The sequence below is a fragment of the Camelus bactrianus genome, chromosome 9 (assembly GCF_048773025.1).
Source record: "Camelus bactrianus isolate YW-2024 breed Bactrian camel chromosome 9, ASM4877302v1, whole genome shotgun sequence".
NCBI classification, from domain to species: Eukaryota; Metazoa; Chordata; class Mammalia; order Artiodactyla; family Camelidae; genus Camelus; species Camelus bactrianus.
The window spans coordinates 422732-540495 of NC_133547.1; the positions used below are offsets into that span (position 1 = coordinate 422732).

The 117764-nt window shown below is 44.6% G+C and overlaps 3 protein-coding genes, 2 long non-coding RNA genes and 1 other non-coding gene across 22 annotated transcripts in view; 3 read left to right on the plus strand and 3 right to left on the minus strand.

Moving 5' to 3' along the window:
• The window catches only part of LOC105074442 (uncharacterized), a 19306-nt gene extending 11553 nt beyond the window's left edge, over positions 1–7753 (plus strand). For 3 of the 5 annotated variants that reach the window (XM_074370866.1, XM_074370865.1, XM_010962010.3), the window contains one exon: positions 4534–7753. In XM_074370866.1, the coding sequence (XP_074226967.1) occupies positions 4534–6521 (1988 nt within the window). In that variant the 3' untranslated portion in view covers positions 6522–7753. The other 2 variants (XM_074370867.1, XM_045521893.2) reach the window with 2 other exon arrangements.
• Positions 7754–20878: 13125 nt separating this feature from the next.
• Positions 20879–26799, plus strand: C9H19orf18 (chromosome 9 C19orf18 homolog). The gene is made up of 5 exons (XM_045521808.2): positions 20879–21044; positions 21268–21552; positions 21966–22068; positions 25254–25417; positions 26523–26799. Exons 1-5 carry the CDS (start codon positions 20879–20881, stop codon positions 26636–26638), a joined length of 834 nt encoding a protein of 277 aa, XP_045377764.2. The 3' UTR covers positions 26639–26799.
• On the minus strand, positions 23282–23354 carry TRNAV-CAC (transfer RNA valine (anticodon CAC)). The gene has a single exon. It is a non-coding gene; the product is annotated as a tRNA-Val (tRNA).
• A 4871-nt stretch (positions 26800–31670) lies between the features above and the next one.
• LOC123618816 (uncharacterized) lies at positions 31671–44481 on the plus strand. The gene is made up of 3 exons (XR_012509324.1): positions 31671–31940; positions 40281–40493; positions 44195–44481. It is a non-coding gene; the product is annotated as an uncharacterized LOC123618816 (long non-coding RNA).
• LOC105074441 (zinc finger protein 211) lies at positions 40400–99475 on the minus strand. Of its 13 annotated transcripts, XR_012509314.1 has the most exons (10): positions 78117–78753; positions 76666–76792; positions 54569–54678; positions 51713–51835; positions 48561–48710; positions 45363–45475; positions 45067–45249; positions 44125–44283; positions 43624–43794; positions 40400–42543 (listed from the first exon to the last, which is right to left on the minus strand). It is a non-coding gene; the product is annotated as a zinc finger protein 211 (long non-coding RNA). The 13 variants fall into 13 exon arrangements; XR_012509313.1 differs by lacking the exon at positions 45067–45249; XR_012509320.1 differs by lacking the exon at positions 45067–45249 and having other exon boundaries at positions 51713–51796; positions 54601–54678; positions 78117–78489.
• On the minus strand, positions 87590–101445 carry LOC141578700 (uncharacterized). Its single transcript, XM_074370869.1, has 3 exons — positions 101221–101445; positions 99354–99480; positions 87590–91406 (listed from the first exon to the last, which is right to left on the minus strand). Exons 1-3 carry the CDS (start codon positions 101443–101445, stop codon positions 89587–89589), a joined length of 2172 nt encoding a protein of 723 aa, XP_074226970.1. The 3' UTR covers positions 87590–89586.
• Positions 101446–117764: the final 16319 nt, after the last annotated feature.

Below are 117764 nucleotides of genomic sequence, written 5' to 3' on the forward strand. Positions count from 1 at the left end.
TAAACTGATAAAAACCCATACTCCCTCCTCTTGCCCACATTATCTTTATCCCCCAGACACACACACACACACACACACACACACACACACACACACGTACACACAGGTGGCCACTTTCTTTTTACAAAAATCTTGGGTTGTTTTATTAGTGATTGTCCTGGGAATTGTAATTAACATCCTAATTTATAACAATCTAGCTTGGATTACTATTAGTTTAATTTTGATAGTGTATAAAAACTTTGCTTCTGTGTAGCTCAGTCCTCCCCCTTTTGTGCTATTATTGTCACAGATTACATTGTACATTTGTGTCCCTTAACACAGGTTTATAATGATTGTTTTCTGTAGTTGTATATTAAATCAGATAGGAAACAAACAAAAAATGCCTTTGCGCAGTCTTGCTGTGTTACCTGTGTAGTTACCTGTATTGGTGGTCTGTATTTCAAGTTACGTCTAGTGCCCTTTTATCTCAGCTAAAGAATTTGCAGCATTTCTTGTAGGGCAGGTTTACTAGCAGCAAACCAGAGTTTTCTTTATCTGGGAATGTCTTGATCACTCCATTTTTGAGGGATAGCTTTGCCAGATATGTATTTGATGATTGACACTTTTTTCTCTCCGGCCACTGTGGTCTCTGATGAGGAGGAGGCTGGTGGTCTGGGTGAGGGTCTCTGGTGTGCGATGACTTGCTTCTCCTGCTGCTTTCAGGATTCTCTCTTTGGCTCTGGGAGTTTGAGAGCGGTGTACGCAGGTGGCCGTCTAGATTGCTGGGAGCAGGGCAGAACTTCTCACAGCTCCTCTGGGCATCCCACTCCTCCACTTCTCTTTTCACTGTTTTGGTTTGTGCATTTGGTTTGCTCCAACTGTCTTCCATCATCTCAGACAGTAGCGCCTGTAAGTGTTTGACAAATACCTACTTCCTAGAGGTTTTTAGGACTGTGCAAGTTCCCAGCAAGCCTTTCGAGTGGGGTCTCCCGGGGACCCACCAAGCAGGTCAGATGGTGACTGCCCTTTGGGGCGAGGCTTTGGGGAAGCTCTAACTCGGTCTGCTCCTGCAGCACCAGAGACGCGGGCTGCTGTTTTCTAGTTGCTGCTGCTGAGCTCAGGAGTCAGAGATGGGTTTAGGGTGAGTTAGAATACCACAGAACTCAGCTGTTTTCCTTGAATAAATTCCCCTTGGGTTGCTGCAAGGCTTTGTTAATTTATAGAATTCTGAAGAAATTTATTCTGTCAGTTTTTGCCAGCTTTATGGTTGCTTTTCCAGAAGGGTGAGATTTCAGAGGTCCTTACTTTGCCATTTTCGCTGAGGTTTTGCCCAGGTTAGTTACTTTCAGTGATTTCTATTGTTTGTTTCCAGAGTCTCTTTATTCAGCTGCAGGCACATAGGTGTGCGTGGTTACTGTTCACCTTGCCAAAAGTGGGACAGAGCACATCGTTCTGCGTCATGCTGCTTTTAACTTGACGGTGTGCCATGGCCTCCTTGAGTCCTGAAGGTGGACGTCTTCCCGTCCAGTCTACCAAAGTGGGCTTTTGTGGAGTCTTCCCCATTGCCCCCATTTAGATCTGAAACCTCCCACCAAGGACTCGTGAATTCCAGTAGCTTTAACTGTCCCACCATCTTGCTGGCCAGTCTCTGTAACCATCCTGGGCCCTGCAGCTCCACCGCTGCCATCGTTACACTTGTACTGCCCTGCACATCATTCGGCTGCCTCCTTGATCTCAACAGAACCAGGAACCCCAGCTCCTCCTGAGATGTGCGTCCATTGTGCTGGCCGTCTGTGAGTCCTGCGTGCTGGACATTTGGAAGCTGCCCTGACTTCCTGCCCTTTCTTCTCTGAGGAGTAGTCTCCCTTCTGCCTTCCGAGGCTTTCTTCCTCTGAAGTGCCCACTGTGTCATTCTTCCTCCACCGACATCCCCGCCACGTGCTTCCCCATAAAATCCTAGCTCAGGTTGATGAGTGCATTGTTATTTGTTACTAGCTTCCTCAGATGTTAACTCTGGATTTATGCCCCTGGAGTCGTCCATTACGAGGGCTCTGCCAGTAAACCTACAGTGACTTGAGTTGCCTTTTAAATAACTCAGCTGAGATTTGAAGACCTTCCAGTTTTTTGTTATTTTTCTCTTTTCCTGACTAGCTCCTACAGTTCACTCAGCTGGCTTCCTGAAGGCCCCCCTCACATTTCAGTCGCATCGCCCAGGCCTTTGCTCATGCCCCGCTAGCAGGCTGCCTGTGCCGGAGCCACGCTCAGAGACTGAGCTCATGCCATTTCTCTCATGTGAAACCTGCCTTGATTGTTTCTGTCGGTGCTGGTCTCCTCCGACCTCCCACGTACTTAGCGTCTGCAACCCCACAGTCTGTTCATAGCTGTTCAGATTGTTCTTTCATCACATAGATTATAAGTTACAGGTGGAGGAGACACTCTAGCTGTGAGTACTGAGTATAAAGCTGGACAGGAATTGCTTATTTGGTCACTGACTTGGTCAAGTACCATTTTTGAAAGTTTCTACTGGAAGAATTCAAAAGCTGTGTGAAAATCATTCCCTGACATCTAGGGGCTAAGCTTGGGATTGGTAATAAATGCCAGTTCTTCAGCAGAGAAGGATCCCTGTTGTAATGGATTTGGGTAGTAAAAAGGGGGCGGTGGTGTATAGAGAAGAAAGAAGACAAGGGTCTAGGTCCTGCTGGGTACTGCAGCTTTAGCCCCTGTGGTGTGCTGAACAACGACCCCCCACCAAAAATGTCCGCTTCCTGTACTTGTGCATAGGGTGCCTTATGTGGCAAAGGGGGTTTTCAGATGTGAATGAAACCCTGGGTCCTGAGATGGAGAGATTGTCTTGGATTATATGGGTGGGCTCATTGTAATCGTGAGGCCCTCACGAGAGTGAGTCAGGAGTATCAGACGCAGGTATAACTGACAGGAGCAGAGGTTGGAATGATATTCTTTGAAGATGGGAGAGGAGCGACAAGCCAAAGAATGCAGGCAGCTTCTAATGCTGGAAAAGGCATCAATGAGGATTCTCCCCTGGAGCCTGCAGAAGAAAGCTAGCTTGATTTTAACCCAGTAAAAAGCCATCGAGGACTTCTGACCTCCAGCCTGTAAGACAGTGAATTTGTGTGCTCATCAGGCGCTGCATGTGTGGTATGTGTCACAGCAGCGAGAGGGCACTGATTCAGACCCCTCCCACTGTTGAGGGGCCGACACTCAGCAGTGATGAGAGGTGGCTCCCACGTAATGGATTTGCCAGACCTTTCGCTGGATTCTCAGTCCCATGTAATCCTGGGAAGGGTCCTCTAAGGATAGTGGCAGAGCGGGGGCTTCCGCGAGCTGCAGCCTGACAGCCCGTGTGTGTCTGTCTCACTGCGTCCTCCCAGCCTGCAGGTGGCGCTGGTGTGGGAAGCACTGTAGCGGTGCCCTTAAAGCCTGTGGTGGCTGCCCTGGGGCAGATGAGTTCTGTGTTACTGACGGCACCGTCTGTGGCGTGGGAAATGCTGTGACAGCTCGAAGCTTCTGTTGGTGATGCTTTCTCTTATCCCAACCCCTCCTTTTTCTGGCAGGTGTCACAGTAGTGGAGCAGTAAGGACCTTATAGCACAGAAATGAATTAGCACACTTGAGTAACTTAAACGTTAGTTGCTGAGGGGCTGGTTGTACATCTTTCTTTTTTTCAAGCCAGTTAATTTCTTAGTTTTCACCTGAATTGTGTTGGGACCCTCCAGACCACCCCCAGGTTCAGCGATTCACTAGAGGGACTCCCTGGACTCAAACATTATACTCAAGATGATGGTTTATGACCTTTGTGAAAGGACACAAGGCAGCATCAGCCAGGGGAAGGTGCAGGGAGCAGGTCCAAAGGGGACCGGGTGCAGGCTTTCTGCAGTCCTTTCCCAGTCCCTTTGCACAGGACACGCTTAGTTCCTTCAGCAAGGAGCTGTGACAGTGTGTGTGGCGTGTCATCGACTAGGGCAGCGTGCCTGAGCCTTGGAGCCAGGTGTTTCCCGGGGGGTTGGCCATTTAGGCACACATGGCTGACTGTAATCACGGAGGCTGCAGAACCCTGGAAGGAAAGCAAGTGTTCATAAATGACGTTGTTTGTACAGACCGTCTAGAGAAATTGGCTCAGTGTGCTTCAAGGCCTTACGCAGGCAAAACTCTCACATGAGTTAGAACATTCCAAGGTCTCAGTTCCTAGGAGTTGGCCCAGGGAGTCATGAAACAGGCCTTTTTAGCAATGTGCAAAGTTTGAGCAACTCAGGTGTGCAGAGTTAACTCCTTCCTGCACACCCTTATTCTGGTCCTCTTTTCCTGGGAAAATACTCCTATATGGGTTTTATTCGTATTCAGCGCACACTGTAGTCTGGTAACCACTTTGATTCACTTTTTACTCACTATTACAATCTTTCTCTGGGTTGCAAGTCTATTTGGAAACAAGTTCCCACTTGCCTTCTCAGTAAATTGGACAATAAATCTTACCTTTTCCATTTTGCTCTTAGAGGTTCTTTCTCTGTGCTCTCATGAGGTTTTTTTCTGTTTATTTCAGAGTGGATGAGAAATCTTGAAAGCAAAGCATTGATCCCAACACAGAGCATTTTTGAGGAGGAACGGTCCCATAGCCTGAAGCTGGAGAGACACATATGGGATGACCCCTGGCTCTCCAGGTTAGAAGTTCTGGGATGTAAGGACCAGTTAGGAATGTGTCACATGAACCGGAGTACAGCTGTGAGGCAGACGGTCTTCATGCAGAAGCAAGTGCTGTCTCAGAGAAGCTCTGAGTTCTGTGAACTTGGGGCTGGGTGTAGCCAGAGCTTAAACATTGTTCCATCTCAGAAAGTTTCTCAAGTAGAACATTTCTATAAGCCTGATACAAATGCTGGAAGTTGGAGATGTAACTCAGCCATAATGTTCACAGATAAGATTACCTGTGAAAACAGTGAGTGTGACGGAGCCTTCTGCCAGTCCGTGCAGCCTGCTCAGCCTGCAGGGCTGCACGCTGGAGACAGCCATCTCACGTGTACGGATGCCGTTAAATCTTTGAATCATATACTGCATTTTGGTGACCATGTGGGAATGCATACAGGAGAAAAGCTCTATGAATATAAGGAATGCCATCAAATCTTCAACCAGGGCCCATCATTCAGTGAACATCCAAGACTTCATATTGGAGGAAACCAGTATGATTACAAAGAATATGAGAATATCTTTTACTTCTCATCCTTTATGGAACACCAGAAAATCGGTACTGTTGAGAGAGCATGTAAGTACAACGAATGGGAGAAAGTCTTTGGGTACGATGCGTTCCTTACACAGCACACGAGCACTTACACTGCAGAGCAACCCTACGAATATAATGAGTGTGGGACGTCTTTCATCTGGAGCTCCTACCTTATCCAACATAAGAAAACTCATACTGGAGAGAAACCCTACGAATGTGATAAATGTGGAAAAGTTTTTCGGAATCGTTCGGCCCTTACTAAACATGAACGGACTCACGCTGGAATAAAACCCTACGAATGTAATAAATGTGGAAAAGCCTTCAGCTGGAATTCTCATCTTATTGTACACAAGAGAATTCATACGGGGGAGAAACCTTACGTGTGTAACGAGTGCGGAAAGTCTTTTAACTGGAACTCCCATCTCCTCGGGCACCAGAGAACTCACACTGGAGAGAAGCCGTTCGAGTGTACCGAGTGTGGGAAGTCTTTCAGCTGGAGCTCGCATCTCATTGCCCATATGCGAATGCATACCGGAGAGAAGCCCTTTAAATGTGACGAGTGTGAAAAAGCTTTTAGGGATTACTCAGCCCTCAGTAAACACGAGAGAACTCACTCTGGAGCAAAACCATACAAGTGTACCGAGTGTGGGAAATCCTTCAGCTGGAGCTCCCACCTTATTGCCCACCAGAGAACTCACACGGGAGAGAAGCCCTATAACTGTCAGGAATGTGGCAAAGCCTTTAGAGAGCGTTCAGCCCTCACTAAACATGAAATAATTCATTCTGGAATTAAGCCCTATGAATGTAATAAATGCGGCAAATCCTGCAGCCAGATGGCTCACCTCGTTAGACATCAGAGGACTCACACTGGAGAAAAGCCCTATGAGTGCAACAAATGTGGAAAGTCCTTCAGCCAGAGCTGTCACCTTGTCGCGCATCGGAGAATCCACACTGGCGAGAAGCCCTACAAATGCACCCAGTGTGAACGGTCCTTTAACTGTAGTTCTCATCTCATTGCGCACCGGAGAACTCATACTGGAGAGAAGCCATACAGGTGCAACGAGTGTGGGAAAGCATTTAACGAGAGCTCTTCCCTTATCGTGCACCTGAGGAACCACACTGGAGAAAAGCCCTACAAGTGCAACCACTGCGAGAAAGCCTTCTGTAAGAACTCCTCGCTCATCATTCACCAGAGAATGCACAGCGGAGAGAAGCGCTTCATCTGCAGCGACTGCGGGAAGGCCTTCAGCGGCCACTCAGCCCTGCTGCAGCACCAGAGGAACCACAGTGAAGAGAAGCTCTGTGCGTTGAATTGATGCGAGATGCTCCTTTTACTGTACATGTGATAACACATTCGGAAGCCCTCTAAGCCTAATCAAGAGGGGTGTTTTCAGTAAGACTTGACCCCTCACTTATCAGTAGAAGTTTCCTTTGTAGAAGAAACCTGTGAATGAAAAGAACAGGCAGTGGCCTTCCACCAGGCCTTATTCTTACTTAAAAGCAAACAGTTGCAGAGAACAAGTCCCCAGACTCCCCTCATGACCTGCGGAGGTCCTGCCTGAGGAGCACGGACGTAGGGAGTGAGACGCCGGCTAGTGAGAGATCTCTGCCCCTTGTGGGTCAGAGTGTGCTGTTAAGGGAGGAACTTTCTCCTAGGGAGCGTTTCAACTAGAAATGCACTGTTTTGTGTCAGGCTGCGGTATTGGATGGAAGCATCACAATAACGTTTTGTCATTATGGAAACAGATTTTCCTCTGAAAAGGGGTAGGTTCTGGGTGCCCTTTAGCGAATAGAATATGGAAAACTAAATCTGAATTTAAGAAAAAATAATATTGAATGGGATGTTTACTGATGATCAAGATTAACCTTAGAAAAGCTTAGTGGATGAGATTACTAATGATGGAAATGTCATTGCCCAGAAGGATGAAACTGATGCTGTTGAAACAGGAGGTGGTGCTTCGTAGCTCACTGTGTCAGTGTCCTCGGTTTGTGACTCACTCCTGCGTTGCTGGACAGGTAGTTTGTCATTTGTTCCAGGCAATCACTGTGAGTTATGATTATGGACGCTGCATCAGTATCCGTGACACGAAGGAATAAAAAGGACACAAAATTGTTTATAAATATCTACTATAACATCCAAAAAGTGTATATGGAAAAGGGCTGGAAAGACCCATGGATAAATTAACCCAGTTAATTTAAGATTTTTTTTAAAGTTTTACAAACACAGCACTTACCACGTGCTAGGCTTTGTTTTAAATGCTCTTCAAATATTAACTTGTTTGGTCCCCTTAGTTCTCTGAGACAGGTACTGTCACTATCCCAGCTTTGCAAATGGAGCAACCGAGGCAGAGATGATGAGAAACCTAGCGAGGGACACCCAGGAAGGAGTGGAGCCGAGATCGTTTGGCTCCAGAGCTCATGTTTTAACCACTATGTTATGCTGCCTCTGCAGTGATTGTTTTTTCCCCTAATGTTTTTAAAAAAAAAAAAAATTTGTTCAGTGTTTCTATAGTAGATATTTGATAATAAAAATCAAATTCCTAAACAATGTGAAATAAAGGTACCTGGCTCTCTGTCCTGCTGGATTTCTGCTAAAGACGAGAGCTGAGCTCCTTTTGGAAAATGAAGTCTGGATTGGACGTTCGGAATCACTGCATTTCTGAGACCTGGGTCTCACCACCTACACCCTGAGGATTACAGCAGAGCCAGGGCTGGAGGACTCACCAAAGGTTTGGGCAAGTCAGAGGAGTGCCCCTCGTGAGGCAGAGGGCAGGAGACACCTCTGCCGGGGCGGGGGGGTGGGGGGGTGGGGGTGGGGTACCGTTTCTCAAGGTCTCCCTTGAATTCAGTGTTTATGTTTTCTTTAACTTCTCCAGTTGAAAAGATCGCTTGATAGTAAGGAGGATTCAGAAAGGGAGGGAGCTGATGGGTCCATAACAAAGTGAGGAAGTTTCTCTGAGTGCTCAGAGGGGAGCGGGGATAGGAGAGGATGGACAGCGAACCCAGGTTGTCTGATTTGGGGGCCCCGGAGGACCTTGTAAGCCGTGCAGTGCCCACAGGCATCCCGGCAAGTTCCTGTGTGACTGTATTACCAGGCCTACTGTCTTTTAAGAAGCATTTCTGAAGGGGCCTCCTGGATTTCTACAGGGCCTTTCTAAAAGGGTCCGGGACCCTGCTGCTTCCAGGGGTGTTCCCTGCCTCCTGCCTCCTGGCTCACAGCCTTGTATGTGTCCAGGACTCCCGGGTCCCCTCTGACTCCCTGACTTGAACCCACATGTGCTCAGTTCATTGCCTTCTGACCCCCGTTCCACCCTCCCTGACTCTGAACCTGCCGGGCGGGGTGGGCCCTCTCCGTTCAGCCGTCAGGACTCTGCCTTGACCTTCCTGCTGTGGCTGGAAGCTGGGTCTCCCCTCTGCAAGGCACCGCTTAACGATCCTTCCAGGGAGGGGCTGCCTTCTACCTGTCTTCTTCACTTGCTGCTTCTGGACTGTTCTTCCTCCCTCCCCTGGAGCTCAGTCCTGACCCAGGGGACACCGGGCCCTCTCGTCACTCCTGCTCCCCCTGTCGCAGTCACCCTGTGAGTGGGTCACTCGCCCACGAAGGGTTCAGCTCCTGCTCTGCGGGACCTGCAGCGACCCCCATCATAATGCTTCCTGATCCCTGTGTCCATGTGGACACTTTCCCCGTGTTCTGCCCTCACAGCTCTTTGACCTCCCTGCGTGTGGTTTTGTGACCCGCCCCGCAGCGGCCCGTCACTCCCAGGGCCATCCCTAGGGCCATTCCATTACCCGTGACGACACCCGCGCCCCCGTCTGTTTCCAGCACCTCTTCCTGAGCTAGTCGGCTGCTTAATACCAACGTTCCAGCAGTCCCTTGGCTGAACCTCTCACACTCAACCCCAGTGGATGGCTTTGCTTCCTGTTTCCCCGGGACAGCGGACGCTGTCAGCGGAGGCCTTCCGTAGCATCCTTCCTCCGCCTCCCCTGGCCTCCCGTGATGCCCATGCCCTCCCGCCAATGCCTGTGTGTGGAGCGGCTGGGTCGGCACCAGAGCCCTGACCGCTGCCCCCGGACGCCCTCCCGCAGGCGTCCCTTATCTCTCATATCATCGGGCTTTCCCTGTACTGCATTCTTCCCATCGACAAGCGCACATACTTAAAAAGAAAAACAACCTCTTGTTCCTATGTCATTCTCTGCTTGGTTTCAGAAAGCAGGACGTCTCAAGGGCTGTGTGTCCTTGCTGTCCCCACTCCCTTTCCATTCTTTCCTGAATCCCGTGGTTGATTCTGTCTTCTTCCCAGACGCCGTCATCAGCATCTCAGACTCTCAGACAGTGGATCATGTCCTCCTTGAAATACGTTCACCTGGCCTTGGGGACTTGCCTCCTGCCCCTCTGGCCTTCATTTCAAGTCCCCTTTGCTGTTTCCTCCCACCGCCCTTAGCTCTTAACTGTCAGGCTGCCCGTTTCCCATCTGCTCACACTGCCTTTACCTCATCCCGTCTTGAGGCTCTGCACGCACCACTGGTAGCTGACGACTCTCCCTGTCAGGCTGCAGTTCCAGGAGTTTTGAAAAAGTGCCTACATCCTTGTAACCACCACTACAATAAAAATAGAGACTATTTGCACTTCTCCAAAGAGCTCCCTCGTGTCTCTTCACAGGTAATCCCCAGCCCTACCCGGCAACCACGCGGCTGCCTTGTCAGTGCATCTCAGAGCTTTATGAAAACAACCGTACAACATTCTGTGCACATGCGACCTTTCGTGTCCAGTTCTTTTGCAGAACTTGGGGGCTCATCCTCGCTGTCGGGTGTGGTTTACCTTTTCTTTGCTGAGCAGCAGTCCGCCAGGTGGGCGGGCCACCGCAGGCCGTCCTCCCGCGCGCCTGGGGGTGGGCAGCCCTGGGCTGCTGTAAACACAGCTGCTGTGGGCATCCTTCAGGCCTTCACTTACCTTGGGTAAAAACCTAGGTGTGGACTAGCTGGGTTGTGTGGTAAGTATGTGTTTAACTTTGTAGACGTTTCTATGGGCCTTTTAATCTTGCGTCTTTATTCTGTTTTACATTCCAGGAAATTCATCTTTTTAATATTTCATCCTTTCCATTTAAAACCTGTCTCTTTTTAGGACTCCTATCATTTAGGTGTTAGTGTGTTTATGTCGGTTGTTCATGTCTCTCACCTTTGCTTGTCTGCTCTCTCATTCCTTGTCCTTTCTTCCTTTTGTCTGGACTTTCCCTCAGTTTGCTCCTTGTTTCCTCTGTTGTGTCTGCAGCGACTGTCTTATGTACATAGTATTTCTGCTTGGTCCTTTTATGTGTAGTTCTCATTTCCTGTTGCTAATACCATGCCTTCTCTTTAAATGTACTTGATTGACTGACTTAAAATTTTGGTCTGTCTGTTCTAATATACGTGCTTCTGATGGAATCTGTAATCCAGTGTGTTGTTTTTCTTTTGAAATAGTTATGCTCAGAAAATTGCTTATTTCTTGGCCCGTGAGCACATTTGTTTCTCTCGGGGTCATTGCTGCTCCATCAGTGTGTGTGCATACACAGGACAGGATCAGATCCTGGCCCCTATAAACCCCACTGAACTGAGGGCTGGAGGGACGGAAGCTGGGTTGGGGAGGTGAAGGCTCCACCTCACAAGATAACGAGGTTCCTCTGAAATGGGTTCACCAGCCCAGGGCTGAGGAGGCAGGGTGGAGAAACGTGTGGAGAAACGTGTGGAGAAACATGTCCTGCTGTGAGGTAGTCTCTGCGTGTTTCTCAGCTGCTCCTAAGCGCAGGCCGCCGCCCTGCCTTGACTCCACGCCTCAGGGAGCCTGGGCTGCAGCTGGGGACAGACACTGTCTGTGTCAAGGCAAAGGCCATGGAGAAGCAGGGCAAACTCCAGAGGCTTCTTTCCTGTTCTTAGAGCCAAGCCGTGTGCTGCCTCCTGCCTCAGCCACCCAGCCCCGCACTCCAGTTCAAATCAGAGGTCAACCCGGGTCTTTCTAACAGTTTCTGATATTCCCTCCTCTTTTGCCTCTTAAGTTACGCATGGCTTTATCTCAGCTGCCTGTGATTGAGCTGGCTTGTGGCACCCAGAACTGGAAACCCGGTTGTGAATCCTTTTTAAGTGAAGGTCTGTAGGAAGGTACTGGAGTCCCCGTCCCAGCGACCTCTCCTTGTGCTCAGCTTCTCCACAGAAGCAGCAAGCGCCACAGGCAGGCCCAAGGCCAAGGGGCTCCGGTCCAAACGGCCGCTCCCTGCTATTCTTGACCGCCTCCCCTGCGCTGCTCATCTGCTGTAAGTGCTCATGGCACGTAGCAACTGCAGGCGTGCTGTTTAATCTGACTTACTTAGCATGTTTCTCTTTATTGCTTGTTGCTCTTACTAGACGCGACCTCCAGGAGGGCAGCGATTCTCACTCGTCTGGGACCTGGAACTGCTGGCCCACAGCGGGTTCAGTTCTCAATGAGCATGGGGTGGACAAATGGCCAGACCAGCATTACAGTTATTCCCAAGGCACCAAACTCAGTCTCTAAAGACCCTCCCGTGTTATTAGGACAACAGAGGGGGCCTGATAGAGTCCAGGGAGGGCAACCCAGGCGAAGGGAAGAAGGTGGGGCTTGGATTTGTGTAGCGCACACAAGGGAATCGTGGGTGAGGTTGATCTGGACTTTGAATAACTGGAAAAACAAGCCTCCGTGTTAATGAACTTCGTGGGTGCTGTGCTTCCTCCAGTTTATTTACTGGATATTATTCTCGTCCAGTGAATAAAGCAGCTGGACTAGGAGGCCTTGACTCATGCTTTTGAAACTTGGTGTAAATTGGATGGGGACTGCCGTGTGGCCACTCATAGCCTCAGTGGGTCTTCTGGTGTCTCAGCGCGGCCAGGGGTGCAAACATCCTGATAGAGGGCAGCGGGGGAGAACTTCCACAGTTAACATTCTAGGTAAATGCTTGTAAGCAAGTCTTTCACAGTCCTGATGTGAACAGCCCAGTTGTAATCATCCTAACATGGGACATTGTCATTTCTAGTTCTTTCGCAGGGTCGGGTTCACTACTCAGCACAGAAGTTGAGTGTGTACCATCACAGTGCATAGCTCACTGATATAAGAAATAGTGATGGGGGTTTGTGGGGGTCGGGGAGGGTCATGGACTCCAGGCCCTTTCAGAAACCAGCTATGAGGACAGCAAAGACTTGGAGCTGATGCCACCAGACAGTGATTTCATCTCACGGCTGCAACTTGGGGATAAGTCCAGAAGCAGGTAAGTTCTGCAGTGTGAACGGCTACACCTGGTTCACCAGCGGGAGGAAAGAGCATCGGGAAACTGCGCTCCAGCACGTGTTCGCTGGTCCGTCTGTGCCTTCAGAAAACCCTCCTGGAGGGTCTGGGGTAAGGAGTCCTGGGCCAGGCCCTGCGGATGCCCTCAAGGAGCCACAGTCCCATAGGTGAGACATTGGGTACACTGGTGGGGACAGGTCGCGGTGTCTGGACCACGGCAGGGGCTTCAGCAGGGGTGATGGCAGCACCCGTGCAGGCACTGCAGTCAGACCAGGGGGTCAAGGAGGGCCTTCCGGGGAGGTGAAGCCACTCCTTACTCCTGTCCATGGCCATAGACTAGCAATGAAACCACCAGCCATTTCCACTGTTCTGGGATTTTCCAGAGAGAAAAAAACACATTTGCATGAACATGAGACATTGCAGAACATCAGACTCAAGGCTTTGTTCAGCAGAAAGAGGCGAGTACAGTTGTCCACTCTGGACCCTGCTATGGAGACGGCAAAGGGTGGGGTGATGCTAATCAGGAGAACAGGGAGAAAGCTGGGGAGACGCTTGGGTCAGGGAGCAGGAGAGCAGCGAGCTAGCTCTGTCCCTGGCTTGGGGACTCGCCCCGCCAGCTTCAGTTCCAGCCCGCAATGGAAACGCCGCCTTCTGCAGCCGCAGGGGCCACCCACGTGCTGGAGTCTTGCTTCCTCCCTGCCCTCCCCCTCCTCCAGCCTACTGTCTCGGCCCCTGCTTTCCCTCCACAGCCACTCTGCCCAACTGGGACTTCCAGCAGGAAGGATGGCCGCTGCTCCCTGCTGTGGGACAGACGGGGTTCATCACTTGTTTGCTCAACACATGTTTACAAAATGCCCGGATTGCGCCAGGTGTTGTGGGGAGACTAGGACACAGCAGCAACAAAGCAGCACCCTGCCTTCGTGCAGCTGGGACTCTGGTGAGGGCAGTCAGACAGTGGCACGTACGTACACGCGATGCTGTGAGTGAAGAGAAAACAGGGAGAGCACGTCGGGGTGGGGGTGTAGCTCGGTGGTGGAGTGCATGCTTGGTGTGCACGAGGTCCTGAGCTCAATTCCTAGTGCCTCCGCTAAGGGGAGAAATAAATAATAAATAAAAGATTAAAATATGTAAAAAAGAAAAAATATATAAAGATGTACGGGGGTGGGAGGCGGCGGTCAGTGGTAGAGCATGTGCTCAGCATGCACAAGGTCCTGGGTTCAATCCCCAGTGCCTCCATTTAAAAAAAATTAAAAATGAAAATATATATTTAAAAAAATAGGGAAATACATTAAGAAAGAGATGGAGCAATGCCAGTGGGAAGAAGAGTAAAACAGAGAAAGATGAGATTCCACAGAAAGACTGTCCCCTAGAGGCATTAGCAGAGTTGCAAAGTGGGGGCTGGTACTTGGAATGCAAGACAAGAGTGGTATCCTCAACAGGGAATGGGATACTGATTTAAAGAGGAGCCTGGCATCTCTGAGACTAAGGGCAGTGAAAGAGAAGATGGTGGGGAAATCGAAAGCCTTGAAAACCCTGAGGTGGGCCCCACAAAAGGGGTTGGCCTTGTCCTCAGAAGAAGGGGCTCTGAAGAGAACATTGGACCTCAGTGTCTAAAGACCCAGCCCTCATAAGCAACATATGAGGAAAGAATGGCTGGAAATTGCTCTGAAGTGATGACAGACACCAACTACAGCAACACATCTGATCAGCCCCACCTGGTCAGGTCACAGACAAGCTGCTGCAGCCAGTGAGATGGCCCTGAAAACACTCACAGGAAAAGACACCTTAACCTTAAAGAAGTGACATGGCAGCTGACTTCCCATAGGAAAGGATGGAAGCCAGCTGGCGATGGGGTGACACTGAAGGAAAACAAATGCCGTCTTCACCAAATATGATGATGAAGAAGAGATTCAGATGGACCAAAGTGGTGGGGTTTTTGCCAGCGGATCAACACTAATAAATACTGAAGGTGGTTCTCTGGGCAAAGGAAGGTCATTGAGACAGAAACAGGAAAATGCAAGAAGCATGAAGAGGAAAAGCACATACCTTCATTACCAACAATCTCACAGTGCCTGGCAGGGCTGGCCCTTCCTCCTCTTCTCAACATTTGGGTCTCTGCTCCTAGATAATATCCTGAGACCCACCCTCCCCGCCCCACACTCCAGACCTACAGTCAGTGCATCCTTCCCTTCGCGGTCCGTCTCATTGCACACGCCACTGACGTCGCCTGTCTACTTGTCTCCTTCCTCATTGTCCACACCTCCTTCCAATACCGCACTCGGCTGTGAGCCCCATGGGGGTGGGGATGACGCTGGCCCTGGTCATGCTGAGTCCCTGTGCCCACACGGCACCTATGGCACGGAGAGTACTTGAGACACACCAGCATGTTGTTGACTGAGCTTCCCAACAGCCCAGCCTCATCAGGTGGGGCGGCTGTGAGTTCTCCTCATCCAGGGTCTCCCGACCATGGGGAGGAGACAGGCTGACTGTGAGGTGGGGCCCACGGGGAGAAGGGCTCTGCACGTGGAGGCAGGTGGTCCACAAACCCTGTGTGTGGGAGAAGGATGAGTCAGAATGCTCAACTGTAGAGTGGGGCGTGGGGGGTGGAAGTCAAGGAGTCGGTTAATCAGAGAGGCAACAAGTCAGCCTCACCTGTGGACAGCGGAGAGCGGAGGAAGGGGTGTGGGCAGTGCAGAGGGGCCCCAGCAACACAGAGACTGAGTCATGAAGGTCAGGGCTCAGCCTGGGTTTCTCTGCAGGTGCTGATCTGTTTCCCCTGGCAACGCCTCCCTTGTGACATCACAGAGACAAAATCCCTCTCAGGCGGAGCCAGTAGTGCTCAGTGAGCAGCGCCCTTGCTCAAGGTGGGTCCTCGTGGTGGGAGTATTTACGCTCCAAAGAGGGAGGGTCTCAAAGGTGGAGAACTGGGGGCAGGGAACATGATCAGATTTGCCAACCAGAAATCTCTACGTTTGGCCTTGCTTCCCAAACTCCAGAGCCTAAAAGTTACTTGGGGTGTTCTTAAAAATACAGACAACCCCCTCACCGTGGCCCCAACCCCGATCCACTAGACCCAGAAATCTGTATTGTCGGCTGAGCTCTGGGGATTCTTGTCATCCTGGGAGCAGACATCCAGTGGGACCCGGCATGGTTTCCACCACAGGGAAGGAAGCCAGCATGACTTGGGGTCATTTTAAGGCCACCTTGGGCAGGGCCAAGCAAGGTGCTGGGGACTCTAACCTGGCCCCGTGTGACAGTGACACTGTTGGAGGAAAAGGTGATGGTCTAGGCTTCATGTGGCCGTGGGAGGCCATCCTAAGGTCCTCTCCAGAGGACTCGGGGATAAAGGAGACCTGAAACCTGGAGGTGAGAGGTGACGACGTTGAGCTTCAGGCTCCTGGAACACAGAGGCAGTTAAATCCCTCTGACCTTTTGTGTTCCAGGAAATGGCTCGCTGCCAAGGACCATCCTTCCCCACAGGACTGATAAGGCTCTCAGGGACCCCTCTTCTGCACAGGGCAAGGCCAGATCCAGACTCCAGATTTCTGTTGTCTTTCTTGGAAGTGATTAGCAAGACTGTCCACTCTGATCAATCAGAACAAAAGTCTGTAATCTCGACTTCACCAAACTTTAGTTCAGCTTCTTTCCTCCCCAAAGACCCTTGAACTTTGACTCACTCCTGAGGTTAAACAAGTATTAGGGTGCAGAACAGCGGCCGCCTCTAGAACTGGCCAACAGCAGGCGTCTCCTCTGATCTCCCACTCCCCACACCCGGTTCTTTGTAGCCTTGTTCATGCCTCCCCGTGAAGGCATGTTCCTCTCTGCCCAGCCTTGGAGGTGCTGGCAGACAGCCCCCTTTCCTTACAGGACTCATATTTCTGAATAAAGTCTTTCCTGACCGAAGACTGGTTTTGTTTTCCATTTGGCAGAAGTTGGCTCCAAGCCCTGGTGCTGAGTCTGCTCAGAATCCAAAGCTGGAGGAATGAGTTCTCAGAGCCCTGCTGAGCAGCCCAAAGACTTGCCCGAAGGCTGGGTTTCTGCACCGGCACCACTGAGCATCTACCCAGGAAGGACAGAAGATGCTTTTGTGTTTGAAGAGGCCTGGTGGCTGCTGGGCGGGCAGTGAGCGGGCGGAAGCAGCTGCTACCACGGGAAGACAGGTGTGGAGACCTCTGGTCACTCAGCGAGAGATGGCCGCTTGGACCAGTGTGGTGCAGGGGCTGTGCAGAGAGGTGATGAAAAGGTGCTCGGTGAACCTCGGAGCAGAGAAACACGAAGAAACCGCAGTGTTACAGAGAAAGTACTGAAGCCCAAGAGAAAAGGTCGCAGTCATGGTGGAGAAGCTTGGATCTGATTTGTGTTCCTTCTGGTAATAATTTAAAATTCCTAACCTTGAGCAAAAAAATTAAGGCACCTGGAGAACAGCCAGAGCAGGGAGAGACTGGTGGACCCCATCCTTGAAGAAGGAAACTGTCCCAGGTGAGATCCACGCAGGAGGTCGGCTGCCCCGGAGGTGTGCCTTCTGGGCTTGTAGTCCATGGGCGACACTTAAGAGCATCCAAATTCAGTGGCTTTTTCCATTTAAAAAAAAATAATACCTTTGATAGGGAGGGGAAAGTTAGGGGTACTGGATTAAGAGGGACAAACTACTATGTGTAGAATAAATGAGCTGCAAGGATACATTGCACATTGCAAGGGATGCAGCCAATATTTTATAATTGGTGTCTTTGTTTTCTATTTTAAAAATAACTTTAAATGGAGGTATAATCTATAAAAAATGTGAATCACTGTGGTCTACACCTGAAACTACTGTAATATTGTAAACCAACTATTCCTTAATTTTTTTGGGGGGGAGGGAGGATAAATTAGGTTTTTATTTATTTATCTTAATGGAGGTACCGAGGATTGAACCCAGGACCTCGTGCATGCTAAGAACACACTGCACCACTGAGCTATATATACCCTTCCCCCCAAACCTTTATTTAAAAAAAGCTTGAGTTGCCAAGCCATGAAAAGACACGGAGGAACATATTACTATGGGTCATGTTAAATATGTATTAATTAGTGAAAGAAGCCAGTCTGAAAAGGCTACGTGCTGTATGAGCCCAACTCTCTGATGTTCTGGAAGAGGGAAAACCCATGAGGGCAGTAAAAATACCAGTGGCTGCCAGAGGGTGGGGGGAGGAGGGCGGAAGGAAGAGGTGGCACAGAGGATGCTTCCAGCAGAGGAGCTGTGCTATGTGACGTTTTATAAGATTGGGATTCATGTCATGGCGCCTTTATCAAACCCCACAGAATGTCTAATGCCGAGAGTCAGCCCAGCAGAGGCTAGGGACTTTGACCATGATGTGTCGGTGTGGGCGCAGCAGCCGTGACAATCTCCCTGTCTGGTGCGGGGTGTTGATAATGGGGGTGGCTGCGTGTGCGTGCGTGTGTGTGTGATTGTGCGTGAGGGGCAGGGCATGTGGGATCTCTGCTGTGAACAAAAGCTACTCTTAAAAATAGTCTGTTCTGAAAAATCAGTAGCTTTCTTGAGACAGTCGCAGACCATGACGTTAACCGTTTTGCAGTGGTTTTCGGTGCGTTCACATGTGCCGGATCATGACTGTCTAAGTGCAGAACATCCACCACCACGGAAGGAGCCCGTTAGCAGTTACTCCACCCCCTGCCCCTCCTCCCCCGGCCCTCGGCAGCCTGGCGGTCCACATTCTGTCGCTGTGGATTTGCCTGTTTCGGGCCTTTCACAGAAATGGGAGGACGTGCCGTGTGGCCTTAGCACAGTGTTTGCACGCAGTTCATCAGCACTGCAGCACGTACGGTGGGTGAGCAATCTTCCATCACACGGTCATACCACACTGTGCTTGTCCATTCATTGGTTGCGGGAACTTCGGGTTTATAATAACTTCTTGTGTACTATAAATAACGCCATGAACACCACTCTGTGTTCTCTCAGGTGATGGTCCATCAGGTGCCCTGAGAAGAGGAGCCACAGGGGAGGAGCACCCAGGGAGGGGCTCAGCCCAGCAGGTGGGGAGCAGAGAGTGAGGGCAAGCCCACAGGTGAGTGCTTCTATTAGGGGACCGGGGAGTCCCCAGGAGTGGCCCGTGGCGTGGCCACTGCTGCATCCGAATGTCGCTAGGTCACATTTACAGGAGAGCAAAAGGGGGACCCTTGTGACAGCCGGTCAGCCTCATCACTTGGGCCTAGGTTTCTGAGTGTAGGTACCCCAGAGGTTGGAGGTGCACTGAATTGCGAATTTTTTGCAAATATTGTAGTCTCGCATATTACAGCGAGAACTCATATTCAGTGCCCACACTGGTTTTGAGCTTTGTGTGGGTTCCGTTACTCAGCCATCGCTGTGACCCCGTGAAGCAGATATTACTTCTTCCTCCTGTTTCACCAAGGAGGATACTGGTGCTTGGAGAGGTTAAGTAACTGGATTGGCTCCAGCACCTGGGAAGCCAGAGATGAGGATCTTTTCAGGTGTTTGACCACAGAGCCCGACTGCGTTCTGTTTGTGTCACAAGGACTGATAATTGACTTCCTCTGCCTCCTCACTGATCCGTGCACTTTCTGAGGGCAGGGACCCGGTCATATTCATAGCTGTACCCAAAACCTTAGCCTGACTCCCAGCACCGGCCCCCACATTCTGTGTCTCCCCATTGGCCGACTCGGTTCCATGAGAGAATTCCCCATGGCAGCGTGTGCTGACCTCACACTGGTGGCTCCAAGTCAGGACCCAGACATTCTGTAGGTAGAAGACCTTCGTTCCTCAGAGAAACACAGGACTGATGCTGGAAAATGTCTAAATACTTCCTCTCCCCCATATGGTAAAATAATGAACAATTTGGGGATGATGGACAAGGTTCAAAATTCTTTCATCTTTTTATTTTTATTTTTAATGGAATGCCCCCTTCATTTGTGCTTGCCTTATGCAGGTGAGTTCAAACCAGCCGACTAAGCAGTGGGTTTAAGGGGTGGCTCCCACCGTGGTTTTCATTTCCATCAGGGGGAGTAGAGTGGGGTCATTGCATTTCACTGCTACAGGTTCTCTCTTCAAGGCTATCGACAGGCACAGGCACCCACAAAAGTCACCCAGCGGCCCACGCTGCCCTTTACGGAGATTCTCCTATCTCAGGTTCAAGGGCCTTTGGTCCAGTTCCGAGGTGAGTCCTTGTGGTTCCTCATCCAGTTCAGTGAGAACGCTAGTCTGGGGCCCTCTCTCCTGCTAGACCACTGTCTCCTAAGCCTGGCAGTAGCCCGGCCACAACATAATATGGTGAGGGAAGCACTGCTTCGAAGTGAGTTGCTCTGTTCTTCACTCTGTCAGCTGGCAGATCGCAGAGCTGTCTGCCTCTCTGCCCTGATGGGAGCCCAGCCCCGCCACTCTGTGCTGACTTCCTCCAGGCCCTCAGCTTGGGAGGGATAGGGGTGCTTCCCAGCGACTGCAAAACCAGGCCAGGAACCAAGTGCATTATGTTCTTAAGGGTGCATATTCCTGAAAGGAGACACTGGGTGCCGGCAGAGCTCCGTGCTCCTGCAAATTAAGCCCCATGTTTCTACCAGGCATTGGAATAAGTTTATTAACAACATTTACCATCTTAGCTGTTTGGGTTTTTTTACTTTGACAATTACTTTCTATTTTTATTTTTAGTTATTTTTGGGGGGGTGAGGTAATTAGGTTTATTTATCTACTTATTTATTTAATGGAGGTACTGGGGGTTGAACCCAGGACGAGCTATATACCCTCCCCCAAATATATTTTTCTTAATTATTAAATTTTTAAAAAGTTATTATTTTTTTATTTGGGGGTAATTAGGCTTATTTATTTATTTTAGTGGAGGTACAGGGGACTGAACCAGGACCTCCTTGTGCTAAGCATGTGCTCTACCACTGAGCTTTATCCCCCTTAACATTTACCATCTTAACTACTTGTTTTTTTTATGTTGACAATTACTTTTTTTTATTTTTAAAATTATTAATTTATTTATTTTGGTGGGGGAGGTAATTAGGTTTATTTATCTGTTTATTTAATGGAGGTACTGGGGATCGAACCCAGGACCTAGCACATGCTAAGCACGCGCTCTGCCACTGAGCTGCACCTCGCAGCCTCATCTTGCCCATCTGGAACGGCCCCTCTCGTCTGACACCAGGGCAGATCCTTATTTCCCTACATCTGTCTTAGACCCCTCTCTTCTTCCTGGTCCCCTTCTACTTACAGCACGAACCGCGACTGCGCCCACGCGTTCCCCGCAGCCTGAGGGTGAGTCAGGGGATCGGGCGGGGCGGGGCGGTCGCCGACGCTCCCAGCGCTGTCGTGGGTGTAGCTCCCGGCACCTGCACAGCCCCTCCCCGTGGTCGGATCAGTAACGCTGCTGCTTCGGGCAGATCAGACAATAGCGCGAGATGTCAAAGCGCCGGGAATACAGAGAGAAACAGAGGCAGACGGTTAATACACCCATCCACCCCAAAGATACTACGACTCTTCCTAAAGCTCAGCGATGGGGTTTCGCCCCCCGCCCCAGCCCCACAACCACGAAGCCCAGCGGGGTCCAGGCCATGGTGTCCGAAGGTCCACATTCTTTGGCCCTTTTAGAAAATTTATCATTGAAGTGTAGTTGACTTACAGTGTTAATTTCAGGTGTACGGCAAAGCGACTCAGTGATACATAAGTATTTTTTCAGATTCTTTTCCATTATACGTCATTACAAGAAATTGAATGTAGTTCCCTGTGCTGTACAGCAGGTCCTTGTTGTTTACTTTGCATACAGTAATGTGTGTCTGTTAATCCCCAGCGCCCAAATTATCGTTATCAAAGTATTTTTCAGCTCAGCCGCTGAACTCCTCATCCTGTACCAGTGAAGAGACAAAGTGCAGGAAGGTCGAGTGTGGGTCAGGGTTCACACGTGGCTGGGTAACCTCGTTGCTTTGCCCTTTGCTCCCTCGTTCGGTTTGCACGGTCACTCTGGTTGTTTATTTTTTTGATTCAGGTAATGGGAAGACGGACACCCCTGAGGCTACAAAGCTCCGTGGTTTTGTGGGGCATTCAGTGGTCCCGAACACCAACACCTGGAACACAGGTCTGTGAAACTGCATCCTGAAGTGCCCTGTGATGTCCGTTCATAACAGCAGTTCACAGCCTGAGGCTATCCGGGCAGCACCTGATTGGAAAACAAAGGATCCTCCCCTTTCAGCCCCCTCGATGGCGGGCGCTGCCTGCCGTGCTGAGTCGGGGACCAGTCTCTGCGGGGCATCAGAGGGGCTTGGACCAAAGACAGGAGGCAGATGGAAAAGGAGTCAGGGCTTAGGTGGGAATTCAAAGTATATTTGTTCACTCAGGCTGTGCAGTCTAGTCTCCATATGTTTTAGAATTAAGAATGTTATTTTTAAGGGTATTCCTGGTTTTCTCTGGAAAACAATATGAGTAACATACTCACTGATAGTCACAGCTAAAACAGGATTTAGTGAGAACGTCTGTTCTTTCCATTTTTAGCACTGATTCCTCATAGACCTGCTCTTGTTCAAGTAGTTACAGTCGCGGGGGTAGCCTTCAGCATCGCCCTGGTGTGTGGCATCGCTATTTCCTATATGATCTAGTAAGTATGTTCTGGGTAACCTTCACCACCCTTACGTAAGACGTAACTAGTTAAGTAGGTTATTATTTTGTGATGGTAATGATAATAATAATGACAGTTCTTATAATCACGAACTCATTATAGTCATTATATATGATAGACAGTGTCTTTTAGAATACGGACTGTGTTCATGTTGGGTCATGATATAAAAGAAAAATATAAAAAGAAACAGGATAGAGTACAATTTAGTAGAATAGAAAATATTACAAAGCATTACATGTATTAAAGTAAATACTGATTCTCAATCTTTTCAGACACACGATTGTGAGGTAAAGCTTATTTCTTACTTGAGACCATGATCAGAAATGTTTGAGGGGTCGGGTAGAGCTCAGTGGTAGCATGCCTGCTTAGCATGCCTGAGGTCCTGGGTTCAACCCCCAGTCCCTCCATTAAAAAAAATATTTGAATGCCACTATCTGAGATGCTGGCATCCCCCCAAAATGTGAACTTGATACTTTGGGAGGAATCTTAACATTGCAAAGCAGAGAAGAGTGACCACTCCCTCTTTCACTAGAAACTTATCATCAAGGCTCTCTGGGGTAATACTAGCGTTTGGGGAAGACATTTCATCTTGTTCGCACCGATAAAACTTACAGTCAAGTTCTGTGATCATTGTTTTTGTTTTGTTTTTTGTTTTTGTTGGTGGAGGAAAGGTAATTAGGTTTATCTATTTATTTTTAAGTTTTTAAAAAACAACTTTATTGTGGTACAATTTCTATATTGTAAACTACACATATTTCAGATGTACAATTTGATGAATTTTGATAGGTGTGCACACCCATGAAACCACCACCACCACAATCAAGATAACTAACATTTCCATCACTCCCCAAGAGATGCAGATTTTGAATTCCCAACTTATCCCTTGCCACCCCATTTACCCCCTGGTAACCATAAATTTGTTCTGTATGTCTGTGAGTCTGTTTCTCTTTTGTAAATAAGTTCATTTGTGTCTTTTTTTTTAGGTTCCACATATAAGCAATATCATATGGTATTTTTCTTTCTCTTTCTGGCTTACTTCACTTAGAATTACAATCTCCAGGTCCATCCATGTTGCTGCAAATGGCCTTATTTTATTCTTTTTTATGGTTGAGTAGTATTCCGTTGTATAATTATACCACAACTTCTTTATTCAGTCATCTGTTGATGAACACTTAGGTTAATTTTATTTAAATGGAGGTACTGGGGATTGAACCCAGGACCTCATGCATGTGGAGCACACACCCTACCACTGAGCTACACCCTCCCTACTCTGCGATCACTTTGAAGTTAGTATTAGACAAAAGTGAGCCGCACTGTGACATTGTGCTGCTCTGATCAGTGCCAACATGTTGATTCCTAGTCTAGGATTTAGTTCTGGGATTCCACTGTATCCCATCAAACTGAGGAAGTACTAAATTATTTACTCTATTAGAATTAAGTATGTCCATGGGGAATATACTGCCATGTGTGGGATGTTTTTTAAGGTAGCCATTTTAGGATCACCTTGGTGTACATCAAATGAAGGCAAAATTAAAAGTAAAATTGAAGAAATTTTGCTAATGAGAGTGTGTCACCAGCATGTCTGGCTCCAGAATACCTAATGTGGTGATCTCCTTTGACTCAGTTTATGTAATTGCAATTTCAGTTTATTTCTTTAGTATTGACAAAGATGTTAACAGATAGAAAAATTTCTAAAATAACTCGCTGAATTGTGTCTTCCTGGACTTTCAGTGCCCAATTAAGTTACTGAACTAATGTCAACATTTACAGCTTTTGCATTTGTGTTACCCTTGGTGCCATGGGAGAGCTTAGGGCAAAAGGAAAAATGTGTGCCCAAAGTACATGTCTTCATGTAATTTTTAGCGGTTCATTTTTCCCAGAAGCAGATTTTGAAAATATATTGGTGAGTGTGATTTCATTTAAACCAGGAAAGTAAAATTATAATAAATTTTGTTTCTGATATAAAGTATGTCAACTTAAAGTAATGGTGTGAGTTTTGATTATGCATTTTTAAATTTTTTCATATATTCTCAACTATATTCATAAAGTTTCAGAAAAGAATAACCATAAAATAATACATAAAAACATGTATATAGAGACTCATATTTTCCCCTTTGCCTCAGGCTTTTGTGTGGTTAATCACAGCACTGTTGGATCCTGTCTTTAAAATTTTGATATTTGGTTTATCATGGATTTTTCCCATTCCTTTCAATTTTAAAAAATATTAAGTCAAAATATTTATCATCATTACTGAGGTTTTGGCACCCCCTTAAATACTGCACCTAAAGGGAGCACCTCACTCTCCTCACCCAAATCCTGCTCCTGCACCAACCTCCTGATTACAGTCAGGCCAGTTCCCCCCGCTGCACAGTATGATTCTGGACTATTCCTCCTGTCCCTTCCCTCCATCCCAGCCCCTGAGAGCACAGATACACTAGCCCTAAAATTACTAGTTACTACACGAGTCAAGCACAGTCAGGAATGTAAGCGTGTTAGGAAAAGGTAAAACACTATTGCCCATTTCCACTTCAAACAGAGATCCATGTCCAAGGTTGGACCCAGGGTGAGGTGGGTGAGGCGCTCACCTCAGGTGCAAAATGTAAGGGGGTGGGTGTGTGCCAAAAATTTGATAATCAAGATAAATAATAATTTAATACAGTATTTTTAAAAAAATCTAAATTCATGCCTTCAAAAATCCATAATAAACAAAATATCAATATTTTAAATACAGGCTCAGGAATGCTGCTGAGGCAAATCATATTGGAAACTGAACCAAAGGAAAAGCCAGTAACACCTATACTGTCTTTCCTGAAAATGTTGACCTTCTGTTCATTGTGGATTTCTTGGCATTAATTATTCTTTTGTAAAATACTGCACTAAGATCTTCAACTTGATTGTGGCGTTTTGTACCCAACATGAGTGCCTCATTCATCCCACCCTGGTCTTGGCTCCGATCCAACTTGGCATCATCAGTTACTCCTTTTCTGCTCGTCAGCACAAATCTGAGATCTGTGAAAACTTTGGTTTCACAGTCTATTTCTGCCTCCCTCCCCCAACTACCACCGTGTACTAGTGACCCTTTTCCATCAAAAAGTCACAGAATTTAAGATGTGAGGATTTATCGTGAAAATTGGGCTTTTAAATTCATCTGCATTGTTCTCCAGTCGACTGGCACAGGCTGAGGAGAGACAACAGCTGGCATTGCTTTATAAAAATATCAGGGTACCATCAGCAGACGAGGAGGAGAGCCCCGAGGATGACAGCCTGGACGAGTCCACGTATCTGCTTCCCGAGAATGAGAAGGAACTGGAAAAGTTCATTCATTCAGGTAGAGGGGCAGCCAGTTTTTTTGTCAGGTCCAGAGTTGCATGAAAGCTGAGCTGGCCATGATGGTCTGGTTTTCAAAGGCAGAGCTAAGTGGGAGTTGATGGAGTCTGAGGTAAGCAAGATAGATGTTTACGGCCACACCTACAGAAATGACCTGTCCCATCAGATTACACAGAAGGACAAACAGCTGTGGTTGCTTGGTTCCTTCTGCAGGGCAATTCGAGGACTGAAAATAGTTTGGGAAACAAAACCTTTCCCATACTAAACATTTCCCTTAAATGTACCATTTGTGCAGCGTTATTGCTGAGTTTTGAACACAGTCAGGTCGATGTCCCTCCTGCACCATCTGCCTCGATCTGACGTGGAAATGGGATCCAGGCCCGCAAAGTGGAGGTTACTGCCCCCGGGTCAAAAGCCCCCGGGAGCCCACCACACCTGCAAGTCCCTGTGAGGAGAGAACAGTGTATATGCGCACATAAACCTGCTTTTTGTAGAAGTTCTGAGATTCTTGGATACTTGCTTAAAAAAATTCTAGAGCAAAAATACATACAATGTCTGATTCAATCACACTGACGTCCCCTGCGTGGACCTCCCCTCTAAGAAGCCCAGAGTTGGACCGTCAGAGCTGAGAGGTCAAGGAATAGAAGTCACTGGTGCTCCCCGAGGCAGACGGCCCTTGTACCCTTAGAGGATAGTTTTTCAGTGTCTTTTCATTACATTGAATTATAACTTCTCTAATTTTTTAAAACTTTATGTATGTATTTGTTTTACAATATCATTTTAAAAATTGAAGTATAGTTGATGTACAGTGTTATATGTTACAGGTATACAGTATGGTGAGTCATACTTTTTAAAGGTTATACTCCATTGATAGTTATTATAAATTATATATTTTTTAACTGGGTATTTATAAAGCTTGACCACAGAAAGTGGGGAACTGATTTAAAAATGCAATATTCACCATCCTTACCAGACAAATAACATTGCTTATAGCCTGAAAATGCCATTGTTGTTACCTTTATTTTTCCATATTTTTCTCACTTTTGTCCCCATTTCTAGTCCTCATTTATTAGTTGTTATCTCAATAACATTATGTCTATATTTAGTTATTAGATCGAAAAGAAGAAAACACATTGAAAAGAAATTGAATCAAGAGCAAAAGTTAGTAAAGGAAGTGAAGATAAAGGATGCTCTGCACACTTCAGAGATGGAGAATATGTGAAAGCAGACGAAGCAGGTGCAGGAGGTGCTGGCTAGTGTGGAGGAGCCCCCGCAGGGGTTTCAGGTGACTGAGGGTGTGCCATGACGTTCCCCGGAGAAGCTTGTGCAAGAGCACTCGAAAGAAAGCAAGCTAGATGTATATAAGAGAAAATAAATTCATATGATACAGAAATTCTTGCTGCTTAGCTGTCACGGTTTATGAATACATAGAACTTAATTGGAAAAGAAAAGAAAAAAGTCCAGCTTCCTAAGTGTGAAAGAGAAATTGTCGGGACGTTCTTTTCTCACTCCTAACCAGGAATTTCTCCAGGCAGTCTCCCAAACCGGGCCAGGGAACCACCTGCATTAAACAAAGCTTCCCCGGGGACACTAATATCAATTTCAGTAGCTTGCTTCCATTTTACATGCAAGGAGACTGAGTGTCAAAATAAATATGACACCAGATTAAGATATAGTAATCCTTGTTTTTAAGGTGCTGGGACCTGGTGAGGGAAATGGGTCTGCAAGCCAAGAGCTATAAAAGATTGCCAGGTGTTCCGAGAGCTGTAAGCCGGGAGCCACCAAGGCTGTGGGAACACAAAAGAGACAAGATTTAATCTAGACGGTGCTTTTGATTTGGGCAAACAGTCTGATGGTTCATCAGAAAGTTAAATATAGAGACGCTACATGTCCCAGCAATTCCACTCCTAGGTATATATCCAAAAGAATTGAAAATATGAGAAACCTGCACACAAATGTTCAAAGCAGCATTTTTTATAGGAGCAAAAAGGTGGAAACATCATATATGCCCATCAACTGATAAACAACCAAACATAATGCATTCTGTCCATACAACAGGATATTATTAAGCAAGGAAAAAGACAGAAGTGCTGCCACGTGCTACAAAATAGATGATCCTTCAAAATACACAAAGAGGTTAGACACAAAAGGTTACACGTTGTATGATTCCATTTATATGCAATACCCAGAACAGGCAATTCCATAGAGGCTGAAAGTAGGTAAGTGGTTCTAGGTGCTGGGGGAGGGGAGAAAAGGGAAGGATGGTTCGTGGGTGTAGGGCTTTCTTTGGGGGGCAATGAAAATGTTAAAAAAAAGAAAAAAGGACTGTAACCAGACAAAGCTGGTACCAACCCCAAGTTCAGCTGCTAACCACTAGAAAGGCCAATACTCGGGAGACAAGTGTTGGTGATAAAGTTACTTTGGTCAAGAAGCCATCCACCTGGGAAGATGGTGGACTAATGTCCTGGGACCATCTCCAAGTGCTGGTTAGAGGACAGAGTTTTAAAGAGGAGTTTCGGGGGTTCACAGGTGGGTGGCAACGTGCAGAACAGCACAGGCAGCTCCGATGATCATCCTGAGACTGGCCGCGGGGCAGTCTGAGTAGCATCCTCTTTGATGGTCTCATGTGCAATCAGTCTTCTACTCCAAGGTCCGTCTGCTACCCCCTCCTTAAAGCCATCCCTGGAATTCTCAAGCAAGATTAATTCTCCCTTCGCTAGCCAGCCATTATTTGTAACTCTAAGCAGGAAAGAGGAATGTATGTAGGTTTCAGAGTCTCTGCTGCTCAAGGTGGAGCAGCTTATGCTGTGGCTACCATAGCGGTGATGGCTGTACAAACCTGTGAGTGGTCCAGAAACCACGGAGTTGTACTCTTTAAAAGAGTTATTGTTGTGGTATGTGAATTCGATCTCAATCGAGCTGTTTAAAAAATTAGTCTAATTTGGGGATGAACTGAAGCCAGGTCCAAGTCTCCTGACTCAGTTTCCACCTTTCTTAAATTAAAAACTGTATAACAGACAATGTGACAAAGGAGTAATGGGACTATAGATTAGAAATGGGACATCCCAGAGGCTGCCTCAGCCAATAATTTGCACCTGCCTGCACATTGCAGCCAGGAAGGGTTACAGGTGGGATGAGTGGCCCAGCTCACAGGGAAAGTAGCTGTCAGTGTGCTGCCCTGGCTCATGAGTCTCAGAGCCTGGGTGGGCCTTCAGTGTCCCTTTGTGTGGCTTCTTACCCTTAGACAAGGCCATGCCCAGACCCTCTGAGACAAGACCTAACTCGGGAGACACTAACATGCCACACTGCTGTCTTAGTCGGCCGTAAAAAGTACCATTGACTGGACAGCTTAAATAACAGTTCTGGACTTGAAGTCCAAGATCAGGACGCTAGCGTGGTCGGGTCCTGGTGTAGGTCCTGTTGTAAGGTCAATAATCCCATTCATGAGGGTGCTACCCTCATGATCTGATTTTTCCCAAAGGCCCTGCCTCTAAATACCATCCTACTGGGGTGTGATGACTGAATTTGGGGAAGGAGTGAGCACAAACATTCAGCCCATGGCAACTGATTTTAAAAACATTTTCCTAATCAGCAAATAATTGTTGGGCCAGCAGCTGGTTCATCTGCCAGCCAACAAGGCAAAGCAAGTTTGAATATTTCCCAACAAATATTATGACCTCTGGATTACCTATAGTGGATATAACATGTCTGAAGGGGCAGGTACTAACTCTTAAAAAAAACTCGGCCAGTGCCAGTTGGTTATGCCCCACAATTCAAAACTTTCCTGGGAGCTAGGTGGTACCAGAAGAAGCCAGGCAGAAATCCATTCGATCGTCGATAATTCTCAGAGTGATTATATTCCAGGATTCCAAACCAGGTGGGGGCCCAGAAAGATGGGAGGCCAGGCTGCAGCACACCTTCGTGCCTCTGGAGTCCACTGAGGTCTGCGGTGAGGCCCTCTGGTCATTGGTAGCCAGTGTGGTCCCTCCTCCAGGGTTAGTTCTGCTGGCAAAGTGCTACATACCATATAGGGATGCTGGCATGGAGAGGCTGGACTGTTTTTTATCAAGAATATAGCAAGCATAAGTCTTCTTGGGCAGGTGTCTCTTAGCAAAATCCACTGCAGCAGGTGGAATTATAAGATGGCCCCCAAGACTCCTGCCTCCTGATGCACAAGGCTCTATAACTCCCTTCCCTTGAGCATGCGTCTTAAGAGGGATGTCATACTTGTGATTAGGCAAAGGTGATGTGACCATTATTCCCTTAGTTGTCACATTAAGCCACCTCTCCAAGCCTCTAGGGACTGGCTCCACGCAGAGAAAAATCTTTACTAACCAACCCATTGTGGAGGCTAAAGGCTTTGTCAGAACTTCTCTGGACCTGCCTCTTCCCTCCAGTGTGTGCCAGTGTGGGTTCCCCAAGTTCTGCCTACACAGTATGCAGCATTTAGTGTCTTAATTTCCCTAATAGTCCCACCCTCCCCTCATTTTACTCAGCATTAAACATTCTACTGCATTCCTCTGCCATAACCTTTTTGTCCCCAGGCACCTGCAGGCAGGACTGCAGTTCCTGGCAGCTGTCCCAAGGCTTGGAATCTGCTAGTCCCTGACTGGTCTCCATCCTGACTTTCAAACTGTTGCCGCCCTTACCATCAGCGCTGAGACAGGCAATGCAGAAACCAGAACGTTGGTCAGGCTTCAGACACACCAGAAGATTGCAATCAAGTCCTTCACTTTTCCTTTCTTTCCCAGAGCAGAACTGAGAATTGGGCCACTTCCACCTGCCTGTTTGGTGTCAGGGAGGAGGGCATGGGGCTAGGGCCAGCGAAAATACCCTCAGATTCCTTATCATTTTAATTGTGGATTTTTTTTTTTTGGTTGGGGTGTTTGCTTGGTTTCTGCAGACCCTCAACTGGTTTCTGTAGTACTCACAAAGCTATTTTGATTAGCATGTTGTTGTTTACTCAGTGTTTTTAGAAGGAGCAAGGGCTGTTAGTTTCCCAGTCTGCCATTCACTGAGGTCATTCTGATTTAAGGTTCGACTTTCAAAGTCTTTCTTCTTATTGATATGGTTGGCTTTTTGGAATTCTTGTCATCTATAAAAAACGGTTTTAATTCTTTTGAGATGACTTCTATCTAATTAATTTGTAGGACTTATTTATTACATAAATTTACTATTTATAGACCAGCTCTTAAACAATTATAAATAATTCAAATGTCTTCTCAACTCTGTGGCCGGTTATTTCAATTTTCTTGGTATTTTATTATAATCGACCCTCTCTTTCAATGTAGTTGGCTCTATTTGGATACATACTCCCTGTCATGTTTTTGAGTCTGTTTTGAGAAATCCTTCTTTGTGTACATCTGATCTGCATTCTCTTCAATCAGCTTATAAAAACAATCATTTCTGTCATTCCAAGTAAGCCTTATCTACCTGCAGCTAATATTTGTGTCCAGTTTGAAGAAGTCTAAAGTCGCATTTTAACCATTTGCATACTTCAGTACTCCAGAACATCCTTAAAAGCTTGTATTTCCCACTGCTATCTGGTGCCACTATACCCATAAATCAAGGATAAAATCATACACATATATCTTTGTGTGTGCCCGATATTCTGTTCTGTTACATTTATGACCTAAATTATATGCCCCTATACCAATACCACAGTGTGTTGGGGGTTTTTTTTGCAATTTTTTTCCCTTAGAATTGTCTCAGTTTCTTTCAGAGCCATTATTATTATTTTTGCATATGACTGTGAAAGATAGTTTCTTGAATTCCTAAACATGGTTGAATTTTAATCATTCTGACATTTGAATTGCAGGACGATCATTTTTGAGTGTCCTCTACCAGTCACACCTTTTGTGACTGGATAACTCTGTGGAGCAACAGAGACTTTGGAAGCATCTGAAAGGATACGTTTAGCCTGTGAGAGCATGTTAAACCTCAGAGCGTCTCAACTAAGGTCTCCAAACACCTGCGTGATCCATCAACTGCTGACGGGCTCCCGAGAAATTTGAGCGCGGCCTCTTTAAGAAGGAGCTAAGTCCCTCCTCCGCCCGGGAAACCAGCGGCGCCCTTTCCTGGCGCCCCTGGCGGCGGAGCCACGCCTTCTTTACTGGAGGTCGGCTGGGCGCCTGTGGCTCTAATGGAAATACATTACCCAGAATGCGCCTCGACAGGCCGCTGCGTCACTCAGCCAACCAAAAACCTCATGAAGAGAGCGTTTCCGTCTGAGGCACGAGTGGTAGAGGAGGGACTTCCTGTCGCCGCCTCTTGGCGGCCATTTTAACTGCTGTGGGGCTGTGGCTCCGGAGCGTTGGGCAGGGACTGAGGAGACGGGATTGAGAAGGTCCGAGAAGAGTCGTGGTCCACGCGGCACAGAAGCGGGTCCGAGGCTCGGCGACGCCGCCCGGGGAGCCCCGCGCCGGGTCCGGGATACGGACCCCCGCGCCCGCGTTCCCCTCCTCCCCCGCCGCTCCTGCCCTCAGACCCCGATGGCGGCGGCCGCGCTGAGGGACCCGCCTCAGGTAAACGCGCGTCCTCCGTGCCCGCACCGCCCTCTCCCGCCGGACACTAGAGCCCGAGTGCGGGGCGCCTGCTCGCGTGCCTGCGGCCCGGGCCCCGGGGTCCAGGCCGGGGAGGCGGCCGCGGGTGGGGCCGTGTTTCTGACAGACGGCGTGACGGCGCGGGGACGGGCCCCCAGGCGGGGGGAAGCCTGGTAAAGGGCGAACTGAGCGCTGAGCAGAGTCGTTAAACAGCTACCCCAGGCTTGAGGGCCAGGCGAGGGTACAGGGAGGCCTGAGCCCATCGAACCCCCCCCCCCCAAACGCATCACTTTCCCCACATTCCCACGGCTGCAGAAGCGCGTGTGAACCGACACAGCCAAGTAGAGGGTGTCCATTCGGTCACCGGCCCTGACTCCGAACCACATGTTCTCTGGATTATTGTGTCTTTAGTCTGTTAAGTGTACCCCCCCCCCCCCAGTCCTTGGGTCCCACCTTGAGGGGTGGGAAAGGAGTTGGGGAGGCTCTCAGACATGATGCTGGAGAACCCGGTACTTGTAACTTCGTTAAGACCCTCAGAGACAGTATTGTCTGGCAGGTGGCCAAGGCTCCCAAGAGATGAGTGGACATGAGATGGATGCAGGGTCATAGTAATTGAGGTGCGAACGACGCTCAGGCCGCAGCTGGTGCTCATTTACCACTCCGTACACACCAGGGTTGTGTGAGGACTTTGGTGGGGCTTGTTTTCCATTCAGCGTGGAGGATGAGGTCAGGAGCAGATGTGGTCTTCTGTGAGAGTCACTAGGCCCAGGGAGGCCAACAGGGGCTGGACCTGGAATGAGGGATAGGTGGACAGAGGAAGACTGCGCGTGGCAAGGGGACAGCAAGTGAAGCACAGAAGTGGAAGAGGGCCGCTGCTGTCTCAGCCACACATGATTCTGTGTGACAAAGTCTGAGGCAAGGAGCAGAGCCAGGCAGGGAAACCTGGATAGAAAGTTGTGAGGCTGTGCTGCTAGTGAAAGCCATGGGATGTCTGGGGTAACACTGGGTCGAGTTTGAATGTGTCCAGCATAATCTGGATGTCATCTGCCTTGTTACAGCATAGGCCCATTATGGGCAGCCTTAAGATGGGTGATGAAAATGGGATGGTTTAAGTGGCCGGAGTGCAAGTTACTGAGTGTGAGTTTTTCAAGATCAGAGCAGTTCCTGTTTATCCCTTTGTAGTGGGATTCAGTTCCTACCAATCCTCCCTTGGGAGCCAAGGAACACCTCTCTCTCGATACTACAAAGCTTATGTCCTACAGCCTCTGGTGGTTTACTCTCTTCTGGAGTAAAACCTCCATGTGGCCCTGTGTGGTGTGGTGTGTCCTTGTCTCCCAGGCTGTGAGTATATGTGATTTAATAAATGTGTGTCATCTGTTCAGTGTCAGGTGTCAGGTATTTGGCTGTCTCCATAACCATAGGGCAGGAATTCTACCCTCAACAGTGGGGTGAAGAGATACTAATTAAGTCACGTATGGGGAGACCAGGGACAAGGGGGTGGCAGCCAAGAGCATGTGGCTGTGGAATCCAGAGGTGTGAGCGACGTGCATTGTAAAGACTGATGTGTACTTGGAGAGGGAGTTTACCTGATGGTTCCAGGGTCTAGTTTTGAGACCTTGGCCATACCAGTGTAATAGGAGCAGCTGGATCCACTATGCCAGGCCCATGGCTTGGATTTACAGTTGAGCCTTGAACAACAAGGGTTAGGGTAAAAAACAAAACAAAAACAAAAACAAGGGTTAGGGCACCAACCTTGCACACACTTAAAAAATTCACATAAAAATTTACAGTGAGGCCCTCTGTGTCTGTGGTTCCACATCTGCTGATTCAACCAACCTATACACAGATCATCTAGTACTGTAATATGTATGTATTGAAAAAAATCCAAGTATACGTGGACCCTTGCAGTTCAAATCTGTGTTGCTCAAAGGTCAACTGTCCATTTGTTCACCTGCCTCTTGTTGCTGATGTCTGGATCCAGCGATTAGTAGGCTCATGTAGACACAATGGCATCAGTAGTGCCAAGGCCTGGTTTCTTAAAACGCTGAGTTAGGAAGCTTGGGAGGAGGGTGGGTGTGGGATAGATGTGTAAGGGGAGGGATTGTGACTCAGAAGTGGACTGTTTGTGGTTCATCTGTCACCATCCTGGCAGGGCAGTGTGACCTTTGAGGATGTTGCTGTGTACTCTCTGAAGGAGTGGGGTCTCCTTGATGAGGCTCAGAAACGCCTGCACCATGGCGTGGTGCTGGAGAACCTGGCACTTGTAACCTTGCTGGGTGAGGCCCTCACACCCACCCCTGTGCCCAGAGATAGTCTCTGCCCCTCGCCTTTCCCCAGGGCCAGCTGTGTCCGTCTCACTTGGGCATTGCTTCCTTAGTTTGCTGGGTAGGTGCTGTGGCTGGTAGGACTGCCCTCCTGTCTTTGAGCAGGCCCAACACCTGCCTTCCTGCAGACTCCCGGGTGGGCGCAGGCGCAGGAGCCTTACACTCATCCTAACGAGTCCCACATTACTTGCCCTCTCCCTGGCCAGGTGACTTTCTCTGGATCCAAGGCACCTGTGTGACCCAGGTTTAACTTTCTTTCTCTACCAGACATTTCCTCATGCCTCTCTGCCAGGAATTACCCACACTGACATCATTATTACTTACGTGGGTCGTGGTCTGTTGTTGTAAGACCCTCCTCCGAAGTTCTCTCTGTAACAGTTTTCTTTCCTGTGAGCTCTCATTGTTCTGGGCTAAACCGAGATGCCGTCTGTCCTTTCTTTCCCTTAATACTTATATCACCTAAGTCCCATATAGTTGCTCATTGTGGGGACAGAGTCGAGAGCCCTTGGTGGGACACAGGAAATAAGCTGTCTTAGTTCATGCTGCTCTAACAAACTACCATGGCTGCATGGTTAAGTAAACATTTATTTCTCACTCTTCTGGAGGCTGGGAAGTTGAAGACCAAGGCACTGGACTCACCGAAAGAGCCTCCTCTTTGTTTAGGGAAGGAATAGGTATATGGTTTCTACTCCCCAGGGATGGTCTACGCCTTTGACAGCATTTCAGGACATGGACACCATTCCATGAGGACATACTACACAAAGTCCTCTCCTGGAGTCTCTGGTGAAGAGTTGGGTCTTGCTTCACAGAGTGATTCTATCCATAGCCTCCACCCAGTCCTAGTTCTGAACATGACCCCTCAGCAGAGAAGCCAAGCATAGATTTGAGGGTCCTTTATGGGAAAAATGGTTAATAATCAGGAAGCTGGCTCTCACACAGAAGCAGCTTGTCCAAAGACCTATGACCTCAACCCCCACAAAGCCCATTAGGGACTTCAGGGTTCCCCTTCCTGCCTTAGCACTTCCAGCCTGGAATGTTCTAATGAGTAACAAGCCTCTTTCTCCTTTAGATCTATGGAGCACAGTAATCTTCAGACTATAGGAACTACATCCTGAACACTGTAAATTTTTAAACTTTTGTAACAGCTTTATTGAAGAACGATCAGTTGTCATTCATTATAGTCATGTTCTAAGAGTCGCTGTGAACACTGAATTAGTGAATCTGGATCCCTGGTCACAACATATTTGTCAGCCAATCAATACATAACTTTGTTTTCCATGTTTGTTTAAAGACGTTCATTTACTATTTATTCATTGATTTGTTTAACATTGAAATCTTGGCCGACAGCACTATGAGTCATGCCTGAGCAGTGCTTATAACAAGAATTTTCTAGGCACACCCCTTGTGCTTAGGAACACTAGACAGCATGTAAACACCAGGTCTGGAGGCTGTCTTGGACCACAGAATCACCAAAAAATGCACAAATGGGGCACTCAATAGATCATGGCAAGAACACTTGTTTACGTTGTTGAGAGCCGAAATGAGAAGGCAGAGCGTCACCTTGTCTGTCTCACACACATTTTTGTGTCTCTGCATGTGTTTGTCAGTGAGTATAAAAGTGTAAGTATTGCTTGGAGGGGTTTCCAATTTTGGTAAGTAGGAAAATTTATAGTAGGCGTAAGTAGGCGGAACCCATGAAAAACAAGGTCTGACTAATTGTGTTGCCATAAATTGTGCATATTTAAACATACTCAGGCTGAAATAGGTGCGTTTTTACCACCCTATGGTATCAACCAAGATTTTGTGAGGACTCTGGGGGAGTCTGGGGTGTTCCTTTCACCTGGGTGGATATGGTCAGGGAAACTCAGTAACCTGTGAGTCACCAGACCTGGGTGGGTCGTCAGTGGGACTGGGCTCTGCTTGAGGGTTGGGTGGATGGAGGAAGGCTGTAAGTGCTGAGAGCTCAGTAAGTGTATGACCATGGCTGTGTGAGGTCCACATGTGGTTCTGTGTAGCTAAGTCTGAGGCGAGGAGTCCAATGAGACCTTCACACAGTGTTGGGGCTGCCATTGCTGTTGGGAACCATACCTGTACCACGTCTGTGGTCATACTGGATCTTGTTTGAATTTGTGAAGCATATTCTGGAAGCTGTCTGCCCAGCTGTGTTGTTAAGTTCTAAAATTCTGGCCAGTAGATGTGCTGCCTTGACATCTGGTGAAAAAAGGGTGCCCTCCAGTGCCGGAGTCCAGCTTTCCCTCCATCCTCTCCTTTCACAGGTGATGCCTCCTAGCCTCACAGCCCTTTGTCTCAACAGAGTAGGTGCAGTTCCTGTGTATCCCTTTGGGGTGGGTTTCAGTCCCTACCAACGTGCAGCCAATCACATTCTCCTGGAGGAAGTGGGGCGCCCTGCCCTCCTGATCCCACAGCCCTTGGTTGGTCACTTTCCTGGGGTCCACCCTGCACGTGGCCTTTGTTTGGTGTGTGTCCTCTCCCACTTACTAATACCTGATTAATAAATGGCTGTTGACTGCATCTGGCCAGTGTCAGGTGGTGTCTGGCCACAGACTTGGGGTGGGAATTAAACCCTCACCAGTGGTGGTATGAAGGGGAGACTGAAGTACAAGTAACATGAGAAGGGCAACGAGACACCTGTGTGGGCATGGCTTGTGGCTGTGGGATCTGGAGGCGAGGACCATGCATTCTGTAGTGATGTTTGGTCAGACAGAGAGCATGTCTGGTGGCCTAAGGCGCTGCACTGAGAATTACATGGTGACAGCCATTCCAGGGGAGTTGCCTGTGGATGTGTGGGTCCTACTGGGCTAGTCCCACCGCTCAAATCTCTGCCTGCCTGCCTGCCTCTCGCTGCTGATGGCTTTACCCAGTGATCAGTGGACCCAAGAGGAGAAAGTGGCACCAGTAGTACTGGGGCCTGATTTCTCCTCTGAGTTGAGGAGCTTTGGGGTGGGAAGGAATGGATTGTGGCTCCTTGGGAGTGGGCTGTTTGTGGCTTCATCTGTCACCATCATAGCAGGATGGCGTGACCTTTGAAGATGTAGCTGTGAACTTTTTCTGGAGGAACAGGTTCTCCTTGATGAGGCTCAGATGCCTGTACCGTGCTGTGATGCTGGCGAACTTGGCACTTGCCACCTCCCTGGGTAAGAGCCTCAAACCCGCCCCTGTTCCCTGAGCTGGTCTCTGCCCTTCCCCTTTCCCAGTGGCAGCGCTGTCCTCACATCAGGACCATGGACACCGCTTCCTTCAGTTCCCTGGGGGAGGTGCTGGGGTTGGTACTGTAAGGTCTGAGCACTGCCCTCTATTCTCCCTGAGCAGCCCCGACACCTGCTCCCTGCAGCATCACAGGAAGGTGTCAGACGCAGACCTTTTGCAGTTGTCTTAATGGATCGCACCTTATTTGCCCTCGCCGTGGCTAGGTAACCTTGTCCAGCTTGTGTACTGCAGGGTCTGTTTCCTCTAGCTGACGTTTCCTCATGCCTGCTTGTGTCAGGAGCTGTCATCACTGAAATGGTCACTGTTCACGTGGACCATGGTCTGTTCTTGAGGAACACCTCTGAAATTCTCTATTTTTATTTTATTTTTATTGGGGTATAGTTGATTTACAGTACCATGTTAGTTTCTGGTGTATAGCAAAGTGACTTAGTTATACATATATGAATTCTTTTTCATTATAGGTTATTACGAGATATTGAATATGGTTCCCTGGGCTGTACAGTAGGTCCTTGTTGTTTATGTATAGTAGTCTATCTGGTAATCTCAAACTTCTAATTTATCCCTCCCCACTCACTTTCCCCTTTGGTAACCAGAAGCTTGTTTTCTATGTTTGTGAGTCTGTGTTTTGTAAACAAGTTCATCTGTATTTTTTTTTTTTTTAGATTCCATGTGTGATATAGTATTTGTCTTTCTCTGACTGACTTTACTTGGTATGATAATCTCTAGGTCCATCCATGTTACTGCATGTCTTGGCTGTGGTAAATAGTGCTGCTGTGAACACTGGGGTGCGTGTATCTTTTTGGATTGCAGCTATTGCCTTTTCTGGATATATGCTCAGGAGTAGGATTGCTGCATTCTGTGCTTGCTCTAACTTCAGTTTTTTAAGGCACCTCCATACTGTTGTCCATAGTGGCTGCACCAGTTTTTATTCCCCTCAACAATGTAGGACAGTTCCCTTTACTCCACACCCTCTCCAGCATGTTTTATTTGTAGACTCTTTGATGATGGCCATGCTGACCAGCGTGAAATGATAATGTATTGTAGTTTTGATCTTCATTTCTCTAATAATTAACAATGTTGAGCATCTTTTCATATGCCTATTGGCCATGTATATGTCTTCTTTGGGGAAATGTCTATTCAGGATTTCTGCCCATTTTTTGATTGGGTGATTTGTATGTTTTTATTGAGCTGTATGAGCTGTTTGTATATTTAGGAAATAAACCCCTTGTTGGTCACATCATTTGCAAACATTTTTTTCCCATTCTGTAAGTTGTCTTCGTTTTCTTTATGGTTTCCTTAGCTGTGCAAAAGCTTGTGAGTTTAATTGGGTCCCATTTATTTATTTTTGCTTTTACTTCTTTTGCCTTGGGAGACTGATATAAGAAAATATTGGTATGATTTATCTCAGTGTTTTGCTTATGTTTTCTAGGAGTTTTGTGGTATCACGTCTTACATTTAGGTCTTTATAAATCGTTTTGAGTTCAATTTTGCTGCATCATGTATGCATGTGGAGGTGCTCTAACAACAAATTAGAGCTCCCACATGATGCAGTGTGGTGTGAGGAGGGAGTGTTCTGACCACATTGGTCTACATGAGACTGGCCAGCTGTGCCAGTACCACTTGCTGAAGAGACTAGACTGTCTCTTCTCCATTGTGTGTTCTTGCCTCCTGTGTTGAGGATGGACTGACTGTAGGTCTGTGGGCTCTCTGTTCTGATCCACTGACCCACATGTCTGTCTTTGTGCTGGCAGGTATCTGTCCCTGCAGTTCTAGAGTAAAAGCCTCTCCCCACCACTCACCCCGCAGTGTGCTGGGGAAACACATGGTGGTGTCCTCCACTTGCTGGAGGGAACAGTGAGCACCTGGGCACTCATTGCTTCCTCTTTGATGCATCAGGCCGAGGAGCTGGCCCACTTTTGGCTCAGGACTTTGCTGGTGACTTGAAAAGATGGCTTACTTTTTCAGTAATACTCTTGGTCTCACGTGAGTCCTGTGATGGAATGTTCCATCCTCCAATCGTGAACCTGAGAACAGCCTGCCCCCTATTGCTCTGGTTTGTGATTCTGAAGGAAGGCCTTGCTGCTTACTCATGGGAATTTTATTCCTTGTATGGGGGTGGTTTGAAAATAAGTGGCCTCTGCTAACATAAAGGGATGAACGGTTTTTGTTGGGATCCCAAACTTTATGTGCCTCAGAGGGGACAAAGTGATGGCCTAGTTTGCATTGCTACCCAGAGTCAGTTTGTAGTCTGAGTGCCATGATTTTGTGAAGGGCACACCTATGACAACTTCTTTTGCTTCTTGAGAAACATGAACTTGTACAGTTCACAGGAGAAGTTGCATTGCTCAGTATTAATGAGGTAAATCTGTTCTCCAGGTCCTGCAGAGGGGCCACAGGTCCTGCTGCCCATTAACTCCTTAGAGTAGTATCCCTGGTTGTAAGAGTACAGTAGGAATCATATTTGTGACAAAAACATTAGGTTTAAAGGAATCGGAGGAAGGAGACTCAGCAGACTGGTTGGAATGTCCCTCTATCAAAATGGCATCCACGTGTTTAGTCACTGGCCGTGAAGGATGAGCAGGCGCAGAAATCCTCTGGCCTCCTGGGCCGTGTACCTCGTGTGAGTAAGGGCCACGGCTGTGAAAAAAAGCCCTTGTGGAATACTGGAGCCCATCTGGGCTTTTCCTTTCACATCTTTGCTGTACACAAAGATGAGCAGGATGAGGAGGAGGGGGATGTGTTAACGCAGCCTGCATTTCTCTTAACTCAGGTGGAAACGGCCCCCCGCGGCTCACCAGCGTTGCTACCAGTGAGGCAAGGCACCTCCACCAGGGCATGAGGAGAGAGATGGGGGATCAGCATACTCAACCTGACTTCCAAAGACAGAAGGAATTGCAGATTTTTATTTCGAACCATATTTTAAAGCTTTAAGAAGATATAAATCATGTGAAATAAACTGCACATACTTGAATTTTACAATTTGGTAAGTTTTTTCCTTTAGTTTTTTATACAATTTTTAAGGTTACTTTCTTTACAGTTATGACAAAGGGCGGACTGTATTCCCTGTGTTGTACACTGCAGCTTTGAGCCTGTCTTACACCCAGTAGTTTGTACCCTCACACCCCCAACCCTACACTTCCCACCCCCTCCTCTCCCTAGAGGTAACCACGACTTTGTTCTCTGTATGTGTGAGTCTGCTGCTTTTTTGTTATCTTCAATATTTTGTTGTACTTTTTAGATTCCACATTACAAGTGATATCATACACTATTTGTCTTTCTCTGTCTCACTTGTTTCACTTAGCGTAATGCCCTCCAAGTCCATGCATGTAGCTGCAAATGCCATTACCTCATTCTGTTTTATGTCTGAGCAGTGTTCCATTGTATAAGTACACCAACACTTCTTTATCCAGTCATCTGTCGACGGACGTTTAGGTTGCTTCTACATCATGGGAATTGTAAATGATGCTGATGTGAACGCTGGGGTGCGTGTACCTTTTTGAACTAGTATCTTCATTTCCTTTGGATATATGCACAGGAATGAAATTGCTGGATCATATGGTAAGCCTGTTTTTAGTCTTTTTTCACAAACATCCATTCTGTTTTCCACAGTGGCTGGACCAATATACATTCCCACCAACAGCGTACAAGCGTCCCCTATTCTCCATAGTTTGCGAACATTTGTTATTTGTGCTATTTTGAAGATAGGCATTCTGACAGGTGTGAGGTGATACTGTGTTTTTCACTTTCATTTGCTTGATGACTGATGTTAAGCATCTTTTCATGTGCCTACTGAAAATCAGCATTTCCTCTTTGGAAAATTGTTCAGATCTTCTGCCCATTTTTAAATTGATTTGTTTCTTTGATGTTGAATTGTATGCATTGTTTATATATATTAGACATTAATCCATTATCGGTCATACCATGTCCAAATATTTCCTCTGTTTCGGGACACTGTCTTCTCATTTTGTCAATGGTTTCCTTTCTTCAGAAAAAGCTTTTAAGTTTAATTATGTCGCATTTGTTTATTTTTGCCTTTATTTCCTTCATTTTAGGAGACGGATCCAAAAAAATACTGCTGTGATTTATGTCAAAGTGTGTTTTGCCTGTGTTTTCCTCTAGTTTTATAGTATCTGGTCTTACATTTAGGTTGTACTCCATCTTGTTTACTTTTGTATATGGTGTCTGAGAATGTCCTGATTGCATTCTTTTACATGTAGCTGCCCGGTTTTCCCAGAACCACTTACTGAGAGAGACTGTCTTTTGTTCATCGTATGTTCTTGACCCTGTGTCGTAGAGTAAACTGACCCCAAGTGTGCGGGTTTATTTCTGGGCTCTCTGTTCGGTTCTGTTGATCTGTGTGTCTGTTTTCAGGCTGACATCATACTTTCTGATTACTCTAGCTCTGTAGTATAGTCTGATGTCAGGGAGTGATTCCTCCAGCTCCATTCTTTCTCTAGATTGTTGTGGCTGTTTGGGGTCATTTTTTGTTCCATTTATGTGAAAAATGCCATTGGTAATTTGATAGGGGTTGCACTGAAATCTGTAGATTGCCTTGGGTAGTGTGATCGTTTTAACAATACTGAATCTTGCAGTCCAAGGACACGGTATATCTTTCCACCTGTCTGTGTCATCTTCAGTTTCTGTCATCGGTGTCTTAATAGTTTTCCAAGGACAGGCCTTTTACCTCCTGAGATAGATTGATTGCTCGGTATTTTATTATTTTTGATGTGGTAATTGGGCTCGTCTCCTTAATTTTCCTTTCTGACAGTTCACTGTTACTATACAGAAATGAAACAAATTTCTACATGTTAATTTTGGATCCTGCAGCGGTACCTAATTCATTGATGAGCTCAATGGATTTTTCTGGGGGCGTCTTCAAGATTTTCTACGTATAGTGCCATGTCATCTGCAAACAGTGACAGTTTTACTTCTTCCTTTCCAATTTGGATTATTTTTCTTTCGCTTTTCTGATTGCTGTGGCTAGGACTTCCAAAATTATGTTGACTGCAAGTGGTGAGAAAGAAGTAAAGCATCTGAAAGACAAATATACGATATCACATGTGGAGTAAAAAAAAAATGATACAAATGAACTTACTTACAAAGCAGAAATAGACTCACAGACACAGAAAACAAATTATGGTTACCAAAGGGGAAGGGTCAGGGGCAGAGAAATTAAGAAGCTGGGGATTAACATATACACACTACGATGTGGAAAACAGAGAAACAACAAGGACCTGCTGTATAGCATGGGGAACTATACTCAGTATCTTGTCATAACCTATAATGGGAGAGAATCTGAAAAAGAATATATGTCTCTGAATCCCTTTGCTGTACACCTGAAACTGACACAACAATGGTGGGGACATTAAAACCCCACTCCCAGAGAAAGAAGTAAGGAGACAGACACTGGCCACACAGGACACATCCCACTAGATGGACTTTACTGACTGATGGAGACAGCATTCCATCTGACACCAGCAGAGGACACATGCCTTTCAAGTGCACGTGGAGCATTCTCCAGGACAGGTCACATGCTAAGCCACGAAACAGGCCTCAGTAATAAGAAAACTGAAATCATATTAAGCACCTTCTCTGATCACAATGCTATGTGATTTGAAATCAAATACATGAAAAAAACTACAAAAAATAGAAACACATGGAGGCTAAACAATATGCTATTAAACAACCAATGGGTCACTGAAGAAATCAAAGGAAACCTGAAACAAATACAGAGAGGTAATAGAAAGGAAAATCCGATGACCCCAAACCTAGGGGCCACACCAAAAGCACTTCTAAGAAGGAAGTTGATTTCGATACAAGCTTAGCTCAGGAAACAAGAACTCAAACCACCGAACCTAATGCCTAAGCGAACTACAAAAAGAAGAACCAACAAAACGAAAGTTAGTAGAAGGAAAGAAATCAAAGATTAGAGCAGAAACAAAACAGAGTCTTAAAAAAAAAAAATAGAAAAGATCAATGGAACCAAAGGCTGGGTCTTGGAAAAGACAGTTGATAAACCTTTTAGCCAGACTCTTGAAGAACATATATGAAAGAATCCAAAACAAAATCAGCAGCTGCATCTCTAGGTCTCTTAACATGTAGGGTCCACTTACCTTTTAAAATTCGTATTATCTGTTTTTTTTATAATTTTCTGTCATTTGTTCATCACAATTTGGCACACTCTAGATGTGGCTTTTTGAGTCTCTGATGCTGTTTCACTGTTCACCCTTCCCCCTGTTTCCTGTACATTAGGTGTTGATGTGATGAGTGGTGAGGTTTGATCCCTGCAGACAGATGAGTGATTGTGACTGGGAAGTAAAAACAAAAATTTCTCCCAACCTAGAAACCCTCTTCACAAAGGTAGAGACAAAACCAATCTTATTCTTAAATAAACATTAAACCAAAATAGATGTGCATCAAAGGCAGTCCACTAGGAAGTAGCAAGGAGAGAAAAAAATCTCTCAAATAGCTAAGCAGTACAACCCACTGGACACGCATATTCAAGATAAACAATAACAGGTCTTCAAGAAAGAGGAGCCGACAGCACCGTTTGTCTGAGGTGAGTATCTGTGTCAGCTTACTGGCTTTATCCATAGGAAAAACAAACTTCTCACCTCTCTATCGGAGACAGTTTTCATGTTGGAGCAAGGTGTCCACTACAGTGAGACTCCTGTCCTCCCACAGGAACTGACAAGCAAGCTGTCTCCCTTGATGTCTGCAGTTTGAAAGGATGGCTCCAAGGTTCTTGAGAAAGACATCTTCGAATCCTAAAACTGGAAGGAAAAAAAAAGCCAGCTGAAAAAAGGCTTGTGTAGTATCCAAAGACATGAATTTTAAAGAGATGTGACAGTTAGAAATGTCCTAAAGTAAATGCTCTGAAGGAGAAGGAAATCTCCCCATTTTCAAAAGGGAGAATTAAAATCTCTCAATTTTAAAATGTGTATCTGTCAAATAAAATAGTTTGTATGTGACACACCTAGAAACACAAGGAGTCTAACTGTCTTGCCACCACACCATGACAGCCTGGAAACAAACATTTCAGGCCTTGGATATGAGCTGCACACACACTGGGGACCCTGTGCGGCAGGTCTGTGACACTGACATTTATCAGCCCAGCCTGGGGCACCTCACATACCCCCGGGGATGCAGTGACAAATCTGGGAGGCCATTATCCTGTCACTGTGACAAGTGCAGGATTTATAAGGGGGCCAGACCTCATCTAGCCCATGTAGGGAAAGGCAGTCAAGGTCAGTTCCCTAGGAGAGCGCCAGAACTTTCTTAGGGATTAGCAGTTTCATTCATTGGTTTGCTTTGTACCTAGAGGGGTGGGAAGGAGCAGTCAGGGCTAGAGTCATCGGCTAGAGAGGGTGAGAGGAAGGGCCAGGGAGACAGGGACGGTTGAGGGTCACATCAGACATTCTTGGTCTTTAGCATGTCTTCCAATGTCCACAATAGTGACATAATTCCTAGGTGACAGCTGAGTGCTGGGGCACTGATTGGAGGAGACTCCCTGGGGCAGTATTAGGAGGAAGACCAACAACCCTGGGGTGACTCACGTGTGGCAGCAAGGGCCAGTCATGTGTCCAGGGTGACACCAGGGAAGACACTGCATGCCCGAGAGGGAGGGGAGCATGGAGGCCCTGGGCCAGGGGTGGGGTTCGTTATGTGATGGCTCAGTGTTCAGCAGATGGTCTCACTGGAGTGGAGTCCAGTGGAGTTCAGGGTCTGGATGGCTATTTCTGTCAGGAGAGGATGTGAGGGAAGTAGGTAAGCTGACCCAGAGTAGAGTGTAGGGATAATCTTCCCCAATTCAGATGTCTGGTGGCTGTGTGCCCTTGTGGAAGTCACTCACCCTCTCTGAGCTGCAGATCCCTCCATTGAGAAGTGGAAATAAATAGCTCCTCTGCTGGATACTTCTGGGGTTGTTAAATGATGTAATTCTCAGGAGAGCGCCTCGTTAACTGCCTGTGAAAAGATGGGTGGGGCTGTTATGGGCAGAATTGTGTCCCCCAAATTCATACACTGAAGTACTAAACCCCCAACACCTCAGAATGGGACTGAATATGGAGATAGGGTCTTTAAAGTGGTAAAATGGCATTATCAGGATGGTTGCTATTCCAGTGTGACCAGTGTCCTTATACACAGAGGAAAACAGGACACAGATGCACACACAGGGAAGACCACATGAAGACACAGGAAGGGGACAGCCACTTACAACTGTAGCCTCAAAAGAAGCCACTGTTAGGTTAACCCCTTGATCTCAGGCTTCCACCCCCCGGAATTGTGCAGAGATAACTTTCTGTTTAAAGCACCCGGACTGTGGTGCCCTGGTCTGGCAACCTTAGCAAACTAACTGAGGGACCACCAGCATCCGGGAGGAGGTCTGCAGGGCACCAGTGGGGAGGGTGAGAAGGACCCTAAGAGGAGCCTGAGGGAAGCAGAAGGGACTTTTTGTGGGGAACCAGGCTGGAGGGGAGGAGGACGCAGTGGGCGAGCCTGGTGTGGATTTCTGCATCCCTGCCTCTCCTGGGGTCACAGCAAGATACACACCCTCCAGCCCACACATCCTCAGTCCCCCAGTGCAAAACGGGGCTAAGATGGAGCCGGCTCAGGAGCTCCTGGGGGATGTGTAGGGCGAGGCCGAGAGGGAGGCCGCAGGGCAGCAGCTGTTAGGGTCCTGATACCTGCAGGGTGCTGCAGTGCCCCGGGGAGCCTGCGATGACCTCCGAGGGTTTCGTGGACTGCAGGGCTCCAGTGCCAACAGGGGGCTCTTCCCAGAACAGCTCTGACCCCTACTTGGGGTCCTACTCAGAGGCTGCAGCTAAGTCTTCATCCGGTGGGGAGCTGCCCAGGTCAGCTGTCTCCCCAGGAGGCACCCTGAGACACTTCTGCCGTGGGGTTCGGGTCTCTGCTCTGCCTTTTCCCAGCAGCAGGACTGTCTGCTCGTGCCGGAGCCTCTTGTGTCCCCATCTGTGGGATGGGGGTGCTCACAGAGCCCTTTCTTGGAGGCCCTGGGGAGAGGGTCAGCAGGCGGGCTGTGAGCAGCTCTGGGCACTGTGCCCAGTATAAGTGAGCTGTGCCTCGAGGACTATTTTCCAGGTCCAGGGAGAGGGAAATGGGGCTTCTAACCCTGACCCACAACTTCCACGTGGACAAAGCACTAAGGAGCAGCTGGGGTGGCAGAGCCCGCAGACTCTGGAATGGATGCATGCAGGTTTTCAGCCTGACCAGGGGTGCTGATGGCTGGGTCTGTGTTTGTAGGTGGTACACTGTCAGTCTGGGGCTTGAGGCCTGAAGTGTACACACATCTGCGTGTACCATCACCTAAATCTACCAGGAATAATCTTGTGCTTCTTATACAGACTCATTAGAATCTGAATTCTTGCATCTATCTTTATAAATGGCATAATTTCAGCAAAGATGATTTAGACCTTCAGTGGCCATGCTGGGGAACATTCTGTTTGAAAAAAAAAAAAAAAGTACTTTAAGAGGTACTTTAAGTTCTGATAAGCTCAATGGGCAGTTTTTTGTTTTTTGCTATGCAGAGGTCTCTGAAGAAAATTTGGAATTAAAAATTATTTCACTAAAAGATTCTTTGACCAAAAAACTATGAGAACTCATCAATGAATTCAGTAAAGTTGCAGGATACAAAATTAATATACCAAGACATGTTGCATTTCTGTACACTCACAACAAAATTATCACAAAGAGAAATTAAGACAGTAGTCCCATTTGCAGTTGCATCAGAAAGAATAAAATACGTAGGAATAAATCTAACCAAGGAGGTAAAAGACCTATATTTGGAAAACTACAGGACATTGGTGAAAGAAACTGAAGATGACACAGACAGATGGGAAGATACACTATGTTCATAGACTGAAAGAATTAATACTACTAAAGCGATCACACTCTCCAAGGCAGTCTACAGATTCAATGCAATCCCTATCAAGATACTAATGACATTTTTCACAGAACTAGAGCAAATAATTATAAAATTTGCACGGAAATACAAAAGACTCCAAATGGCCAAAACAATCCTGAGAAATAAGAACAAACCTGGAGTTATCACATGCCCTGATTTTAAACTATACTGCAAAGCTACAGGAATCAAAATAGCACAGTACTGGCACAAAAACAAACACCTAGGTCAATGGAACAAACAGAGATCCCAGAAATTACCTCACAAGTATGTGGTCAATTAATCTACAACAAAGGAGAAAAGAAGAAACAATGCACAAAAGACAATCTCAAAAATAAATGGTGTTGGGAAAAATGGACAGCTATATGCAAAAGAATCAAACTGTAAGTTTCTCATACCACTTACAAAAAATAAACTCAAAATAGTTTAAAGAATTAAATTTAAGACCTGAAACCGTAAGACTCCTAGAAGAAAACATAGGCGGTATGCTCTCTGACATCAGTCTTAACATTTTTTTGGATACGTCTTCAAGGGAAACAAAAACAAAAATGAAGCAATGGGACTGCATCAAACTAAAAAGCTTTTGCACAGTGGAGAACACTACCAACAAAATGAAAAGGCAGCCTACTGAATGAGAGAAGATATTGTAAATGATACATCTGATAAGGGGTTAACCTGATGAAAAAATGGGCAGAGGGCCTGTCAAAAACAACAAATAACAAGTGTTGGTGAGAATATGGAGAAAAGGGAACTCTTGTGCACTGTGGTGGGAATGTAAATTGGTGCAGCCATTATGGAAAATATTATGGAGATCCCTCAAAAAATTAAAAATAGAAATAACATAAGATCCAGTAATTCCACTTCTGGGTATTTTTTTGGGAAAAAAAAAAACTAATTTGGAAAGAGAGCGAACTTCCCATATTCCAAGGGTAATGGCTCATCAAAACAAAACAGCAAATGAAATGTTGAGAACAGAAGCCGCTAACCCAAACAAAATGAGAAACGAAATGCTAGAGGCCCCTCAAACAAAATGGGAAGCAAAATCCCAGAGGACAGAAGCCAGCAACAGAGGACACCCAAATAAACTAGAACTTCTACGAAGGTAGGTGGCTTAGGTACAGGAGGACTCACCAGCACGACCTGGGATCACCAAGGAGATGGTAAAGCACAGTGGTCTCTCGTAGGCACCTTACTCGAATCCATGGAGGTGTTAAAGTTTGCAGATCATGCTGTATCCCACTTCTGACAGATGTAACGCCAACCAAAAAATAAGGCAGGAGGCTGTAAGTAAAAAGAGAGTTTATCCAGGGTCTTAGGACTGCAATTCAGGAGGCATAAATTCAGGTAACCCCACGAGTGTTCCAGGGAAAGAGAGTCAGGGGTTTACAAAGACAAGAAGCCATGAAGTTGTTGAAGTTGCCTGGCAAGAATTGTGATCGACTGATGCAACAAATACTTAGGAAGTATTTGTCCTTAAGGAATCAGGAGTTATTTTAGGGTAGCGGTCCAATAAGTAGATAGTCTGTCACAAGTTATTTTAGGGTAAGGGTCTGATATGTATCTTGAGTTTCTTGCAGAAATTCTAGATGACTTCATTGGGACAATAGGTGTTCAAAAGATCAGATTCCATCCAGGCTGAGAGGTACATTAAGCCACACTTCCTTAGTAGCTTCCTGGCTCAAATTTAGAGTGTTCTTAGGAACATCGACTTCATTTTGATTTTCCTTTCACAAAAATCATGCCCATTGCCCGAAAAATTTAGGAAGAACTATGCGTCACAAATGGAGCAATCAAATTCTCCTGACTGTGTGTGTGTGTGTGTGTGTGCGTTTTCAGGGCTTATTTCTTACTTTTCGGCTAGACCTACTTTGATGGTTTTAAAATAAGAATGAGATGGAAGTTTCAGAAACTAAGAGACCTACCAAAGGATTATTCTGCTGCCTCTTTGCTCTGCCCAAACCATATTTAAAATTATTCATAGATTATCCCTGATTTCAGTTCTGGGCAGCCATGCAAGTATGCTACTCAGTTCTCCCTTCACGATGGATTTTGTTCTCAAAGTGCAGCTGGCCAACAGCCCCTCATTGTGCTGCCTTGGGAGCCACCACACATCCCAGAAGCCACACTCTCGGCAGGCGGCTCTCAGCCAGTGACTAAGCATGGAACAGGTAATAGCGCTAGGCAACTAGTTACTGTTTATCTTCAAAACATGTAATGGGTTGTATCTGCTTTGCAACATAGAGCGGAGTTTTTTTCAGGTTTTGTAATGTCTTAGCATGTGCCCTGTGATACATACCAAATTCTGGTTTAATGCTTACTCAGTTAAAATAAAAAGTGTTTTCTGTCACTACTACCTTTGAGGAGAGGATTTCTGAGTCCAGAGATTTTATTTTTATTTACCAGTCACCATCACACACTGGTCTGCTGGGACCAAACTTAAATCACCCATCTCATCAATATCTGGTGTACAGGGTTATGGGGGAAGGGTCATCAGTTAAACAGTATCAGAGATCCTCAATAAGCCACATCTAGAATCTGCCAAATTCTGATGAACAAATAAGAATACAAATGATGAGACTTGAATATTGAGAGACTTAATGAGGCACAGCTACTGAAAACCATAAGAATACATTTTGAATCTTGACTGCGATTAATCTGCCTTAAAGAAACATGCTTTTGAGACAATTACAATAACTGAGCATTCACAACACATTTCCATCTTTAAATGTTTTAAGTGATAGTCATTGGGGTTATGAAGGAACACTCAATTTCTAAAAATGCATTCTGAGGCAGTTATGCTTAAATGTTATGTCTGGGATTAAAAGCAAAGTAACCCACTAGTGTACATGAAGGTGGATGAAACAAGAATGGCCATGAAATGCCAGTAATGATGGTAGATTAGGAAAGGGTTCGTCCAGGTTCTTAACATAGTCTTTTCCATTTCTGTGGCTACTGGAAATAGCCATAAGAGATAAGTCACTGTATCAGTAATTCTATGTTGTGAAGGATGAGTCAAAATGAGTAGTAGTAAAGTTTTGGTTTCAGATGGAAGCATTTGTCAAACCATTAAAATGTACATTTGAAATATGTGCAGTTCACTTTATGCAATTTTACGACAACTGAACTGTTTAAAAATATGTAAAAACTTCTGACTTCCTAATCATTTCACTATTTTTTTCCTGTGTTCTCAGTGGCACATTTTCCCACCATCATTAAGGTGGAATATATATTAGCGTGCTACTAGCAACTTTCAAACTCTGTGTTCAGTGATGTCACATTGGAAGTTTTGAATTGACCACAGTGGGAATACTTACACTGGGAAAATTGCGAACAGTACAAATCTTGGCTTGATGATTTTATTGTTTAATAAAATCTACACTTATGAAAGTGATGGAGAATATGTCAGTAATACAGATTAAACTTAAAAGTATATTCTGTATGTAGCCACTGCGTGCAGCAGAATTTAGGAAACAGCATTTCAGTATTCAGTAATAATTATTTCTCACAGCAGGAGTCACATCTCTAAAGAATGGAATTTCAAATAAGTCTTCATTGTTTCATTATCTTATTTGTTAATAAAGAGAGAAACAGTCAATTCATTTTAAAAAATGGACAAAAAGCAGGGGAGGGTATCGCTCAGTGGTAGAGTGGACACCTAGCATGCATGAGGTCCTAGGTTCAATCCCCAGTACCTCCATTAACAAACAAGCAAATTACCCTGCCTCCTAAGTGGACAAGAATTATAAAAAGACATTTTACTAAAGAGAACATACAAGTGGGAAATGAAAAAATGCTCCACATCAAAAAACATCTAAGAAATACAACTAAAACCACAGTGAGATACTGCTACGTATTTATTTAAAAGGTCAAAAGTATAAGAAGACTGAACATATTGGCAAGGATAAGGAAGATCTGGAAGTCCCAAACTGTTCTGGTAGGAATACCAAAGAACACAAACATTTCAGATCATAGTATGGAGTTCTATAAAAAGTTACACATTCACTAACCCTGTGTCCCAAGCACTGAACCCCAAAGTATTAAAACAGAAAGAGTGAGACGTAACCACATGAAGAAGTGGATTCACATGCCCACAGCAGTTTTACTTAAAACTGTCAGAAACTGGAAACAACTCAAATATGCATAAACAGACAAAGGAATAAACCCACAGAACATCGTACTTCTCATCAATATAAAAAGAGTGAATTAATATAAGCATCACTGACAAATCTCAAAATAAATGTTACATGGGGCCATCTGGGGGGAAAAGAGTAAACACTTCCTACCTGATTCAACAGGAATACTGGCTGGGTCACAGAGTCCATTATTCGATGAAGCGATATCCCTCCTCCGTATCCTCGTTCTTCTGCCTGCACAGAAATGGCCTTGAGGACGATGGCCCAGAGAGGCTATGGAAATCCACAGAACCTTCAGATTATTTTCTCTCATAACACCCTCTGCTCTACAAGATTCCCAGCTCAGAAGTCTGAGAATTTCTGCACCTGCTCATCCTTCACAGCCACAGTGACTGAACATTGTGAATGCCTCTTTAAGAGACACATTCCAAACAGCTTTTAAGTGTCCTCCTCCCACTATTAATCCAGTGTTTCTGTAACAATTATTTCCCCTATAATCTTACAACCAGTGATGCTGCCCTACAGAATTCTGCACATCAGGGCAACTGGCTCCACTGCAGAACCTGGGAGAAGATTCTCATCAGTGCTGAGCACCAGGTAATGTCTCCTGTGAACAAGACAATTGGATGTTGCTCTCAGAAGCACCGAAGGTTGTTACAACAACTGCTCCTTCCTCCTGTTGACTCCTGAACCTAGAAAAAATCGTGGCATTCAGGCTACAAATGAAGGACCATAAAGTTCTGTAGTCTTTATTTGGAGGCCTTGGGCAACAACTCAAACAAGGCCAAAATGGAGAGAGATGTATTCTGCCATCACACTGTGCCCTTGAAGCACACAGTTTGGAACTCCCAACAGAAGTTGTTCACTCCTTTATGGTGGCAGAACCCAACCATTTTCAAATCGCCTCCCACAGTGAATGGAACCTCAAAATTAAAGGCGGCTTAAACAATAAGGCTTTTATTATTGCATAAACCAGAGCAATGGGAGGCAGGCTGTTCCTGGGCTTGAGCTGAGGGCTAGATAATTCCATCACAGGAGTCACGGTGACAGGAACAATATCCCTGAATAAAGGTAGTCCATTTTTGCAGGCCACAAGCAGAGTCCTCTGGGCCAAAAATGGGTCAGGTCAGTGACTTAACTCATCAAAGCAACAGGAAAGGAGTAAGCGCTCTGGCTTCTCGCGAACCCCTCCTGAGAATGGGAAAACACCAGTGTTTCCCTGAACACACTGGGGCGGGTGAATGCTCTACACTGTGAGCACCAGCTAGGCAGCAGAGGTGAAATGGCTTGAGCCACAGAAACTGTCAGTGACAGAAATCTGGCAAAGGGCCTGGGCAGATTTAAAAGTACAATGTAGCTCCCAGATACCTGGGATGTTTGCAGATACTTGGATTTAAGAGGTTCAATTCAGACAGCACCATCACGAGGGATCCCAAGTGTCGATACACTGAAAAAGGAAACTGTACATCCCTGCACACGTAAGGTGTTTTTTCCCTTGTGAAATGTGTGGTATCCAAAGAGTGAAGACCTTGGGCTAATACCCTTACGACATTCACTGCATTCATAAGGCCTTGATCCAGTGTAAACAGTGATTTAGGACACTGGAGCTGTAGGTAGAGAATTGAGCATATTCCCCAGATTTTAAGGCCTTTTTCCAGTGTGAATTCTTCGATGTGTGATGAGGTTAGAGCTTTGGCTAAAGGATCTCCCACATTCACTGCACTTATAAGGCCTCTCTCCAGTGTGAACCCTCCGATGAGCAGTGAGGTTGGAGATATATCTAAATGACTTCCCACATTCACTGCACTGGTAAGGCCTTTCTCCAGTGTGAACTCTCCGATGTTGAAGCAGCACAACATTTTGGCGAAATGATTTTCCACATTCGCTACATTCATAAGGCCTTTTCCCAGTGTGAACCCTCTGATGTTGAAGGAGTGAAGAGCTTTTCTTAAAGGACTTCCCACACTCACTGCACTCATAAGGCTTTTCTCCAGTGTGAACTCTCCGATGTGTAATGAAGTTAGAGATGTATCTAAAGGACTTCCCACACTCACTGCACTCATAAGGCTTTTCTCCAGTATGAACTCTCTGATGCTGAAGGAGTGCAGAGCTTTGACGGAAAGATTTCCTACATTCACTGCACTCATAGGGACTTTCTCCAGTGTGAACCCTCTGATGTTGAAGGAGCACAGAGTTTTGGGAAAATGATTTCCCACATTGGCTACATTCATAAGGCCTTTTCCCAGTATGAACACTCCGATGGTGACTGAGGCTGTGGCTTCTGCTAAAAGATTTCCCACATTCTTTACATTCACAAGACCTTCTTCCAGTGTGAACTCTCCCATGTTGAATGAGATGTGATCTTTGGATAAAGGCTTTTCCACATTCACTGCACTTGTAAGGTCTTTCTCCAGTGTGAACTCTCCGATGTTGAATGAGATTTGAGCTTTGGCTGAAAGATTTCCCACATTCACTGCACTCATAAGGCCTTTCTCCAGTGTGAATACTCCAATGTCGAATGAGGTGGGAGCTTTTGCTAAATGATTTCCCACATTCACTGCACATGTAACATCTTCCCCTCATGACGACTCTCTGGTGCTGAACAAGTGTGTGTTTGCAGCTCAAAGTCTTTGTGCAGTCTCCCTGGTTATGACAAATTTTTTTCCCTGAAAATGCAGCCTCACACTCAGCTCCACTATTTGACTTCTCCCAGGTGTTTGTGGCCTGTTGGTGAAGAAATTCTGAGTCGCCCAGGAAGTCCTTCTCAACTGCCCCAGAGGTAAAGGGCTTCCTTGATATGTAGAATTTGCAGTTGTTCACAAACAAGTATCTCCTCACATGATTTCTCAAAGGTTCCTCTCCAGTGTGGTGCTTGTGGTGCTGATGGAAGTTTGCTCTGAAACAGAATGGTTTCTCACATGGCCCCAATGTGTGTAGTTTCTGCCCACAATGTGTTCCCTGGTACTTAGCCAGGTGAAAAATGTCACTGAAGACTGGGCTGCACACCTCATAGGGGTTGGCCTTCTGGGGAAACAGACCTGCCTTGACAGTGCTGATCTGTGACCCTCCTTGAATTTTCTGCTCAGAAACTGCCTCATCTGCTCCATGCCAACAACCTGAAAGCAGAAAAATGCTGGTGAAGTGCATGTTGACTCGTGTGAGGAGAAAGCCCCATTACATATGTGTGTCTCACAAACCCAAGAATGAGTCCTCGGGACTGTCTACAAGACAAGTTGGTTAGGTTCAAGTTGAGGATGGGGATGCTTTGCAGTACTGGCCCTTTAAAGATCACAGAAAGGGGAGGCCTAACAAAGTGAAAGACACAACCACAGGAAGCAACAAAGAGAAGAGGCAGGGTCCACAGCTCATTCTGCTGCAAACAACATTCAGCAGGACCCTGTCTGATGGTGACACATGAGTGCTCTGCAGTAGGCTGAATCCAGGCCCAGGAAAATCCAACTGCAACAGAGCAGCTGGTATTCAAAAATTAAGAATGTGAAAAAAAACAAAAACAAAAACAAAAATTAAGAATGTGCACACCCCATGACACAAAAGGTACAAGCCAATGCTGGGCAACCCTCCAGACAGACCAGTGTTACAAAGCACTGAGACATGTATTCCAGGGAGGTAAGACTTATCTTTGAGCTGCTAGTAAGAAGTGACATGTAACAGAGCTGAGAAGGTGGCTAACTGAAGAATGCAGAAGGACAGGCAGAAATGAGGTGTGGATACCACTGTGACTGGCACCAAAAGGCTAGTCAAAAAGGAAAGATTTCTGCTATGATTTGTATACAGACCTGACATCATGCCCTCCCTCAGGAGCCACTTCTCAGGGCCAGGCCATGTTTGAATTCCTCCTGCTGTAGTTGGATTTCTTTCCTCTCCACCCGACCCCACTGATGAGCAACTAAAAAGAACCTGAATGATTTAAGTACTAAGGTAAAAAGAGGACAAGTGAACATTCAGGACTAGCCAAAAATAACTCAGCACGTGATAGATCACAAGAAAGAAAACTAAATATTACAAAACAAAACAAAACAAAAAAGAAAAGAAACAAACAAAAAAAAACCCAGAGGAGTGTCTTTCAAGAATACTTCACGGTCCACATAAGAGTGACCAGGTCATACTATAAAACCCCTAGAGGAACACACAGAACACTGTGGCATAAATTGCAGCACTACTTTTTTGGATCTGTCTCCTAAAGGAAATAAAAGCAAAAATAAACATATGGGACCTATTTAAACCTAAAAGCTTTTGCACAGCAAAGGAAACCATCGACAAAAAAGATAACCTACTGAATGGGAGAAAATATTTGCAAATGATATGACTGATGAGGCATTAATATCCAACATATATAAGCAGCTCAGACAACTTAACATCATATAACCAAACAACTCAATTTAAAAATGGGTAAAAGAACTGAACATACATTTTTCCAAAGAGGAAATGCAGACGGACAACAAGCACATGAAAAGATGCTCAGCATCGCTAATCATCAGGGAAACTCAAATCAAAACCAGAATTAGGTATCACCTCAAAGCTGTCAGAATTGCTGTCATCAAAAAGAACACAAATAGCAAATGATGGCAAGCATGTGGACAAAAGAACCTCATGCATTGTTGGTGGGAATGTAATTTGGTGCAGCCACTGTAGAAAACAGTATGGAGGTTTCTCACAAACCAAAAAACAGAGCTCCCACCCCTGGGTATATATCCGATAAAAGCAAAAACACTAATTTGAAAAAATACATGCATCCCAATGTTTATAGGTGCATTATTTACAACTGGCAAGATGTGGAACCAACCCAAGTGTCCATCAACAGATGAGTGGATAAAGAAGTGGGGGGTGTGTGTGTGTGTGTGTATACATTACTTATATTATATTATTATATAATACTACTCAGTCATGAAGAATGAAATTTTGCCATTTGCAGCAATGTGGATGGACTTGGAAGGCATTATGCTAAGTGAAGTAAGTCAGACAAAGACAGACAAATACTTTATGATACCATTTATACATGGAGTCTAAAAGATAAAACAAAATAGTGAACAAAAAAAAGGAGACTCACAGATATAGAGACCAAATTAGCGGTTACCAGTGGGAGAAGGAGAGGGGCAGTACAGAGGTGAGGAGTGGGAGGTACAAACTACTGGGTGTATGACCGGCTCGAGGATGTACTGTACAGCACAGGGAATATAGCCAATATTTTATAGTAAATGTGTACAGAAATAACTTTTAAAAATTGCATACAATTTTGAAAAATAAAATAAAAAAATATGGAATCACTATGCTGTACACCTAAAACCAATACAACAGTACAAATCAACTATACTTAAAAAAAAAAGTGATCAAGTTAGTGATGGCAATTTCTGGCACAAGTAAGAATGAGGAAATGTTAGCTCGAGGAATACTGTAGAACCTATGGTACACAAGTGCCTTGGATCTGGAAAATGCACCTGGCTAAGCTGAGAGGGTAAACAAGGTAGGATTCATGACTGCAAGACTCTTGACTCTGGACCCATCCCTGTGAGGTGACAGGTAGCCGGAGTAGGGGCTGCTCAAGAAGAGAAGTGCTCCCACCTCAGCCCCACCACAAAGCAGCACCCAAAGTCCTGATGTGAGAAGGGCAGATGTGCCAATGGATAGAGGGGCAGAGACTAGCTCAGGGCACAGGGGTGGGTGCGAGGGCCTTACCCAGGGAGGTTATAAGTGCCAGGTTCTCCAGCATCACGTTGTGGTACAGGCATCTCTGAGCCTCATCAAGGAGACCCCATTCCTCCCAGGAAAAGTTCACGGCCACATCTTCAAAAGTCACACTGCCCTGTCATGATTAGGACAGATGAGACCACAAACAAGCCCATCTCCTGAGGACCTATGATCCATTCCTCCAGGTATCTATTCTATGCCCATCCTCCTCCCAATCTCCCCAATTAGAGGAAGAACTAGGCCCTGGTGCTACTGGTGCTACTGTCTCCCTATGGACCCCCTGACTACTAGATTCAGCCATCAGCAACAAGAGTTAGGTGCACAGACATCCAAACTGTGGGCCTGACACAGAGGCATCAGCGCCTCTGCCAGGCAATACCCCTGGTATGATCAAGGTCATGTAAGTCCCAACAGCAGGGGCCTGGGGCCACCAGACATACTCCTCCTCCAAGTACACATCACTCTTTAAACTGCACATCCCTCACATCTCTAGATGCCACAGCCACATGCCCATGGCCACCACCACCTCACTGTCCCAATCCAGAAGCATCTCCCTAGCCTCCCCACTGCTGAAGTATTTTGATCACCTCTTTTGCACTTCACTGGTGAGGGTGAAATTGTGCCTAGAGGTATGGGGATGGCCAAACACAGGGCAGCTGACACTGGACAGATGCAATCAGTAGCATCTTACTAATCTATACCCACAGTCTGGAATAGGAGGACATTACACACCACATAAGGCTACATGGAGTTACTCTGGAAAAGATGAACAACTAAGGGCTGTGGGTAAGCTTTGTAGTATCAAGAGGGTAAGATGCCCTTGGTTCCCACGGGAGGATACAGTTTCCTTTCCTGAATAATTCCAAGGGCTGACAGGGAACTGAAACCCACTACAAAAGGATAAGCAGCAATTATACCTGGTCTCCTCATACAATCCCCTTTATAAAAACAGGTTGTTTGGTTAGGAGACCTTATCCATTGGAGTAGAGTGAGGTGAGAACTGGTGCTCAGACCACATGAGGTCCTCTCAGTTTCAGCACATGGCATGGCAGCATATAACACTGGGACTTAATTTTGGGCCTTACAACAAAATTCAGCAGAGAGTACCTAGAATATGCTTGGCAGATTCATACAGGATCCTTTATTTCCCTAGACTTCCCACAAATCCCACTAGCAGGGACAGCACCACAATCTTCTATGAAGGCCTCCCTGCCAGGCTCCATTCCTTACTTCAGACTGAGCCACACAGAATCTCCTGTAATTTCAGACCCCATGGCCTATTCCACTTCCATGCTGTACCTGCTGTTCCCTAACCAGTCACAACCTTCCTCTGTCCACTTAACCCTCATGCAAATCCCAGCCCATTGGTGGCCCACTCAGGCCTACTGTTGCTCATAAATGACCACATTTCACCCTGATCTTGTTCATTCAGGGTGAATGAAACATGCCAGAGCACACCAAAGTCATCAAAAAAACCCCTGCAGAGTCCATAGGGAGGTAAGCACCAGCTCCAGCCTGAGTGTCAACTTGCCTCAACTACTTCTAGACCTCATCATCTCAGGTCCATTTTCCCCTTAGAATGGTCACCAGCCACTCTATCTTGTCTCCAAAACATCCTCCTCTGTGGCCACTTACCTTCCTCATTTTGGCTTGTTAAGCCCAACACCATGGCCCAGGTACTCAAGCAAGAGATCCCGTCCACAGCCCCACTGACCCTTTCCCAGCTGCCTAACAGTTTTTCACCTGATCCTGAAGATTGTCCCTCCTAAATGTTACCACAGCTTATTAAACCTGGTCTACACAGTGCCATCCACATTTTAGATGTCTCCATCCTGTACCACCTCCCAACATTTCCAGACTTATGTGTTCAGCTGCCCCTTTCATGCCTCCACTCAGTAATCTCCGATACACCTCAGACTTCAAATATGGCTAAAACAAAGCTCTTGCTACCCCCATTGAATATCACTTACTTAAATCCTTCTCATCCCAGATGGAGTTTCCATCCCTACTGCTGCTAAGACTGAAAACCCTGGAGCCATCTCTGACTTCTTTTTTGTGTGTGAAGCTTTAGAATATTACAATGCCATCATAAAAGTAAAAATATATGTATCTCATTACTCTTTCAGTGGTTCAAGTAATAAGTACAAGTAACAAAATAGATTGTTTAGTGTACAAACTGGGAGTTCGTGGGTACAGAGCAACATCAGCCCCAGCTCCACCCCAAAGTGAGGTCCTGGCCAGGGTGCAGACCCTCAGCCAACCAAGGCCTGTTGGCAGATGTCAGCTCTGGTCTCAAGAATGCAGTCAGTCTCACCCTACCCCCGAATGCAGAGTCCAGGCCCTCTACTGTGGGGAGGCAGCAGCTCCCACACTCCAGCTTCTGTTCTGCCACCAGGCCTGAGCTCCAGGGTCCCCTCTCCGGCTGGCCTGGGGCCCCTCTTGTCACGGTGGCCGCCGCTGGTGCTTTGTTTTACTCCCTCCCTGTTCATATTAGAAAAAAAATCTCACTGTTTCTTTTAAAACATGATCAGAATCCAACCACTTTCCCTAAGCCACCAGTATGGTCCATTAACCCTCACTTAGATGAAGACAGTAGCCTCTACCCTGATTTCCACCCCCCTCCCCCATGCCCGTCTGTTCTCCACTCTACAGCCAGATGGAGCCTGTTAAGACCTTGGTAAGATCACCTGCCCACTTTGATTCAAACCTCCCGTCACCTCTTGAAGAGACACCCATCTTTTCAGGCAACCGTTTCTGTACTGACTCCTGACGCCGCTCTTTGTTTTCACCTAAAAAAAAGGAGATCTATGGTTTCCTAAACAATCCCTGCTCAGTTTTACCTCTAAGCGTTTAGAAATCTTGGAACTGGTGCCTGCAAGAACACTCCACACCTGTTTACACTGGTTGCCAGTAATGGAAACACCTCTGTATAAAGCACGACATGTACTTAGGACCCTGGGTTTGAGGTTTCTCCAGGGACCCCAGACTCAAAAATTGGAGGACTAGCATTAAGAATCTGAGGAAACCACAATTCAGAGAACACAGGAGTGGGGTGTGGAGCCGGGACACCCTCCACGTACCTGTGCAAATTCCGTAAACGCTCTGCAGCCATCGGAAACTATGCTAAGAGGCAGGCCTCAGAGGAACGAATCCATGGTGGAGTTCCTTGTGCTCACTGCCTCCCTGTACCCTTCCCTGACCCTGGAGACAGGTGACCCAGGCTGCCTGTCTGATCTCAATGATCAGTGTCTGCCCTTACTAGCTGTGTGACCCTGAACAAAGATTCAACCTCCCAGCGCCTCAATGTCCTCATCCCCCACTCCACTGTTCTTCCTTTAAAGAGCCCGTGGGAACGCTTTAACCTGTACGTAGATCGTGCCCCTCCTTTCTTAAAACTCCCCATGGCTTCTACAGTTCTCACAGTAATGAACAACCTGTTTCCCCGGTTTAACTCCGCCTCACGTTGTTTTTTCCCGGCCGAAAGAAGACCGACCCCAGGTTTCCCGAATCCTCCCGCCTCAGCCCGGCCTCCAGGCCTCCGCACCTGCGGGTCCCCCCGCCTGGGGGCCCCTCCCCGCGCCGTCACGCCGTCTGTCAGACACACGGCCCCACCCGCGGCCGCCTCCCCGGCCTGGACCCCGGGGCCCGGGCCGCAGGCACGCGGGCAGGCGCCCCGCACTCGGGGCTCTAGTGTCCGGCGGGAGAGGGCGGTGCGGGCCCGGAGGACGCGCGTTTACCTGAGGCGGGTCCCTCAGCGCGGCCGCCATCGGGGTCTGACGGCGGAGTGCGGCGGGGAGAAGAGTGGGACGCGGGGGCCCCTCCGGGGAGTCGCAGAGCCTCGAACCCGCCTCGGTGCAGCGGGGCCAGCGTCTCCCCTCAGACCTTCACCGTACCGTCACCTCAGCCCGGACTCAGCGTTCTGGAGGCGGAGCGGACCCAGAGCAGTTAACATGGCTGCTAGGAGGAGGAGCCAGGAAGTCCCGCCCAACCCCCGTGCCCAAACGGAAACACCTTTTCTTCTGAGTATTGGCTCAAAAGCCCTGGGTCCCACGCAAGGCATTCTGGGTCATGTAGTTCTCAATTCCAGGAGAAAAGGCCAAGATGACCGGGGAAGTTGCACAGAGACATGCCGTGCAAGATGTCCAAGGGCCATTTTGAAAATGGCTAAGGAGAGCGAAGGAAGCATGCATTTTCTTTACTTTGATGTTCAGAGTGCACTTTACAGTAAACAAATAGAAAATTAGGAAAATTTCTTCTCTATAAATTATTTCTAGATAATATATTCATAAGTTCTGATAAAATTAGGTAGAATACATTTTTCCAGCATAAAAAAAATCACATGGAAAAGACAAAGAAAACTGAGGCATTAATCCATTGGAGAGGTCTAAAATGGAAGAAACTACAGAGCAATCTGATACGAAGAGAAGATTATCGCTAGGAGCCCAGAACAACTTTTGGTTAACTTGAGGATTGGTAATTTTATGTTTAAAAAAAAGAAAAAGAAAACCTGTAAGCTCAGGGGAAAAAAATAGGTAGAATACAGATAGATCTAAAGCTCATAAAATAATGAATTTAATCAATGATCACCAACCAATTACTTCAATCAAATAACTTCAAAGGACAGCTAGCACAACAGATAAAATTCCAGTGGAGAAAAAAATGACGCTGGATGAAAAACAAACCCTAACAACAGTTGGACCCAGTATGCAAAGTGTTGACAAAAATTAATCAGTCTATCTAAGGAAGAAATGGAAATTTTTATTTGAGACACATTGTTATAACCTGGGAAGCACCTCTCAGAAAGCTCTGAGGACTGTTCTGCCCGTTAGAAGTCAAAGCATAGTTATATAATAGGTTTTGGAGACAGAGGGCTATACATTAAATGCAGTGAGTATTTCGCACGAGCCAAAACTGCAAGTACAAAGTGGTGGGTCATTATGACCCCTTACAAGATCAAGAAGGCATGTTATCTTTGAAGGAGTCATCTTGTTGGTGCTAGGAAAATGTTGCTCTTTATAGCTGAACAGGTATTTCTGCCGATGGGGAGGTTTGGTGGATGCATAATGCAGATACACAATGCACGGTAGAAGGGAAAGAGGAAGCCAAAGTGCAGAGAAAATTTTTTGTTTAAATTTCCTTGACTTGCCCTAGGATACAAATTTTTATTGCATCAACCATTTACTTCGAAAAACAGAAGACATCCAGACTTCAGACTATGTTAGTGTTGAAAACAGAAGTCTCAGCCCTGCCTGTGGAGCACTGTGACCAGAGTGAATATGATTAATGCCTCTGGCTCTAATTATACTTTTATTGGAAGCAATGGAGGACATGTTGAGGCCATCAAAGAGACACAATTACCTTAGAAGATGTAATTATACCAGACAGATGACCTAGTCCCACCATCATATAAGACAAACACAAGAATGTAGGACAAACCTATGAAATAAAAAAGAACTAAGATGCAGAATATGAACATAAAATGGGAGCATACTGTTTATGATTTAATGATTATGAAAAACAAATCTTAGAAAAGGGGAAAATTGAATTCTAAATTATTAGTATTTCTGCTGGTGTGAAAATGCTATTGCAATTATAATGAAAGAGAACTTGTACTTTAGAGATATATTTGAAAGATTTATAGGTGAGATGTGTCTGGCATTTTCTTTTTTTGGAGGGTATTTTGTTTATTTGTTTTGCAGGCAGGTACTGGGAATTGATGGCATTTTCAATGCTATAAGATTAGGAAAATATTTATGAATTATATTTAGAGATAATGAAGAAGTAATATTCATACCAAAAGTTGATCTATGCATAGCTGAGAATCCTTTAAAAAATCATTTGAAATATTATAATTAACAAGAAATTATGGGTATGTATATAAAAATTTTAAAAATTTAAAATAAATTAATAAAATAAAATTTAAAATCAATAGTAATTCTGTAAGGAGCAATAAAAATTAAAAATCAATAGTTATTCTGTAAGGAGCTTCCTCCTATTTAAAAATTTAAAGCAAACATGTTACTAACATATAAACAAAAATTTGAAAACCAGCAAAAGTAAGAAATGTGACAATTGAAAAAAACTTTTAAAACTTGGAAATTAAACCAGAAATTATAAAAACCACCTCTAAATAAAAATAGGTATAAGCCAAGTTTCTATGTAGAAAGATCATTATGAATAAAAATACAAGAGATCATTTACTTAATGTATTTCAAATAAAATGCTAATGTTTCAGAGCTTATTAGTTAAAACTTATTTAAAGGATAATAAAAAGTTTATATAAAGAACTTATAAATATATCCAACAGCTTATTCTGGCAAAAAAATAAAACAACATAGTTGGGTTAATAGTACATAGTAGTGAGCCTGGAAACATGTTACTATATTTACATACTGAATTAATTTATAGGAGCATATGTATTAAACTTGATTATCAACTTGAAGAGAAAATAGGTAATGCAATAAAATATTAAAATGGATTGTAAATTGAGATGCAAAAACATCTTGATTTATACCTCTTCTCAAACTGAAAAATAATTTAATCAAACTTATGCATGAAAACATCATATATGTATCGGCTGGGTAAGAATGTTCTCAGTGAGTGTATTGATTTATATAGCATTCCACAAGATTGAACAAAATTAGGTAATTGGTAGTACAATAAAAATACCAAGAAATTAAAAAAAAACAAATAACAAAAAAAATCAAAAACAAAGAAGAAAAAAAATACCAAGAAATTAAAGTGAATTATAAGAAGGAAAAAAATGTAGTTTATATAAAACCTCTGAAATGAAATTAAGTCATATACAAGTAGCACTACTGATTTCCTATGAGGATTAACAGAAATTGTTTTAATTAGAGACAAGTAGGGCCTGAAAATTCTGGACTTGCTCTCATTATTGAACACTTGGCCCTTGAGAAACTGCAGTTTTTTGAGAAAATAAAGGCCATTAAATTTCCCCTAATTACAGAGGTTCTATGTGAGCACAATTATGGTGTAATCAAGAAAATTTCACTCTCCACAAAGGGATTGAAAGGTACTTTTGTCAGTGTGTGTGATCCTGATGTGATTTGTTAGAACAAGCCATCTCATGACTTCTACATGACACACTAGAAACCTACTGAATCACAAGTGGATCATCAGAGCTCTTTGCAGAGAGAAGAGAGCAAAATGTTAATGATAGTGAAGATATTATATCCATATAAAACATGATGTCATATAGGATAAGCTTTAGCTTTGAGATTCTTTACCTCCCTGCTTATCTTGCTGTTTGTATTTTGCAATCTTCTAGTCACATTATTTTTTGTGTCTTGCTTTCACTAGATCTGACAGGATGTTTTAACTCTTCCATGCATCAAAGCCATCTTAGTAAAATACTACTATAGATTCCATTTGCAAATCGTTCTCCCAAAACATAAAAAATGCATATCCTGAGTTCTAATATGTGAGAGAATTAAGCTGAGCCCATGGCTATGCTGGAAACTTGATTTGGGCCCTCTCTTTTTTTTTCTGGATTTGTCTGGCTAAATGTTTGTCAATTTTGTTTTATCTTTTCAAAAATCCTTCTCTAACCACAACTCTTCATACTTTTCAAGCACCTTTTCTAACCTCAACACTATGAGAGTAGAAATCAACTACATGAAAAAAAACTGCAAAAAATACAAACACATGGAGGCTAAACAACCAACTGGTCACTGATCACTGAAGAAGTCAAGAAGAAATTAAAAAATACCTGGAGAGAAATAAAAAATCAAAAACAAAAACATAATGATCCAGCAGAGATCATCACCTCAGACCTGCATTGTCAGGAAGTACAGACCATTCTGTTTTCACACATGAACCCATTTAGACAAACAATAATGCTGTGACATAGATACCATACTACCCCATTTTGTGAAGGATGAACCTGAGCCACAGAAAGGTTCAGAAACTTGCCTGAGGCCGCACAGCCTGTGAGCGGCAGGTTTGGGAGTCTCACCGGAAGCTCTGGCTCCAGGAGGAAACAGCTCACAGCCCCGTGTGGGATCAGCATTCTTGGAGAAGGTAACCATGAAGTGAGAGGGAGGTGGTCTGGAGTATTTAATCATCAGGGAATGGGAATCTGCGTGAGGGGATGACTTGGTCATTCCCAGATTTTGATATTTCATGGACTTCTGAAATTTTTTAAAAATCAAAAAACCCACACAGTGATTTGGTCCAGTAAAGACACAAATTATCATCTATAGTCACTCCTATTTCATTTTAAAAAAAGGACTTCTAGCGGGTAAGAAAGCACAGGTTGGCACCTCATAATAAAGGCACATATTCTACATTGAGTAAGCTGAGGTTCCTGAGGGACTCGCTCAGTGGCTGTATTTTCCTTACTTTGCCGAGGACAATAAGATGTTGGAATCCAATGAGTGGAACTTGGACAATACCTGCAACAGACCTGACACCTGGTCTGTGCTTAGGGGACCTTAGCTGTGGCCAATGTTATAATTCTATTTAAAATGACCTACATTTTATTTTTCTTATATAGATTATAGCTAAAATGTCTATTTGTATTGCTCTGCTAATGGGAAAACCAGTTTGACTTCTGACAAATGGAAATTTACCACAAAAATACGATGAAATCAAAAGAATGCTCTGAAGTCCCAGAGACTTCCTGAGGCCTGCTCTCTGTTGAAAAGGGATTTTAGTGACAGTGGGTGGGGATGGGGCAAGAGAGATCAGCTCTATTCCAAGACTTTCTCCTGACAGCAGCAAGGGAACAAAACGAGCAGGGGAAAGCATCAGCTTACTCAAGGTGTCCTGGCATGCCATCTGATGTCAGATCGGTGGACTCTCTAAAATAATCTCCTGAACCAGCACAGGAGCGTGGCTCAGGCCTTAAGAAACAAGGGGTGATGGTGCAGCCTTCAGGAGACCATTTTAACTGCAACAGTATTGCTTAGGAAGATACCCTGGGTGGACTCATGGCAAGTGGCTTCAAAAAGTACTGCCTGACTCACCCTCTTCTCTTACCCTGCCCACCACCCATGACCCTGATAACTGGGCCAAGAGGACACCTAACCCAACTAGGCTGGGCCAGTGAGCTCCCCGCCTGTGGAATCTGGAATGGTGATCTCAGATGTGGCCACAGTGCTGGGCAGTGGGGTAAGGATTTATGTTTAGAAGGTCTATTTTTTTTTTTTTAACCAAAAGATCCTTGGTGCAGACACAGGGAGATAAGAACAGAGGATATGGGTCCAGAACTTGGTGAGGACTGCAGGGAAAGATGGTATATGCCACCGGTCTTCCCAACCAGCCGTCCTGGACTAGAGGACAGGATCAAGTGGCAGCAGGTGCCCTGAATGGAGCAGAGGTGAGCCCTTACCCAGTGAGGCCAGGAGCCCAGATGTCTCCATTACCACCTCCTGGTAATGGGTCCTCTGGGCTGGGCTGTTTCTGACACTCCAGGGTGAAGATCAAACACCTGAAAAGGCAAACAGGCTTCACAGTGGGTTGTTGGATGGGATCAGAGCCTGTCACTTAGCCGCTGATGAAGGTGCAGAGATCTGCCCCAAGCTGCCGATTCTTGAGGGCTGAGTCCTGTGCTGTGCTCGAAGGGGAAGGTGTGGCCTTTGGACATAATGCAATTTCAACTGAGAGAAAAGCCTCCTGTGGGGGAAGCCACTTGAGATGACAGACAGGGGCACTCCCATGAGGACTGAGAGGGCAGGCTTAAGTGGGGACATGCCGACAGGTCCAACAACGGTAATAGCAGCAGCAGCCGAGACCCCTTGGTCCGCGCCACGTGCCTATCCTGGGCTGAGGGCTCACATGCTGAGGTAAAGGGCTTAAACATCCCCAGCTCTAACCTAGACTCGGGGTCTGAATCCAGCATCTTCAATCAGACACTTGTCCACTGTGTGACCTCGGGGAACCCACTTCATCGTTCTGACCCTCGATTCCCCCAGCATTCTCAGGGGTGAGAATGAAAGAGAATATGCTCATAAAGCAAAGGGGGCCTGGCCAGGGAATTTCACTGAAGGCGGAGGCTAGAGCTGCCAAGGCCCCAGGAGGCCTGGTGCAGTGGTGGGTGCAGCAAAGGGGCCCCTCAGCTCGTCACCTCCTCCCACAGCTCAAGGGTAGAGTCACACCTTATACCTCTTTTACAAAGGGGGAAACTGAGTCCCAGAGTCGGTGGAGGGTCATTTAACTGTGAGTCACAGTGGTATTTCAGAATCAGGATTCAAACCCAGTCTGCCTGACCCGGGGCCTGGGGAGTCAGATCACTGCCCTACTTCCCTCCCTACTTGGCTCTGGGACTCAAAAAACACTGTGTCCATCCTGACGCAATGTGGTCCCCCTGAGGTATCTGCTTCAACTGACTAACCCCCAGATGATAGACCAGGAAAAGGGGTGTACTCTACCAAGCAAGGGTTTGTGGTATTATTAAATGCCTACACTTTAAAAAGCGATGGAGAATATGTAAGTAATACAGACTAAAATTAAGTGTCTGGTATATGTGTCCATTACATTGCACACAGCATATGAAAACTGAAAAAATTATAGACCATATTATTCCAGCATTAAAAACAACTAACCACAAAGTAAAAAGTCACAAAACGAGTGAAATTCCAATACATCTTTGTCTCACTGTTCTTTTGTTAAAGAAAAAAATTAGCCAAAATCCACAGAATAGGCAGAAGATATGAACATTTCATTACAGATATAGAGATAGCAAATACACATCTGAAAAATGCTCAACATGAATCCTTAGAGAAATCCAAGTAAAAAAGTCAGATAGCATGACAAACTTACAAAAAGGGTCAGAATTAAGAACGACTGACCAAGTATTCACTAAGATGTGGAACTCTCATATACTGCTGGTAAAAATGCAAAAAGGTAAAATTGGTTCAGATCACAATTTGCTAGTTTGTTTAAGCTAAACACTCACCTACCCTAGGACTCAGACTTTGCACTGCGTTACTGACAAAAGATAAATGAAACATATATCCATACAAAGAATTACACACAAATGTTTGTAACAGCTTTTTCCCAATATTCAAATACTAGAAATACCACATGTCCATAAGCAAATGAATGGATAAACTAATAGTGGGATATATAAAGAGAAGAGTATTTCTTAGAGGAAAAAAAAAAGTATGAGCCACTCAAGTATCATTGATGAATCTCCAAGTATTTATGCAACATAAATAAAGGCATGAACAAGAGTAAATATCTTGATGTCCACCATATGAACTCTAGAAAATGCAAAGTACCTGTTCTAATGGAAAGTAAGTCGACGGTTCCTTGGAGGGCTGTGCAGGGCAGGGAAAGATTATAAAAAGTCATGAGATAAATATACGTGACAGATGTGGTCGTTACCAAAACTATGATGATGGTTTCAGTTTCATACACATGTCAGAACTTATCAAATAGCTTTTTAAAATGGTTCAAGATAAAAACTCTATGTCAAACTCGTTTTGGAAAAGAGGTTTGGCAATCCAACATTCATGCCACCTTCTCATGCCTTCTGGAGGTCAGTCTTCCCTCAATAACAGCAAGTAGAGTGGGCAATGAAGGACCTGCCACTCAAGTCAACAGAAATGCTGCCTGGGTCACAAGAGACACATCTGCGGACCACAGCTTTTCCCCCTCTCTCTCTTTTTCTAAACCTGCCTGTGCAGTAATAACCTTGAGATGAGTATCAATGAGAGGGTACAGGAATCTACAAAACCTTTTGATTATTGTCAATGACAATGACTTAAGCTACACAAGACAATTATGCCTAGAGGACCTCAGATTTATGTACATACTGATCTTGCCCAACCATTGTCACAGACATTCCTGGACGCACGTTGAAAACAGGTATTTTCCATCTACTCGGCTGCAGTCGCCTAGAATCCCTTTAATAAGCCGGTGTTTCTGTAGTAATCCTGGTTTGCCCTTAGCCCTGAGCCCTAGTGACTATCACCCACTGAACTGTGGACACATGGCTCTTTGCAGGACCTGGGGAAACAATTCCCCTCAACAGTGCTGACATCTCCTGTGAACAAGGGAAAGAATTCATGCTGCTCCCAGAAGCTCCTGAGGTTGTCACACTTGGCCTCTCCTCAGGGTGATCACTGAGCCTCCTAAAACTCATAGCATCCTGGCCTCAAATGAGGGCAAGAAAGCCCTGCAGTCTTTTAGGAGGCCATGGGCAGCAACACAAATTTGGCAGAAACTGGTAAGCCTCTGTAATGTCTCCTCTGAGGCACAGAAAGTTTGAGACCTCCATAAAAGTTGCTCACCCCTTCATGCCTGTAGAGCCCACCTCACATGGTAAACGGAACGTCCAAGATGAAAGAGGACTTAAACAATAAGGCCTTTGTTACTGGACAAACCAAAGCAATGTGGGGCTGGCAGTTCTTTAGCTGGTGACTTGGGAGCTGGAAAAATTCATCACAACTATCTTGAGACCAACAGGTCCCTGAAAATGGTAGTCCTTCTCTGCAAGCTGCCAGGTGAACTCATACGATGTTCTCTGGGCCAGTACTGGGTCAGGCCCAAGCTCAAGCTGGTCAGAGAGAAGGGAATGAGGACATCTGAAGGGCTCAAGCTATTCCTAATTTCCTCCAACAAATGAGAGAAGTCAGCACCCCTGAGCAGACTGGGCTAGTGACTGATGCACACTGTGGGGACCTGCCAGATTACAGAGATGAGATGGACCTGGCTGAAGAAACCAGCAATAATAAATCTGCCAAGAGCCCTGGGCAGGTAAGAAACTGCGACACAGCCACACATGCATCCCACATAACTGAAGGTCATGAGCTATCTCCCTACTATTATGTTTGAATTCAGTTCAATTAGAGCCTCAGTTTCCTTCAGTGCCATTGCACTGAACAAGGAAATTACATATTTCTTACACATCTAAGTCCTTTCTCCAGTGTGAATTCTCTGGTGCTGAGAGAGATTAGATTTTCGGCTAAAAGATTTCCCACATTTGCTGCAGTCATAAGGCTTTTCTCCAGTGTGAACTCTCTGATGATAATGGAGGGTGGAACGAGAGGTAAAAGATTTCCCACATTCACTGCACTCGTACGGTCTTTCTCCTGTATGAACTCTCCGGTGAATTACGAGGTGAATTCTCTGGGTAAAGGACTTCCCACAGTCACTGCACTCATGAGGCCTTTCTCCTGTGTGAACTCTGCGATGTCGAATGAGTATCGAGCTATTGGTAAAAGATTTCCCACATTCACTGCACTTATAAGGCCGCTCTCCAGTGTGAACTCTCTGATGATAGCCAAGCGCAGAAACAGAAGTAAAAGATTTCTCACATTCACTGCACTCATAAGGCCTTTCTCCAGTATGAACTCTCCGGTGTTTAGAGAGGTATGAATTCTGGCTAAAGGATCTTCCACAATCACTACATTCATAAGGCTTTTCTCCAGTGTGAACTCTCTGGTGTTGATTCAGTTGGGAACTATCCCTAAAACATTTCCCACATTCACTGCACTCAAAAGGCCTTTCTCCTGTGTGAACTCTCTGATGACAACGGAGGGCAGAGCTACAGGTAAAAGACTTTTCACATTCCTTGCATTCATAAGGCCTTTCTCCAACGTGAATTTTCTGATGATAACGAAGGGCAGAGCCAGAGGTAAAAGATTTCCCACATTCGCTGCATTCGTAAGGCCTTTCTCCTGTATGAACTCTCTTGTGTATATTAAGATGATTTCTTTGAGTAAAAGATTTCCCACACTGATTGCATTCATAAGGTCTTTCTCCTGTGTGAATTCTACGGTGTCGAATGAGTATCGGTCCATTGGTAAATGATTTCCCACATTCACTGCACTCATACGGTTTTTCTCCTGTGTGAACTCTCTGATGATAACAGAGGGCAGAACCAGAGGTGAAAGATTTCCCACATTCACAGCACTCATAAGGCCTTTCTCCAGTGTGAACTCTCTGGTGTTGAGAGAGGTAAGATTTGTGGCTAAAGGATTTCCCACATTCGCTGCACTTATAAGGCCTTTCTCCTGTGTGAACTCTTTGGTGTATAATGAGGTGATTTATTTGGGTAAAAGATTTCCCACAATCAGTACATTCATATGGCCTTTCTCCTGTGTGAACTCTCTGATGATAACGTAGGCCAGAGCTAGACGTAAAAGATTTCCCACAGTCCCTACATTTATAAGGCTTTTCTCCAGTGTGAACTCTCTGATGATAACGGAGGGCGGAGCTAGAAGTAAAAGATTTCCCACATTCACTGCACTCATAAGGCCTTTCTCCTGTGTGAACCCTCCAGTGCTCAATGAGGTCAGATTTTCGTCTAAAGGACTTCCCACATTCAGTGCACTCATAACTCATGTCTCCAGTGTGAACTGTCTGTTGTTGAATGAAGATGGAGCTGTGGCTAAAAGATTGTGCACATTTGTGGCACGCATGATGATCTTCTCCAGTGTGACTCCTCTGAGGATAAATGAGGACAAATTCTTGGCTAAAGGATTTCCCACATTTGCTGCACTTGTACTGCCTTGCCCCAGTGTGAATTTTTTGATGTTGATTGAGGGCTGAGCTTCCCCTAAAGGATTTTCCATAGTCACCACAGACATAAAGCCTGTCACCAGTGTGAACTCTCTGGTGCACGAGAAATGACGATTTGTACCTGAATGTTTTCCCACATTCACTGCACACAAAACACTGTCTTTTAGTGTAGACACCCTGGTCCTGAACAAGTGTGTCTTTGGCGCCAAAAGCTTTCTTGCATTCTCCCCCAGTGCTTTGTAAAGTTTCATTGCTCTGGGTGATTGTGTTTGGCTTCTCCCTGGTGTGAATGGCCTGCTTCCCTGTTTCTCCCTGCTTCAGATGTCCCGAGGTGGTCAGGAAGTCCTTATCCACCTCTTCATAGGTAAAAGCCTTCTCTGACACATGCAAATTGCAGCTCTTCACAAATAAGGCCTTGTCCATGCTGCTTACGAACGGTTTTTCTCCCATGTGCTGCTCCTGGTGCTGTTGAAGGTTTGTACTGAAATAAAATCCTTTTGTACATGCCCCACACTTGAACAGTTTCTTGCTGTGTTGTGTTCCCAGCTGCTCAGCCAAATGAAGAATGGACTCAGCTCTCAAGACTGGACTACACATCTCACAGGGGTGAGTCTTCTGGGAAGATAAAGGTTCTTTGGAAGTCCTGGCCTGTGACATTACTACAGAAACACTCTGCTCAAAGGGTGCCTTAACATCCTCTTCTCCACTCCAGAAACCTGAATGCAAAGAAATGCTGGTGAAGTACACATTCACTTTCTTGGAAGAAACAACAGAACCACAAATGTGTAAGCGAAACCAAAAAAGAACAGGGATAACTATACTATGTCAGGCAAAATAGACTTTTAAGTAAGTAACTGTCACAAGAGACAAAGAAGGTCATTGCACAGTGATAAAGCAGTCAATTCATCAAGAGGAAATAACAATTATAAGCATATGCACCCAACACTGGAGCACCTAACCACATTAAGCAAATAGTAACAAAACTTAAGTCAGAAATAGACGGCAATGCAGTAATAGTATGGAGTCAAACACCATTTTCAACAATGGATGATAGATGAGAAAAAAACGGTAAGAAAATGTTGGAGCTGCACTGCACCTAAGACCAAATGGACCTAATGACATGTACAAACGATGCCACCCACCTGCAGCAGAATACATATTCTTCTCAAGTGCACACAGAACATTCTCTAGGATACACCAAAGTTAGGTCACAAAACAAGTCTTAACAAAATTAAGAAGGCAGAAATCATATTGAGTATCTTTTCCAACCACAATGGTATGAAACTACAAATCACTAATAGATTTAGATGAGAGCTATAAAATTCACAAATACGTGGAACTTAAATGACACACTCCTGAACAACCAATGGGTCAAAGAAAACAATTTCAAATATACTCAAACGAAAATGAAAACATAACACGCCAAAACTTATGGGGTGCACAAAAGCAATCGTAAGAGGAAAGTTTATGCCAATAAATGCCTACATTAACAAAAGAGAATGCTCTCAAATAAACAACATATCTCTATACCTCAAGGTACCAGAAAAAGCACAAACTAAGGTTAAAGTTAGTAGAAGGAGGCAAATAACAAAGATCAGAAAAGAAATAAATGAAACAGAGACTAGAAAAATGGTAGAAAACACCAATGAAACTAAGAGTTGCTTTTTTTTTGAAAAGATAAATTGACAAAACTTTCCCTAACTATGAAAGAAAGAAGATTCAAAATCAAAAATAAAAGAGGAAACATCACAACTGACACTGCAGGAATAAAATCAATCACAAGAAACTACAATGGACAATTCTTTGCCAACAAACTGGATAACCTAACCTAGAAGAAATGGACAAACACCTAAAAACATACAACCTACCAAAAGGGAATCATGAAGAAATAGGAAATCTGAATAGATCTATAACTGGTAAGGAGATTAAATCACTAATTTAAAAATCTCCCAACAAAGAAAAGCCCAAGACTAGGGAGAATCACTGGGAATTCTATTAAATATTTAAGAATTAACATCAATCCTTCTCAAAGTCTTCCAAAAGATTGAAGAGGGACAACTTCCAAGCTCATATTATGAGACCAGCATTATCCTGATATCAAAATCATGTAAGACTAATGCAACACAAGAAAATTACAGGTCAATATTCCTGATGAATAAAGACGCAAAAATTCTTAACAAAATACTTGCAAACCAAATACAATAGCACATTAAAAGGATCATACATCACAATCAACTAGGATATATCCCTGGGATGAAAGGACGGTTGAACATCATGTGCAAATCAATAAATGTGACACATGAGATTAATAAAATGAAGGATAAAAATAATAGTCATATCAACAGATGCCAAAAAAAGCATTTAACAAAATTTAATATCCTTTCATGGTAAGTACCCTCAACAAGTTAGGTATAGAAGGTATGTACCTTAACACATCTGAGAAGTCCACAGCTAACATCCTATTCAACAATCAAAAGCTAAAAGCTTTTCCTCTAACATCAGGAACAAGACAAGGATCATTATTCTCCCCACTTTTATTCAACATAGTACTGGAAGTCCGAGACAAATTACAGAAGAAAAAGAAAAAAAAAGGCATCCAAATCAGAATGAAAAGTAAAACTATCTGTTTGTAGATCATATACTTTTATATGCAACCCCCCCCCCATATTCCACCCTAATAAATGAATTCAGTAAAGTTGCAGGATAAAAAAATATATATACAAAATTCAGTTGCATTTACATACGCTGTTAATAAACTGTCTGAAAAGAAAACTAAGAAAACAATCTCATTTAAAATAGCATCACAAAGAATAAAATACTCAGGAGTAAATTTAATCTAGGAGGTGAAAGACCTGTATTCTGAAAATTCTAAGACAATGATGAAAAAAATTGAAGAAGAAACAAATAAATGGAAAGATATCTAGTGTTCTTGGATTAGAAGAATTAACATTGTTAATTTTACCAAGAGCAATTTACAGATTCAAAACAATCCGTATCAAAATTCCAAAGACATTTTCACAGAAATAGAAAAAATAATCCTAAAATTCATATGGTCCCACAAAAAAATCCCAAATAGTTAAAGCAATCTTCAGAAAGAAGAAAAAAGCTAGAGGCATGACACTTCCTGATTTCAAAATATCACAAAGCTATGGTAATCAACACAGTGCGGTACTAGCATAAAATCAAACATATAGACCAATGGAACAGAACAGAGAGCCCAGGAATAAAACCCACATATATATGATCAACTAATCTTTGATAGGCACAAGAAGAACACGCAATGGAGAAAGGATAGTCTCGTCTATAAATGGTGATGGGAAAACTGGATATCCATATGCAAAAGAAAAAAAAAAGAGAGAGAGAGAAACTAGCCCCTTATTTATACTACTCACAAAAATTAACTTGAAATGGATTAGAAACTTAAAACATAAGACCTGAAATTATAAAATGTTTAGAAGAAAAGAGAGAAAAAGCTCCTTGACACTAATATTGGAAAATATAAAGAATTCATACAACCCAATAATAAAAAACTAAAGAATCCAATTAAAAATGGGCAAAGGCTCTGAACAGACATTTATCCAAAGATATATAAATGGTCAACAAGTACATAAAAAGATGGTCAATATCACTAACATCTGGGAAATGCAAATCCAAACCACAATGAGATATCACTTCACACCTGTGAAGAACACTATTATCAAAAAGACAAGTGATATGTGTTCATGAGGATATGAAGAAAAAGAAACCCTCATACACTGTTGGTAGGAATGTAAACAGGTACAGCCATTATGGAAAACAGTATGGAAGTGCTTCATAAATTAAAAAAAGAAAGAGAAAAAATTAAAAATAGAACTACTACACATCCTGTATATTTCTAAAGGAAACAAAATCAGTATCTCAGAGAGATATTTGCACACCCATGTTCACTGCAGCATTATTCACAATAGCCAAGGTATAGAAACAACACAAGAACAAGGTATACCTCATTTTACTGTGCTTTATGGATAAGGCATTTTTTTACAAATTGAAGGTCTGTGGTAACCTATGTCAAGCAAGTCTAATGGTACCATTTTTTCAACAGCATCTGCTCACTTCATGTCTTTGTGGCACATTTGGGTAATTTTTGCAATATTTCAACTTTTTCATAATTATTATCTTTGGTGTGACTACTATAATTGTTGGCGGTGCCAAAAACTGCACCCATATAAAAGAGAAACTTAATCAATAAACATTATATGTGTTCTGACTGTTCAACCAATTGGTGATTCCTGTGTCTCTCTCCCTCTCCTGAAGCGTCCCTGTTTCCTGAGATACAACAATATTAAAATTAGGCCAATTAAGAATCTTACAATGGCCTCTAAGTGCTCAAGTGAAAGGAAGAGTCACATGTCTCTCATTTTAAATCAAAAGCTAGAAATGATTAACATTAGTGAGAAAAGAGATCTAAACACTGCAAACAGAACCATACAGGATAGCCTTAAAAAACAGCCCATGGTCCAGGTAATGGCCACGACAACGCCTTCAATTCCTGCCATAGGCAGGCACAAGGAAATGTCAGATAATAAAAGGGAACAAACCCCCGGGACACACGAGTGCCAGGGACCTGGATATACGACCTGGCTAGGGAAAGTGCAAGCATGGTGCAATCCATTAGCCTCACTGCAAGACTACTGACCTCAAATCCATTTCAATGAGGGTTGAGTATGGACCGTACCCAGGATGCAGGGAGAGACAAGAGCAGCGCAAACAAAACAACCCTAGTTACCACAGCAGTTACCCAGAAAGCTGGGGAAACAAGCAGTGACCAGGTCCACATGTGAGAAGGTTGGAGCAACCCTTGGGGAAAGGGGAGTGAGGCAGGATACAGAGCCTAGACTAGGGCAGTGGGGAGGTGAGGGTCTTACCCAGTGAGGATATAAGTGCATAGTTCTCCAGCATCACACTGAAGTATAGGTGTCTCTGAGCCTCATCAAGGAGGCACCATTCCTCCCAGGAGAAGTGCACGGCAATGTCCTCAAAGGTCACACCACCCTGTCATGAATGGAATAGATGAAACTGTAAACATTCTCTCTGAGAACCCAGAATCCATCTGCTCACACATGTACCCCACAGTTATCCTCCTCCAGAGCTCCCGCCTCAGAGAAGATACCAGGCCCTGGTGACACAGATGCCCACTCTCTCCTCACTGTCCCTTACTCACTGTAGTCAGCGCTCAGCAACGACAGACAGGGGCTAAACTCCATCTAAGTTATGGCCTGGTCTGCAGGAGCCAGTCCCTCCCGCCAAGCAGTTCCCTTAAGGTGTCCCACAATGTGCCTCCAAGATACAGCCAAACACGGGCTCCTCTTTACCCTTAAGTCACGAATACCAGAGCCCTGGGCCCTTGACTCACACTTCCTCTTGGTGTGCATATCATTCAGTTGACCAAACCTTCGTTCTCACATCTTCAGATCCCATAGTTACACTCCTCGGCTCTGCCATCTCCCTGCCCCGCGCCACAGGCATCTCTCAGGACTCACACAGGTACTTGAATTAAGGCACCCAGAGTGCTTGACAAAAATCAAACATGACCTACTACAACCCCAGTTCTCTGTATGACGGGTCCCATAGCCAGGGAAATCCTTGATTGGTCTTTTGAAGGACAGTCCGCCTTGCCTCTGATCTTTGTTTCAATGTTAGCCACCTAGAACCAGTGAGGGACTGGGGCCATCCCCGCGTCTTGTGTAGGATCCCTAAGCGCTTTTTCAACGTTCAGCACCTGTAGGTAGAGGAAAGCAACCATCGCTGGGCTCCCGTGTGCAGGGCTCTCCTGTATCCACACCCAGCCCTGAAATCTAGTGACCTCGGGGTGACTGACCCCTGCGTCTCAGTCCTCAGTGTTGTGACCCTGGACGAGGACTCAACTCCCTGTGCCTCTCTGTCCTTGTCATCGCCTTTCCAGTCTGTTCGCTCTTTGAGCAACTTTTCGAAAACTTAAAGCCCTAACGCAGACTATCCCTCTTCTGTTCACAACCTTCCGCGGCTCCCAGGTCTCTCAGAACGAATGGAAAACCTCTCTGACGGCCAGTCAGGCGTGATACCGCCTCACACCGTGTCCCGCAGACCTAAGACTGACCCAGGTTTCCCGACCCCCCGCCTCAGCCCGGCCTCCAGGCCTCCGCACCTGCGGGTCCCCCCGCCTGGGGGCCCGTCCCCGCGCCGTCACGCCGTCTGTCAGAAACACGGCCCCACCCTCCACCACCTCCCTGGCCTGGACCCCGGCGCCCGGGCCGCAGGCACGCGAGCAGGCGCCCCGCACTCGGGCTCTAGTGTCCGGCGGGAGAGGGCGGTGCGGGCCCGGAGGACGCGCGTTCACCTGCGGCGGGTCCCTCAGCGCGGCCGCCGCCATCGGGGTCTGAGAGCGGAGCGCGGCGGGAGCGGAGAGGGACGCGGGCACGGCGGTCTGTATCCCGGGCCTGTCGCGGGGTCCCCAGGCAGCGTCGCGGAGCCTCGAACCCGCCTCAGTGCAGCGAGGACAACGGCTCCTATCGGACCTTCCCAGTCACGTCACCTCAGTCCTGACACAGCGTTCCGGAACCGGAGCCGACCCGAGAGGAGCAAAAGCAACGGCCGCAATGAGGACGCCAGAAGTCCGGCCCCGGCGCGCTGCGCACGCATGGAAGTCCCGCCTCCTGATCCGTCGTTGGCCCGTAACTGCCGTCTCTTGTCCCGGGGTCTTCTGGGTAATGTAGTTCCCAGCGCTCCAGCGGCCGCAGGAAAGGGTGTTCGCGCTGCTCACGCGGAGCATTAGCTTTGAGGCGCTCGGAGGAGCGATGGACCGGGTGTTCCTACCTCAGAAGTGGAAGGGGCTTTGCTCGTTGTCAAAAGCGCTGAAGAGACATCATTTCAGACTCCATGAAACTCAGCCGGCTCCCAATTCTACTGATCCAAACGGCCGTATCATTTACATAGTCACTCGGACATAAAGTGAGGCCACATAGCTGGAAATGTTGTGTTGTTGCATTTCAAATGTATGTAGCCTCAAGTGTTACTCCGTTTTGTCCGTTTTGTGAGTTCAGTATGTTTGGTCAGGAAGAAGGGAAAAGACTCCATACAGGTCCATGACAGAAAAGCAAGTAGAGGTATGTTAGGCTGCCCTGAAGCAGGTGGAAAAGCAGGAGCTCTGCCTCGGGTTCCCAGAGAAAACGTCTCCCTTGCCTGTATTATCAGTCATTTTCAGAAGTGGAAGGAAAAATCAACAGAATGAACAGAAGTGGAAGCAAAATAGGAAGTGACAAACTAAATCCCCTAAATTTTATGAAAGCTAGTTTTTTTGGGGGGGGGTTGTTTTTGTTTTTTTTAGTCTTATAGCCTTTTTAGAATTGTAACAATTGTGTCTGCTAACTATGTATTTTGGGATGTTGAGTTCATTTATTTATTTGGTGAGGAGAAAATATTAAATAAGAGCTGTGTTAGTCTGCTAGGACTGCCAAAACATCTAAATACTATTGAAACCGAGGGTAGTCATCAATAAACCAATAAACTGTAACCTGCCTTCACTGATCAAGCTCACTTTGTTTTTACAAAAATTCACATGTACTCCAAGCACCATATAGCCTAAAAAATAAGATCTTTGCCCAAGTAACAAGTGTTTTAGAAACTTTGAGTTAGCTGTATCCAGATTGAGCTGGAGCCGGTAAAGACTGGTTAAGACCACTGACCCTCCATCTGGGCATGTGCAAGTGTCTGCTCAGTGACCTTTTGACATCAGAGGGCCAAAAACTCCACCCTCAGAACATGGTAAGGCTGCCATTTTCTGAACAAGTGTCCCATGAAGAAGTCTGTAGTTTACTTTCACCTGTACATAATGACAATTACTGCACCTTTTCCTTTTTTTTAATTTTTTATTGAAGTGTAGTCAATTTACAATATTTCAGGTGTACAGCTAAGTGATTCAATTATATATACATTTTTTTCAGTTTATTTTCCATTACAGCTCATTACAAGAAATTGAACTTAGTTCCCTGTGCTATACTGTAGATCCTTGTTGTTTATCTATTTGATATACAGTAGTGTGTATCTGTTACTCACAAACTCCTAATCTATTCCTCCTCCCTCTCCCCCACCCAATAACCAGTTTGTTTTCTATGTCCATGAGTCTATTTCTGGTTTCTAAATAAAATTTTGGGGATTTTTTAGATTCAACATATAAGCAACATCATATTTTTCTTTCTCTGTCTGACCTACTTCACTTAATATAATCTCTAGGTCAATCCATGTTGCTGCAAATGCCATTATTTCATTCTTTTTATGGCTAATATTCCAACACACACACACACACACACACACCCCTTCTTGATCCAGTCATCTGTTGATGGACAGTTAGGTTGTTTCCATGTCTCAGCTATTGTAAACTGTAAAAAAGGTGCTGCACCTTTTTCTTATCTTCAGTGACAGCCCCCTCCCAACCCCAGTTTATCCCATAAATATCCCTAGCCCCTCGCCTTTGGGGAGGTGCCTTGTGAATAAACATTCTCTGTTGCAGACCTCAGGGTCTCAGCCTTTGGCTTGCTGTGCAACAGGCAAAGGAAACTGGTTTGACAAAGGTATGGAGTAGGCGACTCAAACAAGAGAAAGTTATTTTCTCAGTTCCGAATGCTCAGGTCTAAGAGGAAGGTGTCAACAGGTTTAGTTTCTCCTGTGGCTTCTGGATTTGGCTCTTGGGTAGCCAACTTCTTCCTGTGTCCTCACATGGCCTTTTCTCCCTGTAGGCATACTCCTGGTGTCTATCCCTCTTCTTATAAGTGATGACATACAATTTATATTTTAAGGCAGGACGAGAAAATTTAAACATAAAATTTTGTTTTGGCCCCTCCTTCCCTCCCTAGTGTGCATGGTGCATCTGCATCACACATTAGCCAGACATCCTCAAAGATAGAAATGCTTTCTTGACTGCAAAGATCAATTTTTTTCCTTTTGATGCTAGCAATGTTAACTTCTTAAAATATTAGTGTTCCTTCCTAGCTTTGTTGGGGGTCATGGTGACTTGCTGCTCACTTTGGACATGCTTACTTGGTCTGTGTAACTTTGATGAACTTTATGTAAAATGTCAATGTCATTTTGACTTACGATCTTTTGTCTCATAAATGTATATGACTGTGCCTTCAACTTCTAACAGGCAGAACAGATCTCAGAGCTTCTGAGTCTCTCTTCTGGATTATAATCCTCAATTTGGCTCAAATAAAATTCCCTTCTTTCTTCTTGATTGTTAATTTTTGTCGACGTAGGGAAACCTTTATGGAGTATGGGCACACAGTTAACTTTAATCACCTCTGTAAATGCCCTGTCTCCAAATACAGTCACATTGTAGGTTAGGGCTTCAACATACGACAAGTATTATGTTAAAAATAGTGGTAACAAAAGGCAAGTGACTTACTAAAGTTAGGTAATAAAGAAGAAAAGAGCAGTCAACTTTTCAAAGTATCCTCCAGGTGCCAATGGATCACAGTAATTTCTAAAGCTGACTTTCGTAAAAGCTTAATTTCCAAAAGCTGCCCATTAAATACTGTAAATCCATCGGTTCTAAGAACAATTGCCAACAAAAAAAGCTTTAGATTAAAATAAATATCAAAATAATAAAAACAAAAATAAACACACAAAAAAGAAAAAAAAACAAAAAGGAAAAATGAAAAAAGAAAAAAACAAATCTCAAATAGTGCTAAAATTTAGAATTTAATAAAGTAAATTTTGAATTGAATGCTTAGACTTTTTATCATTTATGATACTGATTACTACCCCAATTAAGCCCCTATACACCCATCACCTCCCCTACAGAAAGTTCTGATCATTCTGATCATTGAGATTTCCTCTGATTCCTGGCAAAAGAAGCCTTCACCTACTTTCTCTGCTTCTTTCCTCAACACTCTTCTCATCACACACTATGCCAAAGCACAGTAGTCTTCCTTCAGTTCTCTAAATCCCACATGTGACTTTATACCTCAGGGTATTCCCAGGTCTTTTTCTCTCCAAGTGAAACATCTTTTTCCCCCACAATGCTTTGTAAATTCAAATAAATCTTTTAAGTGTCAGCCTAAAATTTAAGTTAAAGTGCTTTTATACCCCAAACTCCTAAATCCAGAACATTCTCTATACTATCATAAAATTCCCTGAACCTCTAGTGAACATTATAAAATTATAGAAAATTATTTTTGAATAATTATGAGTAGCTTTCATGTTTTTATACTCTAGATGCGATATGAAGCAGTTATAATCACTGTTCCTCAGTCTTTAATAAAAATATTCCAGAAGATGAATGACATGGAATGTAAGCCTACAAATACACAAAGTTGGTTAAATAAATGGTGGGATGTTCTAGAGAGAACTTACGGCCCAGGAGCTTAATTTGTCTTGTAGGCAAAGCAAAACTGAGGAGGGACCTGGGTATCACCACCAAAGGGAGGAAGGGATGAAGCCTGAAAACATGTGTGCAGAGGCGTTCACCAGACCACAGTGTGGGTTCATAACCAGGGTTATCCAAAAAGATAAAATAGAAGGGAGAAGGTAAAAGGAGACAACATATTCATCAGGATGAGAAGGCTACTTCGGTCTCATGGGGAAGTCTAGGGGAAAGGCTATTTCTGTGAACCTGCTGGATTCTCTGCTTGTGCCTGTATGGGAGAACCACGGAGCCACTGGCAGACCATGAGGCCATAACACTGAATGTCAATGAAGAACAACATGAATGCACCATGTTGTTCTGAAATAACTGAAAAAATAGTATATATGCAATTTTTTCAGTAGTTGTTTTTCCCCTTTCTTGGTCCAGTCTATTCATAGCAATGAAAGGTATTTATCAGGAGTTGCAGTACCCAGCAGAGGAAGGAGAAGAATCCAATGCATTTTGGGGATGTCAGTCTGAGCACCACCCACCTTGAAATACTAGGGCAAAGTTTAATGGCCTGGAAGCCACTTAAGAGCAGGGAGTGCTGACACAAATCCTTCAGCCCGCTCTGTGAAGATACATTTATATTCAACATCATCTAGAAAGTATTTCCTTCCAGAGCTGCCATTGTCTTTAAAAACCCTTGGTGAAGACAAGCTGTTTTATCAAATCTCTTAACAAATAATCTCCCCATCATTGTTACTCAGTCTCTTTGAATCTCTTAAAAATAACTATAAATATTGCACACCTTCAAACAATTATGCTTCACTTTTTCATCCAGAACAGTTCCTGATTCTACCATTTCTCACACCCTTTACAACTCAACTTTTTTAAAAGCTGTTTTCCTCTCTAATTCTATTATCTGAACTCTTACATAATTCTTCACTCATTCCATACGCAGTTTTAGCCTCACAAATTCAATATCACGAAAAACTCCCAAACATATTGTGAAGGAAAAGCCCAGCTGGGCTAACGAGCTAAGTCACAAATCTAAGTGTGGTAAGTGTCGGTTTACTGATCTGAGTTCTGCCGGGCTAACTTGTAAATCTGAAGTTTAGTGTCAGTTTACTGGGCTAACGAGCTAACTCGTAAATCCAAGCTCAGCAAGTGTCAGTAACGTGATCTGTTCCGAATTGATAAGCTCCAGTGTACTGATTCCTTAATTTTTGTTGTTTGAGCCTTATTGGCTAATAACCCCTACTTGTAATTAACCCTATGAAACCTCCTGTGCACGTCTTGGAGGTGCTCAGAGCTTCGGAGCGGAAGCCCCTCTGAGCCCGCCGGCGGCGTAATACATCTGAGTGCTCCCGCCCTCCGAGTGGTGCCTGTTTCTGGCTGGCCTGTCGTTTCCGTAACAGCTCAGTCCTGTGTAAAATTTTGGTTAAATTTCTCAGTAGCTCTTGACAGCATTGATAATTTTTGTGTTAAAAGTTTTTGGTTTACTTTGGGCGGGAAGAATGAGATTTCTTCCTTTCTTTTCTTTCCTGCAGGTACTGGGGATTGAACCCAGGACCTCGCGCATGCTAACCGTGCACTCTACCACTGAGCTAGGCCCTCTTCCCTTAATTTCTGTATTTCTAACTTAAATTTGCTGATTCTTCATTTTTTCCCACTTAGTAATGGAATTCCTGAGGGCTCAATCATTAGTCACCTGTCTTCACAATCTACACACATTTTATTGGTGATCTCGTCCAATGTCCTGGCATAAATTCCACGATAAACCCAAACTTCCCAAATTCCTATCTGTGAGGATTTCTAATGATACTGCCCCACTCGTTCTTTGAGCAGTGATAACTTGGGCTCATTCTGACCTCCAAAATTTAAGCCACAGAGCTGTGAGGTAGGGATTTTCCTGCCACTTCCCCTGAAACTAAGATGTGCCTAATTTACTCCCTAACTGTCCTTCCACAGAAACCACTCTGGAAAAGACAGGAGACAGGCTAGATTTTTTTCCTGAATGACTGGAGTTTTTAATGGGGGTGAGACATGTGACTACAACTGGCCCAGGATTCAAAGATATTTTGTGGTCTCCATTAATTACCCAAATTTTGTGATTCTCATTTAAATGATATGTCTGGTTATTATTTAAATTAACTTATATAATTTCTCTTTATTACAATTCCCCTATATCTTTCTATTTGCATGTATTGATTAATTTCATACACACACACACACAAACTTTTTAAACTTTGGTTTATCAGTATTTTCCTAATTGTTTCCTCAATGTGTACTATAAAACCTAAACTTCTTGTTCAGAAAATTCTGAGATTTAAGTGCATATACATAAAATAAATGTTATTTCCTCATTCTTCTATTCCACTCCCCATCCTCTGTAATACACAAGTTGTGTTATCAATTATTGTGTATCCTTCCAGAAATATTTTTTGTTAGCATAAATTCATGGTAACTAATCTGTACTTTATCAACAGTCGGGTACTCCTTAAACTCTAGCCCCAATAAATCATTTATTGTTATTTAATAATTTATTGACTATTAATGTAAAGTAAAATATTATTATAAACTTGAAGTATGTGATGCTATGATGAATCTTAATTTGAATTCTCTAGGAGCAACTAAATTTTAGGTGGTTTAAAAAATTTCTCTTAACTTAAATGGGCTAATAAATCTGTTCTGTTTTTGTTCTTTTATATAACCATTAACAGACACCTTACGAAAGAACATATACAAACAGAAAACAGCATATGCAGAGATGCTCAGTATCATTTGTTATCAGGGATTTTTTTAATTAAAACAATGAGATATCACTACACACCTGTTAGAAATGGCCAAAATTCAGAATACTGTCAGCACCAAATGCTGGTGAGAATATGGAGCAACAGAAACTCTCATTCATTGCTGGTGGGAATGTAAAATTGTACGGCCACTTTGGAAGACAGTTTGGCAGCTTCCTATAAAACTCATCACGCTCGTCATGTAATCTAGCACAGAGCTCCATGGTATTTACCCAAAGCAGTTAAAGACATGTCTGCACAAAAACCTTCAGATGGATGTTTATGGCACCTTTATGTTTATGGCAGCTCTAACCCTGTGCTCAGTTTCCTGTGCTTAGTCATGCTGGTTCTGCATCTTTTGTAAAAGAATGTTGCCTAGAGCCTGAAATATACAGGAGAGCCCATTATCAAGGCTCTGACCTTTAAGGATATAACACTTTTCCATTCATATAGATAAAAAGTTGCAGAACAGAGAATAACATTTGTCTTATTTACAGGAACATCATGGACACTACCTGGACACTGCAAGAACAAAGGATTCTGACACCAAGATGTTTGCAACAACCAACCACATTCCTCCCCTTTTTAGTATAAAAGAAGCCTGAATTCTGACTTGGGGAAGATGGTTCTCCAGGACATTAGTCTGCCATCTTCTCAGTCTGATGTCTTTCCAAATAAAGTCTTAATGCCTTGCCCCAACAATTCGTCTCCCAATTTATTGGCCTGTGGTGTGGAGAGCAGAACGTGTTTGGACTCCGTCACAACCCCAGGTTTCCAGACCCCTCTAGCCTCAATGTGACCTCCAAGCCTTTGCACCTACAGGGCCCTCCTCCACCTGTAACCCTCTCTCTCTTTCTCACACACGCACACCATTATACTGTCAGAAACAGGACCCCACCAGCAGCCGCCTCCCTGGCCTGGACCCCGGGGCCCGGGCCGCAGGCACGCAAGCAGGCGCCTCGCACTCGGGGCTCTAGTGTCCGGTGGGAGAGGGCGGTGCAGGCCCGGAGGACGTGCGTTCACCTGAGGCAGGTCCCTCAGCGCAGCCACTGCCACTGGAGTCTGTGTACACACACACACACACACACACACACACACACACACACACACACCCATAAGCATAAGCATAAGCATAAGCATATATAGTGGAATATATTACTGATATTATTTGGAACAAATTTTCTCTGTGAGATCAAGCAGTGACTCAGAAGGTCCTTCCTGAATCTCCACAGGGTGCAGACACATGGTAGATGTCCCCTGCAGTCCCTGTACTCTGCCAGCGAGCATTGCGGGTCTGACATCCCCTACTGTGGTCCTCCACCATCCCCACACCTGTACTCCACCTGGTTCAGCCCCTTCCTCTGTGTCCCTTTTCAGATGCAACCTTTGATCCCAGGTGTCCCCACTGACTTGACACGTGCATCTGGGAGGAAAGATGTAATCAGGTTCCCTCTTTAGGTGTGGAGCTGAGAAAGAATTACCCAGAACTCTGCCCTGCACACTCCCTAGCCCCAGTTCTTCTAAGACCCTGCCCCAACCGGGAAGGCAGGCAATGGCCCCACATCCAGCATGTGGTCCTAGAGTCCAGCTGTCTGATAAAGCAGCCTAAATTGGTGGCAAAATCTATAGAAGGTAAATACAATTGCAAACAGTCAACACTTACAGAAAGGGAGATGAAAAGAACTTGGAGAGTTCAGAGGGTGAGACTCCCTTGCAAGGTAACACGTGGAATCAGAGGAGGCAGCTCAGAATAGTGTGACTGCTCTGATACCTTCTCACTAACAAGGCCAACTAGGGTCTCCACTAACCACTTCCAGGGTCTTCAGGGACTTGCGTTCTCTCTGGCCAATCAGAATTACAACTCTCACCTGTGAGGCTTCTGCACCTCCACCTGGCTCACAGCCCTGCAGCTACTGTCTGCCTGGCCTGGGAAAGTCTCCTCCTGTTCACACCAAGCAGAGTTTCCTACCTGAGGGACCTCGAGTAGATTTTTTCAGCTCCTCTGAGTGCTTTCCAAATTAGTGGTGGGAGAATTTACACTTCAGAAATTGGCAAACACTACAAAGCAGGGCTACATTTACTGTATTACTGAATGCCTGGACTTAAGTGACAAAAATTATGTTAACAATGCAGACTTAACGTAAACGTACATGGGGTCTATGGTCATGACATTGTGGATGACACAAAAAATTTAAGGAAAAATAATGAGGAAATATCCTACCTGTATTAAAAACAATTATTCCATACAGCAAATGTTATTCACTCCATTTAAGAATGAGTAAAATCCCACATATGTCTTTGTTTCAGTCTTATTTGTAAATGAAAAAGAAAACAGCCATAATGCACATTTAAAAAATAAGCAAATAACAAAAATCGAAATAGCACAAGAAAATGATATACAGGTATCAAATAAAGACATGAAAAATGCTCAAGATCATGAATCATTAGAAAAATGAAAGTAAAACACACTGAGACAGCACTATACACTTAAGAAAAGCTGATATAAAAGACTGACCACATCAAGCACAGGCAGGGATGTGGAATAAATGGAGCTTAACACTGCTGGTTAATATGCAAAAGAGTACAATCATTTCAGATCTACCCTGTGACTCAGACATTCCACTCTAAGTTATGGACAAAAGATAAAACAAACATATATCCATATAAACTGACACAAATGTTTGTAACAGGTTTATTTCCAGTAGTCACAACCTAGAAATAACCTCAAGACCCATAAAGAGATGGATAATTAAAACAACAGCAGCATATCCAAAGATAAGAATATTACTCAGGGGGGAAAAAAAAGGTGAGTTACCCAAATAACACCTCAAAATCACAAAATACAAAGGAAATCAGAAAGAAAACAATAAACCGTTTATGATTCAAACTGCATGAATAAAAGAAAATGCAAAGGTTATCTCTTGTAAGGGAAAGTGAATCAGTGGTTATCTGGTGAGGTGGGAAAGGCAAGGAGAGATTCTAAAAGGACATGACATACATCCACTGTGACAGGGATGGTCATTATCAGGATGAGGATAATGTTTTCACAGGTTCATATACCTACATCAGAACTTCTCAAATGGTGTAATTTCAATATAAGCTGTTGAGTACATGTAAACCATACTTCAATAAAGCTTTAAAAACTGGCTCAAGATTTAAAAAAACTTCTGTGTCCCACTCTTTATGGAAAATAGGTTTGGCAGCCCTGTTCTGACTCCACCCTCTCTCTCCTTGTGCCCTCTGGGGGTTGGTCTTGGCTCAGTGGCAACAGATATGGGGAAAATGAAAATCTCCATGCAAGTCAGGAGGAAGGCTGCGTGGACCCAGAGGGTCACCTCCTCAGAATATAAGTTCCCTTTTCTCTTTTCTTTCCTGCCTGGGCAGTAAGGGCCGTGAGGCTACAGCAATCCACAAAACTTCCTGGGTAACCTCTCTGACCGTGTCTTCAGCTACACAAGACAAACATGCCTACAGGCCCTAAGACTTGTGCACACACTCATCTTGCACAGTCATCGTCAAACAGACATTTGTGGATGAACTTTAAGAAGAGGCACATTCCATCTAGCTGGCTGCAGTCTCCTCCACTACCTACTAAAGCAGAGGTTCTGTAGCAATTACAGCTTCCTCTGGAACCAGTGAAACTACCCAATGAACCGTGGATGCCAGGGAGCACAGCTGTCAACCTCTAGAAGACATCCCCTCAACAGTGCTGGAACACTCTGTGATCTCTACTCTGGAAAAAGGAATTCATGCTGCTCTCAGAAGCACTATTTTAAGATTCTAACACCTGCCCCTCCACAGAGTCACCCGAGTTTCCTTAAAAACCTCAAAGGAGGAACAGAAAGCCCTGCAGTTTCTCCTAAGAGGCTCTGGGCAGCAATACAAATTTGGTCAAAAGTGTCAAGTTATTTTCTGCAATCATACTGTCCCTCCTCAGGCACAGAGTGTGAGACCCGTAAAACAGAGCACAAATCTGTTTAGAAACTACCCTACACAGGAACAGAGCTCCCAAGATGAATAAGGACTTAGAAGAATAAGGCCATTGTTATCGTTCAAGCCAAAGGAACGTGTGGCAGAGAGTTCTGGAGTTCAGGACTTGCAAGACAGAAAAACTCATCGCAAGTATCACATGACCCAACATGTCCCTGAAAATTGTTTTCCTTGTTGGAAAGCTGCCAGCAAAGTCATATGATGTTCTACGGACCAACACTGGGTCAGGTCCCTGCTCGAGGTATTCAAAAGCGAAGGGAAGGATCTGCTAGGGCTCAAGTGACTCCTAATTTGGCCAATACATGGGAGAAGAGGAATCAGCTTCCTTGAGTGCACTGGGAAGTGACTGATGCACACTGTGTGGGCTTGCCAGGTGGTACAGGTGAAATGGCCTTGACTACAGAGATGTCAGTGACATAAATCTTCGAAGCGCCATGGGCATGTTCCAAAGTGTAACACAGCCATACACACTTCCCACATAACTGAAACTCACAGGGAACCTCCCCACTCTGCATGCTCACATGTATGAGATTCAATTCAGACAGATGGCTCCTCCTCAGGTTTCCTCCAGGACCCTTACACTGTACAAGGAAACTGCACATCTATGCCTTTGAGTAGTGGGAACTCTCTGATGTTGAAAGAGGTTAGACTTCCTTGTAAAATTTCCCTCATTCAGTGCACTCTTAAGGCCTTTCTCCAGCGTGGCTTCTCTGATGACAACGCAGTTTGGAGGTGGTAATAAAAGATTTCCCACATTCACTGCACACATAAGGCCTTTCTCCAGTGTGAACTCTCTGATGATAATGGAGGGTAGAACCACAGGTAAAAGATTTCCCACATTCGGTGCACTCATACGGTCTTTCTCCTGTGTGAATTCTCTGGTGTATTATGAGGTTATTTCTTTGGATAAAGGATTTCCCACAGTCATTACATTCATAGGGCCTTTCTCCAGAATGAACTCTCTGATGATAATGGAGGTCAGACCTTGAGATAAAAGACTTCCCACATTCACTGCACTCATAGGGCCTTTCTCCAGTGTGAGATCTCTGGTGATAACGGAGGCTGGAACTAAAGGTAAAAGATTTCCCACATTCACTGCACTCATAAGGCCGTTCTCCTGTGTGAATTCTCTGGTGTAAAACGAGGTTATTTCTTCGATTAAAGGATTTTCCACATTCACTGCACTCAAAAGGCCTTTCTCCTGTGTGAACTCTCCAGTGCTGGATGAGTGTCCACCTATTGTTAAAACATTTCCCACATTCAGTGCACTTAAATGGCTTCTCTCCAGTGTGAGCTTTCTGGTGTTGATTCAACTGGGATCCGTATTTAAACAATTTCCCACACTCAGTACACTCATAAGGCCTTTCTCCTGTGTGAACTCTCTGGTGTTGAATGAGAACCCACCTATTGTTAAAAGATTTCCCACATTCACTGCATTTATAAGGCCTTTCTCCCGTGTGAACTCTTTGATGATAATGGAGGTTAGAGCTAGTGGTAAAGGATTTCCCACAGTCACTGCACTCATAAGGCCTTTCTCCCGTGTGAGATCTCTGATGATATCTGAGGGCAGGCCTAGAGATAAAAGATTTCCCACAGTCACTGCACTCATAAGGCCTTTCTCCTGTGTGAGATCTTTGATGATAACTGAGGGCTGAGCCAGAGGAAAAAGATTTCGAACATTCACTACACACGTAACTGTTTTCTCCACTGCACCATGTGTGGGGATGAATGAACACAGATTTGTGATTTAAGGACTTCCCACAATTGCTGCACTTGTACTGCCTTGCCCCAGGATGAATGCTTTGATGTTGACTGAGGGTTGAGCTTTGCTTAAAGGATTTTCCACATTCACCACACACATGAAGGCTTTTTGCAGGGTGGACTCTCTGGTGCACAACAAACGAGGATTTGTACCTGAATGCTTTCCCACATTCACTGCACACAAAACACCGTCTTCCAGTGTGGACACCCTGGTCCTGAACAAGTGTGTCTTTGGGGCTGAGGGTTTTCTTGCACTCTCCCCAGGCATGATGACTTATCTGGCTTTTTAAAGTTGACCCACACTGGGAGATTGGGTTTGGCTTCTCCACACTTTGAGGGGTCTGTTGCTGTAGATGTCCCACGATGGCAGGGAAGTCCTTTTCAAACGTCCCCCAAGTAAATGGCTTCTGCGACACATGGAATCTGCAGCTCTTCACAAACAATGCCTTGTCTATGCTGCTTCTGAAGGTCTTCTCTCCCATGTGTTGCTCCTGGTGCTGCTGAAAGTCTGCACTAAAATCAAAGTGTTTCGCACACACCCCACACCTCAATAGTTTCTGGCTGTGTCGTGTTTCCTGGTGCTCAGCCAAGTGGAAAATGTCTCTCAAGACTGGACCACACATCTCGCAGGGATGGGTCTTCTGGGAAGACAAAGCTGCCTTGGGAGTCCTGGCCTGTGACCCTCCCAGAGGAGCCATCTGTTCAAAAGGTGCCTCTGCATCCCCTGCTCCACAGCAGCAACCTGAACAGAAAGAGATGCTGGTCAAGTACCTGTTGATACACGGACGGACCAACTCACCACAAATGTGCATCTGTCTCATCTAGGTCTGAGTCTACGGGATGCTTTTCAAGACAAGACGGTTGGAATTCAGTTGAGGGAACAGCTGATTGTTGTGCATTACTGGGTCTCAAGGTCACAGCATAGTGGAGACCTCACCAGGGGAAGGACACAGAGGGTATGATACAAGGAAGAGAGGCAGAGTCTACAACTCACTTCTTTCTCTCCCAACGGCTTCCTGCAGGACCTTTTCTGCTGTTTACTTGGGGCTGTACAGAAGTCTACATCCATGCCCATAAAAACCCAACTGCAATCGATCTGTCTTCAAGGTCATTTTAAGGATATGTGAACATCTCATGGCACAAGTGAAGGCCAGTGCTGAAAAGTATTACAGAAAGAGCAGTGAGAGAAACAGGTGAGATGTGGAGTCCACAGGGGTGGAGAGCTTCCCTGGGATGAGAGTCACAGTAAACAGCAGAAATGATAAGTCAGCAGAGTGTGAACAATGGAGAAGGAAAGATAGAAATGGTATGTGGTCACTGGTTACGGCACCAAAACTCTGGTTAAACAGGTTCCTGGTATGCTCTAAATATAGCTGATGTCACACTTCCACAGCTACCATGCATCAGGGCTAGGCTCCTCTGAGTCTACCCGGCTACGGCTGGCGTCACATCCATTCTGTGATATACGAAGGACTCATCCCCATAAACCCTAGTTCAGCAGCTAAATGGGACAACAGGATGCAAGTACTGAATGAAAAATAGGACAAGTGAATGCTAGCACTGTTCCAAAGCAACTGCACACAGAGGACCAAGAAACGAGCAAAAGGCAAGCGATGTCCACAAGAGAGCAGAACAGGAGACACCACCATTAACACCCAACACAATCGGCTCAAATTCCGTGAGTGAAATTAGCCTTGGAGGGCTCAATTAAGAACCGAATCCAACTCGGTGGAGCGTAAGAGAATAAGCACACAGACAGGATTGCTGGAGACTGTTTTGGCAAAGACACTTGGAGGGGGCTGGGAAACAGGGGCTGGGCTATCTCTCTCTGCCACAGGGCGGGTACCGCTGCAGTCCCCGGTTGCCTGCTTCCAGAGGACACTGGAGCTTTTGCTACTGCGCTAACTAAAAGCCATCACTATGGCTCATGCCCTGGTGAATACGAGGTTACTGCGCCCGACCCCTAGAAGGAGCTGCTGTTGTGCCGATCCAGGATGAGGGCCGCCACATCCCCCAAACCTGTGCATATCCTCACCCCCAGAGCTGTGCCTGCTCCATGTGTGCCTGCATCCCAGACCCTGACTCCACTGCTGCATTGTGCACACAGTGGTCACAGACACCAGACACCCTCACTGTAGGCCAGCCAAATCCCAAAAACTAGTGTCTCGACACAAGCACCCTGACACAGATGTCATGGTCACTGGACGTGCAGCCACATCTCACAAACCAAAGCCGAGAGCACTGGGAGCCATCGAGCCATCCAATGTCCCAGAACCAGAACCGCTGTCAGACTACAAGGATCCTCACACAACACCCCACTACTCCACAGGTGCCCGCGCGTCAGACGCCAGCGCCACCATAACCAACAGGGAGCCCAAGAGCCACTGGGCAACAAGAGGAATCCCTTTGGCCACAAGGTCCTCCTTCCATGGGAGGAAAGAGATCAGGAGTTCCCCTTCAGCCTTCTCCACCGTTGCAGACACCCTCAGCCTCATGTATTGAAGACCCCCACTACCTTCACCGAGGCTGACATCAGGTGCAGAAGCGGTACGGATTCCACACGGTTGGCCTCCACTGGAGCCAGTTTGGCCACAGCCCACCAAGCTGCTGCATAAACCACAGGTGGAGGTCTTTTCCCACCAAAACTGTACCATGAAATTTGGAAGAAATGACTACACCATCAAATCAGCAGACATCAATGCAAGGCTACAGGAAACACAAGAAAATTAAGGAAGATAAAACCATCAAAGAACTACAATAATTTATCAGAAACAAATTCCAAAGCAATAGAAATCAGTGAAGAGCTAGACAAAGAAATCAATTGTTTTAACAGAGTTCACTGAGCTGCAAGGAAACACAGTCAGGCAATTAAATAGACTAACAAGTTATTCAACAAAGAGATAGAAATCATAAAGAACAACAAAACAGGCTGGCTGAGGGCATGTATGCAATACCGAAAACCACAGAACTCCTAGAAAAAAAAATGGGCAGTACATTCTTTGATGTTGGTCTTAGCAATACCTTTCTAGATATGTCTATTCAGGCAAAGGAAACAAAAGAAAAAAATAAACAAATGGGATTACATCAAACCAAAAAGCTGCGTGGCAAAGGAAACCATTAACAAAATGAAAAGACATCCTACTGAATGGAAGAAGGTATCTGTAAATGATATCTCTAACAATGGGTTAATATCCAAAATATATAAAGAACTCATGGGCAGGGGGGAGTATAGTTCAGTGGTACATGCATGCTTAGCATGCACCAGGTCCTGGGTTCAATCAGTACTTCCATTAAAATAATAAAGACATAAACAAGTAAATAAACATAATTACCCCCCCAAATTGATACAATTCAACAACAACAACAAAAAACAATCCAATTAAAAAATGGGCAGAGGAGTTGAACAGAAATCTTTCAAAAGACATACAGATGGCCAAAATGCACACTAGTGATGTTCAACATCACTACTTATTAGGAAAATGCAAATCAAAACCACAATGATCAAAACTCATCTGTGTTATAATTGCTATTATCAAAAGGCAAGAAATAATAAATGTTGATGAGAATGTGGAGAAAAAGGAACTCTCATACACTGTTTGTTTTAGTACTTCCTATGCCTTTTAAAAATATTTTTATTTATTAACTATTGTATTATTGAATTATTTTATTTTGTTGGGGGGGTGTGATTAGGTTTATTTATTTTTAGAGGAAGTACTGGGGATTCAACCTGGACCTCATGCATGTTAAGCATGTGCTCTAGCACTTGAGCTATACCCTTCCCCATCTCATACACTGTTGGTGGCAATGAAAATTGGTGCAGTCAATACAGAAAAAGGAATAAAGATTCTTCAAAAAATTTAAGAATAGAACTACTATATGAACTAGCTATTCCACTAGTTGGTATATATTCCAAGAATACAAAAACAGTAATTTGAAAAAAAAATGCACCCTTATGTTCACTGCAGCATTATTTACATTAGCCAAGATATGGAAACAAGAGTGCCACCAACGGATGAATGGATAAAGATGTGTCAATCACATGCGCACATGCACGCACACAGACACAATAAACACAATGGAGTACCACTCGGTCATTAAAAAAAAAGAAATTTTACCATTTGTGACAACATGGATGGACCCTGAGGGTGGTATGCTAAGTGAAATAAATCAGATGTAGAAAGACAAATACTGTATGATGCACTCATATAGGGAATATAAAAACAAACAAACCAAACTAAATACAGGGATACAGAGAACAGAGTAGTGATCACCACAAGGTTAAATGAATCAACCATATGGTAAGAATGAATGAAAAATAAATTTTCTGTAAGGTATACAGAAGGAGAAATATAATGTACATATAAAACTTATATAATGTTATAAACCAATGGTAGCTTAATAAAAAAATAAATCTAAACAAATAAAATGATAAATCAACAAGCAAAACAATTCAAAAACTCAAAAAAACTAATTAAATTTATACCTTAAGGAACTAGAAAAAGAACAAATTTAATAGAAGAAAGGAAATAAAAAAAGATCAATGAAGAAATAAATGAAATAGTGGGGAGGGTATAGGTAAAGTGGTAGAGTGCATGCTTAGCAAGCAAGGGGTCCAGGGTTCAATCCCAAGTATTTCCTCTAAAAGTAAATAAATAAATAAACCTAATTAACCTCCCTGCCGAAAAAAACCTAATAAATAAACAAATGAAATAGATCTAGAAAAATAGAAAAGATAAAGGACATAAAAAGCATATTTTTTGAAAAGATAAACTATTGACAAACCTTAAGAAACACTAAGAAAAAAAGAGAAGACTAAAATAAAATCAGAAATGAAAAAGAGATATTACAACTGATACCACAGAAACAAAAAAGACCATGAGACTACTATGAACATTTAAATGTCAACAAATTTCGATAACCTAGAAGAAATGGATACATTTCTACAAAGACGCAAGTTCTCAAGACTGATAGAACACCGAAAATATGAATAAACATAAAACTAGTAAGGAGATGCAATCAGTAACCAAAAATCTGCCAACAGTGAAAAGTCTGGGACCAGATACATTCACCAGTGAATTCTATCAAACATTTCAGGAAGAATTAACACTAATCATCCACAAACTCCCAAAATTAAAGAGGACGAGCCACTTCCAAACTCATTTTATGAGGCCAGCATTAACCTGCTGCCTCACACTACAAAGACTACGAGGACACTACAAGAAAAAAAATTGCAGCCCAACATCCATGATGAACACATAAACAGAAATCCTCAAGACAATATTGTGCTTCAAAGCACAATAAAAAAATAATATACCTTAATCAAGTCAGATTTATCCCGGAGATGCAAGAATGCCTCAACATACACAATTCAACGTGATATACTGCCTTAACAGATGGAATATAAAAACCGTATGATTATCACAATAGATATGGAAAAAGCATTTTAAAAAGTTCAGCATACTTTCATGATAAAAACTCTCAACAAATTAGCTACAGAAGGAATGCATTTTACCATAATATGCACCGTATATGACAAGTCACAGCCTACAAAGTTTGCAATGGTGAAAGCTAAAAGCTTATCCTCTAAGATCAGGAACAAGGCCACTTCTTTATCACTTCTATTCAGCATTGCTGAATAGAAAACAGAAAGAAAGTAAGAAGATATCCAAATCTGAAATGAATAAGTAAAGTTATCTATACCAATGATATGGTCATATGTATAGAAGACCCTGAAGACTCCTCCACCAAACTAGAATACAAATTCAAAAAGTTGCAGGATACAAATCAACAGAAAAATCACCTGTGGAACACAGTATGGAGATTCCTCAAAACACTAAAAATACTTACCATATGATTCAGCAATCCCACCCTGGGCATATATCCAGAGGGAACCTTAATTCAAAAAGATACATGCACCTCAATGTTCAAAGCAGCACTATTTACAGTAGCCAAGACATGGGAACAACCTAAATGTCCCATCAGTAGAGGACTGGATAAAGAAGATGTGGTATATTTATACAGTGGAATACTACTCAGCCATAAAAAGAACAAAACAATGCCACTTGCAGCAACATGGATGAACCTAGAGATCATCATTCTAAGTGAAGTAAGCCAGAAAGAGAAAGAAAAATACCATATGATGTTACTCATATGTAGAATTAAAAAAAAAAAAAGACAAATGAACTTCTTTATAAAACAGAAATAGACTCACAGGCATAGAAAACAAACCTATGGTTAAGAGGTGGTGGGGGGAGAGGGTGGTAAGGGATAAATTAGGAGTTTGAGATTTGCAGATACTAATATATATAAAATACAGAAACAACAAATTCATACTGAATAGCACAGGGAACTATATTCAATACCTTGTAGTAACTTATGGTGAAAAAGAATATGAAAACAAATGTATGTATGTTCATGTATGACTGAAGCTCTACACCAGAAATTGACACAACACTGTAAACTGACTATACGTCAATAAAAATATATAAAGAAAAACATCATGCGTTTCAGCACAGTAACAATGAACTATTTGAGAAGAAAATAATCCCAGTTATAACAGCATCAAGACTGATAAAATACTTAGGAATAAAACCAAGGAGCAGAAAGATGTGTACAGTGAAAACTATGAAACACTGATGAAGGGAAATGGAGAAGATGGAAATATGTGGCAAGATATCTGTATACATGATTGGAAAATTAATATTGTTAAAATGATATAATACCCAAAGTAATCTACAGTTTGTATGCAATTCCTATTAAAATTCCAAATTTTTCACAGAAATAGAAAAAACATACCTAAAATCTGCATAGAAGCACAAAAGAGCCTGAATAGCCAAAGCAATCTTGAGAGAGAAGATCAAAATGAAAAACACTGCTATCCTAATTTCAAATTATATTACAAAGCTATAGTATTCAAAACAGTATAGTACTGGTATAAAAATGGACAGAACTATGGAACAGAAGAGACAGCCCAGAAGCAAACCCACGCATAGACAGTCAACTAATCTTTCACAAGTGCACAGAGAACACACAATAGAGAAAAGAGAGTGTCCTCAATAGATAGTGTTGGGAAAGCTGGATATCCACATGCAAAAAAAAGGAACTGGATCCCCATCTTACAGAACTTGACATGAATTAAAGACAAATAGAAGACCTGAAACCTTAAACTCCTAGAATAAAACATAGGGAAAAGTCTTCATGACTTTATTCCTGACAGTAATTTTTTTTCAATATGACATGAAAAGCCAAAATAAACAACTGGAACTCAACAAATTAAAAAATTAGTAAACAGCAAAAGAAACACTTACTGGAGTGAAAGGAGCTACAAATGGTCAACAGGTGCTCACAATCACTAACCATCAAAGGGAATGCAAATTAAAACCACAAGATGTCACGTCACACCTGTTAGAATGGCTATTATCAAAACGAGGTAACATGTTGGCAAGGATATGGAGAAAAGGGAACCCTTGAACACCATTGCTGGGAACATAAATTAGTGCAGTCATGGAAAATATCATGGATATTCCTCAAAAAATTGGGAAAAAAAACTACCATATGATCCACCATACGCACTTATGGGTATATATGCCAAGGAACTAAATCAGTATCTCCATAAAATATGTGCATGTACATAGTCACTGCAGCATTATTCAGAATAGCCAAGATATGGAAACTTTCTAAGGCGTTCACCAGTGATGAATTGATAAAGAAAATACAGCATACACACACACACGCATGCACACACACACGTAACTCCCCCATGCACATGCATGCAGGAACATTCAGCCATGAAAAAAGAAAAACTGCCACTTGCAACAACAAGGATGGAACTAAAGGACATTATGCTAAATTAAATAAGTCACAGAGAGAAAAACAAATACTGTATAATATTACTTATATATAGAATCTACAAAAAAAGACAAACTTAGAGAACCATAAAGTAGAATGCCAGATACTGAGGGCTGGAGAAATGGGGAGATGTTGGCCAAAACACTTTCAGTTATAATGCAAGTAAGTTCTGAGGATCTAATGTGCACCACAGTGACTATAGATATTAATACTGTATTGTAAACTTGAAATTTGCTAAAGGAATAGATCCTAAGTGTCCTCACTGAAAAAAAAAGAAAGAAAAGAAAAAAAGTAACTATGTCAGGTAAGAGGTGTGTTAATTAACTCTATGGTGGTAATTATTTCATTAAGTATATGTATATCAAATCATAACATTATATATATTAAATACATATAATCGTGTTAGTTGTATCTCAATAAAGTTGGGTCAAGATGAAACAGGGAGAGAAGTCCAAACACCACAAAAAGAACTATACAGGATAGAGCTGAACAGTAACCCACAGCCCATGAAAGTATCCCTCATGACAATGGCTGCAATTCCACACACAGGCAAGCACAAGGAATTGTCAGTTAAAGGAGGGGCCACAGAAATTACATGGATCTGGACACACTGCCCCATCCAGGGAAGGGGCAAGCAAGGTGCATCCATCAGCCTTACTGCACGACTGCTGACCTTGAATCCTTCTAATCCAGCCTTCTACGTGCCACAACAACTTCCCAGAAAGCTGGGGAAGCAAGCAGTGCCTACACACGTGATTAGGATGGAGCACCTCCCTCGGAAAGGAGGGTGAGGCAGGATACAGAGCCTAGACCAGGGCACTGGGGAGAAGAAAGGTCTTACCCAGTGAGGATACAAGTGCATAGTTCTCCAGCATCACATCAAGGTACAGGTGTCTCTGAGCCTCATCAAGGAGCCTCCATTCTTCCCAGGAGAAGCGCACAGCAACATCCAGAAAGGTCACACCACCCTGTCATGAAGGAGACAGACGAAATCTTGAACGTTCTCCCTCTGACAACCCACAATCCAACTCCCCACACATCTATGCCATTCCCACCCTCCACCAGACCTCCCACCTGACAGAGGATGCCAGGCCCTGGTGCCACTGATGCCCGCAGTCTGCTCACTGCCCGTTAATCACTGTGTTCAGTCCTCAGCAACAACAGACAGGGGCACACAGATGCCATCTCAGCTCTGGGCCTGGCCTGCAATGTCTTGTCCCTCCAGCCAAGCAATTCCCCTGGGATCTCCCCAACTGTGGGAATCCAGACACAGCCCAGTGTAAATATAGACTCATGCTTCATCTGTAAATCTTCAATACCTTGGCCCTGGGGCCATCAGCTCACATTTCCTCTTGATGTGCACATCCTCTGTAGACCGAATCTCTCAGAATTTCATAGCCTTCCACCTCCTTGCACCATACTATAGGACTCTCCCTGAACATACCCTCACATTTGGCACTCCGCATCCAGAGAATGCTTGAGAAATTCAAGTAAGATTTGGTACAACCCCAGCTCTCTGATGGATCCAATGCCAGAGAAAGCCACAAATGCTGCTTAGATCTCCCCACCTACCTCTAATCCTTGCTTCAATATTATCCACCCAGAACCACAGGTGAATTTACTGCCAGTTTTGTCCTTTCAGTAGCCACAACACTCCTCTCTTCACTCAACCTTCGTTTAAAAGAAAAACAAACAAACAAATAAAAAAACAGCCCTAAAGATCTCCCTGCCAAGCAAATTCTGGAGAAGACATTCAGTGCTAAATAAGCAGCACTCCCAGCCTCCCTGCCATCTTGTCTCAGTTCCCGCTACGTCTCCCCAGCCATCTCTCGTCCACTCATCCCATGGAAGCCTTGGCCACCTGCCCGATCAACCTCTCTCCCACACCGTTCCCACTGCCACTTCTCCACCTCGCTTGCGTTTGCACTGCCCAGCAAACCCAACCAGGCACTCAGCGAGAGAGCCACTACATAGCACACACCAATCTTTTCCACCTACTAATAGCATTGCCACAGTAACCTGCGTTCCCCTCCTAAATGTGATCCACAGCTTCACCCTGGTGCACATAACGGCCATCATTTTTGAAAGTCTCCATCCTCAACGCCTTCCCCAGCTGTCCAGACCTGCCTGTCCAGCTGCCCGCTTGTTGCCTACACTCACTCTTCTCTGAAACATCTCAGACTCTTAAGAGCGGAAATAAACTTACAGAATCGCCAAGGAAAATTAACCTACTACTAACGTCCCCATCCAGAGGATGGGCCTTCCATCCGTCGCCTACTAGGACCCAGAACCCTGGGGTCATCCCTCACTACTTCCCTTCTCTCACCAAGAGCAACACCCCCAATTCCGACAGGCCCTTCTCCAAAAATGGATCCAGAATTCAACCACTTCTCACACATCCAGGGCGGTCACTCTGGTCCATCAACATTCACTACGACTCTTGCAATTAATCCTCCTGTGCTGCCTGCTTCCTCCCTTATCCCAGTAGTTTGTTCCCTTCTTTGCAAGCCAGAGGGATATTATGCCTGGTTAAGACTACCTCCCAACTGGGATTCAAACCTCATATTACCTGTATAATAGTTGGCCAACTTTTCATGCAACAACACTGCACGCCTGACTCTCACCCTGCTGCATCTTGCTCCTAGCATTAAGAATGGAGAATTGCTACACCCCAGATCTGGCTCAGCCCGCCCTCCACGCCTCCGCACCTGCGGGTCCCCCGCCTGGGGGCCTCTCCCCGCGCCGTCACGCCGTCTGTCAGAAACACGGCCCCACCCGCGGCCGCCTCCCCGGCCTGGACCCCGGCGCCCGGGCCGCAGGCACGCGAGCAGGCGCCCCGCACTCAGGGCTCTCGTGTCCGGCGGGAGAGGGCGGTGCGGGCCCGGAGGACGCGCGTTCACCTGCGGCGGCTCCCTCAGCGCGGCCGCCGCCATCGGGGTCTGAGGACGCAGCGAGGCGGGCAGCAGCGGGAGAAGAGAGGAGACCGCGAGCGGCGGTCCGTATTCCAGGCCTGGGGCGGGGTCCCTGGGCGGCGTCGCGGAGCTTCGAACCCGCCTCGGTGCAGCGGTGACAGCGCCTCCTCTCGGACCTCCTCAGTCCTGTCACCTCTTCCCGGTATCTGAAGCTTTTGAATTGAGAAAACGCCCCACAGCACGTTCAAAATGACGCCCACTACGTGGAGGCCGGAAGTCCCGCCCCAACGCTATTACCTCACACGGAGGCGCGTCTTCTCTTGACTGAATTGGCTGATCGTCGCAGCCACCCATTGCACAGCCTTCTGGGTAATGTATTTCCCACAGAGCCACAGGCATAGGTCCCAGATGTTCCGCGTCTGACGTCCAGGAGAAAGCCACACCGTGAAGGTTGCTGGGAAACATCAACGCTAAGGCCACAGACTGAGGATAGGCGTTTCTTCTTAAAGAGGGTGCACTCACAGATGTTTGAGGTGTATTATCTGTAACTGATTACCCAAGGGTTTGAAGACGTGAATTTCAGACCCTGTGAAGCTCAGTGTGTCCCAGAGCCTGAAAGTACCTTTCGAGATGCTCTCAAATCCACCAATCCAAAGGTACCTACTACATAACTCTTAACCTAAAAAAAAAAAAAAAACACTAAAGGTACCTACCACTGCAGAGTCATTTAGACACACAATGGGGACACTGGAAACTGAAGCTTTATAAACAGTTCTGTACTGTCAGCCTGCGTATGCTTGGTCAACACAGAACAAATACCCAAGATAGTGTTGTGATAAGGAAGATAGAAGGATGCTGGCCACCTTAAAGGAGTACAAAGATGGGTCTCTGACAGTGGTCTTCACGGAGAACATCTCCTGTCTGTATAGTTAAATATACTGTCCAATTTTGAGCAACACTTTTAACTATTTAATATATCTTACTTCATATCCTGACATATGTTTAATTCCTATCTGAATCTGAATCAATCTCAAAAAGAGAACAGCAGAACAAATGCCATTTTGGCATGGGAATGACTGCAGTGTTTTGCAATATTCCATCATTATTTATCATTTCATGGTTGGTCTTGATTCATCTACCCCCCCACATTAGTATATTATTTAACCTGTAATCCAGACATCATGTATTTCAATGTATAATCTCTTCAGAATGTGTTTCTAAAATATAAGGGTTCTTTCATAAGTCCAATAACTTTGGCATAAAAAATCATATTTAAAATTAATGTAAACATGTTATCAGTGCTGAGTTTTCTCAGTTGTAGTATTGGTTATTTAGGGCAGATTGCAATCTGCATACAAAATACATCTTCAGCCAATTATTAAGTGCATCTTGTTAGTCTGTTAACCTATACGTACCCATTCCATGTGAGCACACTAGAGCCAAGTAGGAGAAAGGCACTGCAGCCTGTAGACTGTCAGGGACCCACTGCCTCAGCCAGTGGGAGTCTTCTGTAATCTCTCTAGGGACCTGGGTGGCTACAGAGCCCTGAGGTTGTGGTGGCTCTGTCCTTCAGCCCCAACCCACTCTTGGCTTCTACTGGGAGAGGAACGATTTGTATCAGGTAAGAGTCAGGCTCTGAGATACAACTGCTGAGGCTTAACACATTGGTTATCATCGCATGGGTAGTGCATCACTCTGTGACTCTGGAAGAGTTGTAAAATGTCTTTGTACCTCAAGATATAAGTTAGCCCAAGTTAAAATTAGCTTATTTCACAAATGTACAGCATCTCAATGGTTTATCAGAGGATGAGCTTTTCTCATTCATAGATACGTTCCTGTGTATAGGCAGTGAGCTCTGCACCACACAGTGATTCAGGGACCAAAATGCCTTCTATGGTCAATATATGGCTCTAAGGCTCCCCTGGCACTGTCTAGGTGACCAAGAGGAAACAAGAGGAAGTGGAGAAGTCACACCCACTTCCACATATATGACTTCTAGTCACATTCTGTTGACAAGGACTGGTCTTTGGGCCAACCCTGTGTGCATGGGCAGGAAAATGAGGCTGAGCTCTGTGCCCAAGAGAAGACCCAGTGAGTTTGGTGAACATATATGTTGGCTGCACTCAGCCTACTCTTGAAAAATGATATCTCTTGAAAAATGACAGCCATAATGGTTTCTATGCCATGTAAGCAGATAACGAGTAGCTCAACAAAAGTTATTTATTAATATTATTCGTGTAATGTAGTCATAATGAATACTACTATCTCAAAGTTACTTGTGGACACGCTTGAAAAGTCACACTTCCTAGCTTAATATACCCATGAATATCATCCCACCCTTTCTACCTTCACTGTATCTGCTGACCCTCCTCTTTTATTAGTCAGATACTGAAAAAGTCTTTCCCCCCATGTCCTCCTGTTCTCGCTGTCCTGTACAACCTCAAGAGGTAACCTGCTCTTTCATATCGGGGCTGATGTGGGCAGCTGGAGTCGTTAAGCATATTGATGGCTATGACACAGAGTCACAGTCTCTTCCTTCTGGTTGCTTCTCTAGCTGGCCAGATTCTCCACTGTTCCTCCAAAACTGTTCTAAATCTTCACCTCTCCTCAATCCCATGCATCAACTTCAATACAAAAATACTAAGAAGGGCCCATGATCTTGCCCAGACCCCCAAATTTCCCTGTTTTAGTGGGTGGCACTGCCTGCCAACATTTTGAGAAGGCTGGAACCTCAGATCCCTCAGTCCTTTCTCTATCAAACCCATCATGCAGCCACCCACACATCCTGTCCATCTTCCATTATTTTCACCCCCTGGATTTACCACCTTGACCAAGTCAGTGAGCTCCGACACTACTCTCCTATTCCAAGTTATCAACTCTTGCCTGAATGTTGTTCCCCAAATCCTAACTGGTTTCCTCATATTTGCTCTGTGCCACTGGTCAGCTCTGACTCCTGCACCCGTTCCCAAATCCACTCAGACCTTTCCCACTTTCTACACAGCTGCTCACTCATCGTAAGTCCATACTTCTGTTTTTGCTCCTTTCCCCTTGCCTACTCATAAGCAGCTATATCCTACTGCCTTCTTCCTTTCTCACCTCTGCATAAGTGGTCCTGACTCTGGCTAAAGCTATTATCTGCATCTGAATCTAAATGTCATCTTCAATTTTCTCAAGGAACTTACTTCACTTATTTCCTGCTTATGATAACTTCATTCTCTCTATGATCAATGTTAAAAAACGCTCATGCTGTTGAGAATGGGGAAAATTAACAAACATAAAAATGCTCTCAGATATATAATAACTGGCCTCTAGATGGTGTTGACTGTATTTCACGTGCCCAAACACACTTTCTGGAGAGGTTGTCTCAGTCTAGGAATGGATCAGGATGGTCAAAAGTTTTCACACATTCATAAATTCACTTTAGAGAGAAACTGCTTACAAATGTATTGCATAAATAAACACTTTCCCCAGTGGGGCTTTCTGCAAAGGTCATGGTCACTGGTCAGGAATGTTTACCTGCTTTCCATACTGCCCATCCGACTGCACCAGATATTACGAGTCCCTGTCAAACTTGGAGCATTTGAGATACTAACTTTATAATTTTTGTTACTAAACTTTGGGATGAATTGTTTGGATAACTACTGTCCTGTGTTAATACTCATTGATTTTCCATCTTTTTTTTCCCCATCTTTCTATCTTTTCCAGCTCCAACCTGAAATATATCAATAAAGCAAATCATTACCCTTTCCCCTATATTTTTCTCTTTAAAAAAAATTGAATTATAGTCTATTTACCATGTTAATTTCTGGTATATAGCATAATGATTCAGTTATACATATATACAAATTCCTTTTCATATTCTTTTTCATTATAGGCTATTGTAAGGTACTGAATATAGTTCCATGTGCTATACAGTAGCTCCTTGTTGTGTACCTATTTTATATACAGTAGTGTGTATCTGCAAATCCCAAAAGCCCTATTTATCCCTCCCGACTCCCTTTCCCTCTGGTAACCATAAGTTTGTTTTCTACATCTGTGAGTCTGCTTCTGTTTTGAAAATAAATTCATTTGTGTTATTTTTTTAAGATTCCACATATAAGTGATATCATATGGTATTTTTTTCTCTTTCTGGCTTGCTTCATTTAGTATGATGATCTCCAGGTCCACTTGTGTTGCTGCAAATGGCATTATGTTATTATTTTTTATGGCTGAGTAGTATTCCATTGCATATACATACCACAACTTCTTCATCCAATCATCTGTCAATTGACATTTAGGTTGCTTCCATGTCTTGGCTATTGTAAATACTGCTACTCTGAACATTTGGGTACATTTATCTTTTCAAATTAGAGTTTCCTCTGGATATATGCCCAGGAATGGGACTGCTGGGTCACATGGTAAGTCTATTTTTAATTTTTTAAGGCATTGCCATACTGTTTTCATAATGACCACAGCATCACCTATATGTCTCAAAAATAAACTTCTATGCTGGAAGTTAGAGAATGGAACAAATACAAAGCCCTCTTCCACTCAGATATTTCAATGATTTCTGAACACACCAGAGAGAATAGAGTCCAACCACAGAGGCATAAACAGAGTGATAGGGGAATATGTTAAATATAAGCATTTAGTATGTGAAAAATGGTAGAATCAGAAAAAAATTGAGAAAGGCATTCTGGATTCAAAGGCATCATTTTGAGCCTATATTCATATGAAAAGACTACATTTTGTCTTGGTTCTCCAAACTATAATTAACATAAAACTACAAGGTCCTACTGTATGGCACAGGGAACTATATTCAATATCTTGTAATAACCTATTATAAAAAAAGAATATATATACACACACACACATATACACACACACAGGTATAACTGAATCACTATGCTGTACACCAGAAACTAACAGAACATTGTAAATCAACTATGCTTTAGTTTTTAAAAAACCCATGAATTTACTGCCATTTTAATCTGCTTAAAATGGGCAATGTATGGTACTATATTAAGGAAAAATAATAGGAATGCCAACAAAATAATTTTAATGTAAGTGCTCCTAGGGAAAACGAAGATTTAGATGTCCAGCTTTTATGCAGGGTCTGTGACTACATTCAGTCATTTATAGAACATTGGCAATGTTGTTCCTAGAAACCATCTTGTGTGCTCTATGTTTCCTGTAATACTTATGTTCATATCTGGTCTTTGAAGCTCAGCTTTAGAAGAAAATTATTTTTCAACCTAATTGACAGATTTTCTTAGCCAAAACCCCGTAGTATATTTTCCTCAAGTGGACTTGAGAATAATTTGCCTTACCCTCAAAAAAAAAAAACCCACAAAAATTTAATTAATTAAAAAAATAATACTTTGCCACTTAAATAAAATATCTATTTGAATTATGATGGTAAATACTTCCACCTTAGAGTAGATGCCATGACAGATACAGACATATAGTAAATGGAGACGGAGGGATGGTCCTTTTGGTATCTATGCTGAAGATCTCTCAACTTCCTTTTCATCTGGGATCCTAGAATAGAGTAGCTAAAATATCCTAAAATGTCTCCACAATTCCTACAAGGATCTTTTCTACAAAGACTTCTTTGGGCTAATTCACCACAACTAAGCTGGAAACATACCTTCTGACAGGTTTTTTTCTACCAGCATCTAAGGCTCTTTCCCTTCCTCCAGTAGGATGGTCACATCTTCCTTACTGTCACAAAGCTATAGTCCTCAGGGAGGAGAGGCCACCACAAGAAGGATTAGAGGGAAAATTGATAGATGTTGTTGAAATGGGAAGATAAGCATCAGAAATAGCACAGTAGAGCTGCTCGTTTCCTTGGCAACATGGACCAGAAATTTAGGCATTTACTGAGGAGGGTCCCTGGCAATAGAGAGTGGCACAACATTAGAAATGACAGGTTCTCATAATACTACACAATCACTTTCATATATAAATCTCTTTGAGTAGAATCTAGCCACTGACACTGTTCATGAGAGAAGTCTACCAAGTCCCTCTCTTCAGATGCCAATCTCAAGTAGTAGGTCCCCAGCTACTTCTCTCCAACTTCTCTGCAACTTGGCTACAAATCGGAAGTTCTAATGACCTCCTCCCCCTTGGATCCAATTACTTGCTAGAGTGGCTCACAGGAGACAGAGAAATATTACCTATTTTACCACTTTATTAAAGGATACGATATAGAATACTGATGAAGAGCCAGATGGAAGAAATGCATGGGGCAAGGTACGGGTAAGGGGCAAAGAGCTTCCATGCCCTCTCCAAGTGTGCCACTCTCCCAGAATTTCTGTATGTTCACCAATATGAAAGCTTTCCAAACTGTCCTTTCAGGGTTTTTGGAGGCTTCAGAGCATAGGGACAGCTGATTGAATCATTGGTCACCAGTGGCTGAACTCAATTTCCAGCCCCTCTACCCCCCCCAGTGCTCAGGACTGGGAATGAAAATTCAAACTCTCTGATCACGTGGTTGGCTCCACCACCAGCCCACCAACCCCATCCTTAGGTGCCTTCCAAAAGTCACCTCATTAAGATAACAAAAGACACCTTCATCGCTCTTAGAGGGAATATTTCAATGGTTTTAGGAGCTCTGTGTCAGAAAGGGGATGAAGACCAAATATATATTTCTTATTGTAAATTATCATATCACTCCTGGGCTTTTTGCCATTAAGCCCAGTCTACATTCCACACAGCTCTAGCCGACAGAGAATTTGTCCCTAACAACACTCCAGCATCTACTCCACACTGTGTGAGCTAATGCAATCTTACTGGTTCCCTTTACCATGTCCAATTACCATTGTTTGAAGGGTGGATTTACATGCCTTCTTTTATATAATACTTGGTAGTGGAAACATTCCCTGATCAGATAAATTTCCATCCGCACAATGCAATCGGATTGTTCACACATACCAATTTTCCTACCAACTTTTATCTCAATTCAATCAACTTTTATATCCCTAGGTTATTAACCAAAGCAAAACACCCAACCCCAAAAAACAATCAAACAAAACCACCACAACAACAAAACAATGCAGAAGACTGCAGATAAGAAAAGAGTTCATCTGGGGTCCTAAGAATTGCAAATTAGGATACACAGATTCTGGTAAAACCAAAAGAGTGAAACTAAGCAGGACCCTGTGGGACCTTCCAGGGTACAAATCCTTTCCATGTCTCCCTGCCCCTTTTGTTCCTTGTTTGTAAGAAATTGGCTTCTTTCAGCCTTTCACTGTTGGCAAGGATATGAAAGAACTGTGTGCCTCATACACTACTAGCAGGAATACAAAAGACCATAATCTGCAATTTCTTAAAAAGTTATCTACCCACCTACCCTGTAACTCAGGCACTGCACTGCCCCGCCCCAAGTTAACACAAATTAAATGAAACATATGTATATGAAGAACTAAGTTCAAATAACTTAGCAGGTTTATTTGCAAGAATCAAAAACTGGAAACCATTCACAAAACATGCATAAAAAGATAGAAGAACAAAGGAACAGTGGTACACCCACAGACTTCTCAGCAATACAAAAAGAACAAACTACTCATTAAGCACCATTGATGACTCTCAAAATGAGTGAGCCACATGAAGCTACTCAAAGGAAAAAACAGTAGACACTTTATGAGAAGAATTATATACAATTCTAAAATGGAAGCTAATCTATTATAATGGAAAATAAACCAATGGTTGCCTGGAGGGCAGAGACAGTAGACAGAGACCCTATTAGATGGAACGAGTAAACCAAGAGAGGGAGAGGTTCATTATTATGATTGTGATGGTGGTTTCATGGATTTATATGATTGCCAAAACTTACCAAGTTGTCAAGTTTAAATATCAGCAGTTTGCTGCATGTCACTTATACCTTACTAAAACTCTAAAAGTATGATTTAAAATAAGAATTTCGATTTTCTACAATTCTGGACCATCAGTTTGGCAAACCTATATTGACTCTACCATTTCTTCCCTCATGCCCTAGGAAGGACACCTTGCCTTAGTGGTGGCAAATATCAGAAGCAATGAGGCAATTTCCATCAGAATCGATGGGAAGGCAGGCTGAGTTACAAAGGGCCTTCACTATCCTCATTTTCCTGCACAGCAACAGATCTGAGGTGAACACTCAGAGATGCTATAGGAATTCACAAAACATTTAGAATTATTTCCTCCCACAAAGACCTCCCTATACAAGAGACTTAGTTCTAGAGGCCATGAGAATTTCTGCACCTGCTCATCCTTCACAACAGTAGTGACTGGATCATTGTGGAGCCCCCTTCAAAGAAGGCACACTCCAAAAAGCTTGTGATGGTCTCTTCCCCTCCCTATAAATCCAGTGTTTCTGTAACAAATAGGATTTCCTTGCCCATACAATCACAAAACCTATGATACCGCTATCTGGAATTCTGAACATTCAGGTACATGGCTCCACTGCAGGACCTGGGGAACAGATTTCCCTCACCAGCTGGACACAGTGCAACATACCCCATAAACAAGACAATTTCTTCGTGCCTTTGGAAACACTGAAGGTTATCACAACTGCTCCTCCACAGGCTGACCTCTGAACCAACAAAATACCAATGCATCCAGGCTACAGATAAGGACCACAAATCCCCAGTCTTTTCTTGGAGGCCTCGGACAGCAAGGCCAACTAGGCCAACACTACAGAGAGGTATATTCTGCCATCATACTGTCCCTTCTGAGGCAGAGTTTGGGATCCCTGAGGAAAGCTGTTCAGCCCTGATTGTTGGCAGAACCCAGTTGTCTTCAAATCACCACAGTGCACAGAACCCCAAGATTAAAGGAGTTTAAAGAGTAAGGCCTCCATTTTCACACAAACCAGTAAAATGAGAAGCAGGCTGTTCCTGGGCTGGAGACGTAAAGGGAGGAAAATCCCATCACAGGAGTCACGCGAGACCAACAATATCCCTGAAAAGAGCAGTCCCAGTTGCAAGTCACCAGCAGAGTCCTCTAGGCCAAAAACTGGTCAGGTCAGTGATGTAACCCATCACAGAAATTAGAAAGAAAGGAGTGAGTGCTCAGGCTTCTTACAAAGGCTCCCACAAATGGGACATCAAGGTTTCCTTCCCTGGTTCAGTGATGCATGTCATGGGCACCTGCCACGCGGTGGGGGTAAACTGGCAGTGATGTAAATCTGGTAAGTGTCCTGGGCAGGTTAAGAAGTGCAATGCAGCTCCCATATACCTGAAATTTAAGTGGTTTATTACATGTATGAATTCAACACAGCAGACAGCACCCTCATAAGGAATCTCCCTAGTGTTTTAGTAAGCCATAACCCATCCCTGCACAACTATTCTTTTTCTGAAGTGAACTTTGTGGTATCCAATAAAAGACTGAAGGCTGTGAACTCTCCAGTGTGTAATGAGGTTAGAGTTTTCACTAAAGGCTTCCCACATTCATCATATCCACAAGGCCATTATCCAGAACATTATGGTGTTCTATGAAACTGGGGTTGTAGGTAAAAGACTTTCAACATTTCCTACATTAGGAATTCCTGTAGTGTGACTACTCCTGTGTTTAATGAGCCTGGAGTTCTTAGCAAAAGACTTCCCACATTCACTGCACTCCTGCAGCTTTGATCCAGGTGAGTTCTCTGATGTTGATGGTTAGCTTCAGCTAACCAATTTCCCAAATTTTCTTTACTTAAAAGGCCTTTCTCCAGTGAACTCTGATGTCGAAGGAGTGAAGAATTTTGGGTAAATGCTTTTCCATATTTGTTGCACTCATAAGGCCTTTCTCCAGTGTGAACTCTCCTTTGTTTAATGAAGGTAGAATTATCAGCAAAGAATTTCCCACATTCATTGTACTCATAGGCCTTGAACCAGAGGGAAGTCTCTGATGCTGAGAGAGCAGAGTTTTGGCTAAATGATTTCCCACATTCACTGCATTTATATGGCCTTTCCCTGGTGTGAACTCTCCAGAGTATGATGAGGTGAGACTTCTTGCTAAAGAATTTCTTACATTCCCCACACTCATAAGGCCTTTCTCCAGTGTGAACTTTCCAGTGTTGAAGGAGGGCAGAGCTTTGGCTAAACGATTCTGCACATACATCACACTCATATGGCTTTTGTTTCAGGTGAACTCTCCTATGTGTAATGAGGTTGAAGCACTGGGTAAATGATTTCCCACAGTCCATACACTCATAAGGCCTACTTCTAGTGTTACCTCTCTGGTGTTCAATGAGGTTGGAATCTTTGTTAAATACCCCACATTCCCCAGGTTCAAAAGTTCTTTCTCCACTGTAAACTTTCCAATGTTGACTGAGGTTATAGCTTCTCTCAAGTTCACCGCATATAAAACATGTTTCTCTAGTGAGAAGTCGCTGGAGCTGAACAAGTGTGTGTTTGGGGCTGAGGCATTTGTGCATTCTCCCCATTTATGATAAGTTTCTCCCTTCTGAAAGGCCGCCCCACACTTGGTTCTGCTGTTTCCCCTCTCCCAGGAGTGAGTGGCCTGTTGCTGGAGGAATTGAGAGCTGGCCAAGAAGTCCTTCCCAACCACCCTAAAGAGTAACGGCTTCCTGACCCATGTCATTTGCAGCTCTTCACAAATGAGGTTGTGGGCACATCACCTCTGGGGATTTCTCCCCAGTGCACTACTTCTGATGCTGATGAATGTTTGCAGTGACATTAATGGTTGTTTCTGACATGTCTCATATCTGTATAGTTTCTTGTTTGACTGCATTCCTTGATATTCATCCAAGAGCAAAATGTCTCTTAATATCAGGACACAGATGTCACAGGGGTGGGCCTTTTTGGAAGACAGATCTGTCTTGGGAGTCCTGACCTGTGACACTCTGAACAGAAATACTCTGCTCAAAAGAAGCCTTCTCATTCTCCGCTTCATGGCAACAACCTGAAAGCAAGAAATGTCGATGAAGTACACGTTGACTTTAGTGGGAGGGGCAGCCCTCACACAAGTGTGTGTTTGACAAACTCATCAACGAGTTTGTGTGAGTATTTACAAGAACAGTGAGTTGGGTTCAGGTGGCTGAATGATGTGGCTGTTTAGCAATATTGGGCTATAAGGACCACAGGACAGGGAAGGCCATATGAAGGAAAAGACACAATTATGTGGTATGTCACAGGGAAGGGAAGCAGGGTGTAAAATTACTTTCTCTGCAAACAACTCTCAGCAAGATCTTGTCTGCCAGTAACACATGACTGCAATGTAGATGGGTATTTCCAGGCCCAAGAAAATATGACTGCAACAGAGCAACTGTCAGTCAGGGATGTTTTAAGAATGGGTACATGTTTGATTACAGAAAATACCTGGGCCAATGTGAGAGACAGCACAGATACAGCCCTGAGAAAAGTGAGTGATACAGGGAGTGCAGAGATGTGAGGATTAGCCACAGGCTGAATTAACAGTGGAAGAACCTCAGGAGAGAAATGACAAGTCAGCACTGTCAAGAATGGGGCAAAAAATTCAGAAGTAAGGTATGGCCTCTGGACATAGCATCAAAATACTAGTCAAACAAAATAAACTTCTGGTATCACTTGAACACAGGATTGACATCATGCACCCCCACAGGGTACTACTGCACAGAAGCAAGTTCCCTTGGAGCCATTTTGGCTAAAAGTCTGAACTCATATCCGTCCTGTGAACAACCAAGGGCTCGCCACCCCACTTCTGAAATGAACAAGTGTATGGGACCTGGATGATGCAAGTACCAGGGGAAAGACACAACATACAAGCAGCTGACCCATACTCATCACATCATAGCCCAGAGGAAACAAATCTAAATATTTTTAATAGAACTTTGGGTCTTGCAAGAACAGTCCATGGTCCACATCAGAGATGTAACTCCTGGCACAGGCAGTCGAGAGGAAATGTCAATGAGAAGAAGGAAGCAGAATCTGAGGCACACACAGGCCTTGGATCTGGACAAGGTCATCCAGCCAAGAGGAGGGCAAGTATAGTGGGATATATCAGGCTGAATTCAAGACTCCTGACTCTGGATCCTTCCAGGGAAAGCTGCAGGGAAGCAGATACTGGCTCTTAAAGGAGAACAGATGGCAGTGCAAACACCTCAGCCCAACCAACCACAGCAGCTACCCAGGGAACTGGGGACAAAAGCAATGACCATGGTCCTGATGTGAGAAGGACAGACTTGTTACTGGGGAAAAGGAAAGGGCAGAGAATAGCTCAGGGCATGGGGAAAGGTTTGAGGTTCTTACCTAGGGAGGTTCTAAGTGCCAAGTTATCCAGAATCACATCACAGTACAGGCATCTCTGAGCCTCATCAAGGAGACCCCATTCCTCCCAGGAAAAGGTCACAGCTACATCTTTAAAGTTCACATCTTTAAAGCTCACAGTGACAAATGAAACCACAAACAGTCTACATCTACGGAGTCAATCCATTTCACCACACATCTACCCTATGACCACCAAATGCCCAAGCCTCAAAACTCAGAGGAACAACCAGGCCCTGGCACCACTGGTGTGCTTGTCTCCCCAGGGGCCCATTGATCACTGGGTATTCGGTGGAAGGATATATATACCTCATCTAAAGGCCTGGCAAAAAGGGATCCATTTCCTCTTGCCAAGCAAATCCCCTGCTATGGCCACTGTCATGTAATTATCAATGCAATGCCCTAGACCATCAGACACGCTTCCTCTCCAAGCACACATCACTCTTTAGACTGCACATCCCTCTGTCTCTGTATCCCACAGCCACATGACTATGGCCACCACCACCTCACTGCTGCACACCATAGGCATCCCCTATGTTACTTCCCACATGTTACTTGTAATTAAATCAGCCTCCTAACCCCACCATAGGGTTATGATGGTGGCCTAACACAAGACACCTGAGACTGAAGAGATGAGCCCAAAAGCAGTTTACTAATCACATAAATTCACACCTCTGAGAACAGGACACCACTCACCACACAAAGCCGCAAGAGAGCTGCACTCCAGAAGAGTAAACAAACAAGGGCTGTGCGATGCAACCTTTGTAGGATGAAGAGGTTGGGATATCCATGGTTCCCACAGCAGGATGTGACTGGCTTACATAATAATTCTGGAGGCTGTTGGGGAACTGATACCTGCTACAAAGAGGTAAGCAGGAACTGTACCTGGTTTCCTTTGTAAAAAACGGTTGTTAGGTTAGGAGACACTACCCACAGGAACACAGTGGGGAGAGAAACCTGCATGCACACTATCTGAGGGCACCCAGGTTTCACCCAGTGTCAAGGAAGCACATCATACTGGGTTTAGGCCTTACACCAGAAGTTGGCAGACAGCACCCACAATATAATTGACAAAGTCAAACAGGATCCGATATGACCACAGACCTCCCACAAGTCCCAGTAGCAGTGTCAGAAATCATTTATAAAGGCCTTACTGCATAGCTCTGATCCTTGCCTCAGATTCAGACAAACAGAAGCACAAGTGGATCTCAGATACCCAGAGTACCGTGCTACTTCTGTGCCACATGAGCTGTCCTTCAGCGGTGGCCTTTCTCCTCTCCTTTACCTTCATTCAAACCCTAGCCCCGTTAATGGCCCACCCCAAGCCTAGTGATTCTCATAGACAATGTTACTTGCTCACGACCATATACATCAGGTTGAGTGAAACACCCCAGGCACCATCAAAGTCCTCACAAATCTTGGTGAGCCTATCAAGTGGTTGAATGAGCACCAGCTCTGCCTGAGTGAATATGCGTGAATTATCCTTGCTTCTACATCCACCTTATGTCCATTCTTCTCTGGGAAGCCCTGGTCACCTGCCAGACTATCTCATACACCAAAATTTCATTGCCGTTTACCTACGTTTATGAAGGCTGACACCATCAGCCAGGTATCTAAGCCAGAGTCTCAATCCTTTGCCCCCACCCCCCACACCTCTCCCTCTACAAGTTTTGCCACCACAACCTTAAGTTTGCTTCTCCTAAATGTGACCCACTGCTCCCTCATCTTGGGCCACCCTGTAATCATACTTTGGATATCATACCTGAATCACTACCAAGAATTCCAAAACTGTATGTTAGCTGCTCATTTGATGCCTCCACTCAGTGGTGTCCGAAATACCTCAGATTCTTAAACATGGTCAAAACAAAGCTCCTGTTAAACCCAGCGAATGTTATACCTGCAACCAGCTTGCTCATCTTAACTGATGCAGCTTCCATCCTACAGTTGCAAAGCCAAGGTCATCAGTAACTTCTGTTTCACTCCCTCGCTATCCACCAAGTTAGAAAATCTAGTGGTCTCTTTTAAAAATATGCAGCCAGAATACAACCATTTCCCAGGGCATACCCTGCTCCATTAACCCGCACGTGGACTATGGTAGTGGCCTCCACAATGATGGTCTTTCCTCTCTCAAGCCCACGGTCTATTTTCTACTTTAAAGCCAAATGAAGCCTGTTAAGGCTTTGGTCCTTCACTTCCCTCCTGTGAACCAAACCTCTACTTACCTCTACAGCACACACCTAGTATCTCAGGCAGTCATTCCTCTCTTGACTCCTACTCACCTGCTATTTATCTGTACCTGAAAGAGAGGAGAGCTGTGGTTCCAGAACATTCCTGAGCTCAATTTCACCTCTAGGTATGTGCACATCCTGGAACCACCTCTTGCGTTAACCTTCCACATCTGTTTACAATGGTTGTCAGAAATGGGAGCACCTCCATATAACCTCTGGCATGGACTTGGAGACCTGGGTTTGGATCTGAGGATCGCCAGACTAAAGGAGGCAGGGGAAATCGCATGAAGCATCTCAGGACACAATCAATTCCAAAGGACCTGGAGGTGGGAGTCCGGCCAGTGAGGCAGGGGGACACCCTCTACTTCCCTGTGCAGGTCCCATAAGCCGTGAGAACCTGAGTCGAGAGGTAGGCCCTGAAGGAATGCGTCCATGCTGGGATTCTGTGGGCCCCTGCATGTACTCCGATCTGGCCCTGAAGCCAGGTGACCGAAGGCTGGCTGACTGACCTCCGGGCCTCAATGCTCAGTGTCCGCTGTTACCAGCTGTGTGGCCTCTAACCGAGGTTCAACCTCCCAGCGCCTAAACGTCTTCATCACCCCCCTCCACCTTGTTCTATCTTTAAACAGCTCGTGGGAACGCTTTGACCTCTGACGTATCCCCCCTTTATTCAAAACTCCCCGTGGCCTCTAGAATCCTCACAACTGGGTACAACCTGCGACGGCTTTCTAGGATTAATCCCGCTAACACTCTGTTCCCTGGGAGCAGAAGGCGGACCCCAGGTTTCCCGACCCCCCGCCTCAGCCCGGCCTCCAGGCCTCTGCACCTGCGGGTCCCCCCGCCGGGGGGCCCGTCCCCGCGCCGTCACGCCGCCTGTCAGAAACGGCCCCGCCGGCGGCCGCCTCCCCGGCCTGGACCCCGGGGCCCGGGCCGCAGGCACGCGAGCAGGCGCCCCGCACTCGTGGCTCTAGTGTCCGGCGGGAGAGGGCGGTGCGGGCCCGGAGGACGCGCGTCCACCTGCGGCGGGTCCCTCAGCGCGGCCGCCGCCATCGGGGTCTGAGGGCGGGCGCGGGGTGCCCGGGCGGCGTGGCTCCTGTGCACGGGAACAGCGCCTCCTCTCGGACCTTCTCAGTACCGCCACCTCAGAATCCACCTGGCGCCCGGAGCAGGAACAGACGCAGAGCAGTTAAAATGGCCGCCACCGTGAGGAGGCGGGAACCTTGTGCCCAAACGGAAATGCCTTTTCCCGCGGCTTTGTCGGCTCAGTGACGCGGCCGCCGCGCAGGGCACTCTGGGTCTTGTAACTCCCACTTTCCAGCAGAAAAGGCCAGGGTCGCCGTCAAAGGGCGCCGGGAAACGACTCCTCCCTATCCAAGGCCAGCGCAGGCACTGGCCCCTTTCTAAAGGCGTCAAACCTAAATTGGTACTGATTACCCAGACATTCAGGCTAAGAATTAGGATATCAAAAAATAAAAAATTAATAAATAAATTAGGATTTTTTTCCCTTATTTTTTTTAGATATCAAATCTTTCCGCCATGAATTAGGATGACAAATCTCTTCCCAGAGGCCAAGGGCAGCAATGCAAATTTGCACACATTTTGTTAATTTCATCCTGAGTATCTGTAAGTTGTTTTGCTTTTAATGCAAAATTTTTTAAAAGGTCCTTAATACCCTTGTGCTTCTATTTTGTGGAATTGTAATTTATTTCTGGATATTGATCTTAAATATGGCAAATTGATGAAGTGTCGTAAACACAGCATTCATGACATCTTATTTTTTTAAATTCTTATATGTATTTAATCAGACAATGAGATTAAAGATCTGTAAGTGGTTTTCCAACTATTTTAATTCTTTATTGTCTGTGTCATAGAACCAGGTAGAATGTCTAGTAAGCACTAATAC

Coding starts and splice junctions, on each gene's coding strand:
- C9H19orf18 (XM_045521808.2), top strand. CDS start 20,879: ATGTCAAAGCGCCGGGAATACAGAGAGAAACAGAGGCAGACGGTTAAT. Junction 21,045..21,267: donor CCAGGCCATGGTGTCCGAAG/GTCCACATTCTT, acceptor GTTAATCCCCAG/CGCCCAAATTATCGTTATCA. Junction 21,553..21,965: donor CACCAACACCTGGAACACAG/GTCTGTGAAACT, acceptor TTCCATTTTTAG/CACTGATTCCTCATAGACCT.
- LOC141578700 (XM_074370869.1), bottom strand. CDS start 101,445: ATGGCGGCGGCCGCGCTGAGGGAGCCGCCGCAGGTGAACGCGCGTCCT. Junction 99,481..101,220: donor CCCAGGCGGGGGACCCGCAG/GTGCGGAGGCGT, acceptor CCTTCATGACAG/GGTGGTGTGACCTTTCTGGA. Junction 91,407..99,353: donor TGCACTTGTATCCTCACTGG/GTAAGACCTTTC, acceptor CTTTCTGTTCAG/GTTGCTGCTGTGGAGCAGGG.